Source organism: Scyliorhinus torazame, chromosome 13 (assembly GCF_047496885.1).
Source record: "Scyliorhinus torazame isolate Kashiwa2021f chromosome 13, sScyTor2.1, whole genome shotgun sequence".
NCBI lineage: Eukaryota > Metazoa > Chordata > Chondrichthyes > Carcharhiniformes > Scyliorhinidae > Scyliorhinus > Scyliorhinus torazame.
Genome location: NC_092719.1, coordinates 210,149,112 through 210,293,290, shown reverse-complemented (window position 1 = coordinate 210,293,290; position 144,179 = coordinate 210,149,112). Strand labels below are relative to the sequence as shown.

Sequence of the window (144,179 nt, the reverse complement as noted above, 5' to 3'; positions counted from 1 at the left end):
AAAGAGCACCCCACCCAAGCCCATGCCTCAACCCTATCCCTGTAACCCCACCAAACCTTTTTTGGACACTAAGGGCAATTTAGCATAGCCAATCCGCCTAACCTGCACATCTTTGGACTGTGGGAGGAAACCGGAGCACCCGGAGGAAACCCACGCACACACGGGGAGAAAGTGCAAACTCCACACAGACAGTGACCCAACGGGGAATCGAACCTGGGACCTCGGCGACGTGAGGCAGCAGTGCTAACCACTGCGCCGTGGCGTTCCTAACTTAATCATACATGAGATCCGAGGTCTTATTGAAAACCAATGAAAGAAATGTGGATGTGTTTCTCGTGAACTGTTTGATACTGCAGGATGTTATACAAAGGTACAATCTGCACAACTTCTGTTTATTACACTTCTCATGGAATGGAATGAATGTCTTTAATCTGTATCTATCTGTGATGCTGGCCTGTGAGTGACACTGTCATTATTCTTAAAAAGAAGTTGTCTGTTAAAGATTTTTCTCATCGGTAATCCATTCTCTATTATCCCAGGGCTAGTGATCTCTTCTAGCCCAAGTCTGCCATGAACATATTTTTCTTTTTTCTTTTCTTTTTGACATATTTCTCTTCTTTTGCTTTCCAGTGACTCACGTACACATGTGGATGTGAGTAAGCAGGTATTGAATTCCTCTGCCCTTGCCTCAATTAGACTAAACTAATCCTCTAAAAGCCATTGTCTGGCAACCCTGTTAAATGTATACCATAAAACGCGTTGCATGACTAACATCAACATAGAAGCTATGGCCCAAAAGGGTAATGAAGGAACATAAATTAGCCATGGTTCCTGCTCCTGAACATCGAGACATCGAGGAATGATTCCATCAGAGCTGTGACGCTCCCTGTGGTTCAGTATTCAGGTGGAAGGGCAGCACGGTGACAAAGTGGTTCGCATTGCTGCCTCACGGCGCCGAGATCCCAGGTTCGATCCCGGCTCTGGGTCACTGTCCGTGTGGAGTTTGCACATTCTCCCCGTGATTGCACGGGTTTTGCCCCCACAACCCAAAGATGTGCCGGGTAGGTGGATTGGCCACGCTAAATTGCCCCTTAATTGGAAAAATGAATTGGGTGCTCTAAAATTTTTTTTTTTTAAAGGTATTCAGGTGCCACCTTTTCACACATCAGGGACAGCCAGACAGGCACAAATAACACAGGTACAGGAATGGATCATCCAGCCCCTTGAGCATCATACAGGCAGCTTCATTTACCTGCCTTTGACCGTTTGATGCCCTTGCATAACAATTTTGTTTCAGCATGTGCAGTAATTACCAAGCCTGCAATAGCTTGTGGAGTGGCTAAATGGAACTCTGAGTCCTCCGCTGAATATTGTCAGGGGGCAGTCTTCAGTGATGTGAGTCATTGATTGGGGGGGGCGGGGGCACCAGAGCTGCAGTCCGGGATCCCTGTAAAGGCCCCACTTGTGCTGATTTGCTGCATAAAGGCCTCGGCCATTGTGGAAACGGTCGAGGAGTGCCCAGTGTTGGCGTGGCAGATTGAAACTGGTTGGGCGGGCTGTGGGATCTGTGTTGAGACATAACAAAATCTGTGGATCACAATCCCAAAAGCTCCTATTATCCCCCAGCAGCTACAGACGAATCCCTACAGTGCAGAAGGAGGCCATTTGGCCCATCAAGTGTGCACAGACCATCCGAAAGAGCACCCCACCAAGACCCACTCCCCCGCCCCTATTCCCTGTAACCCCACCTAATCTTTGGACAATTTAGCCTGGCCAAACCACCGAACCTGCACATCTTTGGATTGTGGAAGGAAACCGGAGCACCCGGAGGAAACCCACACAGGGGGGCACTTGTGGCATAGCAATAATGTCACTGGCCTACTAAACCAGATGTCCCAGGCTAGTTCACTGACAGCGCTGGTTCAAATCCCATAATGGCAGCTGGTAGAATTTAAATTCAGTGGGCAGCACGGTAGCATTGTGGATAGCACAATTGCTTCACAGCGCCAGGGTCCCAGGCTCGATTCCGGCTTGGGTCACTGTCTGTGCGGAGTCTGCACATCCTCCCCGTGTGTGCGTGGGTTTCCTCCAGGTGCTCCGGTTTCCTCCCACAGTCCAAAGATGTGCAGGTTAGGTGGATTGGCCATGAAAAATTGCCCTTAAGTGTCCAAAATTGCCCTTAGTGTTGGGTGGGGTTACTGGGTTATGGGGATAGGGTGGAGGTGTTGACCTTGGGTAGGGTGCTCTTTCCAAGAGCCGGTGCAGACTCGATGGGCCGAATGGCCTCCTTCTGCACTGTAAATTCTATGGATAATCTATGACACGGGGAGAATGTGCAAACTCCACACAGCTTCTGGGGGAAGGAGAATTCCAGAGTTTATGGAACTCTTATTGTGAAAACAAGTACTTTCTGATTTATAATTTCCTTTTTAATAATCTTTATTATTGTCACAAGTAGGCTTACACTGCAATGACGTTACTGTGAAAAGCCTCTAGTCGCCACATTCCGGCGCCTGTTCAGGTACACAGAGGAAGAAATCTGAATGCCCAATTCACCTAACAGCACGTCTTTCGGGAATTGTGGGAAGTAACTGGAGCGCCTGGAGTAAATCCATGCAGACACAGGGAGAATGTGCAGACTCCGCACAGACAGTGACCCAAGCCAGGAATTGAACCTGGGACGCTGGCGATGTGAAGCAATTGCGCTAACCACTGCTATTGTGGTCTCACTCCAATTTTAGAACAAATGCTGACTGGCAAGTAGAACCTGTTGAACCATGCATACCAGCAAGATTCTCCACCTTTGCAAGAACATTAGAGCAGAGAGACAGCATAGGGAAGATAATTCCTTTGCATGAGGGGGAGGGTTAGATGACTGTTCCTCTGATTCACTTCCAAACAATGCAAAGACCGGCAGCTGTCATGCAATGGTGACTTCAAAATGTCTGTGGTATGAGCCTGTGGCACATTCCTCGCGTGTTGATAGGTCAGGTTCATAATTAAACACAACTGATGCAAGATTAAAGAAGACGCAGAAGACCGAGAACTTGGCAAAGTACCAGACATTGGTTTTTGGCCTATTGGAGCAAGCAAGGAGTCAACACCTTGAAGAGAAAAAGGGAGCGAATTGGAGAAATAAACAGACATTACAAAATCAGTCACATAAATGATGCCAGATCTGACTCACTCCAACATTTCTGAATTCTTGGTCGTGCTCAGCTTTACGATCTCTCAAATCAGACGGTCATTGTGAGAACTAGTTACAGAGTAACCACACAGTCAATGAGACATGATGCTTAAATAGCACTTACTGTTGCATCATGAGGTCAATATTTATATTAACTCTTCAATATGGGATAAGATAGAATCCGTTGTGCATTGCTGAGCTGTAACAAATTGAAGGCAGTCCAGTTACACAAATTTCGTTTGGAGGTAGAGACTGATGTGTACAGCAGAGGTGACACTGTAAATACTTGGCTGATTGTTGGAGAAAGGACATACCATCTCACCATCGTTAAAGCTAAAAGCACAAGCAAGTTTATGATGAAAGATTAGCGAACACAGAATCAAGTTTCAACTTAATTTAATAATGCCGATAATTCTAACCATTTCTGATGATGAATTAACAAAGCACCATGACTGACTATTATGGCCCCTCAGGGGGCAGGGAGTGCTGGTAGGTGGGGTGGTTCTGTGGAGTTGGACTGCATACCATGGCTGTCGTCCTTGGACACTTAAGGTCCTTCTCCCACCACTGATGCAATTTTTCTCAGGGCGAGGAAGGCCTATATCAAGCGTGCAGCCTGGCACTTTTCATTGGTCAGGTGGTTGGCCAGACAAAGTGAGGGGGAGGGGGGAGTTTATCTCTTTTAAGAGCCCCCTGTGCCCATCAGAGGCACGAGATCCTCTGCAAGGTCTTCCCACCCCTGTGTTTCCCCTCCCCCTGCTTGCCTGGGTCTGCCAGCCTGGCCCCAGTGAAATCATAATAATAACAATAGGTTATTGTCACAAGTCGGCTTCAATGAAGTTACTGTGAAAAGCCCCTAGTCGCCACATTCCGGCACCTGTTCGGGGAGGCCGGTACAGGAATTGAACCCGTGCTGCTGGCCTTGTTCTGCATTACGAGTCAACTGTTTAGCCTGCTGTGCTAAACCCGCCCCTAAATAGCAGACTTACATAACTCACAGAGGCATGACTTCCTCCCTGATGGGAGCAGAAGGCACATGTCAAGCCAATTAACCTGTTAAATGGCCTTGGGGTGTGCCTGCTGATAGGAAGCAGGTTTGCCACTGACTTTTATGCTGGGTGACAAGGACCCCACTCCCCTGCTTATATTCTTCCTAGTCTTTATTCCAGAGACCTTTTATAAACCTTTCATGTAGGTGCATATATCTAAAAAGCGCCTTTCGCAATGTCAAACCATCCCAGAGACCTTTACTTCTTCATGAAGTGTTTCATGTGGGAAATGTGGCAGCCAGTTTGAATGCAGCAAAATCCCACAAGCAACATAGTGATGATGAGCAGAGAAGCTGCTTTGGTGATGTTAACTGACAGATAAATGTTGATCAGGGCACCAGGAATACCTCCTGTGCTGTTTTACAAAATAGTACCATTGGATATTTTATGCACCTGTTTAGCGTCTCACCCAAAAGTGCAGCACTTCATTCCCGCCGCTGTCAATGGGATTTCCCATTGAATCCATCCCCCGCCTCCGGGAAACCCATGGTGGGGAGCGCCATCGGGGGACCGGAAGATCCCCCCGGTGGGAACAGCCGCAAGATTTTTCCCTTTATATAAATGCAAGTTGTTGTTACATCAATGTTTTTAAGATAAATTTAGCAACATAATTGTTTGGCACCATGAGTGATCAAATTGTGATTCATTATAATTTCCAGGGAGTATTTGAACCTGTAGTACATCTGTCCTCTGTAAGCAGTTTGTTCAATTTACCAAGGGTAACTAGAAATGTGGGGCCCAATTTTCACACACGAACGTCCCAGCTACATGATAATGACCACTCTGTTGTACTGATGAACATTGACCAGAGAATGCAATTCACAAAGGGCCATGGTATCTTTTACATCCAACTGAGAGACCAGGCTGGGCATCGGTACATCTTGTTTGAAAGACAGAGCCTCTGTCAGTACAAAGCTGCACAAGGGTATCAGCCTCGATTGCATTTCAACTCCTCAGTTGGGCTTGAACCCACAATTTCTGACTCAGAGATAGGAGTGATCCACATCATAAGCCACATTAAAAAATGCATCATCTGGATGTGTTGGGATTGTGGATGTGGGACATGGAAGGATGATGTTGCAGATGCATGTCTGCACTCGTGCAGTAGAGTATTGGTGTAGATGGAGGAATCCAATATGTCTGACCAGATTTCCACTTGGAATATATTTCAGCACAGAAAATACATGAGCCTTTTCTGTACCCCGGCACTTGCACCAATATCATAAAACATAGAAAATACAGCACAGAACAGGCCCTTCGGCCCACGATGTTGTGCCGAACCTTTGTCCTAGATTAATCATAGATTATCATTGAATTTACAGTGCAGAAGGAGGCCATTTGGCCCTTTGAGTCTGCACCGGCTCTTGGAAAGAGCACCCTACCCAAACTCAACACCTTCACCCAACACCAAGGGCAATTTGGACATTAAGGGCAATTTATCATTGGCCAATTCATCTAACCCGCACATCTTTGGATTGTGGGAGGAAACCGGAGCACCCGGAGGAAACCCACGCAGACACGGGGAGGACGTGCAGACTCCGCACAGTCAGTGACCCAAGCCGGAATCGAACCTGGGACCCTGGAGCTGTGAAGCAATTGTGCTATCCACAATGCTACCGTGCTGCCCTTGAGAACAAATAAATCTACACTATATCATTTAACCGTAATCCATGTACCTATCCAATAGCTGCTTGAAGGTCCCTAATGTTTCCGACTCAACTACTTCCACAGGCAGTGCATTCCATGCCCCCACTACTCTCTGGGTAAAGAACCTACCTCTGATATCCCTCCTATATCTTCCACCTTTCACCTTAAATTTATGTCCCCTTGTAATGGTTTGTTCCACCCGGGGAAAAAGTCTCTGACTGTCTACTCTATCTATTCCCCTGATCATCTTATAAACCTCTATCAAGTCGCCCCTCATCCTTCTCCGTTCTAATGAGAAAAGGCCTAGCACCCTCAACCTTTCCTCGTAAGACCTACTCTCCATTCCAGGCAACATCCTGGTAAATCTTCTTTGCACCTTTTCCAAAGCTTCCACATCCTTCCTAAAATGAGGCGACCAGAACTGTACACAGTACTCCAAATGTGGCCTTACCAAAGTTTTGTACAGCTGCATCATCACCTCACGGCTCTTAAATTCAATCCCTCTGTTAATGAACGCGAGCACACCATAGGCCTTCTTCACAGCTCTATCCACTTGAGTGGCAACTTTCAAAGATGTATGAACATAGACCCCAAGATCTCTCTGCTCCTCCACATTGCCAAGAACTCTACCGTTAACCCTGTATTCCGCATTCATATTTGTCCTTCCAAAATGGACAACCTCACACTTTTCAGGGTTAAACTCCATCTGCCACTTCTCAGCCCAGCTCTGCATCCTATCTATGTCTCTTTGCAGCCGACAACAGCCCTCCTTACTACCCACAACTCCACCAATCTTCGTATCGTCTGCAAATTTACTGACCCACCCTTCAACTCCCTCATCCAAGTCATTAATGAAAATCACAAACAGCAGAGGACCCAGAACTGATCCCTGCGGTACGCCACTGGTAACTGGGATCCTGGCTGAATATTTGCCATCCACCACCACTCTCTAACTTCTATCGGTTAGCCAGTTTGTTATCCAACTGGCCAAATTTCCCACTATCCCATGCCTCCTTACTTTCTGCATAAGCCTACCATGGGGAACTTTATCAAATGCCTTACTAAAATCCATGTACACTACATCCACTGCTTTACCTTCATCCACATGCTTGGTCACCTCCTCAAAGAATTCAATAAGATTTGTAAGGCAAGACCTACCCCTCACAAATCCGTGCTGACTATCCCTAATCAAGCAGTGTTTTTCCAGATGCTCAGAAATCCTATCCTTCAGTACCCTTTCCATTACTTTGCCTACCACCGAAGTAAGACTAACTGGCCTGTAATTCCCAGGGTTATCCCTAGTCCCTTTTTGAACAGGGGCACGACATTCGCCACTCTCCAATCCCCTGGTACCACCCCTGTTGACAGTGAGGACGAAAAGATCATTGCCAACGGCTCTGCAATTTCATCTCTTGCTTCCCATAGAATCCTTGGATATATCCCGTCAGGCCCGGGGGACTTGTCTATCCTCAAGTTTTTCAAAATGCCCAACACATCTTCCTTCCTAACAAGTATTTCCTCGAGCTTACCAATCTGTTTCACACTGTCCTCTCCAACAATATCGCCCCTCTCATTTGTAAATACAGAAGAAAAGTACTCGTTCAAGACCTCTCCTATCTCTTCAGACTCAATACACAATCTCCCGCTACTGTCCTTGATCGGACCTACCCTCGCTCTAGTCATTCTCATATTTCTCACATATGTGTAAAAGGCCTTGGGGTTTTCCTTGATCCTACCCGCCAAAGATTGTTCATGCCCTCTCTTAGCTCTCCTAATCCCTTTCTTCAGTTCCCTCCTGGCTATCTTGTATCCCTCCAATGCCCTGTCTGAACCTTGTTTCCTCAGCCTTACATAAGTCACCTTTTTCCTCTTAACAAGACATTCAACCTCTCTTGTCAACCATGGTTCCCTCGCTCGACCATCTCTTCCCTGCCTGACAGGGACATACATATCAAGGACACGTAGCACCTGTTCCTTGAACAAGTTCCACATTTCACTTGTGTCCTTCCCTGCCAGCCTATGTTCCCAACTTATGCACTTCAATTCTTGTCTGGCGATCACTGGCGATCCTCCCACGCCTCGTGGTTTTGATAGAAATTCTATTGGGCCCAGTGCTCCTGCACCACAATGGAATGGTCGAGGTCCAGGACCAGGAGGAGGCCGGCAGCGGCCAGGGTGCTCAAGGACTTCATGGAGCAGATGGAAGGGGTAGACCCCTGGAGATTTAGTAGGCCTAGGAGTAAGGAGTTCTCATTTTTCTCCCATGTTCACAAAGTATACTCACGGATAGACTTTTTTGTCTTGGGAAGGGCACTGATTCCGAAGGTGACAGGGACGGAATATACGGCCATAGCTGTTTCGGACCACGCTCCACATTGGGTAGACCTGGAGGTAGGAGAGGAAAAAGAACAGCACCCACTCTGGAGAATGGATATGGGCTTATTGGCGGATGAAGGGGTATGTTTAAGGGTGAGGGGGTGCATCGAAAGGTACTTGGAGCTTAATGACAATGGAGAAGTTCAGGTGGGAGTGGTCTGGGAGGCGTTGAAGGCGGTGGTTAGAGGGGAACTGATATCCATAAGGGCACATAAAGGGAAGCAAGAGGGTAAAGAAAGGGAGCGATTGCTGAAAGAACTTTTGAGGGTGGACAGGCAATATGCGGAGGCACCGGAGGAGGGACTGTACAGGGAAAGACAAAGGCTACACGTGGAATTTGACCTGCTGACCACGGGTAAGGCAGAGGCACAGTGGAGGAGGGCACAGGGTGTACAGTATGAGTATGGAGAGAAGGCGAGTCGGCTACTGGCCCACCAATTGAGGAAGAGGGGAGCAGCGAGGGAGATAGGTGGGGTGAGAGAGGAGGAGGGAGAGATGGAACGGGGAGCGGAGAGAGTGAACGGGGTGTTCAAGGCATTTTATGAGAGGTTATATAAGGCTCAGCCCCCGGAAGGGAAGGAGGGAATGATGTGTTTCTTGGATCAGCTGGAATTCCCTAAGGTGGGGGAGCAGGAGAGGGCGGGACTGGGAGCACAGATTGAGATGGAGGAGGTGGTAAAAGGGATTGGGAGCATGCAGGCGGGGAAGGCCCCGGGACCAGACGGATTCCCGGTGGAATTTTATAGGAAGTATATGGACTTACTGGCCCCGCTTTTGACGAGAACCTTTAATGAGGCTAGGGAAAGGGGGCAGCTGCCCCCGACTATGTCGGAGGCAACGATATCGCTCCTTTTGACGAAGGAAAAAGACCCGCTGCAGTGTGGGTCCTACAGGCCCATTTCCCTTTTAAATGTAGATGCTAAGCTCCTGGCCAAGGTGATGGCGACGAGGATAGAGGACTGTGTCCCAGGGGTGGTCCACGAGGATCAAACTGGGTTAGTTAAGGGGAGACAGCTGAACACGAACATACGGAGGTTGCTAGGGGTAATGATGATGCCCCCACCAGAGGGGGAGGCGGCGATAGTGGTGGCAATGGACACCGAGAAAGCATTCGACAGAGTGGAGTGGGATTATCTGTGGGAGGTGCTGAGGAGATTTGGTTTTGGAGAAGGGTATATCGGATGGGTACAGCTGCTGTATAGGGCCCCGGTGGCGAGTGTGGTCACGAACAGACAGAGGTCTGATTACTTCCGTCTTCATAGAGGGACGAGGCACTGGTATCCCCTGTCTCCGTTACTGTTTGCATTGGCGATTGAGCCCCTGGCCATAGCACTGAGGGGCTCCAGGAAGTGGAGGGGAGTACTCAGGGGAGGAGAAGAACACCGGGTATCCTTGTATGCAGATGATTTATTGCTGTATGTTCCGGACCCAGTGGAGGGGATGCCTGAGATAATGCAGACACTCAGGGAGTTTGGGGAATTTTCAGGGTACAAATTGAATATGGGTAAGAGTGAGTTGTTTGTGGTGCATCCGGGGGAGCAGAGCAGGGGTATAGATGACTTACCGCTGAGGAAGGTAACAAGAGATTTCCGGTACTTAGGGATTCAGATAGCCAGGAGTTGGGGAACCTTACATAGGCTTAATTTAACAAGATTGGTGGAACAGATGGAGGAGGATTTTAAGAGATGCCCCTGTCACTGGTGGGTAAGGTGCAGGCGGTCAAAATGGTAGTCCTCCCGAGATTCCTCTTTGTGTTTCAGTGCCTTCCAGTGATGGTCACGAAGGCTTTTTTCAAGAGAATTGAGAAAAGTGTCATGAGTTTTGTGTGGGCCGGGAAGACCCCGAGAGTGAGGAGGGGGTTCTTGCAGTGTAGTAGGGATAGGTGGGTGCTGGCACTACCGAGCCTAAGTGAATACTACTGGGCCGCCAATATCTCAATGGTGTGTAAGTGGATGGGAGAAGGGGAGGGAGCGGCGTGGAAGAGATTGGAGATGGCGTCCTGCAAGGGAACCAGCCTACACGTAATGGTGACGGCGCCGTTGCCGTTTTCCCCGAAGAAATACACCACAAGTCCAGTGGTGGTGGCAACACTAAAAATTTGGGGGCAGTGGAGGCGACATAGGGGAAGGACGGGAGCCTCGGTGCGGTCCCCGATAAGAAATAACCATAGGTTTGTCCCGGGGAGAATGGATGGGGGATTTGGAGCATGGCAGAGAGCTGGGGTTGTGCAACTGAGAGATCTGTTCGTAGACGGGACGTTTGCGAGTCTGGGAGCGCTGACCGAAAAATATGGGTTGCCCCAAGGGAATAAATTTTGATACATGCAACTGAGGGCTTTTGCGAGGCAGCGGGTGAGGGAATTCCCGCAGCTCCCGATGCAGGAGATTCAAGATAGAGTGATCTCAGGGACATGGGTGGGGGATGGTAGGGTGTCGGATATATACAGGGAAATGAGGGACGAGGGGGAGATCATGGTAGATGAGCTGAAAGGGAAATGGGAAGAAGAGCTGGGGGAGGAGATTGAGGAGGGGCTGTGGGCTGATGCCCTACGTAGGGTAAACTCGTCGTCCTCGTGCGCCAGGCTAAGCCTGATACAATTCAAGGTTTTACACAGGGCGCATATGACCGGAGCAAGGCTCAGTAAATTTGTCGGGGTAGAGGATAGGAGTGGGAGATGCTCGAGAAGCCCAGCAAACCACACCCACATGTTTTGGTCATGTCCGGCACTGCAGGGGTTCTGGGTGGGGGTGGCAAAGGTGCTTCCGTAGGTGGTGGGGGTCCGGGTCGAGCCAGGCTGGGGGTTGGCTATATTTGGGGTTGCAGAAGAGCCGGGAGTGCAGGAGGCGAAAGAGGCTGATGTCTTGGCCTTTGCGTCCCTAGTAGCCCGGCGAAGGATATTACTTATGTGGAAGGAAGCCAAACCCCCGGGCATGGAGACCTGGATAAATGACATGGCAGGGTTTATAAAACTAGAACGGATAAAGTTCGCACTCAGGGGTTCGGCTCAAGGGTTCACCAGGCGGTGGCAACTGTTCATTGACTACCTCACAGAACGATAAAGGAAATGGGAAGGTAGCAGCAGCAACCCAGGGGGGAGGGGGGGTGGTGGGGCCCGGGCGGGTCCTCAGGGATGTTTGTGTATAGATATTTGTACCAGGTTATGTATATTGGATTGCTTGATTTTATTTTTGGAGAGTTATTATTTTTGATATGGCAGTTGCCATTTAGTTTATATATTATTTATTTATTTGTTAAAACGGCCACTGTTATTTATACTGTTTTATTGTTGTAAAAAGGAAAACCTTTGTATTGTTTTGTTTGGCCAAAAGATTTTGAATAAAATACATATATTTTTAAAAACTGTCTGTGTGGTGTTTGCACGTTCTTCCCGTGTCTGCGTGGGTTTCCTCTGGGTGCTCTGGTTTGCTCCCACAGCCCAAAGTTTTGCACGTTAGGTGGATTGGTCATGCTAAATTGTCCATAGTGGCCAAAAGGTTAGGTGGGGGTAAGGGATAAGGTGGGGGAGTGGGCCTTGGTAGGGTGCTCGTTCAGAGGGGCGGTATAGATTCGAATGGCCTCCCTCTACACTGTTGGGATTCTATGATTCTAGACTGTGTAGCGTTCAAAGAGGCAGATTTTAAAGAGAGTTTTAAAGGAGGAAAATGACTTTGAAAGGCGGAAAGGTTTCGGGAGGGAATATCTGAGCTTGGGGCCCAGGTAACTGAAAGCATGGTCGTCAATGCTGGAGAAATTACAATTGGGAATGCACAAGAGACCAGAATTAATAATAATCTTTATTAGTGTCACAAGGCTTGCATTAATACTGCAACAAAGTTACTGTGAAAAACCCCTAGTCGCCATATTTCGGCGTCTGTTAGGGTACACAGGGGGAGAATTCAGAATGTCCAGTTCACCTAACAAGGTGCAAAGGTAAATTAGCGCATATATCTTGGAGGGTTCTGGGGGAACCCCATCCCCTCAACCAGCACAAAAGGACAATGTACTCTTTTGATTATTCTTTTGTCTACTATGTACGTACAGTGTACGTTCTCTTGGCCGCAGAAAAATACTTTTCACTGAACTTCAGTACATGTGACAATAAATATCAATCAATCAAACTAATAAATGGATCATTAATTTCATTGCTGTTTGATAGGATCCTTCTGTGCACAGATTTGATGCCACACTTCCGATATTAGAAGAGTATTTCAAAAGTACTCCAGCGTATTTAAAGCAATTTAGGACCCCCTGAGATTGTGAAAACTGCTGTAAAAACGTCAGGCCTTTCTTGCAATACTGTATATGGGACTTTGTGTGAAAAATGGCCTCTTTTTCTAAGACTGTCACTGCATTTCAGTGGAAGTCATCGCTTTGAAGCACTTGTGAATCTGCCTGAAAAGTGTGACAAGGGGATGTGTCAACAGAAATGCAAAATCTTCCAACTTGGTTGGGCTGCCAGAAATCTTCAAAAGGAAAATTGCATCAAATCTACAAGGCATTGAAATTACACGTTATAGACACAAAAAAATCCACTCCTGGATTCCTTTTGGATTGTACATGGTGTTTACTGTCAAGCATATGTGAGGTTTCCTTGGTTACTTGAAGATGTCAGTCATCTGGTGGTGAATCAGTTGTTGACTCGCTAAATAAAACATTGTAACCCAACAGGGAGATTCAGCCTATAAGTCACAGCAAATCAACTCACTTAAACTGTTTATTGACAGTTCCAATCACATTCCTCGTTCAATTAGTCAACTCATTCACTGATCCTTTGATGCCAGAGCAAACCTGGCATGGACAATTTGAGATTTTAAAATGCCTGCAGAAACTCTATACAAATTTGTCAACAAAAAAAAAGCAAGTGTCTGAAATGATTTGTCAAAACAACTGCTTGATACGTGCAATTGAACCAGCCAAACGCCAATTCCGCTTTGATTTGTAGACCATTGACATGTGAGGCACGTAAAAGAGATACGTCTCATTCTCAACTGGTGATCTCCAAAAGCTCAAAGACTACAAAAGGAGCAGTATGTCATGTCACCATGGAATGTCAATGGAATATTTAACTGCAATGATTCCACTAATTAACACAGCCAACATTGTGGAAAGTACAGCTCTCTATTTAGCTTCCGTCCACATCCAAAATTGTTGCGAGTGATTCCCTGCTCCTCCAAAAGAATGTGCTGTCGGGGAAAACTAAACTGTTAGCAGATTCAATAAGGGTGGGGGATTAGGGATTAAGGGGGGCAGGGGGAGTTCGGTTAGTTTAGTTCAGTTTAGGTTGGAACAGTGAGAAGAGATGGGGTGGGGGGTGTTACGCACTGAATTATGTTTACATTTGTATTTGTATCTCTTGTTGTTATAAAACCATAAATGCCTTCATAAAATGTTTGTTAAATAAAAACAAAAGGATGTGCTGTTGAAGTCCCCGCAGATGACAATCTTTAGAAATTACTGGACTAACAAGAATTTCCCTTTTCATGCTGTAATATCACTGTTAAAACCATCCAAAAAGTATCTCTTGTTAATGAGACATAATTGGGTTTTTAATGGCATACTAAGTCTGATATTAAATACTCTTGAACAACCTCACTGGCCTGGCAAACTCATTTATATTTGTACATTCTCTGGGCGGGATTCTCCGATATCGGCGCGATGTCCGCCGACCGGCGCCAAAAACGGCGCGAATCAGTCCGGCATCGCGCTGCCCCAAAGGTGCGGAATTCTCTGCATCTTGAGCGGCCGAGCCCTCACCTTGAGGGGCTAGGCCCGCGCCGGACTGATTTCCGCCCCGCCAGCTGGCGGGAAAGGCCTTTGGTGCCCTGCCAGCTGGCGCAAAACTGACTTTGCCGGGTGGCGCATGCGCGGGAGCGTCAGCGGCCGCTCACAGCATCCCCGCGCATGCGCAGTGACCATGGCGAAGGCGGAAGGAAAAGAGTGCCCCCACGGCACAGGCCCGCCCGCCGATCGGTGGGCCCCGATCGCGGGCCAGGCCACCGTGGGAGCACCCCCCGGGGCCAGATCGCCCCGCGCGCCCCCCCCCCAGGACCCCGGGGCCCGCCCGTGCCGCCGTGTCCCGCCGTCCCAAAGGTGGTTCAATCCACGCCCGCTGGCGTGGGTTGACAGCGGCGGGACTTCAGCCCATCACGGGCCAGAGAATCGCCGGGGGGGGCCCGCCAACCGGCGCGGCGCGATTCCCGCCCCCGCCGAATATCCGGTGCCGGAGAATTCGGCAACCGCCGGGGGTGGGATTCACGCCAGCGCCCGGCGATTCTCCGACCCGGCGGGGGGTCGGAGAATCCCGCCCTCTATTTCTCCAATACAACAAAAATTCCATACGTTTTGTCAATAATGATAAAAAAAGTTTTAAGTTTGTTTATGATTTTTTAGCTTGTAACATGTATGTCCCAATCCTTATATTGTTCCCTGTAAAATTAATACAAAGTAAAGGATAATCAGTGCATTTTGCTTCCTGGTTTGCTGTCTGTGAGAATTCTTCACTGCGCTTTGTTGCTTACCCTGTTTGATGACATCTGGACACCTGGAGATTCCCCTGACTTAGTGCTAGATTCTAATCAACAACAGGTGAAATCCTTGCCACAGAGATCGCGAGATCATTGTGGGCAGTTTTCTTTGAATTCAATGGTGAGCTCCATCACTTCAGCACTAACTAGAAAATCAGAGCCAATGTGATGTTTTTGCCCAACAGAATACACAATGAGATCTCCTTCTGTGGGTATCCATAAGTATTGTACTCACATGATAGTACAGTATTGGTATTATTTATTGTCCAGAAACAGCCTTCATGCTTGTATTCCTGCTCCACACAAGCCTCCTCCCATTTTTCATCATCTAATCCCATCAACATATCCTCCTATTCCTTTTTCTCTTATGCTTTTACCTAGCTACCCCTGATGCATTAATGCTCATCACCTCAACTATTCCTTGTGGTAGCAAGTTCCACATTCTGATCAGTCTCTTGGTTAAGAGAATACCAAAGTGGATTTATTAGTAACCATTTTATATTTATGGTCTGTGGTCCTGACCACCCTGTTAAGTGGAAACATCTTCTCTACATCTACATCCGGCTATCAAACCCTTTCATTATCTTAAAGACCTCGATTTGGTTAGTTTTTAGCCTTCTCTTTTCAAGCCATATGGACCTCTGGGCTGACAATTCAGTGCCCAATACTGTGGGAGTCCTGCATTGTCGGAGATGCCATCATTTGGAAGAGGTGTTAAACTGAAGCCTTGTCGCTTTTCTCAGTTGGATATAAATCTTCCCAAGTCATTAATTTGAAGGAGAGCTCTCCTTCGGGAGAATATTGGTCCCGGCCAATATTTGTCCTTCAACCAACATTACTAGATAACAGATGATTTGGACATTATCACATTGTTATTAGTGGTGTCTTGCTGTGTCGCATATCCTGCAATACAACATGACTGCACCTCAATAAAAGTACTGCTGTAAAGGGCTGTGGAGGTGCTTTCGCCATGGATGGCTGACGTTGGAAAGGGTCCAGAGGAGTTTCACAAGAATGATCCCTGGAATGAAGAACTTGTCGTATGAGGAATGTTTGAGGACTCTGGGTCTGTACTTATTGGAGTTTAGAAGGATGAGAGGGGATCGTATTGAAACTTACAAGATACTGTGAGGCCTGGATAGAGTGGACGTGGAGAGGATGTTTCCACTTGTAGGAAAGACTAGAAGCAGAGGACACCATCTCAGACTAAAGGGACGATCCTTTAAAACAGAGATGAGGAGGAATTTCTTCAGCCAGAGGGTGGTGAATCTGTGGAACTCTTTGCCGCAGAAGGCTGTGGAGGCCAATTCACTGAGTGTCTTTAGGTTCATGATTAATAAGGGGATCAGGGGTTATGGGGAGAAGGCAGGAGAATGGGGATGAGAAAATATCAGCCATGATTGAATGGCGGAGCAGACTCGATGGGCCGAGTGGCCTAATTCTGCTCCTATGTCTCATGGTCTTATCCTGAGATTGTGAAAGGATAAGCAATGTCCATATCCTTGCAACGGATTTTAAAAAGCATATAAATACCTTTTTTCTTTTCCTTCATTTCTCCCTTAGGCAATCTCCGTCAAACAGCATTTTAAATATAAAATAAATGGAACGCATCCAAAAAAACGAACACAAATTCAAAGCGTCAGTAAGCAATAAGGACAAATCACTTTTGTAAATTTAACACCACGTTAAATAATTCACAAGTTTACTCACAAAAATAACTTGTGATTCTAAACATTCCTCCCATTTTTCATTCAGCACTTTTGGTTACTCATAACGGGCTGGAGGCAGGAGCTGCTGGACTGGCAACTGGCGAACTAGAGCTCATGGGGTGGATCCTTCAAGTTCACGGCCAACCAGAGTTGGGGAACCCTACTGCCGTTCTCCACCTTTTCCTATATGCAGACCACAACGTACACAAGCCATTTTAAACATTATTTTTTAGATAGCCTACGGCTGACGGGGGTGAAACTTCCATATCAATGGGTATTAAAAACGCAGCTAGTTTTAATAGTTTATGATGCACACTCACAAATAGGTTATATGACACAAGAATGTTTGTGAAGCAAATTAAATGGCAAATAATAATGTCGCATCGATTATGATACATAGGAGGTACACTTTATTGCATTATTTCTTCCACGGATCACCTGCAATAATCTCGTGGACCACCAGTGGTCCGCAAACCACATGTTGGGAACGACAGGCCTAGTGGATTGCTAGGCCGCTTCAGAGGGCATTTAATGGTCAATGGCGTAGTGCGAGACTGGAGTCGCAAATGGGCCAAATAAATTGAACAAGGTCAGTATATAGACGGCCAATAGTGAACTACGGGGATATCCATGCCAGTCCCAAAGGTTTGATAGTCTTATTTTTTCTGGAGCTGGCTCACAAATAATCAGTTGTATTGAATTCAATTTCAAACATGCCATGGAATCTGAAGTCACAATCTTTGAGTTTCCACCCGATACAATGATCTCCAACTTCTATTTGCTGTTCCTGACCAGCTTAGTGCACAGCATGGTCCCTACCTGGTTGATGTGTGCCTGTGCATGCCTACATCTTCAGCATTTTCTGGTGGGTGGCCCGTTTGTTCCCTGCGTAGCACATACCCGATTGCTGCTATCAGGAAAAGAGGTGGTAGAACGTGGGTATGGGAGCTGGAAGGACTCCTCGTCCCCTGGCCCACAAACAGTGCTGTACAGACACCTAACCTACTAGATTCAACTGAGCTCACCTCGCTCCAGTTGCTGGCTTTTCCCGAGTCCTGGGAAATGATTACATTTGAAATTTATGGCATGCACTCTCACTATAATAATGAAACTGAAGGCAGGTTTATTGCCCAACCTAATAGCAGTTTATTAGTGTGAATATAAGGGATGTTGAACCACAGACTCTGCACCACCCCCCCCCCCCCCTCCCCCCCCCCCCCCGCACCAATCCTCCATGGTAAAGTTTAGAAGTGGGCATTTTGGAGGAGACCTTTCAACTTTTGAAATGACTCTCAGGGTGGGGACTTTGAGGTGGAAATTAAAATTGCTCCTTTTGTGACCTTCACCCTATCTTCAGAACACTGTGACAAAAATAAGTATCACTTATTCACACACTGTGAGGTAGGAAACCATATTTTCCATAGCTCACAGATCAGCCATGATCTCACTGAACCTTGGAACAGGCTCAAGGGGCTAAATGGTGTCTATCCAACCATGAAGAACACCACACCACACTGCGAGGACAAGCAATTGAAGAGCTGGTGCAATGTTTCAGGGTACTAGTAAACGCTGCCTGTTACAGACATCCCTTCCACATCCACCTGGTGAAGTAACACTTCAGTCAGACTTGTTGATCATCCAATTGTTTACCTTCTTACTTTTCCTTTGTTCTTTTATGTAAACTGCAATAAGGTCTCTTATCTTACTGTTGAGAGGTCGTTCTCTGTATTGAGAGAGATTAGATTTATTACTGGAATGCCGGGTGTTGCACAAGGTAAGAACACGGGTCCTTTCAACCTCGGGGCCATAGTTTCTGTACATTTCTAACAACGGGGATGGGTCATGACTCAAAAGTTGAAACTGCACCTTTGCACCAATTCCTACTCAACTCATTCCATCGCAGCGCTACAAAGCTGTGGATTTAATCGCAGAGACATTCCCTGCTTTCTCCTCCAGCCTCAACATGCAGATCTTCCAACCGCAGATTACATACACTTCCTCATCCGTTTACCCAATCAAAGAGCCTGGGATTCAACATCCCTTATATACACACTAATAAACTGTAATTAGGCACTGACTAGGTATTCTAAACAATGTGACAAATGGGTCATATTACCTTGCTTGATAAATAATAATTAAAATTTGCTCTTATATAACAAAACATGATGTGGTGATGCCGGCGTTGGACTGGGGTGAGCACGGTAAGAAGTCTTACAACACCAGGTTAAAGTCCAACAGGTTTGTTTCAAATCACTAGCTTTCGGAGCACTGCTCCTTCCTCAGGTGAACAAAACATGACAGATTCTACATTGGTCCCCAATTCAACAATGTTTCGATTTTACCATTTACGGCCTTGTTTTCAAGCCCAGTCAAAGCCTTGCCCTCTCCATCTCTTTAACCTGATTACGCTCCTGTGATGCCTCTATGGGTGTTTTATGATGTTTTACTGGACGCTATATCAATGCAAGTTGTTACTGTTGATTCTCTTATCGATCAAGTTAGCCACAGGATCTCTGCTGTATTCCTGATTTTCATACTGGGTTAATGCAATGTTCTTATATATTATCTATCACAGATGGGCATTAAATATTGATCTTGCCAGCAATGCCTGCATCCTGTGAATAAATTAAATCAAGGAAAAATAGCTGCTATATTACAGGGGAATCAGCATTCAGAATTCAGCACTGTGTGTGCAAGCTGTTTAGTGGCATAGTAATTAGCACTGACTGGCACGGTGGCACAGTGGTTAGCACTGCTGCCTCACAGCGCCAGGGACACGGGTTTGATTCCCGCCTTTAGTGACTGTGTGGAGTTTGCACGTTCACCCCGTGTCTGCACGGATTTCCTCCGGGTGCTCAGATTTCCGTCCACAGTCCAAAGTTATGCAGGTCAGGCGGATTGGCCATGCTAATTTGGCCTTTAGTGTCCAAAAATGTGCAGGTTAGGTGAGGTTACGAGGTTATGGAGATAGGGCGGTGCAGTGGGCAGTATGGTGCTCTTTCAGAGGGTCATGCAGACTCGATGAGACGAATAGCCTCCTTCTGCACTGTAGGGATTCAACGGAATTCAGATGGAATTTGCAAATATAGAACTTTGACCTTGAACGAAACCAGGTGTAACATACACCAAAATTTGGTCAAACTGAGAACATTTCCAAACAAGGTTAGTGATTAATGGGTTGTCTCAGGACAATGGGAAAAGATGGACCATCAGAAAAACAGCTAAAAATCCCGCATCCCACATATAAAACCTAGAATTTGACTTATTCAATCAATGTAAATCAGCCAGCCTGTTTGTGAGGATTTCATGAATTTTAGGCAGCCAGATTGTGACCCAGATGCATTGCCCACAAAACAGCTTGCTCACCGAGTGCTGAATTCTGAATGCTGATCCTCTGTTCGACAGGTTTAAAATAGGTGGAAAATAATTGGGGGAAGGGAGACACTGAATTGTATTTTGTATTCTTCCCCTCCCTCGACGCTGCCTCTATCCCTCGCTCCCGAGATCAGCTGAGGCTAAACAAAATATTGTTTTCAACATTTGACTCAGACATGAGCTCCTGTTCACAAATCCGTGGCGTGGCTAACATTGCCTCATTTCCACCTCTGTAACATTCAAACCTCTGTAACATTGCCTCATTTCCACCTCTGTAACATTCAAACCTTTCTGTGGCCTCACCTCTCCATCCTTTACCAACCTCCTACAGCCCTCCAACCTTCCAAGATAACAGAGAAATGCTGAGTTATATATTTTGGTGGATAGAACGAGGAGGAGCAATATAAACGAAAGGGTGCAAGGGAGTACAGGAACAAAAAGACCTGGAGGTATACATGTGCACAAATCGTTGAAAGTGGCAGGTGGGGTTGGGAAAGTATTTTAGGAAAAGTTTATGAGATCCGTAGGTTTATTCCTGGAGTATATAGCATCCCGATGAGTATTCATAGAATATTGTTTGGGCCTCAACTGGAATATTGTGTCCAGCTCTGGACACTGCGCTTTAGGGATCATGCAGAGGCTTTAGACATAGCTTTAGGGAAAAAAATCCCGAGAATGGATCCAGGGACGAGGGACCCTAGCTACTCAGATAGATTGGAGGAGCTCAAATTCTACCCCTTAGGGAAGATTGCGAGGAGGTTTGGCAGAGATGTTCAAAATTTTATGGGGCCAAGACAGCAAGGGCCGGTGCAGACTTGATGGGCTGAATGGCCTCCTTCTGCACTGTAGGGATTGTATGAATATATGGAGAGGAACTGTTTGCATGGGGAGAGGGGGGAGGTGGTGGGGGTGAGGGGATTGAGAACCTGAGGACAGTATTATGGTGATTGGAAAGAGAGCCAAGTCCAACATGGGGGGAAACCACTTTACGCAGCAACTGTTTAGGATCTGGAATGCACCGTCTGAAGAGGTGAGGGAGGCAGATTCAACCATAGCTTTCAAAGGGGGATTGGACAAGCACCCAAAGGGGGAAAAAATAGCAGGGTCACATAAAAGAGCCAGATTTCAGGCAGCAGAGTGGCACAGTGGTTAGTATTGCTGCCTACGGCGCTGAGGGCCCGGGTTCGAATCCCGGACCTGGGTCACTGTCCATGTGGAGTTTGCACTTTCTCCCTGTGTCTGTGTGGGTTTCACCCCCATAACCCAAAGATGTGCAGGGTAGGTGGATTGACCATGCTAAATTGCCCCTTAATTAGAAAAAAAATAATTGAGTACCCTAAATTTATAAAAAACAGAGTCAGATTTCCTTCCCTAAAGAGCAGCAATGAACCAAATAGCATTTTACAATAATATTCCAGGTTTGCTAATTGAATTTAAATTTCACCAGCCACCGTGGGATTTGAGCCCATGTCTTGGTCATCTGTTTACTAGCCCAGAAGCATTACCACTACGCCACCACCTTCCTTCCGAAAGTTGCTAGAATGATGAGGTGATTCCTTGAGCCTGCGCTCGGCTCCTCTGGAACAGTACAGAAGACCGAGGACAGAGAGGATAGATTGGGAGTGGGAGGGTTTCAATCAGTGCAGTAATGTGCTTGACACCTCCATATGGGATTCACAAGCCAAGTAGCACAGTGTACTATTGCCTTGTGATGTACGCAGTGGCTTTTGTTTTGATGTAAACAAGCCTTGAATGATCACACAGAGTGTTCTCAAAACCTTTATTGTCAAACGAATGTATTTGTACCCACAGCTGTTTCAGATTTTCCAAAACGAACTTCAAAGTTTGATGAATATGCAAATCCTGATATTTTAACTAAAACAACAAAAGCTTTGTTGTCCCCCTTGTAAAGAATTGGGTCTACATTAATCATCAGTAGCGTAATGTACTTTGCTGTAGTTAATAAATATTAATTAATCGTGAACCCATATTCTCTTGACAATAAGCCCCACGAGACACTCTGAGGATGAGATCATACCAATCCTGTTGTGGTTCTTTGTCAAAGATGTTTTTTTTAGATTACATTTTATTTTTAAAAATTTGTATTGGTGCTTTTCAGTGCAATTTAAATGTGACGATTCACATCATGCTAAAAAAGATCATTTTGGTTAATGACAGTACATGGTACTCAATGACTCCCCACTCTACTTCCAGTGCAGGTTACACATTACACATTAAACATTTTCTGATACATAGAGCCCAGGGTGTTTCGTACTGGTTGCAGACCCTCAGTTTGCTATGGTGATTGAGTCCTAAATGGTGGCCTTTCTCCTTTGCAGTGGCTGTCCCAAGCTTCAGTCTGCCCATTAGCTCCGGCCTCCGCACTGCCGTCATCAGCCAGGAATTCAACAAGTACCCCTTATCCCCCAACCGCCATCCTGGGTTGGCCCTCGAAGATGCCGGAGATCTCTGAGTGTCCCAGGATGTAGCTGTCATGTATGGTCCCTGGGAATCGTGAACCCGCGTACATGATCCGGAGGTGGTGCTCGCACACAATTTCAACATTCAGGGAGTGGAACCCCTTCCTGTTAATAAAGGGCACTCCCTGATGCCCTGGTGAGCACAAGGTGACATGCATGCCATCAATTACCCCCTGGACCTGTGGCATCCCAGCAATGGCGGAGTATCCTGCAGCCCAGGCATCTTGGTGGGCATGGTCCTGCTCAAAGTTAGTAAAGTATGATGCCTGGCTACACAGGGCATCCGTGACCTCATGGCTGCTCTTGTAGGCTGTAGCTTGGGAAACGCTGCACAAATCCCAACTCGAACCCTGGAATGATCCGATTGCACAGTGGTTCAGGGCCGCCGTGATCTTCACGGCTACAGGGAGTGGGTGTTCTCCTGCACAAGATGCCAAATCCACAAGGACATGGCACAGGTGCCGCACTGTCTCTTTGTTGAGACCGGAGTCTCCTGCTGCACATGCTGTCTGTCGTCTCCTCGAAATACCAACAACACCTGTACACCTTGGGCCGTCGCTGGCGTCCCCTCTGGACTATTCCTCGGCCTTGATGAGTGGCCGGGTCTTCAGGGCTTGTGGCGGCCCCTTGAACATGGGGTTCCATCTTCAGCCTGCGTCGACGCTGTTGCATTTTCTGGTGTCTGGCTGCCTGGGCTGTCACCAGCACTGCGCGGGCAACCTCTGCGGGATCGACATAACCAGCCATATTGTTATTTCAGTTATTGGAGAAGGAGAGAGACCGACAATCAGTTCAGGCTTCCACCTCGGGACCCTCAAAGCCCCCAGGCTCCCCCACCCACCTTCTCTCAGACTGCCATCCACCGTGCCAATTGTGCTGGAGAACCCCGCTCTGCACACTGCCCCCCCCCCCCCCCCCCCGGCCACAGCAGGAGCCCCTAGACCCCAAACCTCGACCGGGAACATTAGGGAGACCATGCTCAGGTGCCCTCCCCTGATCCACACTTACCTTTGGGTCGCGAGGATATCGCCAGTGCTGAAGCACAGCTCTGGAGTGTTTGGTTGTTGGCTGCTGCGTCTGGTGCTGACGCTTCTAGAGTTCAGGCACTGTTCTCATTTCAAAGTTTGATTGAAATGCGATGTAATAATCATCATCTGAGATATGGCACATGTACCCAGAAGAAGCCATTTGATAATATTTTGTTGATTTAACAGTCAATAAACAAACTGTCAAACAAAGTCAACTTTGTAACATTCCACATGTCACACTAACCGTTAAACAACAAGGAAAGGTTACCGCTCCAGATTGGTACCAACACAACGCTAGATCAGTTCATTTTCACAAAAAAAGACAAACATATGGTGCTGGATTCTCCGCCCGCCGCGCCAAATTTCTGTCTACCCCGCCGGCGGGATGCTCCGTTACGCCAGCTGGTCAATGGGGTTTCCCATTGTGGAGCTGCCCCACGCCACTGGGAAACCCCCACTGCCAGCAAGACGGAGCATCCCGCTGGCGGAGAATCAGCCCATGGTATCACCCTTGGCAGGTTCCTCAATCAATTTTTTCAACAGTCCAGTTCTATTTCTAATAATTTAAAAGGCTAGATTTGCAATGCCCTGACAGCTTGACAATTCCCTTTGAGGTCCCTCAAAGTGTCAAAAATCAGAGGTAATTTTAAGTGATATATGTTTGTATTGTTGGATATTAGAAATAAAGTATAAATGAAGTGGCTTTAATTTAGTATTTTGTATTGGAAAGGGTCCAATTCTAGTTAGCTTCATGTTAAACAAAGACGTTTGCATGTTTCAGTTCAGTCTGTGTGTTTATTGGGCGGGGAGAGCATTTACAACGTGTAAAGTAAATAAGGGATCAGAGAAAGAATGAGCTGTTGTTTCAGAACGAGGGGTCACTTTTAGGGAAAATATATTTTTGAGTTAGCTTTTAACTGGAAGCCAGAGTAGAAGGAGCTTTCCAGGGAGAGACGGGCGATCTCTCACAGCTTTGCTAGAAGAAAAGCCATACAATGAAGTAAGGAGCAAGGAAGCAAGTTCCAGAAATCTAAAGGACAGTTGGTTAAGGAAACTAGAGAAATGAAGAAACATTCCCAGGGAATCCGAAGTTAAAGTAACTGAGGAAACTGGAACTGGAACAGGGTACTGTTCATTGATTAACAGAGAGAGCTGAGAAGGAGTTGGGTAATGAGAAGCCAGATATATCTAAAGTGACCCTAAGGTTTGTGATATCTTACTATATCCTTTGAAGTGGTAGTTGAAGCAATTGTGAAGCAATTTGAGGCTGGATCTCAGAGTTTGTACAAAAGCTTAAATACATTCAAGACAAAGGAATACTGAAGGAAGAGTTGTAAAACCTGGAAGCAGATCCTTGTGGGGAACAGCTGAGAGGAAGCCTTGATTGAAAGGATGGTTGGAAGCATGGAAACGGATCCTTGCTGAAACAGCTGAGAGGAAACCTTGTTTGAAAGAAGATTTTAAGGCACACCATTTTGAGAGTGGAGATTGGAAACACTTGTGTGACAATCACCTGAGGGAATTTGAGGAGACATCCACAGGAGATCAATTGAGTGGCATCTGCCACTGGGTTTCAGAATGGGTGTTGTCTGATCATACTTACCCAGTTGGACTACAGGGTCTGTGTATTTATTGAGAAAATTATAGTGCGATCTGTGTTTTCCTTGAAATCCATATACACTTGTGAAGATAACTGGAAGTGAAATAAATTTTCCATGTTTAATAAATGTTTTTACTTGTTGTTAAATGTTAATTGGCAGTCCTGCATCTCCGTTACTCCATATTTTCTTGAAAAAAGTAATCTTTTGAGCCAGGGTTCCATTCTGGGATCTTCCCGTCCAGTTATTACATAAACTGGGATCGTAACAACAGGTCCCTTTGACAAGTGCTTCTGACAGTTTTGACAGTTGTTTTTGACAGGTCTGCTGATAGTTCCAATGAGTTTGATAGCAATGGGTTTATGTACTTTTTACACACATTTATGTCTACTTTTAAAACTTCCAAAGGGCACCTGACCTACTCCAAAGGGCATCTGGTCTTCACTAAGAGTCACCTTAACTCCCCCAAAGGTCCCGATCCAGAAGGGTGCCTTACATCTCCAAAAGGGGTACCCCTGGCTAACCAAATGAATCCACAAAGCTTAGAGTAGTTCTTACCTGGTCTAATCTGCAATCCTCAGTGTTTCACACTCCTGGTCCACTGAAATCTCACTTCAGTGGAAGCAGAGTGATGATTTAAATGGCCACATGTACCATGCATGCATGAAACATGCTCTGCCTCCAGTATCTCCCCGACGGAAATAGGAAGTATTCTGAATTCTGATTCTCGGCTACTTCTGCTATTCCTGCCACCTGGGCAGAGTCTGGGCCGGGGGTTTTGTGTACATAGCTCTATGCATAGCGTGCTGCAGTTCCACAAAGGTGAGGGCAACAGTGAGTACCTTCTGCCCCCCCCCCCCTTCACCCAATTCGCCAGCTCCCCGCACCCTTTATCTGGAGAATTGTACATTATTAGTCTAGGGGTATTGCTAATGCCCTTCGTGATATTTAAAAGGTGCCTGTGTCACCTGGACCACAGGAGAGAAGTATCAGTACATCAATCACAGCCGGATCATCAAAGAAACCAGCTTTCATACCAAGGCAGCAAACATTATTGATCGACCAAATCTAGGTCAATGATCCCGGGATAAAAGAGATAGTTTGATCAATGTAAAGCTCAGATGATTCCTCTGCTGTGACCTGATTCGTAGAATTGGCAAGCATGAAAGTGCCTATAATTGTACCAAAAGCCGAGCACAGGAAGCCAGTTGCCATGGTGACAGGATGCACTTTCAAGTTAAATTTAGCTTTCGAGTGAAGTCAAATGGATGTTTCCATCCCTCCCTCCTCTCAGCCTTGGATTTTGTTCTTTCCGAGAGTGCGATTGAAGAAGTAGAAATCCAACACAGGCGCAGAAGTCGGTTCTCCAATTCTCAAGTCAGTCTCCTCCAACAGGCTGACAAGAGAGAAAAAAGAAGCCTAAGTCCCTTTGGGGGCCTCTGCGCTCCTCCAATTCTGGCCTCCCTCACATCTCTGACTTTCTTGTTCCACCAACAATGGCCTGCCATCAGCTGCCTGGGTTGTAAGGTCAGCAATTCTCTCCCTAAACCTTCCCCCCCCCCCCCCCCCCCCCCCCCTCCTCCCTCTCTCTCTCTCTCTCTCTCTCCCCCCGCCCTCCCCCCTCCCCCACCCGGCCCTTCTTTAAAAGTGTCGGCCTAGATTTTGGGCTCATCAAACCCAGAGCCTCCTTGCACAGAGACGAGAGTTTTATCCGCCGAGCCATAGCTGACACTGTAAATATGCAGCAGGAGAATATTGAGCGCATTAACGTACGAGGGGAGATAGCCAGCTGTAACATCACACCACATCTCACGGAACAGACACTATATTTATATCAGGAGGGGGAGGAGGTGGGAGTGGGCAATGGCAACATCCACTGTAAAATAAAGAATGGAGCACTGTCACTTTACACCAAAACAAAGAGATTTTATCCTGTCTGAGAGGGCCAGCAATGTGGTATTTGCACTGCCAGTCGCAAGAACATTCCCACAGTCACGAAGTGATGATCATACCCAGAAACCTCAAGTGTAATGGTGGCTGCTGAACAACTGCATGCTCACAATCAAGGTTTCGGGCGGTTGTTTCGCAACTTCAGCTCGGCAACGGAGACAAAGCGAATTCACAGCACCCAGTCCTGGGGGGGGGGGGGGGGGGGGGGGGGGGGGGGGGGTGTTGCCATAGAATCGATCCCCCTATAACTGAATCAAAACATCATTGAATCCTGAAAATTACAGTGCAAAAGATTGTTTCAGCCATTGCTCCTAGGCCTGTTTCTGCTCTACAGCTGGCACCGTCTATTCTGATCCCATTGCCTCGTGCTTGTATTCCCAAACTTGTTTAGCTACAAGCATTAGCCACTTAACCGAGCAGCTGACATGCCTTTCTATGAGTCACTAAAGACAGAGTGCCAGAGTGCCAAATGCCACGTCACTTGAGTTGAAGCAAGTGTTGACATTATGGAGGTGATGGGAAGTGAGTGCAGGGTACGAACCTAGATGTTCTGCACATGGCAAGTTCCTAACTACAGACAAGCCATTGAAGCTCGAAATGGAGAACCCTTTCTCCATGAGGAGGCAATAGTGGATGAAGAGGTTTCTGTCCCATTGGATTCTGCGCAGCAACTGGTCCAAAATCTCCTTTGTTGGATCTTGGCAGCGTCCTGTTCTGGCAGGTTGTTGAAGAAAGAGAACGGGTTTTGATGTAAAATGAGGGTATTCAGAGTGAGCTCTAACATTTCTAAATCTAGAGGTACACAAGATACTTGTTATGGAGCAAGTACGCATCCAGTGAAATACCAGACATAACATTGTCGCCCTTGGAATCAATGAGCGTTTCCATGTATCCCAGACCTGATCCAAAAGCTTTTAGCAATTTCCCAGTTGAGTTGGGCTAACATTTCAGCAGCTGTGTGAAGATATGTGATACCACTTAAGCGTCTTGGAGATACAATTACTCAATCTTGGACCTCGTTGGCCCTCTCACTCTTCCAACCTGCAGCCTTTTAAAAACCTTAGCAAGACATCAGCTAGCGACAAGCATTTGCATTGCCTGGCCTTCTCTTCTCCTGCAATAGAGGCCCCCATTCAATAAAAAGAAGTCATCTGCAATTCTGAATGAGGAGTTGAGCCAACACACATAGATTATCATAGAATTTACAGTGCAGAAGGAGGCCATTCGGCCCATCGAGTCTGCACCGGCTCTTGGAAAGAGCACCCTACCCAAGGTCAACACCTCCACCCTATCCCCATAACCCAGTAACCCCACCCAACACTAAGGGCAATTTCATTTTTCTTTTAACTGGGATGATTAGGTGAGACAGTCAGTTACTTTGGGAAGGCGTTAGTAACTCTGAAGCGTGGCGTTTGAGCCGTAGCTCAGTCGGTAGTATGTTCGTCTCTGATTCAGAAGGTTCTGTGTTCACGTTTCACACCAGAGACTTGAGTACAAAAATCTCGGTTGACATTCCATCGCTGTGCTACCTTTCAGGCGAGAAATGAAACTGAAGTCCTCCTGTTCTCTAAGGTGGATGCAAAACATTCCAAGACACGACTTTGAAAAAGAACAGGGGAGTTATCCCGGCTGGCCCGCCCGATATTCACCCCTCAGTCAATACATTACCTGGTCATTATCACATTGCTGTTTGTGGGAGCTTACTGTGCATTGATTGGCTACCTCGTTTACTACACCCTGAGGTTGAGAATATTGCCATACGCCGCTATAAGGGGATAACCCCAATAGCTGCCACAAGTGAAAACAATGTGATACTTCAGCAAAAATAGTTGCCAATACCCATAATCGTCAGGATCTGAAATGTTGGGACCAAGACCAAAAGCTTCATTGTTGGACCCAATTTGGATTTGATCTCCAGACTTGCCTTGTCAGTGGGGCTTTTTCCTTCCTGACTGAAATATGAAGTGGCTCATCCTGACTGTTGGTTTGATGACCAAATCAAAACCATTGTATTAACACTCCAAAGATATCTTCAGAATAATGAAGATGACTTTGCATCACCTAAATACAGAGAAGTGTGCCATGGTTTGGATCAGATTATTTGGTCTTGTTTGCCTTTTTCATTCTTTCATGGAATGTGGATTTAATTCGCAAGGCCAATTCCGAACCTTAGTTTCCCACGCCTAATTGCCCCTGAAGTGATCATTTCAGAGGATAGTTCAGAGTAGGTGTGGGTCTGGAGTCACGGGCGGGTTTCTCTAATTCCGCAGCAGAGTGTCCATGCCGTCGTAAACAGCGTCGCGTTTTCCGACAGCGTGAACGGGCCGACCGGACGACTAATTCTGGCCCCTACAGGAGGCCAGCACAGCACTGGAGCGGTTCACGCCACTCCAGCTGCTGACCTCGGCGTGAACTGGGCGGTGCGGGATCCGCGCATGTGCAGTGGCTTCCTTCAATGCCCCGGCCCCGATGCAACATAGCGCAGGACTACAGGGGACAGCGCGTAGGAAAGGAGGACCCCAGCCAGAGAGGCCGGCCCGCCGATCGGTGGGCCCCGATCTCGGGCCAGACCACATCGGAGCCCCCCCACCCGGTGTCGGAACCGCCCCCCCCTCCCCCCCACAGGCCGCCCCCCCCCCCCCTGACCCTTACACAGTGAGTTCCCGCTGGCTGAGAGCAGGTGCGGACGGCGCCAGTGGGACTCGGCGTTTTCATGGCGGCCGCTCGGCCCATCCCAGGCCGAGAATCGGCGGGCCAGCCACGTAGAGCAGCCCCCGACCGGCGGTGCGCCAACCACATCAGCGCCAATGGTGCTGATTCTCTGCTCTGTGGAGAATCGCGTGTCGGCGTTGGGGCAGCGTGGCGCGATTCACGCCGGTCACGGGGATTCTCCGGACCGGCCCCGGGCTGAGTGAATCCCGCTCTACATGTAGGCCAGATCAGGTAGGGACGGCAGATTTTCTTCTCTAAAGGGCATCAGGGAACCATAAGGGTTTATAATCAGTGATAATTGTCATGGTCATCATTACTGAAACTAGTCAGACAGGAGGGGGTCAATTCAAACTGTTTTCCTCTTACCACCTGTCTGTAAACAGAAGATGTTTTGAATTAGTTTGTCTTAAAGAATAAGCGGTGGCATATTGTTCCAGCCCTCGATTTTTGTGAATCAATGTTACTAATAATCCACAGAAAATTGGAGTTAGGGTAAACTCAACAGGTTAGTTTATTCGACGCGTTCAAAACCCACGGAATGGTGTTTTTAGTGAAATCCTGCACTGCAATCAGGGACAGGTAGTGAAATGGAGGTTTGCATTACAAGGACCACTGGAAAATAGAACATTGGTTCTCGTGAGTTCCAGGGTCCCAGAGTCAGTGTTCAGTGAGAAATTCTTCCACCTAAAAATTCAGCTGGCTGGAGACGTGCGCTGCAAGATTTGCTTTGCAGGTGGTGTTGATGCTGCAGATGAAGGAGGCGCACAGAGGTTAAGTCGGTTCTGCAGGTTTTTCCAGTGAATCAGGTTAAATGAGCTGGTTCTCCTGTCTGGACTGAGCCGACTTCTTTATGACTTATCAGTCCACTGTGATAAAACTGTGGTGTGCATCCCAGAAATGTAGCTTTCAACTGTCCCAAAGACCAGAGTCCACTTCAAAACAAATGATTATCCACTGAAATTGGCTTGGTTTTCAGCACTGATAATATCTCAGCCATTATGGATTGAGGGGCTGGCGTTTGGGAAGCCGTCACCGCCCCCGCCCCCCCGCCGCCCCGCCGCCCCTCCCGCCCTCCGGCCCCATAGACCCACTGACTCCACTAGCAAGGTTGCCTTATCAAATGCAAATGCCGTCCCCGTGGCTCCTTTTGCAATGGGTCCAAACAGTCTCGGGCTGTCTGTTAGTAGCTACCTCAATGCAGCAAGATGTGACATTCCAAGGCACTTAGAAGAGAATTATTTTGTTCTGGAGACAAAGTTCAGTTTAAAAAATGTAAAAAGCAGTAAGAATTACATTTTTAAATACACAAAGTGTTGAGTTTCTTTTTCATGTCGGAGGAACATTACACTGGCTTGACATTCCAGATTTATTAAATGAACTCTACCACCTGTCATGGTGAGATTTGAACCGATATCCCCAGAGAAGGCTGAGGGAGGACCTGATTGAGGTGTATAAGATTAAGAGGGATATGGACAGGGTGGACAAGAAGCAGCTGCTCCCCTTAGTTGAAGGGTCAATAATGAGGGGACATAATTTTGAGGTGAAAGGCAAGAGGTTTCGAGGGGATTTGAGGAAAAGAGTTTTCACCCAGAGGGGGGTGGGAGTCTGGAACTCGCTGCCTGGGAGGCCAGTAGAGGTGAGATACCTCACAAGCTTTAAAAGGTACATGGACAGGGCAGCACGGTGGCGCAGTGGGTTAGCCCTGCTGCCTCACGGCGCCGAGGTCCCAGGTTCGATTTTGGATCACTGTTTGTGTGGAGTTTGCACATTCACCCCGTGTTTGCGTGGGTTTCGCCCCCACAACCCAAAGATGGGCAGGGTAGGTGGATTGGTCCCGCTAAATTGCCCCTTAATTGGAAAAAAATGAATTGGGTACATAAAAATTTTTTTTTAAAGCACATGGACGAACACTTGGAATGTCATAGCATTCAAGGCTATGGGCCAAGTGGATTAGTGTATTTAGTGTATTTTTGCTGGTGCAGACTCAATGGGCAAAAGGGTCTCCTCTGTACAGCATGACTGCATGACGCTATATGTATGAATGTGGGCCTCTGGATTACTAGCACCGGACGGTACCTATATGTTGTCATCTCCTTTTGTGGGGATGCTTAGATTTTTTTTTCCCAAATGGAAACCGGGAATGCAAAGTCCAGGCCTTAAAATTCTGAAGGGTTGAAATCCTAGCATATGTCAGGCTGAGCCTGGTGCCAAGCTCAGTCACTGGCCCTGACAGATGTCTTGGGGTGTAGGGTTGGTATCTCCATTTCCATAACAAAACGAGTTATGGGGCCTCTCCTCTCCTCCAGACACACAGAGTCTGCAACCTTCGTCAAGATGTTAGGCCTCTCCTGACTGGTGGGCATCTTTATCCTTGCTGGCATATGCCGGTCAGGTATCTGCCAGTTAGGAGAGAGTAGGGATTGTAGTTACAATTGGCAGTTATGGGATGGGGTTAGTGGTGAGATGGAGTTGCCAGGACTATCTTGAAGCATCACGTTAAAGACTGCACCACTGCATTTGGCTTTTTGTCTATATTCACCCTCAAGACATGGGTGTTGCTGGCTGGGCTGACATTTATTGATAATCCCTAACAACTGAATGGCTTGGTTAGCCAGATAAGAACGCAGTTAGGAGCCAATCCTGTTGCTGTAGGACTGGAATCACATTTAGACCCAGTCTGCAGTGGGAGGTGGGCTTGTGATGGGGTTGCTGGGGAGTGAAGGGGTGCAGTGTGTGGAGGAACTGCAGGGGTTGGAGGAGGTGCAGGATGATGGGGGGTGCTGGAAGAGATGGAGGGAGTGGAGGAGATGTAGGGGCGGAGGAGGCACAGGGAGGTAGAGGGGGTGGAGAGTGTGGAGGTGGGTTGGAGGGGGTGCTGTAGGTTGAGGGGGTGAAGTGGTGGAGGGGTGATCTTGGTGGAGGGCGTGGAAGGGCAGTGGCGGAGTGGGAGGTGGTTGGAGAGTGTGGAGGTGGGTTGGAAGGGGTGCTGTAGGTTGAGGGGGTGAAGTGGTGGAGGGGCGATCTAGATGGAGAGGGTGGAAAGGCAGTGGAGGAGTGGGAGGTGGTTGGAGAATGTGGAGGTGGGTTGGAAGGGTGCTGTAGGTTGGGGGGGTGAAGTGGTGGAGGGGCGATCTAGGTGGAGGGGGTGGAACGGCAGTGGAGGAGTAGGACGTGGTTGGAGAATGTGGAGGTGGGTAAAGGGGATGTGGATTATTTTATCTAAAGCACGTAGGTGAGCCCGTAGTCCCTTTTACTGATACCAGCATTATATTGTCTTGAGGTGTACCCATGTTTGGCAAACCTCCAGACTAGGAATGAGAAAACAGCCAGGCTGGGAAACGGCACCTGAATGGTGACATCCCCTCTGAAGCGGCTAACCTAGTTTGAGACAATTTGAGGCTCGATCCTATACAAGGCCCAGAAAAGGTAGGAAATGTGGGGACAGAGCAACATTGAGAACACAAGCCAGCTTGACAACGTCTCATGCAGCATCCCATCACTAGAGGGCAGGAGAGAAGAAACGCTGGGTGCAAGGACAGCTCTGTTCACAAGGTTGTCACCCCAGGTTGGATGTCTTCCTCGACAGTTCCTCACCTGGCGAAATTCTCCGGTATCGACGCGATGTCCGCCGACCGGCACCCAAAATGGCGCAAATCAGTCGGGCATCGCGCCGCCCCAAAGGTGCGGAATCCTCCGCATCTTGGGGGGGCCGAGCCCCAACATTAAGGGGCTAGGCCCGCGCCGGACTGATTTCCACCCTGCCAGCTGGCGGAAGAGGCCTTTGGTGCCCCGCCAGCTGGCGCGGAAATGACATCTCCGGGCGGTGCTTGCGCGGGAGCGTTAGCGGCCGCTCACGGCATCCCCGCGCATGCGCTGTGGAGGGAGTCTCTTTTGCCTCCGCCATGGTGGAGACCATGGGGAAGGCGGAAGGAAAAGAGTGCCCCCACGGCACAGGCCAGCCCGCGGATCGGTGGGCCCCGATCGCGGGCCAGGCCACCCGTGGGGGCACCCCCCGGGGCCAGATCGCCCCGCGCCCCCCCAGGACCCCGGAGCCCGCCCGCGCCGCCTTGTCCCGCCGGTAAGGTAGGTGGTTTAATCTACGCCGGCGGGACAGGCATTGGGCCGGAGAACCGGCGCTGCGCGATTCCCGCCCCCGCCGAATATCCGGTGCCGGAGAATTCGGCAACCGGCGGGGGCGGGATTCACGCCAGCCCCCGGCGATTCTCCGACCCGGCGGGGGGGTCGGAGAATCTCGCCCCTGATGTCCAATCTCCACACGCCTGTCATTGGTCTGCCAGTAATCTAACATGAACCAGATTAGCATATTCAAAGCAGTTTTAAGCAGCATTACCATATTTAAAATCGGCTTTAAGCCAAATTCTCCGCAGGAATTACTATTGGTCTCCACCACCGGAGATCAGACGTGATGACTACGCCAGGGGACAAAGTGGCCGGGGACATGGCAGGGCAGTGCTCTTCAGGATTGTTAAAACGTGATGTAAACGTGCATAAAGAGTGCCCAAGTAAGGGCGGCATGTGGCGCAGTGGTTAGCACTGGGGCTGCGGCACTGAGGACCCGGGTTCGAATCCCAGCCCTGGGTCATTCTCCCCGTGTCTGCGTGGGCTTCACCCCCACAACCCAAAGATGTGCAGGGCAGGTGGATTGGCCACGCTAAATTCCCCCTTAATTGGAAAAAAATAATAATTGGGTACTCGAAAATTTTTTTTAAAGTGCTCAAACTCTTCGGAACTGTCCAGAAAGTTGTTATGGGAGGGGGTCATGTGACGTGAGCCTGGGAGCGGCTGCGTTTCCGCGAGCTCCAGCTCATCTTTCACCCTCTTTATAGGTCTGTTGGCACGTTTCTTTTATGTCTTTTCTTGGCATTCATAGTTTTTCCTATGTCCCGAGATTTTTGGGCAATATTTCAGCACTGCTGAGTCGAGAGAAAATGCTCAGATCCTTGTTGATTCAGACCACAGTCAGAGAAATCATAGCATCAATTTCAGGAACCAATTCGAACCTGTCCCTAAACCTTAGAGATTAGTAACCCAATTACCTCGACACCATCATCACTCCCACAAATCGCAACCCACTTGCCTTGGCTCCATAATGGGCGGCACGGTGGCACAGTGGTTAGCACTGCTGCCTCACAGTCAGGGACCCGGTTTAGATTCCGGCCTTGGGTGACTGTGTGGAGTCTGCACGTTCTCCCCGTGTGTGCGTGGGTTTCCTCCTGGTGCTCTGGTTTCCTCCCACAGTCCAAAGGTGTGAAGGTTAGGTGGATTGGCCGCGCTAAATTGCCCCTTAGTGTCCAAACATTAGTTGGTGTTGCGGGAATAGGGCGGGGGAGTGGCCCTAGGTCGGGTGTGGGTAGTGGGTGCCTGGAACTCACTACCAGAGGAGGTAGTGGAAGCAGGGACGATAGGGATATTTAAGGGGCATCTTGACAAATATATGAATAGGATGGGAATAGAAGGATACGGACCCAGGAAGTGTAGAAGATTGTAGTTTAGTCGGGCAGTATGGTCGGCACGGGCTTGGAGGGCCGAAGGGCCTGTTCCTGTGCTGTACATTTCTTTGTTCTTTGTTCTTTGGGTGCTCTTTCAGAGAGTCAGTGCAGACTCGATGGGCTGAATGGCCTCCTTTTGCAGTGTAAGGATTCTATGGTTATCAACAATTTGTCTATCAAAAATCTATCGATCTCAATCTTGCATTTTTCAGTTGACTCACCAGTTTTTTTGAGGGGAGGGTGTTCGATTTCAGTTCCCCATTGGGTGAAGAAATGCTTCCGAACATCACTCCTGAGCAACCTAGTTCTAATTTTAAGGGTATGCCCCCTTGTTCTGGACTCCCCACAAGAGGAAATAGTTTCTCTTCATCCTGTTAACTCCTTTATAGTTTTACGCACCTCAGTTGCATAACTCACTTAAATCCTCTGTAACGGGAACACAGGCCAAGTTTACGCAACCTCTCCTCACAATTTAATCCTTTAAATCCTGGTACTTTTCTGTGGACACTGCACTGCACACCCTTCATGGATAAGAACAAAGAACAATGCAGCACAGGGACTGGCCCTTCGGCCTTCAAGCCTGCGCCGACCATGGTACCTGCCTCAACTAAAACCGTATGCACTTACGGAGTCCGTATCCTTCCATTTCCACCCTATCCGTATATTTGTCTAGATGCCCCTTAAATGCCGCTATCGTACCTGCTCCCACCACCTCCCCAGGCAGCACGTTCCATATATTTACCATCCTCTGTGTAAAAAACTTGCCTCACACGTCTGTTCTAAACTTTTCCCCATGCACTTTAAACCTATGTCCCCTAGTACTGGACTCTCCTACCCTAGGAAAGAGCATCTGACTATCCAATAGTCTAACCTTCCTGAGATACAGAGCTGAACGCACAGCACAGTACTCTAAAATATATTCACTATATTCCAGTAAGTCACTGACACTACTGCATTCTGCTGCCTGACATTTGGTTAACAGAGCGATAAGTCTGCAATATTAAAATGTACTTCCTCTGATGCTCACAAGCTGAAATGACAAATTGGCAGCCACGTTAATCATCTTTCGCAATTCATGAACGGACTCTCTCTCCGTCGGGCCTCAGTATTAGGGCATGTTTGATCTCACGCTGATTTAAACAGTAGGAAACCTTTAAACATCTTTCAGAATTCTTTTCTTTGTCAGGATTTCAGAGCACAGGGTCATTTAACACCCCCGCTCTTCCTTTTGTCCATGTTTTTCTATTCCACATATCGCCAACCCGAAGATTGATCGGCGTGGAGGAGTGGTCCTCCAGGTGGGAAATTATTCATTCTTAGGATGTGGCAAGACCAACATTAATCGTCCAATCCAGTTATTTGCTCGGTCAATTCAGATGCCAGTTAAAAGGTCAATCACACTGGTGTGAGACTGGAATCACTTACAGACCTAGAGCTGCTGAGGAAGGCGAATTTCTTTCCCTTTAACTAACATCAGGGGCGGGATTCTCCGACCCCCCCCCCCCCCGCCGGGTCGGAGAATCGCCGGGGGCTGGCGTGAATCCCGCCCCCGCCGGTTGCCGAATTCTCCGGCACCGGATATTCAGCGGGGGCGGGAATCGTGCCGCGCCGGTTGGCGGGCCCCCCCCGGCGATTCTCCGGCCCGCAATGGGCCGAAGTCCCGCCGCTGTCAACACACGCCAGCCGGCGTGGATTGAAACACCTTTGGGACGGCGGGGCACGGCGGCGCGGGCGGGCTCCGGGGTCCTGGGGGGCGCGGGGCGATCTGGCCCCGGGGGATGCCCCCACGGTGGCCTTGCCCGCGATCGGGGCCCACCGATCCGCGGGCGGGCCTGTGCCGTGGGGGCACTCTTTTCCTTCCGCCTTCACCATGGTCTCCACTATGGTGGAGGCGGAAGAGACCCCCTCCACTGCGCATGCGCGGGGATGCCGTGAGCGGCCGCTGACGCTCCCGCGCATGCGCCGCCCGGCAAAGTCAGTTTTGCGCCAGCTGGCGGGGCACCAAAGGCCTTTCCTGCCAGCTGGCGGGGCGGTAATCAGTCCGGCACGGGCCTAGCCCCTCAAGGCTAGGGCTCGGCCCCATAAGATGCGGAGGATTCCGCACCTTTGGGGCGGCGTGATGCCGGACTGATTCACGCCGCTTTTGCCGCTGGTCGGCAGACATCGTGCCGATATCGGAGAGTCCCGCCCAGATTTCCATTTTCAGATTGAAGGAAAATGGAATTATAATTCTCAAACTGTTAATCCTGCTCTTGGCCATAATCTGATAGGCCCTGTGCGGGATTCTCTCGGCCCACGCCGGGCCGGAGAATCGCCGGGCCGGGCGCGAGCGCGCGATGCCGCCCCGACGCCGGTCTGCCGATTCTCCGGAGAGCGGAGAATCGGCGCCATTGGCACCGGCAGGGTCGGCGCGGCGACGATGGGGGCCGCTCTGCGCAGCCCCCCGCCGGTTCTCTGCCCGGGATAGGCCGAGTGGCCGCAAACAAAATCCGAGTCCCGTCGGTGCCGTCCACGTGTGGTCTTACCTGGCGGGACCTCGGCGTGCATCCTTCCGGGGGGCGGCCTGGTGTGGGGGGGGGGTGGGGGGGGGGGACCCTCTGCTGTGGCCTGGCCCGTGGTTGGGGCCTACCGATCGGCGGGCCAGCCTCTCGGGCTGCGGACCTCTTTTCCTCCCCGCCGGTCCTTGTAGCCGTACGACATGTTGCGTCGGGGCCGGCGCGGAGAAGGAAGCCCCCGTGCATGCGCGCAATCGCGCCAGTCACCATGCGCATGCACAGACCCGCGGCGCCCATTTGACACCGGTATCGGCAGCTGGAGCAGCGTGGGTCGTTCCAATGCCGTGCTGGCCTACTGAGGGGCTCGGAATCGCTGCTCCTGGGGGCCTGTTGACGCTGTCGTGAAACGCGACGGCGTTTACGACGGCGTCAACACTGAGCCTCAGGATCAGAGAATCCCGCCCCCTGTCAGACAATCTGTCACTATACTCTTTTAAAATGTTTCATGAGTTGTGCACAACTGTGGCTAGGCCAGCATCTGTTGCCCATCCCTAATTGTCCTCAAGAAGGTTGATATCTTGATATTGAGAGAGTAGAATCCTGCTCACCTATGAAGAAAAGAACTACTAGCATTTATATTGTACCATCTGTCCCAAAGTCATTGTTCTGATGTAGGAAACATGGCTGCCCATAAACCGCAATCTGATAATGTCGAGAATGTCAGCTTTTCAAATGATGCTGGGTGAGGGAGAAAGTTTGGACAGAACATGAGAGGAGCTACTCTGCTTTCCTTTGAAATAGTGGGGACCTTTTATACCCAGCTGCAGACAACACCTCACTTTAACATCCAAAAGCCAGCACCACTGGCAGTGTAGCATTCCTTCAGTACTACCTCGATGGGCAGCACGGTGGTGCAGTGGTTGGCACTGCTGTCTCACCGCGCCGAGGTCCCGGGTTCAATCCCTGCTCTGGGTCACTGTCCGTGTGGAGTTTGCACATTCTCCCCGTGTTTGCATGGGTTTTGCCCCCACAACCCAAAGATGTGCAGGCGAGGTGGATTGGCCACGCTAAATTGCCCCTTAATTAGAAAAAAAATTAATTGGGCACTCTAAATTTTTTTTTTTAAAGTACTACCTCGATTATTTGCTCAAATTTTTGAAATGGGTCTTGAATTCACAACTTACTGACCGAAGGGAGATATGCCTTCGCTGACACACGTGTGTCAGATTTATAGAATAATACACTCGCACCCCCTCCCCGCCCTGCACTCTCCCCACCACCAACCCCACCACCACCAGAACAACCAATGATTGGATTGGATTGGATTTGTTTATTGTCACGTGTACCGAGGTACAGTGTAGTATTTTTCTGCGAGCAGCTCAACAGATCATTAAGTACATGAGAAGAAAAGGGAATAAAAGAAAAATACATAATAGGGCAACACAACATATACAATGTAACTACATAAGCACTGGCATCGGATGAAGCATACAGGGTGTAGTGTTAATGAAATCAGTCCATAAGAGGGTCATTTAGGAGTCTGGTGACAGTGTGGAAGAAGCTGTTTTTGAGTCTGTTCGTGCATGTTTTCAGACTTCTGTATCTCCTGCCCGATGGAAGAAGTTGGAAGAGTGAGTAAGCCGGGTGGGAGGGATCTTTGATTATACAAGCCCGCTTTCCCCAGGCAGCGGGAGGTGTAGATGGAGTCAATGGATGGGAGGCAGGTTCGTGTGATGGACTGGGCGGTGTTCACGACTCTCTGAAGTTTCTTGCGGTCCTGGGCCGAGCAGTTGCCATACCAGGCTGTGATGCAGCCTGATAGGATGCTTTCTATGGTGCATCTGTAAAAGTTGGTAAGAGTCAATGTGGACATGCCGAATTTCCTTAGTTTCCTGAGGAAGTATAGGCGCTGTTGTGCTTTCTTGGTGGTAGCGTCGACGTGGGTGGACCAGGACAGATTTTTGGAGATGTGCCCCCCTAGGAATTTGAAACTGCTAACCATCTCCACCTCAGCCCCGTTGATGCTGACAGGGGTGTGTACAGTACTTTGCTTCCTGAAGTCAATTACCAGCTCTTTAGTTTTGCTGGCATTGAGGGAGAGATTGTTGTCGCTACACCACTCCACTAGGCTCTCTATCTCCCGCCTGTATTTGGACTCATCGTTATTCGAGATCTGGTCCACTATGGTTGTATCGTCAGCAAACTTGTAGGTGGAGTTGGAACCAAGTTTTGCCACGCAGTCGTGTGTGTACAGGGAGTAGAGTAGGGGACTAAGTACGCAGCCTTGCGGGGCGCCGGTGTTGAGGACTATTGTGGAGGAGGTGTTGTTGTTCATTCTTACTGATTGTGGTCTGTTGGTCAGGGTTGCTATCACCGGCAGAAATGGAACACAGAGTGTCATTCCCCACAGGAAGGTGGCAACTGAACAGTTTTTTTATTGATATAATAAGCGAAATACTGTGGATGCTGGAATCTGAAACCGGAACAGAGGATGTTGGAAAAGCTCAGCAGGCCTGGCAGCGTCTGTAAGTACAGAAACAGAGTTAACGTTTCAAGTCCTTTGACTCTTCGTCAGAACTAAAGAGATGGAGACCGTGTTGGATATTAAAGTATAGCTGGGAGCGATCGCAACAAAAAGGATGGACGTGCAGTCATGAGTATAAGGTGCTAAGTTAAAATGGCACGCAACAGGAAGATTGCGGTCAGCTTGCAGACTGAGCAAAGATGCTCCACATAGCGGTCACCCAGGCTGCGTTTACTCTCCCCAGTGTAGAGGAGACCGTTTCTTTATTGATGATTGCCTCTATTGAGGGGAGGACAGCAAAACCCAGAAGGCAAAATCTTTTCACGTGTCTGTGCAAAACGGCAATAGGTGTTGCAAAGGTGCAATGATGCAAACCGCTGCAATGTCGGTGTGGCTTTGCATTGACCTCTTCCTGACGAATCTCAGCCAATCGCGAAGCAACCGAGGTTGCAGCAACAGCTCCTGTGCCACCCACTGAACCCACTGCTGTGCAAAACATCTAGCCTCTTGCTGTTGTTCAGCTTCTGTGGATGCCTAAAATTTCCAAATTAAATGCAAATTAGAAACCGTAGCTAATTAGAAGGTTAGTTCAGCAAAAAAAGTTCAGTTTAAAAAAAAACAATTCGCATTGATAAGATAAGATAATAAAACATCCCAAGGCACCTCACAGAAGCATGTTAACCAAAATGTTGCACCAAATAACACAAGTAGATTTTAAGGAGCGTCTCAAAGGCGGGGAAAGAGGGAGAGAGTTCATAGAATTTACAGCGCAGAAGGAGGCCATTTGGCCCATCGAGTCTGCACCGGCTCTTGGAAAGAGCACCCAACCCAAGTCCACACCTCCACCCTATCCCCATAACCCAGTAAGCCCACCCAACACTAAGGGCAATTTTGGACACTAAGGGCAATTTATCATGGCCAATCCACCTAACCTGCACATCTTTGGGCTGTGGGAGGAAACCGGAGCGCCCGGAGGAAACCCACACGCGCACGGGGAGAACGTGCAGACGCCGCACAGACAGTGACCCAGCGAGGGATCGAACCTGAGACCCTGGAGCTGTGAAGCAATTGTGCTAACCACTATGCTACCGTACTGCCCACTTGGTGGTGGGGTTATTGAGGGAATTCCAGAACGTGGCGCGTTCAGCTGTCAAAGGTGGAGTGATGAAAATAAGCACGTTGCCGGCATTGGAGGAGCGTTTGGACCTCAGGCAGTTGTGTGGTTGGAGAAAGTTAGGGTGCAACAAAGATTGTGATATGAAAACAAGATAAGGGGCGGGATTCTCCCATAATTGGCGCGATCGCTGGAACCGGCGGCAAAAATGGCGCCGATCACTCCTGCGTCGGGCCCCACCAAACAGCGCAAAGTCACCGGCCCGGAATGGGCTAGTAGCAGCGTGACGCCATTCACGACGGCGTCAACCGCCGCGGACGGGCCACGTCATTGACGACGTGCAGCGTCACAGCACAAAAGACGCCGCCCGCGCCCCCCCCCCCCGGAGACCCGACAAGATGGTCTCGCCCACCACAAAGCTCCGAGGTGCGAGGAGCGCGACGTTGAGGCGCTCCTGGACGCAGTAGAGCAGAGGAGGGAGGCCCTGTACCCCGGACACGGCCGCAAGGTCGCCTCACGCCTCAGCCGGCGCCTGTGGAGGGAGGTGGCAGAGGCCCTCAGCGCCGTGGCTCCCAGTGCCACAAGAAGGTGAATGACCTTGTCAGGGCAGCCAGGGTGAGTAACCCCCCCCCCCCCCCCCCTGATGTGCGGCACCCCCCCAGGTGCAACTAACCCGAACCCTAACCTTAACCCTAATGTGCTGCGCACCTCTGCCAATATACGCATAACCACTGGCCTGCATTTATATCCCTGCCTAACACTGTTGCTCTTTATCCCTGCCACCCACCCGCCCCCCACAGGAGAAGCGCGCGCACAACAACAGGGAGCGTGAGAGAACCGGAGGGGGCCCAGCTGATGAGAGACCACTCACCGTTCATGAGGAGAGGGCCCTGGAACTGGCAGGCGGACCCGAGGACCGGGAGGTTGCCAATGCAGAGCTCGGGGTGCACCACCAAGTGAGATCCCCCACAGCTCGTCCCCCTTCCCCTAAATCCTCCCCCTCATATCCCACATATCCCCTTCCCCCATGTCCCCCCTCCCCCATATCCCCCCTCCCCATATCCTCCCTCCCTCATATCCCCCATATCCCCCTCCCCATATCCCCCTACCCCATATCCCCCCTCCCCCATATCCCTCATATCCCCTTCCCCCATATCCCCCCTCCCCCATATCCCCCCTCCCCATATCCTCCCTCCCTCATATCCCCCATATCCCCTTCCCCATATCCCCCCTACCCCATATCCCCCCTACCCCATATCCCCCCTCCCCATATCCCCCATATCCCCTTCCCCATATCCCCCCTCCCTCATATCCCCCCTCCCCATATCCTCCCTCCCTATATCCCCCATATCCCCCTCCCCATATCCCCCCTACCCCATATCCCCCCTCCCCCATATCCCACCTACCCCATATCCCCCCTCCCCCATATCCCCCCACCCCATATCCCCCATATCCTCCCTCCCATATCCCCTATATCCCCCGTCCCCGACACTCGCCCTCTCCCCCCTCCCCGGCACTCGCCCCCTCCCCGGCACTCGCCCTCTCCCCCCTCCCTGGCACTCGCCCTCTCCCCCTTCCCCGGCACTCACCCTCTCCCACCTCCCCGGCACTCGCCCCCTCCCCGGCACTCGCCCTCTCCCCCCTCCCCGGCACTCGCCCCCTACCCGGCATTCGCCCTCTCCCCCCTCCCCAGCACTCAGCCCCTCGCCCCTCCCCGACACTCGCCCCCTCCCCCCTCCCCGGCACTCGCCCTCTCCCCCCTCCCCGGCACTCGCCCTCTCCCACCTCCCTGACTCTCGGCCCCTCCTCCCTCCCCGGCACTCGAACCCTCCCCCTTCCCGGCACTTGCCCCCTCCCCGGTACTCGCCCCCTTACCCCGGCACTCGCCCTCTCCCCCCTCCCCGGCATCGCCCCCTTCCCGGCACCCACCCTCTCCCCCCTCCCCAACACTCGCCCTCTCCCCCCTCCCTGGCACTCGCCCTCTCCCCCCCTCCCCTGCACTCGCCCCCTCACCCCGGCACGCCCTCTCCCCCTTCCCCGGTACTCGCCCCCTCCCCCCCTCCCCTGCACTCGCCCCCTCACCCCGGCACGCCCTCTCCCCCCTCCCCAGCACTCGCCCCCTCCCCCGCACTCGCCCTCTCCCCCCCACCACCCCCCTCCACCCACGCACCCCCCCACACCCCCTGACATCTCCCCCCCCCTCCTCCCCCCCCCCCCCCCCCCCCCCCCCCACACACACAGACTGCGGCCACGCCGTCACATCTCCTGCGGCCACCCCACGCCGTGACCTACCTCCGTGCTGTCCGGCGTCAACCATCAGCACTGGCTGACGCCGTTGTATAGGTGGTTCAATTTACGCCGGCCCATTCGGCCGGGCGAATTCGCGCAGCCCCGGGGTCCATAGCGTCGCGTCGGTCCCCGCCATTCTCCGAGGCGGGTGGCGCGATTCACGTGGGGCCAAACTTTGGGGGTTCGGAGAATTCGGAGGACGGAGGGGACGGGATTCACGACGGCCCCCGGCGATTCTCCGACCCAGCGGGGGGTCGGAGAATCCCGCCCAAGAAGTTCGAAATTGGAAGCAATACCAGACTGAGGTCCAATGTAGGTAAGCAAGCACAGGGGTGAGGGGCAAGCTCGGGGCACGATGCAAGTTTGGTTACGGGCAACAGTGTTTTGAGTGTTCCCACGTGCTGTGTTAGTTGGATTTTTAAAAAAAAATTTTATTAAAGGTTTTCATAAAATATGAATAACAAAATGAGAAAGAAAAAAGAACCCGACAGGGTTAAGTACAAAACACAATCTAAAAAAGCAACCCCCCAAACCCCTCCCCCCCTGTACATAAATAATAAATTAACAATAACACCCCGACTTAACACCCCCTCAGACCCTCCAGTGTAAATAACATAAACAAAAATAAAGTAACCCCACCCCCACCCCTCGAGCTGCTGCTGCCATTGACCAATGTCTATCGTTCTGCCAGAAAGTCTAAGAACGGTTGCCACCGCCTAAAGCACCCTTGTACCGACCCTCTCAGGGCGAATTTCGCCCTCTCCAATTTAATGAACCCTGCCATATCGCTGATCCAGGATTCCACGCTTGGGGGCCTCGTATCTTTCCACTGAAGGAGAATCCTTCGCCGGGCTACCAGGGACGCAAAGGCCAGAATTCCGGCCTCTTTCGTCTCCTGCACTCCTGGCTCCTCTGCCACCCCACCGGTCTGACCCTGGATCTACCACCCTCGACACTGTCCTCGCTACGCCCTTCCAAAATTCCTCCAGCGCTGGGCATGTCCAGAACATATGGGTGTGATTTGCTGGGCTCCCTGAGCACCTAACACACCTGTCCTCACCCCCAAAGAACCGGCTCATCCTTGTCCCGGTCATGTGTGCCCTGTGCAGCACCTTAAACTGTATGAGGCTGAGCCTCGCGCACGAAGAGGAAGAATTCACCCTCCCTAGGGCATCTGCCCACATCCTCTCTTCGATCTCCTCTCCCAACTCCTCCTCCCACTTACCTTTCAACTCCACCACCGAGGCCTCCTCCTACTCCTGCATCAGCTGGTAAGTTTCCGAGATCTCCCCCTACCCCCCGAGAGCACCCTGTCCTGTACTGTGTGTGGCAGCAGCCGCGGGAATTCCACCACCTGCTGCCTGGCAAACACCCTTACCTGTAAGTACCTGAAGGTGTTCCCCGGGGGGGAACCCATACTTCTCCTCCAGCTCACCCAAGCTCGCGAACTTCCCGTCCACAAACAGATCCCCCAACATTCGTATCCTTGCCCTGTGCCACCCCGAAAACCCTCCACCTGTTCTTCCTGGGGCTAACCGGTGGTCCCCCGTAATGGGGTCCATGCCGAGGCCCCAACTTCCCCCCTATGCCGCCTCCACTGCCCCCAAATTTTGAGGGCCGCCACCACCACCGGGCTCGTGGTATACCTCCTTGGAGGGAGCGGCAGCGGCGCCATTGCCAACGCCCCCAGACTCGTACCCACACAGGACGCTGTCTCCAGCCTCTTCCATGCAGCCCCCTACCCCTCCATCACCCACTTGCGCACCGTCGTCGCATTGGCGGCCCAGTAGTACCCACAGAGGTTGGGCAGCGCCAGCACCCCCCTATCTCTACTCCGCTCCAGGAACACCCTTCTCACCCTCGGAGTCCCTCGCGCCCACTCAAACCCCATTATACTCCTGTTAACCCGCCTGAAAAAAGTCTTCGGGATAAACACGGGGAGGCACTGGAACAGGAACAAAAACCTTGGGAGCACCGTCATTTTGATTGACTGCACTCTACCCGCCAAGGACAGCGGCAACGCGTCCCACCTCTTGAACTCTTCCTCCATTTGCTCCACCAGCCTTGTAAAGTTAAGCCTATGCAGGGCCCCCCAGGTCCTGGCCACCTGGACCCCCAAATATCTGAAGCTCCTCTCCGTCCTTTTTAGTGGGAGCTTGCCAATCCCCCTCTCCTGGTCCCCTAGCTGAACTACGAACAGCTCGCTCTTCCCCATATTGAGCTTGTATCCCGAAAAGTCCCCGAATTCCCTAAGGATCCTCATTACCTCTGACATTCCTCCCACAGGGTCCGCCACATACAGCAGCAGGTCGTCCGCATAAAGCGACACCCTATGCTCCTCCCCACCCCGCACCAACCCCCTCCAGTTCCTCGACTCTCTCAGTGCCATAGCCAGGGGTTCAATCACCAGTGCGAAGAGCAGGGGGGACAGGGGACATCCCTGTCTCATCCCTCGGTGCAATCGAAAGTACTCGGACCTCCTCCTATTTGTGGCCACACTCGCCATCGGGACCTCATACAACAGCCTAACCCACCTGACAAACCCCTCCCCAAACCCGAACCTCTTCAGCACCTTGCACAGGTAGAGTGGGGGACTCTACCCTATCGAGGGCTTTCTCAGCGTCCATCGCCACCACTATCTCCGCCTCCCCCTCCCTCGCCGGCATCATGATAACGTTCAAAAGCCTCCGCACATTCGCGTTCAACTGTCTCCCCTTCACAAACCCCGTCTGGTCTTCATGGATGATCTGCGGCACACAATCCTCAATCCTCGTGGCTAAGACCTTCGCCAGCACCTTGGCATCTACATTTAGCAAGGAAATCGGTCTGTAAGACCCACATTGCAGGGGATCCTTGTCCCGCTTCAGGATCAAGGAGATCAGTGCCCGGGACATCGTCGGGGGTAAAGCCCCCCCCCCCCCTCCCTTGCCTCATTCAAGGTCCTAACTAACAGCGGGCCCAACAGGTCCATATATTTTTTATAGAACTCGACCGGGAAACCATCCGGCCCCGGTGCCTTCCCCGCCTGCATACTTCCTATCCCTTTGATCAGCTCCTCCAGCCCAATCGGGGCCCCCAATCCCGACACCAGTCCCTCTTCCACCTTTGGAAACCTCAATTGGTCCAGGAAACGGCCCAGCCCTCCCTCCTCCCGTGGGGGCTCGGATCGGTACAATTCCTCGTAGAAGTCCCTGAAGACCCCATTGATGCCTACCCCACTCCGCACCACGCTCCCTCCCCTGTCCTTAACTCCCCCGATCTCCCTAGCTGCGTCCCGCTTCCGAAGCTGATGCGCCAGCATCCGGCTTGCCTTTTCCCCATACTCGTAGACCGCCCCCTGGGCCTTCCTCCACTGCACACGTGCTGTGTTAGTTGACCTCGGCTGAGTGTGATATGTAGCATCAGCAACTCTGGGCTTGGGAGGGAAAAATGAAATCAGCAAACCTGTGACCATTGACGGCCACTGGAAGGTGTCTGCATCTGATTGTTGAGCTAGGACAGGGTCGCGCGTAACTTTTATAGCAACCCCATGATAAACTGGATTGCTGACATTCAGTCTCGCTAGTTGGCCCAAGTGCAGGAGTGCTCCCGGAGTCTGTGCAGGGCCAACTGTATCATTGAGAATTTTCTGGGGAGGGGATTGGAAACTGACGCAGAAAGGGCACTGCATGATTTAATTTGCAACGTCATTCACTTTTCACGAAGCATCATCAGAATCCCATTTGATGTAATATTAAAAAATCACCCCCTCCCCCCACCCCCCGCCCCAGCCAGCAGCATTGTCCCACCCACCCATGAGTTCAAGTTCCCGTCACATTTCTCGCATTAAATTGGCCCCGAACTTTCATTTTACTTCAGCAGTCTCCATAAGATATTTCAGCCGCCTCCCAGCTGTACGTACGATCCCGCTTTTGCAGCTGTACAGCTGTGTGTGTCTGGCAATGCACGATGAACCAATTTTCCGAGAACTGGCAGGTTAAATCTCTCAGGAGACATCGAGCAAGCTGAGGGGCTCTATTCTCCAGGAAAGGGAAAACTGAGGAGGAGGTGACATGACGGAGATTTTTAAAGTCATAAACAGATTTGACAGGGCAGACACAGAGAATGGGGGTGGGTGGGGGTCAAGACTATTCCATTAACTTGAGATAGTTATTGATCAACTCCGTAGTGAATTCAGGAGAAACCTTTTTTACCCAGATAAGGGTGAGAATGTGGAACTCACAAGGAATGGTTGGAAAAAATAAGATGGATACATTTAAGGTGGAGCTGGATCAACACACGAGGGAGAAACAAATAGGAGGATATGTTGATTGGCTGAAATCATAGAATCCCTTCCTTGCAGAAGGAGGCCATTCGCACCTTCGGTTCTGCACCAACCCTCTGAAAGAGCATTCCAACCAAGCCCACTCCCAGTAAACTATCCCAATAATCCCTTAACCTAACCTACACATCTTTGGAGACTAAGGGGCAATTCGGCATGGCCAATCCACCCAACCTGCACATCTTTGGGCTGTGGGAGGAAACCGGAGCACCAGGAGGTAACTCAAATGAAGTGGGCCAGCAGGAGAAGCATCACCACCAGCATTGCCCAATCGGGCTGAATGGCCAGTTTCTGTGCTGTACGTTGTGTGAAATTCTTGCTGGGATGATACATAAAAGTCAGCACAGTGGTTACCACAGTTGCTGCACAGCGCCAGGAGTCAACACGAATTCCCGGCTTGGGTGACTGTCTGTGCGGAGTCTGCACGTTCTCCCCGTGTCTGCGTGGGTTTCCTCCGGGTGCTCCGGTTTCCTCCCACAGTTCAAAGACGTGCGAGTTAGGTGGATTGGACATGCTAAATTGCCCTTAGGTTAGGTGGGGTTACTGGGTTACGGGATAGGATGGAGGTGTGGGATTAAGTAGGGTGCTCTTTCCAAGAGCCAGTGCAGACTCGATGGGCCGAATGGCCTCCTTCTGCACTGTAAATTCTATGATTCCATGATTCCATTGTATTCTAGAAAATTCCCACCTGTGCCGTTCCTCGACTAAGATTGCCTGATGGTAAACTGCTCCCTGGTATCTGTCACTGCCAGGCTAGGACTGGCCAATACGAATCGTGCAAGAGAGGTCAGGTGACCGTAGGTATCAGATTTCTTCAACTGCGTTGGGATCAAGGGATGATCAATGTGATTAAAATGGATTTCTTGGCTATTATCACATCGGTATTGATGGCATCCTGCTGTGCATTAGCAGCTGTGTGCGTGACATTACCAACAGTGCGTGCACTTCGAAAGTAACCCTTTGCACGGAATGCCCTCCAGCACTGTTTAGATCTAATGTCACGTTTCCAACCATTTGCAATAGTTTTCCTTTTCCCCTGTATATTCATTATTCCTCATTTTAAAAAATCTGCCCTTCAATTCAATTCAGAATTAAATTGCTGTGACTGTTCCCCAATATCCCACATTTCTTACAGAATTGTCTCAGGTTTTGACTTTAAAACTTGATCTTTCTTATGCGCCTACGTTCAATAATCTTTGAATATATTTGTCTGCGATGGCATTTAACATTCCAGTACAGCTATATCTGGAGGCATGAATTTGAAATAGGTCTTTTTCTTTCTGAGAATTCAAATATATTTTAATTTACGACATGACAATAACACACCCTTGGAAATTGAATTCAGCAAATTGCGGCTTTGTGTTATTTTCTTGGAAGGTTCTTATAGGGCTGCCCAACCCATCTACCTCGGCAATATTTCAGCTGCAAGGAGCTCATCATTCTCCGAGTTCCAAACAACCTCAGGCAGCTCGAGATTAATCGCTTTATGAGGGTGGATCCACTATGGGCTGAAAAGTAGGGTAAATAGAGTGAAACTTTCCCTCAGGCGAAGGAGTAATGTTATGGGCCAGGGTTTAGAGAACCCCAAAGTGTATCATGGAGTTCACCTGACCCACAACTTTTACTAGATTGTGGTTATGGGGAGCACACGGCCCACTCTACAGGTGTGGTACAGCAGAAATGGAAAAGTATTTTTTAAAGCAAAACAATGTTTATTCTATGAACCCAAGTTAACCTTTTTAAAACATACAGTAAACATCTTAGCAACCATTAATTCAAATACAGTCCCCAAAGAATACAACACTAAGTAATCCTTTAAGCTTTCCTTTTAACATCCATACGACTTAAATGAAAAAAAAAATGAAAATCACTTGTCACAAGTAGGCTTCAAATGAAGTTACTGTGAAACGCCCCGAGTCGCCAAATTCCGGCGCCTGTTCAGGGAGGCTGGTACGGGAATTGAACCGTGCTGCTGACTTGCCTTGGTCTGTTTAAAAGCCAGCGATTTAGCCCAGTGTGCTAAACCAGCCCCTAAAACACCTTTTACCAGAAGCACATCAGGTTAAAGTCACTACTGTTATTAGTTTTAAATCACCAGGATCGGTTTACAGTCTTTAGATTACAGAGAGAGACTCTAATACACCTTCTGGCTGTGACTGCAGCTATCCAGCTCTGAAAACGAAACTAAAACACACCCTGCAGCAAACAGCCTAAAACGAAAGTAAAACGCTGACAGACAGCCCAGCTCCATCCACTGTCTGACATCACTGCAGTAATAAACACCCATTTCTGAAAGGTATTCTCACTACAGATACTTATATATTGGGAGGATGTTCCACTCCCTAGTCACAAAAAAAAAATGTTGGAAAACCTCGGCAGGTCTGGCAGCATCCTAAGGGAGAGAAAATATCTAACATTTCGAGTCCAAAGCATTGACAAAGGGACTCGAAACGTTAGCTCTTTCCAATAAGCGATTTTCATTTCATTTCCTTACAGATGCTGCCAGGCCTAATGAGATTTTCCAGCATTTTCTTTTTGGTTTCAGATTCCAGCATCCGCTTTTATCCACTCCCTAGTCACCTGGGTAGTTCTGACTCTGAATTGCAGGAGGGGAATTGGATGCAATACAAGCTCTGACCCCGTGGGAGGTCGTAACACCCACCTTCACCCATATCCTTTGCTACATTTACCTGTAACCTTCTAAATTGCAGGGTGTCATGATATTCAGGTAAACATCATAGTACATACATAGTGATGGACAGATCAACGGACCAATCAACACACACACAACACCACAGCCAATCACAGGCAAGAGCCTACACAGCACAAAACAGGGAACACAACACTTCCTGAGCATTCCAGCAGGAGACAGCTCAGGGCACAGAGCTCACAGCAAGCCACTCAGACATCCACCATGTGCTGAGTGCCACTACAAGATAGTATTAGGAATAGGTCCACAGATTCTAGGGTTATGATCGAACCTCAGTAATCAGTTTACCACTGTAAATAAATGTTAGCAATAAAACTGAGTTGTACCATTCGCAACCGTGTTGGTTCGTCTGTGTAGCAGAGTACCCAACACATCACAGGGAATACAATCCTAGTTGGTGTAATCTCATTTTACAATTTAAACCTGAGAGCCCATTCCAGTAATTCTACACTGCACTACCTCCAATGCCAATATGTACTTTTGAAGTCGTAGTTCCCAGAACTGCTCACTGAACTCTGGTTGTGGTATACCCAGGCTTTTGTATAGCTTTAAAAAAAATAAATTTAGAGTACCCAATTCATTTTTTCTAATTAAGGGGCAATTAAGTGTGGACAATCCACCTAGCCTGCACATCTTTAGTATTCCATTGATCACAGGTCCAAAGTGGAGGAGCTCACAGGAATCCATCTGCTGTGGTATGGCCCATTAACCCAATCCATCAAATATCTTGTTGCAACGTTCAGTCCAAGACCATTGGGTGCAACCTCAAAATCAGATCCACACCATTCAAGAGAGAGGTCAGGGGGTTTCTAAAGTGACCTGCAGCCTATAACCAAGATCAGGGCTCTGTCCTGGCAGTGTTTTGTAGGACAGACAGGCAGCAGCTGTAGTTGCTCCTGTTATGGATATACATAATATAGGTAGGCTTGTAGGCCCTGCCGATGCTAAGCCCCCCACCCCCACCCTCCCCAGCACTGGAGCGGCCCCTGACCTATGACGCCCAGCCTCCAGATCAGGCACATCCCTCCCTGGGAGGTCCCACCCCCGCAACACTACCCCCCCCCCCCCCCCCACCCCCACCTAGCACTGGGACAGCAAACCCAGTGTCCGTGGGCTGCATGCCTGGTAATGGGAATTATTCAGCTCCTCATGGGCAGCACGGTAGCACTGTGGTTAACACAGTTGCATCACAGCTCCAGGGTCCCAGGTTCGATTCCCAGCTTGGGTCACTGGCTGTGTGGAGTCTGCACGTTCTCCCCGTGTCTGCGTGGGTTTCCTCCGGGTGCTCCGGTTTCCTCCCACAGACGGAAGATGTGCAGGTTAGGTGGACTGGCTGTGGTAAATTGCCTTTATTGTCCAAAAAAAGTTATGTGGGGTTGCTAGGTTACGGGGTTAGGTTGTATGTATGGGCTTAATTGGGGCGGCCTTTCCAAGGGCTGGTGCAGACTCGATGGGCCGAATGGCCTCCTTCTGCACTGTAAATTCTACGATTCTATGATCCACGGTCCCCCTCAGCAGCCATTGTGTCAGCTTCATGCTTCAAGGAGTGCTAAACGATGCCCACCTGATCTCTCGCTGGGGAGTCGGTTAGTTCCTGGGAAGCTGTTGGATTGGACTTACATCTCGCCAATGAGATGGAGATCAATCTTAATTGATGTCAATGATCTTCTCGTCATGTTTGGGCTGGTTCCGGAACCCGCCATCCCGAGCAGGCTGGTTCGCTGGCGAACCGATTCACGCCCAGCGCGGATCCCGATTTTGCCTCTCCCTCTTTAATCGGCACGCCCGGATCCGCGCTGGGCACAACGCGGTGGTTAAATTGCACCCTTCATCTCCATCTTAAATGAGTGATCACTTGCTTAAAAATACGGGGTCACTCATTTAACACAGAGACCCTGGGGGGCATTTTACTGTGTTAAATATGCTCAGAAAGTACAGGTTTCTGTTGTTGAGATGGATAGATTCTTGCTGGGCGAGGATGTAAAAGGATTTGGAGCCAGGCCATGTAGATGGATAAAGTGCAGATCAGTCTTGATCGCATTAAATGCCGGGACAGGTTCAAGGGGCTGAATGGCCTATTCTTGTCACTGCCACTTTGCACAGAACTGAAGCCTTGAATTGAATTTTCACTTTCCACCTCTATACAGGGTTGTACAGCACAGAGGGAGGACATTCAGTCCTTCATACCTGTGTTGGTTCTTTAAAAGCGCTGTATAATTAACCATACTCTGTCTATCTTTCCTCTTAACTTGCAAGGTTATCTTCAATTCTCTTTTGAAAGCTACCGCTGAATCTGCCTCTCGCACTCTTTCAGATAGTTTATTCCAGATCACAATAATGTGCTGCTTAAAACTCATTCTCCTCAATGTTTTGTTGTGAAATCCATTGGTCTGTGTGTCCCTGTGGAGTTTGTAAATATTTCAGGTGCAGCATGTTCCAACGCTGTTGTATTGGTTCCTCTCTATCTAGGGTGGGACCCTCTGGGAGTGTGTTGATAGGCCTCCCAGATCAGTTCAAGAGTCAGTCAATTTCAGTCCGTCACAGTTAGCCAGTAGCAGCCAGAATAAGAGGATGGCTAACTGCACACAGCCGTGGTGCTGTTGGTCACTCTGGGGAGCTGAGCTTTGGCAGTTTTCAGATACAGAGAGCTTGAGGGAAACCCCGGAGAGCTGAAATTACACCAGTAATAAAAGGCCCGAGTGGAATGCAGTCTCGAGGAACGAGATTGAAACCCTGGGAAGAGAGCAACAATTGAGGTAGTCCGCGTCAGAGTGACTATAGACGGCTCAGTGGGCTAGACAGCTGGTTTGTAATGCAGAACAAGGCCAGCAGCGTGGGTTCAATTCCCTTTTTTAAAATTTAGACCACCCAATTCATTTTTTCCAATTATGGGGCAATTTAGCGTAGCCAATCCACCGACCCTGCACATCTTTGGATTGTGGGGGCGAGACCTACGCAAACACGGGGAGAATGTGCAAACTCCACACGGACAGTGACCCAGCACCGGGATCGAACCTGGGACCTCGGCGCCGTGAGGCAGCAGTGCTAAGCACTGCACCACCGTGCTGCCCGGGTTCATTTGCTGTACCGGCTGGGAATTCTGAATTCTCTTTCTGTGTACCCGAACAGGCGCCAGGATTGTGGCGACTAGGGGCTTTTCACAGTAACTTAATTGCAGTGTTAATTTAAGTCTACTTGTGACAATAAAAAGATTATTATTATTAATACTTTGAGGGAGTTTTCATTTTATTCATTCAAGGGATGTGGACTTTGCTGGCTAGGCCAGTATTTATTGCCCATCCTAGTTCTGAGGCTAGATCTTTTTTAAAAAAATGTAGATTATCCAATTCATTTTTACCAATTAAGGGGCAATTTAGCATGGCTAATTAACCTATGCACATCTTTTGGTTTGTGGGGTCGAAACCCATGCAAACACGGGGAGAATGTGTAAACTCCACACGGATCTTTGAATTGGAATTCCTTGTCAGGAAGACAGAGTTTAAAGAGATTGCGTAACTCACAGTCAATACTCACGTCTCGGCGGGTTCTTGAGCAATGCATCGGTTGCATCAGCCAATCAGTCTGCAGTGAGGCAATTTGTCTAATAATTCACATGTACCTCATCCTGAACATAAGTGGAAGGGCAGCACAGTAGCACAGTGGTTAGCACAATTGCTTCACAGCTCCAGGGTCCCAGGTTCGATTCCGGCTTGGGTCACTGTCTGTGCGGAGTCTGCATATCCTCTGCGTGGGTTTCCTCCGGGTGCTCCGGTTTCCTCCCACAGTCCAAAAATGTGCAGGTTAGGTGGATTGGTCATGATAAATTGCCCTTAGAGTCCAAAATTGCCCTTAGTGTTGGGTGGGGTTACTGTGTTATGGGGATAGGGTTGAGGTGTTGACCTTGGGCAGGGGGCTCTTTCCAAGAGCCGGTGCAGACTCGATGGGCCGAATGGCCTCCTTCTGCACTGTAAATTCTATGATAATCTATGATAGATGGTGTAAATTGTTTTATCTTTCTGAACTTGTATAATAAATGTGGACTGAGTGGAGCGGAGAATCGGCGCCATTGGCGCTGGCATGGTTGGCGAGGCTCCGGTCATAGGCCACTGTACGCGTCCGGCCCGCTGATTCTCTGGCCCGAATGGGCCGAGCGGCCGTAAGAAAAGAGCCCAGTCCCGCCGGCGCCGTTCTAACCTGCTCTGGGCCGGCTGGATGTTGGCGTGTAAGGGTCAGATGGCGGCCTTTGGGGGGGAAGGGGGTGGGGTCCGACCTCGGGCAGGGCCTCCAATGTGGCCTGGCCCGCGATCGGGGCCGACCGATCGGCGGCCGGACTCTGGGGACCCCCTTTCCTACGCGCCGGCCCCTGTAGTCCTGCGCCATGTTGTGTCGGAGCGGGCGTGTTGAATGAGGCCACTGTGCATGCGCGCGTTGGCGCCGGTGCCACTGCGCATGTCCTCGTTGGCGGCGGCCCAACTGCGCATGCACGGATCCTGCGGCGCACAGTCCGCGCCGGGATCTGCAGCTGGAGCGGCGCAAACTGCTCCAGCGCGTGCTGGGCCCCCGTACGGGCCAGAATTAGTCGTGGTAGCGGCCCATTCACGCCATCGTAAAACGCGACGCCGTTTACGACGGCGTGGACACTCTGCTGCAGGATGGGAGAATCCCGCCCCCCATCCATGTGTTTGTCAAGATGCCTTGTGAATGCCGTTAATGTATCTGCTTCCACAGAAAGAAACGTAGGGCAACACGGTGGCGCAGCGGTTAGCACAGGGACTGCTGCCCTGAGGACCCGGGTTCGAATCCCGGCTCTGGGTCACTGTCCATGTGGAGTTTGCACATTCCACCCGTGTCTGCGTGGGTTTCACCCCCACACCCCAAAGATGTGCCGGTTAGGTGAATTGGCCACGCTAAATTGCCCCTTAATTGGAGAAAAAATAATTGGGTACTCTAAATTTATTAAAACAAGGAAAGAGACGTAATTTTCAAATGGTAATCGAATACATCTGCGCAAGGCAACGGGGAAAGAACAAAGGAGTGGGATTAATTGCTCAGCTCTTTCAAAGAGCTAGCACAGGCACAGGCTGGGCTGAACGGCCTTCTTCTCAGCTGTATCAGTCCAAATGTGGGTTAAAATTTTCTGCACCGTGCTCCATAGTATAAATCGAAGCTCAAAGACAATTGCTCTTGCCTCAGACTCTTAGCTTGCATCTGTGACGAAGAAGTCATGTTTACACTGAAGCTACTGCTTCCAGTAAAAGGCACAAGTGGGCGGGAACCAGAGCCCCTGGCACTTGTCTACACCAAGCCCGGAGTTCTTAATTGCTTTGTGAAATGGATTCAACTGCAGGCATTAAATGGGATTCTATCCAAGTTCTCTTATGCAACCAATGTTTTTTCAGGCACAGCCCAGAAACTATTTTGTTTCTGCTGAAGTCTGAAAAATTATGTGGGCCGGGAGGCTGGATGTTCGTTCTGCACAGTTTAAATATAATATCGGGGGGGGGGGGCAGGAAATATTTTCTCTGAAAGATTAATGGGGGGTTTTCTGAGCACAAACCCTCTGCTCTCCCTGCTGAGCCGTCCCTTCAATAACACAGATTTGCTCTTGGGTCAACACCGCGTTCCACAATCGCAGTGCCAGAAGCCTGGTAATGAATTGCTGTTAAAAGTTGAGCAACAACTCTTGAGTGAACTTCTCGCTTTGCTCGATGGATTCCCTTATCTCTCGGGCAATATATTAAAACGAGTTGCTTGCATTGCAAGGCAGCCTTCTCCCGCGGGGGCCTGGGAGATGGTACCATTTTTAAAAAAAAATCTTGTTATTCTCTGCTTTTTCAACATTTTATCAGTGAACAGCCAAAGGAAAAACAAACAAAAACAAATACGGTAACAATCCCCCCCACACAAACCGCACCTCCCCCCGCTCAATATCCAGATCAAAACAGCCACCCGTACATTCCAGGTTTAAACACCCCCCCCCCCCCCCCAAATTAACAATCCGTGAACCGTGTAACCAAAAACAACAATACCGCCAACCCCCTCCCTAATGTTCAATGGCAACCAATTCTCGGAAGTGCATCATGAACAGCCCCCATGAATTGTGGAACTCTTCCTGAACCCCCGACAGCTGAGACTCCACCTTCCCGAGAGTCAAAGAAATTCAAGTGCCCCCCCCCCCCCTCCGCCGTGTCACAGGATGGAGAAGCTGACCTCCACCCCAATAGGACCTGCCTCCAGGCAATCAGTGAGGCAGAGGCTAACATCTGCCCGAGCACCTGCCCGCCACCCGAAAAAGGCGTCAAATGGCCCTGGTTCCAGGTTCACGAGCACTACCCCCGAGATGACCCTGAAAAACCTCCCTCCAACAAACCCCTCATCCCACGTAACTCTCCGAACCAGGGGTCTATCCACCATCCTCATAACTCTAGGCCCTGCCCACTGGGCTTGGCCCGCCCCATTCCTTGTTCCAGGCCTATCCTGGCCCCCTCCCACAACTCCTTTACCGATATATTGATGACTATTTTGGTGCCGCGTCATGCTCTCGCCCGGACCCGGAAAAATTCGTCAACTTCGCTTCCAGTTTCCACCCCTCCATCACTTTCACCTGGTCCATCTGTAGGGAGAGACACTTCCCTTCCCTTCCTTGATCTTTCTGTCTCCATTTCCGGCAATAGACTCTGCACTAATATCCACTACAAGCCCCCTGACTCCCACAGCTACCTGGACTACAGCTCTTCGCATCCTACACCCTGGAAGGACTCCATCCCTTTCTCTCAACTCCTTCGCCTCCGTCCCATTTGTTCCGATGATGCCACTTTCCAAAATGGTGCATCAGAATTGTGTTCCTTCTTCCTCAACCGTGATTTCCCACCTACGGTTGTGGACAGGGCCCACAACAGTGTGCGGTCCATCCCCCGCGCCACTACCCTCGCCCCCTCCACTCCCTCCCAGAACAAGGATAGAGTCCCCTCATTCTCACATTTCATCCCACCAGCCTCCGTATGCAAAGCATAATCCTCCACCATTTTCTGCCACCACCAAACACATCTTCCCTTCACTCCCTCTGTCAGCATTCTGCAGAGACCGTTCCCTCCTTTGGTTGTCTGTGTAGAGGTATTACGGTACCTGGTAATGCTGGAACACCATTGGTAGATATTGTATGTTTCCTATTGGTCAAGCTGTATGGTGGCTCCGCCCTGCAAGGCGGGGTATAAGAGCCCGTGCCACCCCAGCAGCCTTCATTCTGTACCTGAGCTGCTGGGGGAAACATCTAGCTTATTAAAGCCTTCAGTTGGACTACAACCTCGCTTTAGTGGTCATTGATCGTGCATCAATTTAGTAAGCTAGATTTAAAAGGATGGAGCTCCGAATCAAGCCGGAGTGTCTGCAGCTCAGCCCCCACGCGGTGAACTCAGTGGCAATCTTCAAGCACTGGCTGGCGTGTTTTAAAGGATATCTCAGAACGGCCGAAAACACACCCACGGGAGAACAGAAAATGCAAGTCCTGCACTCGAGGGTGAGCCCAGATATTTACACCCTCATCGAGGACGCGGACGACTTCGAGGCAGCAATGGAGCTGCTAAAAGGACATTCTATTTGCTCGGTAAACCAGGTCTACGCCTGACATCTGCTAGCAACGAGGAGACAAATCGCTGGGGAATCGCTGGAAGAATTCTACCATGCGCTCCTCGTGTTGGGGAGAAACTGCAGCTGCCCGCAAGTTTCGGCGAGCGACCACACAGAACCCTTGATCCGGGACGCTTTCGTGGCAGGTATGCTGTCCTCCCAAATCCGCCAGCGATTGCTGGAAAAAGACACCCTAGGCCTCAAGGAGGCACGGGCCCTTGCAGGATCCCTGGATGTGGCCTCCAGAAACGCCCGCGCTTACGTTCCCGACCGCGCGGCAGCCCCCTGGGCAGCGTGGAACCCCTCTGCAGCCGGCCCCAAGACATCCCCCATCCCCCCACAAGCTCGTGCTTCAAGGCGGCCTGGCAACCCCGGGGGGCCCCGCTGCTACTTTTGCGGGCAGGCCAAGCACTCCCGCCAGCTCTGCCCGGCCCGCGCATCCACCTGCAAGGGATGCGGCAAAAAGGGCAACTTCGTGGTGGTATGCCAGGCCCGTGCGGTCGCCGCGGTCTCCGGCGGCGAATGCGGACCGCCACCACAAACCTCTCCACGGTCCCCGTGCGGCCAGCGGGCACCGCCATCTTCCTACTCCAGGGCCACGTGCGGCCCCCGGGCGCCGCCATCTTGTCACGCGGACGGCACTTTCGATGGATGGGCGCCTCCATTTTGTGCACCCCCAGCCATGTGCGACGAATGGGAGCCGCCATCTTGGATGGACTCCCAGGACCCCAGCTCGGCTGACCACACACCGCCCGAAGAGAACACTCAACTACTGAGATTAGCCTCGGTGACCCTGGATCAATCCCGGCCTTGAACACTCTCAACTGCTACAACAACAGTACTAATCAACGGGCACAAGACGTCCTGCTTAATCGACTCTGGGAGCACGAAGAGCTTCATACACCCCGACACGGTAAGGCGCTGTTCCCTCCTCGTCCACCCTGTCAATCAAAAAATCACCCAGGCCTCCGGTTCCAACTCAGGAGAGACAAAAGGGTTTTGTGTAGTAAACCTCACAGTCCAGGGAAGGGAGTTTACAAATTACCGGCTCTACTTCCTTCCCCACCTCTGCGCGGCCACACTCCTAGGTTTAGACTTCCAGTGTAATCTCCAAAGTCTAACTTTCAAATTCGGCGGCCCTATATCCCCTCTCACTGTCTGCGGCCTCGCGACCCTCAAGGTCGATCTGCCTTCCCTGTTTGCGAACCTCACCCCGGATTGCAAACCCGTCGCCACCAGGAACAGACGGTACAGTGTCCAGGACCGGGGGCGAGATTCTCCGACCCCCCCCCCCCGGATCGGAGAATCGCCGGCGGCTGGCGTGAATCCCGCCCCCGCCAGTTGCCGAATTCTCCGGCACCGGATATTCGGCGGGGGCGGGAATCGCGCCGTGCCGGTTGGCGGGCCCCCCCCCCCGCGATTCTCCGGCCGGATGGGCCGAAGTCCCGCCGCTAAAATGCCTGTCCCGCCGGCGTAGATTAAACCACCTACCTTACCGGCGGGACAAGGCGGCGCGGGCGGGCTATGGGGTCCTGGGGGGGGCGCGGGCGATCTGGCCCCGGCGGGTGCCCCCACGGTGGCCTGGCCCGCAATCGGGGCTCACCGATCCGCGGGCAGGCCTGTGCCGTGGGGGCACTCTTTCCCTTCCACCTTCGCCACGGTTTCCACCATGGCGGAGGCGGAAGAGACTCCCTCCACTGCGCATTCGTGGGAATGCCGTCAGCGGCCGCTAACGCTCCCGCGCATGCGCTGCCCAGAGATGTCATTTCCGCGCCAGCTGGCGGGGCACCAAAGGCCTTTTCCGCCAGCTGGCGGGGCGGAAATTCGACCGGCGCGTGCCTAGCCCCTTAAGGTTGGGGCTCAGCCCCCAAAGATGCGGAGCATTCCGCACCTTTGGGGAGGCGCAATGCCCGACTGATTTGCACCGTTTTGGGCGCCAGTCGGCGGACATCGCGCCGATACCGGAGAATTTCGCCCCGGATCTTTATTAGGTCAGAGGTCCAAAGGCTACTGAGGGAAGGAGTCATTGAAGCTAGCAACAGTCCCTGGAGAGCTCAAGTAGTGGTGGTAAAGACCGGGGAGAAGCATAGGATGGTCATCGACTACAGTCAGACCATCAACAGGTTTACGCAGCTGGACGCGTACCCTCTCCCCCGCATATCTGACCTGGTAAACAGGATCGCGCATTACAAGGTCTTCTCCATGGTGGATCTTAAGTCCGCCTACCACCAGCTCCCCATCCGCACTAGTGATCGCCTATACACTGCCTTCGAGGCAGATGGGCGGCTCTATCACTTCTTAAGAGTTCCCTTCGGTGTCATCAACAGGGTCTCGGTCTTCCAGCACGCGATGGACCGAATGGTTGACCGGTACGGTTTACGGGCAACATTCGGGTATCTCGATAATGTCACCATCTGCGGCCACGACTAGCAGGACCATGCCACCAACCTCCGAAAATTCCTCCAGACCGCAAAGATCCTTAACCTTACATATGACAAGGATAAATGCGTGTTTAGCACCAACTGCCCAGCCATCCTCTGCTACGTAATGCGAAATGGAGTTATAGGCACCTACCCTGAACGCATGCGCCTCCTTATGGAGTTCCCCCTCCCTCACTGCTCCAAGGCGCTGAAGCACTGCCTAGGGTTTTTCTCTTACTATGCCCAGTGCGTCCCCAACTATGCGGACAAGGCCCGTCCCCTGATCCAATCCACAGCTATTCCCCTGTCGATAGAGGCCCGCCAGGCCTTCAGCCGCATCAAAGCAGACATTGCAAAGGCCACGATGCACGCCATCGACGAGTCCCTCCCCTTCCAGGTCGAGAGCGACGCTTCTGACGTGGCTCTGGCGGCCACCCTCAACCAAGCGGGCAGACCCGTGGCCTTCTTCTCATGCTTCCGAAATCCGCCACCCCTGAGTCGAAAAGGAGGCCCAGGCCATAGTTGAAGCTGTGCGACATTGGAGGCATTACCTGGCCGGCAGGATATTCACTCTCCTCACTGACTAACGGTCGGTTGCTTTCATGTTCGATAATGCACAGCGGGGCAAGATAAAAAATGATAAGATCTTGCGGTGGAGGATCGAACTCTCCACCTACAACTACGAGATCTTGTACCGTCCCGGGAAGCTAAACGAGCCTCCTGATACCCTGTCCCGCGGCACATGTGCCAACGCACAAGTGGACCGTCTCCAAGCCCTCCACGAGGGCCTCTGCCACACGGGGGTCACTCGCTTCTTCCACTTTATCAAGACCCCCAACCTGCCCTACTCCATCGAGGAGGTCAAGACAGCCACCAGGGACTGCCAAATCTGCGCAGAGTGCAAACCGCACTTCTACAGGCCAGAGAAAGCGCACCTGATAAAGGCTTCCCGTCCCTTTGAACGCCTCAGTATGGACTTCAAAGGCCTCCTCCCCTCCACCGACCGCAACACGTATTTCCTGAACATGATTGACGAGTACTCCCGGTTCCCATTCGCCATCCCCTGCCCCAACATGACCGCAACCACCGTCATCAAGGCCCTCCATAGCATCTTTGCACTGTTCGGGTTCCCCGCTTACATACACAGTGATAGGGGGTCCTCCTTTATGAGCGACAAACTGCATCAATTCCTGCTCAGCAAGGGCATCGCCTCGAGCAGGACGACCAGTTACAACCCCCGGGGTAACGGACAGGTAGAGAGGGAGAACGGAACGGTCTGGAAGACCGTCCTACTGGCCCTACGGTCCAGGAATCTCCCAGTCTCCCGCTGGCAGGAAGTCCTCCCGGATGCCCTCCACTCCATCCGGTCACTGCTTTGTACCACAACTAACCAAACATCTCACGAACGTCTCCTTGTCTTCCCAGGAGGTCCTCCTCTGGGACCTCGCTCCCGACCTGGCTGGCAGCTCCCGGACCCATCCTGCTCCGAAAACACGTGCGCTCGCGCAAGTCAGACCCGTTGGTTGAGAGGATCCATCTTCTCCACGCTAACCCCCAGTATGCCTATGTGGTCCCGCCGGAGCCCCACGCACACCCCAGCCACCAGTCCCACCCTACCTCCCACCGGTGCACCTTACAGGAGGATCGGTCCTTCGGCCGGCCCCCCGCCCACCGACGCACCCCACAGACGCTCCCTTCCCAGGTCAACCGTTTTCCCCACCAGCGCCGTCTAGGGGTGTCGAAGCTGCCACAGAGATCGAGGCCACGCCCCCCGGAGTCACAGATGCTTAAGCCTCCACCGGAGTCACCACCGAAGCTTCGATGATCACAGAAGAAGACCAGGGCCCCCGATCGACTGATTGCTTCATTTTAAAGTGTATAGTTAATTATGAATCATAAATTGTAAATAGTAAATAGAATTGTAAATAGTTACAAAACGCTGTACAGAGGTATTACGGTACCTCCATAACGATAATTTCTACCATGTTACCATGTTGTAATATCAGGCCACTACACCCGCCGGACTCTTTTTTAATAGGGGGTGAATGTGGTAGTCTGTGTAGAGGTATTACGGTACCTGGTAATGCTGGAACACCATTGGTAGATATTGTTTCCTATTGGTCAAGCTGTATGGTAGCCCCGCCCTGCAAGGCAGGGTACAAGAGCCCGTGCCGCCCCAGCAGCCTTCATTCTGTACCTGAGCTGCTGGGGGAAACATCTGGCTTATTAAAGCCTTCAGGTGGACTACAACCTCGCTTTAGTGGTCATTGATCGTGCATTGCCTCCGAGATAATCTAGTCCACTCCTCCACCATATCCAGTACCTCTCCCATCACCCATGGCACCTTCCCATGCAATCGCAGAAGGTGTAACACCTGCCCCTTTACCTCTTCCATGCTTATCATCCCAGGCCCAAAACACTCATTCCAGGTTAAGCAGCGTTTCACTTGCACATCTTCCAATTTGATCTACTGCATTTGCTGCTCCCAATGTGGTCTCCTCTATATCGGAGAGACCAAACGCAGACTGGGTGATCGCTTTGCTGAGCATCTTCGGTCTGTGCACATTCAGGACCCTGACCTTCCTGTTGCTTGCCATTTTAACAAAAGACCCTGCTCCCATGCCCACATGTCTGTTCTTGGCCTGCTGCAATGTTCCAGTGAAGCGCAACGCAAACTGGAGGAACAACATCTCATCTTCCGGTTAGACACGCTACAGCCTTCCGGCCTGAACATCGAATTCAACAACTTCAGATGATCAGCTCTACCCCACCTCAACCCATTTGTTTTCATTTCATTTTAACTCCCTTTTACCATTTCTTTCTTTCTTAATATATAATTAACCCCCCCACCCTCCCCCCAAAACCCAATCTTATCCACCTTTCCTTAACCTTTCTCCTCTTTGCTTCCCCTTCCCCTCCCCCCACATCTACAGTTCATCCTCTGATGTTAGTTTCTCTGCTGTTTGACCTTTCACATCTTTTGTCCTCTCTGGGGACTGCCATTTGCACTCTTTCCCCTGGGTTTCTGTGGCCATTAGCACCCGGTTTCCCTGGGTTTCTGTGGCTATGACTCTTCTTTCATTCTCACTCCACAGTATAAATATTTCCCACTTTCTCTGTTAGCTTTGACAAAGAGTCATCGGACTCGAAACGTTAGCTCTTTTCTCTCCCTACTGATGCTGCCAGACCTGCTGAGATTTTCCAGCATTTTCTCTTTTGTGCCGAACCGCATCTTGCTGTTGTACAGTGCCGTCTTCACTCGGCCAAAGGCTGCCCACCTTCTCGCCAACACCACAGTAAAGTCCTGGTATATACATATACCAGCTCCAGCCCACTGCACCTCCCACTTCTGCTTTGCCCAACTCAGGACCTTCTCCTTCATGCTGTACTTATAGAAACAAATAATCACTGCTCTTGGCGGCTCATTCGCCTTTGGTTTAGGCCTCCACGCCCTACGAGCCCGATCCAGTTCGTACCAAGAGGGGTCTTCCCTCCTCCCCCAACAGCGCCGCCAACATCTTGGCAAAATACTCCGCCCGGCCTCGGGCCCTCCACCCCTTCGGGCAGGCCCACGATCCTCTGATTTTGCCGCCTAGATCTGTTTTCCAGGTGCTCGACTTTGGCTCGCAGACTCTTGTTGACCTCCACCACCCTTTGCAGCGCCTTACCCATCAAGGTGAGTTACGACAAGGCCTCTTCCACTCCCTTCAGTTTCTCACCCTGCTCCCGAACTTTGGCCGGTACCCTCGACAGCGCCGCCTTCACCGGGGCAATCGCCTCCTCCACCAGCACCTTCAATGCCGCCATTGTCATGACATGCACATAATGAGATACAGACAGGCAGTGACAGACACCCAGTACAGCCTATCAACACACAGGACAGAACACAACCAATCACCAGGCAGAACACTGAACCAGGCCAGGTGTTAGATTTGGAGGTAGGTGAGCACTTTGGGGACAGTGACCACAATTCGGTGACGTTTACGTTAGTGATGGAAAGGGATAAGTATACACCGCAGGGCAAGAGTTATAACTGGGGGAAGGGCAATTATGATGCCATTAGACATGACTTGGGGGGGATAGGTTGGAGAAGTAGGCTGCAAGTGTTGGGCACACTGGATATGTGGAGCTTGTTTAAGGATCAGCTACTGCGTGTTCTTGATAAGTACGTACCGGTCAGGCAGGGAGGAAGGCGTCGAGCGAGGGAACCGTGGTTTACCAAAGAAGTGGAATCTCTTGTTAAAGGAAGAAGGAGGCCTATGTGAAGATGAGGAGTGAAGTTTCAGATGGGGCGCTTGATAGTTACAAGGTAGCGAGGAAGGATCTAAATAGAGAGCTAAGACGAGCAAGGAGGGGACAAGAGACGTATTTGGCAGGTAGGATCAAGGAAAACCCAAAAGCTTTCTCTAGGTATGTCAGGAATAAAAGAATGACTAGGGTAAGAGTAGGGCCAGTCAAGGACAGGGATGGGAAGTTGTGTGTGGAGTCTGAAGAGATAGGCGAGATACTAAATGAATATTTTTCGTCAGTATTCACTCAGGAAAAAGATAATATTGTGGAGGAGAATGCTGAGACCCAGGCTATTAGAATAGATGGCATTGAGGTACGTAGGGAAGAGGTGTTGGCAATTCTGGACAGGCTGAAAATAGATAAGTCCCCGGGGCCTGATGGGATTTATCCTAGGATTCTCTGGGAAGCCAGGGAAGAGATTGCTGGGCCTTTGGCTTTGATTTTTATGTCATCATTGGCTACAGGAATAGTGCCAGAGGACTGGAGGATAGCAAATGTGGTCCCTTTGTTCAAGAAGGGGAGTAGAGACAACCCCGGCAACTATAGACCGGTGAGCCTCACGTCTGTTGTGGGTAAAGTCTTGGAGGGGATTATAAGAGACAAGATTTATAATCATCTAGATAGGAATAATATGATTAGGGATAGTCAGCATGGCTTTGTGAAGGGTAGGTCATGCCTCACAAACCTTATCGAGTTCTTTGAGAAGGTGACTGAACAGGTAGACGAGGGTAGAGCAGTTGATGTGGTGTATATGGATTTCAGTAAAGCGTTTGATAAGGTTCCCCACGGTAGGCTATTGCAGAAAATACGGAGGCTGGGGATTGAGGGTGATTTAGAGATGTGGATCAGAAATTGGCTAGCTGAAAGAAGACAGAGGGTGGTGGTTGATGGGAAATGTTCAGAATGGAGTTCAGTTACAAGTGGCGTACCACAAGGATCTGTTCTGGGGCCGTTGCTGTTTGTCATTTTTATCAATGACCTAGAGGAGGGCGCAGAAGGGTGGGTGAGTAAATTTGCAGACGACACTAAAGTCGGTGGTGTTGTTGACAGTGCGGAAGGATGTAGCAGGTTACAGAGGGACATAGATAAGCTGCAGAGCTGGGCTGAGAGGTGGCAAATGGAGTTTAATGTAGAGAAGTGTGAGGTGATTCACTTTGGAAGGAATAACAGGAATGCGGAATATTTGGCTAATGGTAAAGTTCTTGGAAGTGTGGATGAGCAGAGGGATCTAGGTGTCCATGTACATAGATCCCTGAAAGTTGCCACCCAGGTTGATAGGGTTGTGAAGAAGGCCTATGGAGTGTTGGCCTTTATTGGTAGAGGGATTGAGTTCCGGAGTCATGAGGTCATGTTGCAGCTGTACAAAACTCTGGTACGGCCGCATTTGGAGTATTGCGTACAGTTCTGGTCACCGCATTATAGGAAGGATGTGGAAGCTTTGGAGCGGGCGCAGAGGAGATTTACCAGGATGTTGCCTGGTATGGGGGGAAAATCTTATGAGGAAAGGCTGATGGACTTGAGGTTGTTTTCGTTAGAGAGAAGAAGGTTAAGAGGAGACTTAATAGAGGCATACAAAATGATCAGGGGGTTAGATAGGGTGGACAGTGAGAGCCTTCTCCCGCGGATGGAAATGGCTAGCATGAGGGGACATAGCCTTAAACTGAGGGGTAATAGATATAGGACAGAGGTCAGAGGTAGGTTCTTTACGCAAAGAGTGGTGAGGCCGTGGAATGCCCTACCTGCAACAGTAGTGAACTCGCCAACATTGAGGGTATTTAAAAGTTTATTGGATAAGCATATGGATGATAATGGCATAGTGTAGGTTAGATGGCTTTTGTTTTTTGACTTCCCATGTAAGTGCAACACCGTGGGCCGAAGGGCCTGTACTGCGCTGTATCGTTCTATGTTCTATGTTCTATGGTACAATCCCGAGGGAGGAAGGGGTTTGCCTCCTAACGTGTTTGGGGCAAGGATTCTCCAGCTCCCCGACTGCCCCTTGCCGCCCCCAGCCACTATACCACCCAGAGTAAAAGCTGGCTGGCTGTTCACTTGGATGTCCTCCCCAACTCTTGCAGAATTGCCAAGACTGGTTGTGTTTCACAACAGCGTCTCAGCAACGCAAGTTTGAAAAGCAATAGCTGGGGCAAACATCCAACGTCAGGGGCCAGCCCAGGTTCCTTCTGACTGGAATAAATCTAGTGGATCAATTGGGGAATGTTGAGTTTCTTTATTTGCTTTGCTCGTGCTGAGCCAGGAAAGAGACTAATCCTGGAATTTTCCCATACCTCTGGTGTTTGTGTCAAATCAGACAGCCACAGGACTTGTCTGCCGCATAAAGATTGGCCGCTACGGTTTGTTGATTTCATGTGACGACAAGACAGGGGAATTCCAACATGTGGGCGGGTGTCTCACACATTCCCCCCCACCCCCATCCCCCAAACTCTGTAAATGCTGTAGTATAGCAAATGTAGAACATCTATGAGACAAGTCTTTGAATACATCAGTTCTAAGTCCCTCTCTGTTCTGGCAGGGATGCCTTTCATTTTTAAAAAATTTTAGAGTACCCAATCGTTTTCTTTCCCCAATTAAGGGCCAATTTAGCATGGCCAATCCACCTAACCTACACATCTTTGCGTTTCATAGAATGTACCATAGAATTTACAGTGCAGAAGGAGGCCATTCGGCCCATCGAGTCTGCACCGGCTCTTGGAAAGAGCACCCTACCCAAGGTCAACACCTCCACCCTATCCCCATAACCCATAACCCAGTAACCTCACCCAACACTAAGGGCAATTTTGGACACTAAGGGCAATTTATCATGGCCAGTCCACCTAACCGGCACATCTTTGGACTGTGGGAGGAAACGGGAGCACCCGGAGGAAACCCACACACACACGCGGGGAGGATGTGCAGACTCCGCACAGACAGTGACCCAATCCGGAATCGAACCTGCGACCCTGGAACTGTGAAGCAAATGTGCTATCTGTGGGGGCACAGTTGTGGGGGCGAAACCCACACAGACATGGGGAGAATGTGCAAACTCCACATGGGCCGTGACCCAGGGCCGGGATCCGAACCCGGGGTCCTCAGCGCCGCAGTCCCAGTCCTAACCACTGCGCCACGTGCCGCACTCCCCCCCAGTGATGCCTTTCATGGCCAAGCAGCTCGCTGGCCAGCGGCACACATGAACCTTGCTGTGGTAATCCAGGTGTTGACATCCTCCAAACTGGGTGTCCTTAACCTTAACGCCCTGCCAATGACACCACCTCCATTTTGAAATGGAGGTGTCCAACGAGCTGGCCTGTTCAGGTGGGGTGGCTTTCCCAGTATGGCAGGTGAGACCCTATTGCTGTTATAGGACCCCGTCGCCATTTTAGATCAGATCAAGTTGGAGTCTGCTCACTCCAACCAGCTTAACTGCAAATGAAATCAAGATGGCGCACACAAGGCAAAGAATGCCGTTATTTTTGTGGGTTCTAGAGGAGCAGGAGTTACCGACAAAAATAACCTGGGTGACTGTCACCCTGGGACCAGCCCCTGCACCATCTATGATGCAGCTCAGAGTAGATTCGCCATGATTACCCAGGGGAAGGGACTGGTTTATGAGAACAGGTTGAGCAGTTTGAAAGGGTGAAAGATGATCTGACCGAAACATATAAAATCCTGGGAGGTCTTAGCAGGGTAGATGCTGAGAGGATGTTTCCCCTCATGGGGGAGTCTGGATCTAGGGGGCACAGTCTCCAATTAAGGGGTCTCCCGTACAAGATGGAGATGAGGAGGAATTGATTCTCTGTTAGCGCTCGGAATCCTCTTCACCAGCGAGCAGTGGACGCTGGGTCATTGAAGGTATTTAAGACTGAGTTGGGTTTCTTACCTATGAGAGTCAAGGGTTATGGGGCTCAGGCAAGAAAGTGGAGTTAAGGCCACACAGGGGCTGTTTCGCACAGGGCTAAATCGCTGGCTTTGAATGCAGGCCAGCAGCATGGTTCAATGCCCCGAACAGGTGCTGGAATGTGGCGACTTGGGGCTTTTCACAGTAACTTCATTTTAAGTCTACTTGTGACAATAAGCGATTTTCGTTTCATCAAAAGAGCCCTCATTTTATTGACTGGCAGAGCGGGCTCTAGGGGCCAAATGACCTATTCTTTCTCGTACTCTTGATCACAGAAAATCCACAATGCAGAAGGAGGCCATTCGGCCAGTCGGGTCTGCATCGACCCTCCGATAAGATAACTCAATCCAGGCCCTATCCCCGTAATCCAACCTGCATATCCCTGGACACTAAGGGGCAATTTGTCAGGGTCAGTCCACCTACCCACACAGATACAGGGAGAACATGCAAACTCCACACAGACAGTCTCCTAAGGCCGGATTCGAACCGGGTCCCTGGCGCTGTGAGATAGTAGTGCTAACCACTGTGCCACAGCGTGTTTTTATGATCATGATCCTCACTCCCTGTGAATTAATGGAGCCTTTCCCTCGGTCTGATGGTAGCACAGTAGTTAGCACTGTCGCTTCACAGCTTCAAGGTCTCAGGTTCAATTCCCGGCTTGGGTCACTGTCTGTGCGGAGTCTGCATGTTGTCCCCGTGTCTGCGTGGGTTTCCTCCGGATGCTCTGGTTCCCTCCCGAAAGATGTGCTTGTAAGGTGAATTGGACATTCTGAATTCTCTCTCAGTGTACCCGAACAGGCGCCGGAATGTGGTGACTAGCTTGCTTGCAGCAAGCGTCTTTATGGAAACAGAGAAACAAATACTCAGCTCTCCTGTGCTCTCCTGCCTTGCTTCCAGCTGTTGTACTGGTGACAGTCAGAAGAGCAGGGTTTGGGCACGCAGACAATATCCATCAGCACCATTAAAAAATGGGACACACCCTAAATCCAAAATAAGGAGCACTGTCCAGGTATTTGTGTTTACATTCAGTAATGAAAGACACCAAACATTCAAATGGTCATTGGATAGACATATGGACGATAAGGGAATCGTGTAGATGGGCTTTAGAGTGGTTTCACAGGTCGGCACAACATTGAGGGCCTGTACTGCGCTGTTATGTTCTATATTCTAAACCCTTTACAACTTACAAAACCACTTTTTGAAGTGTACTTGCTGTTGGAAAGTGGCAGTCAATTTGTGCATAGGAGGATCCTGTAAACATCAGTGTGATAATAACCAAATTCTCTTTAAGTGTGATGCTGTTTGAGGGACGAATGTTGGCCGAGACAGCGGGGAGAGCTAGCCCTGCTCGACTTTAACGAAGTTCCGTCGGACCCATCACCTTGGCTGAACGTTCTGCCTGAAGGCGGCCCCATCGGCAGTGCAGCACTCTGGCTAAAACCATCCGCCCTGGTTTGGCGCTGGGATTCTCCAGTGCCGCTGACAGTAAATGGAGCTTTGGCTGGAGCACCAAATTTTCCATTCTTGCTGGCAACGCGTCTCGCCATGGACGTGATCGGAGAATACCGCCCTCTGTCTGCACAGCACGAGAGTATCAACAGAGGTTTTATGGTCAAGACTCTGGATTGGGATTTGGACACCCAATCTCCTGATTCAGAGGCAAGAATGCGGCTCACTGATGAGGTTGTGAACCTGTCATAGAAATGAGTTGCTTTAGCCGTCCAATGTTGTGGAAAGAGAATTGGATATATTGGTGTTAAATTTGAGGGCTATGGGACAAGAGCAAGGAAAGTGGGATTAATTGGACAGCTCTTCCAAATTACCAGCACAAATGCAATGGGCCGAGCGGTCTCCTAATGTGATGTGCAATTCTTATGATGGCAAGTCAACAAAAAGGACCATTAGGCGTATAGGTCAGACTGACCCTCAACGCCAGTTTTCCATTCCACGTGTGAAAGCTACTCCCTCACCCTCCCCAATCCTTGTTTTCCAAAGCTAATAACTGGTGGACCTCAACAACACAGTGGCACAGTGGTTAGCACTGCTGCCTCACAGCACCAGGGACCCAGGTTGCATTCTGATCTTGGGTGACTGTGTGGAGTTTGCACGTCCTCCCCGTGTGTGCGTGGGTTTCCTGCGGGCGCTCCGGTTTCCTCCCACAGGCTAAAGGTATGCAGGTTAGGTGGATTGACCGTGCTAAATTGCCCCTTAGTGTCCAAAGGTTAGCTGGGAGTACGGGGTTACAGAGGATTGAGCCCAGGTAGGGTCCTCTTTCAGACGGTTGATCCAAATGGCCTCCCTCTGCACTGTAGGGACTCTATTCTATGAGTTCAACCAAAGAAGCTTACACCTTTGTTCATTGTTCGCTCTGAGAGAACGTTGCTGAGCTAACATTTACAGCGTACTGCAGAGGTCCCTGGAGTCCCTGTGCTCCCGACTGCACCGTGGCCCAGATTTCCATTCACGAGGCATGTGTGACTCCTAAGCTGGAATTTGAACCGCTTCAACTGTGAGGGGTTATTTTTACACTTCTCTGTCCCACTCTCGTACTCCGCCGAGAGGGAGCATTCAGGAGAATGCGACTGAAAGGGGACTGAGCACGTGCCGTTAATTACTTGGCACACTTTCCCCAGCAATTTTTCTGATAACAGCCTGATGTTAATAAGTGTTTTTGTTAGGTCGGCGACGACAGATTTTAGTCACTCAAAGTCATGGTATTTTTCCAAATCTCCTCCAAGTCCTGACTGCCAATTAAGGTTGGGGGTGGGCGGGGGCGGGGGAGTGGGGGGGGGGGTTGTTGGACATGAGGTTGCACAGTTATTAGCAACACTTCCAGTACCCCACCGAAACACTATCCTCCCTGCAACAAGTAAGTTTCTAAGTTATCATGTTTCAAGAAAGAAGGGCTGAATGTAGTTTAATACACCAGCTATTTGACCAGGGAGGCATCACAGGTGAGACTAATCACCCACACCTAGCAGCAGTCACTGGTCTGGTCTAAATTTAAAAAAAAAATCTCTGAGTTTGTTCACTCTTCTACAACTATAACGGCTGATAAAGTAAATCAGAAGAGGTACAAATAATGTTTTAAAAAATAAATTTAGAGTACCCCATTCATTTTTTCCAATTAAGGGGCAATTTAGCGTGGCCAATCCACCTAGCCTGCACATCTTTGGGTTGTGGGGGCGAAACCCACGTAAACACGGGGAGAATGTGCAAACTCCACACGGACAGTGACCCAGAGCCGGGATCGAACCTGGGACCTCGGTGCCGTGAGACAGCAGTGCTAACCACTGCGCCTCCGTGCTGCCCAAGTATAAGTGATGTTTATCTACACGTGCCAACGAAGCTATACCTCTCTAACACTCTGTTCTCTAGTCACTCCTGATACAAAGAGACGGGAAGATCCTCTGAGTTCAGTTGATGTACATGGATCTGGTGCTGCCATCTAGTGGTTGTCGAACACTATGATACAGTTGTTAACCCTTTACATACCAGCAGATATGCAGATCAGTACACCGCCCAATGTCTGTCTTTTACTGAATGATTTTTGGATAATATTGGGTACTATAGGGGAAGGAAATTAGGCGGTAAATTGGGGGCTTGCCACACACTCCCTGTGACTTCTAGAACCCTCAGCACTGCTGGGAGGTTGGAGCAGGAAGGGGAGTGGTGAGATTCTTTCCACATTTGGGCGAACGTCTTTAAACCTCATGTAGTGAAGGATATCGTCATCCAACACGTTTCCCTTTATTAATTCGAGTGTTCTTGCGAAGGGGGAGGGGCTTCAATTCTGAATTGCCCACAAACTATATTAAATGAGTGTGGCAAGTGAGCTGACCGACAGCGCCATCGAAAAGTAACGGCCTAGAAATGTGACCACATATCAGGCATTGTTCAGATCTAAAATGCCTTTTGCATATGTGGAACAGGGGTTCATTAGGAGCCTGAAGTGCATTGTCCAACATATTGAACGACCGCAAAATAAAGCTGAAACAGATGTTAGGACCTTTTTTTGTGAAGTGCGATGAAGGACCTCACACCTGTTTGTAGGTTGGTTTGTTCTGAGGCAGACGACAGTAGCCGCATTCAAGGAAGCCAGGCCCACAGGAGGCTTAGAAGGTGTTCCTTACATGGACCGCAGCAGGTGCAAGACCATCGTGGTAGGTTTAGCATGGGGCTAAATGGCTGGCTTTGAAAGCAGACCATGGATAGCCAGCAGCGCAGGTTCAATTCCCGTACCAGCCTCCCCGAACAGGCGCCGGAATGTGGCGACTAGGAGCTTTTCACAGTAACTTTATTGGAAGCCTACTTGTGACAATAAGCGATTTTCATTTCATTTCATTTTTCAATATCTCTGTGTCACTTACCAACACAAGATGGCCACGCAAGATGGCCGCCAATACCCAGCTGCACATGTACATTTGTCCACACTTGAGCAAAATGACGTTATCCGCTGCGCACAGCCTGCCTGTACCCTCTGCACGTGCGTCAATGACGTCACCATGCATATACATCAGGGGCGAAATTCTCCCCCAACGGCGCGATGTCCGCCGACTGGCGCCAATCAGACGGGCATCGCGCTGGCCCAAAGGTGCGGAATGCTCTGCATCTTTGGTGGCCTAGCCCCAACATTGAGGGGCTAGGCCGACGCCGGAGGGATTTCCGCCCCGCCAGCTGGCGGAAATGGCGTTTGTTGCCCCGCCAGCTGGCGCGGAAATGCGGCGCATGCGCGGGAGCGTCAGCGGCCGCTGTTTCCCGCGCATGCGCAGTGGGGAGAGTCTCTTCCGCCTCCGCCATGGTGGAGGCGGAAGAGAAAGAGTGCCCCCACGGCACAGGCCCGCCCGCGGATCGGTGGGCCCCGATCGCGGGCCAGGCCACCGTGGGGGCACCCCCCGGGGTCAGATCGCCCCGCGCCCCCCCCCAGGACCCCGGAGCCCGCCCACGCCGCCTGGTCCCACCGGTAAATACCAGGTTTGATTTACGCCGGCGGGACAGGCAATTTCTGGGCGGGACTTCGGCCCATCCGGGTCGGAGAATCCAGCGGGGGGTCCCGCCAACCGGCGCGGCCCGATTCCCGCCCCTGCCCAATCTCCGGTACCGGAGACTTCGGCGGGGGCATGGGCAGGATTCACGGCGGCCTACGGCCATTCTCCGACCCGGCAGGGGGTCGGAGAATGACGCCCCAGATGCCTGTTTCTGTGCTGCCCATTGGAAACAAGCTCAACTAAAACATTGACCTGGATCAGAATTCATCATTGACTGTGATGAAAGGTGACCAGATACTGAAATATCTGAATGTTTATTTATGTCCATCATTTTATGTCTGCATGGCCCAATGTTTTAATTTAGGAAGATTTGGGTCTGCCCCAAAGAAATATCTGCACCAGTTCACACAGCTTTTATAATGGTGCTAATTCTAATATCTGAATCAGTATATTACTGTTACATTTGTGCAGAAGTCTAATTGGACAAGTCAGTGCTGCTCCTAACCCCACGTTATCAGAACTTGAAATTGTGTTGACATCAGTTATTGACCAGAATAATGGGAAGAGAAGCTACAGCAGACATGTTGACATGTTGGCTACATCCCATGTCAGGTGTGACTATTGGGTATTGGCCAGAATAGAAATCCCCCAAGCAGTATCACAGACGTAGCTATTTAAGTGTCTCTACGTCACCATGTTCCTTTTGTTATCTATTTTTTTTAAATAAAATTTTTCAAATTAAGGGGCAATTTAATGTGGCCATTCCACTTGGCCTGCACATCTTTGGGTTGTGGGGGTGAGACCCATGCTTCGTTTTGTGATATTAACTGATTAAGAGTTAAACCATCAAGGCAGCCATTATGTCAAGTGTAGAGATTGGACGAGGAGGAAATCGCCTCAATGTACATTCTGGGTATCATGCGACATAACTCAGAAAAAGATGCACAGATAATCTGGGAACAACCCCATTAAGCTTAGAACTCACAGGACAGCTGGAAGTCCAACATCTATAAAGGCTTTAAATTTGATCACCTTGAGCCCTCAAGAAACCAGGGTGCATGAATCAATTCTATAATTTTCAAACAATGCTTGGCAGTTAACTGTCAGTCACCATTAACTAGTGCATTCTTCATGGTAACATCTCTACCACTTTCCAACCAATCAGCACTCTCTTCTCATAAAGTCTATGGCTTTTGTTTCCCCTGACATTATTATTCTTTCGAATTGTTTTGATGAGTGCAGGATGAAAAGCTTCAACAAAATTCCTTTTTCCAGCAATACTCTTTCTGTACTACCAAACAACTCTTTGTGTTCTTTAACCGTAAACATTCTTATTGCTCTCGATATCATAGAATTTACAGAGCAGAAGGAGACCAGTGAGTCTGCAACGGCTCTTGGAAAGAGCACCCTACCCAAGGTCAACACCGCCACCCTATCCCCATCACCCAGTAACCCCACCCAACACTAAGGGCAATTTTGGACACTAAGGACAATTTAACATGGCCAATCCACCTAACCTGCACATCTTTGGACTGTGGGAGGAAACTGGAGCACCCGGAGGAAACCCACGCACACACGGGGAGGATGTGCAGACTCCGCACAGACAGTGACCAAAGCCGGGAATCGAACCTGGGAACCTGGAGCTGTGAAGCAATTGTGCTAACCACGGTGCTACCGTGCTGCCCAGTTAAGCATAGAAGTCACAGGACAGCTGGAAGTCCAACGTCTATAGAGGCTTTAAATTTGATCACCTTGGGCCCGCAAGAAACCCGGGTGCATGAATCAATTCTACAATTTTCAAACAATGGTTGGCAGTTAACCGTCAGTCATCATTAACTAGTGCATTCTTCATGATATCTGAGCAATAAGCTTGCATTTGGAGAACGCAAGCCGTGATTCCAGCTGAATCATGAGGAATGATTTAACTGCATTGAAAACATTTCCTAACACTGCTACCCCATCCCCCATTTCACTCAGCCGGTCGCTGGCAGCCCTCATCCCGCCAACCCGCATCCCCTCCCCGTGCTCCCACAACATGCCAGCCCCCCCCCCCCCCCCCCCCCCCAGTCCCCACGGCCACCGCTGTTTTCCCTAACCTCTCCACTCCACCCTACCCAGCCACCGCTCCCCTAGGGTTGCCAATTCTGACGTGATTTCTGGCGGTCTGATCACATGACCTCCCGCCTCCAGCCGCCCCACCTCCCCCCCCCTATTAAAGGTACGCTTCCATCACCTCCAATCATTTTTAACAAATAAACAAAATTATTCAAAGGAGCTGAGACAAACTCTCTTTTTCAATGCTCCGATGATTTTTCTCTCGGGTCCTGCTTGCAAGCAGTGCCTGGGAGATGAATGTTTAATTCTTGAAGACTCCAGGACAATCCTGGAGGGGTTGGTAACCGCCCTTCAAGAGGAAGAAGATGGATGACCCAGATAATAACTTCAGTTATTGGACCAGCTGAAACTGGGTGAAAGTTCACTGTTAAGGGCCAGTTAGTCACATCTACAGCTTTCTAAGAAAGAAACACAGCTTATGCAAAGCCGACCCATGGAGGCTTTTCAAACCCCTTAACTAAGAAGATTTCTTTTTTAAATCAACAACAAAGAAAATACCAATTCACCCATCCAACCCAGTGCCCTAAGTATTATAAAATTACTTGCTTTTTGTGAGTAATAGCAAAGTTCACGGGATTAATTCCCAGATTGTGAGGACAATGAAGTTGGGCAGAATGAATCGATGTTTTCTGGAATTTAAAAGAGTGACAGGTGATTGAATGGAAATGTGTTGAAAATTCTTAATGCGTTTGGCCATGTGGGTCCTGAGCAGTGACTTATTAGAGGTTTTTAAAATGATGAAAGGCTTTGCTCGAGAGAGTGTTTCCTTCTCTGGAGTAGGGTATAACTAGACATCATCGGTGTAAAATAGCATTGTAGCTCCTGCCCCTGGCATGAAAAGACGTGCTGTTAGGTGAATTGGACATTCTGAATTCTCCCTCTGTGGATCCGAACAGGCGCCGGAATGTGGCGACTCGGGGCTTTTCACAGTAGCTTCATTGCAGTGTTAATGTAAGCCTACTTGTGACAATAATAAAGATTATTTTAAAAATATATATATTTTATTAAAGTTTTCAAACACTGCTGCTGCTGGCTATCTATTTTCCCCCTAACGTTCCGCTAGATAGTTGAGGAACGGTTGCCTCCGATGGAGAACCCCTGAGCCGATTCTCTCAGCGCAAACTTCATCCGCTCCAGTTTTATGAACCCTGCCATGTCGTTTGTCCAGGCCGCCACGCCGGGGGGGGGGGGTTTCGCTTCCTTCCACATGAGTAAAATCCTTCGCCGGGCTACTAGGGACGCAAAGGCCACAATATCGGCCTCTTTCGCCTCCTGCACTCCCGGCTCATCCGCTACCCCAAATATAACTAACCCCCAGCTTGGCTTGACCCGGACCTTCACTACCTTCGAGATCACTCCCGCCACTCCCCTCCAATACCCCTCCAGTGCCGGACACGACCAAGACATATGTGTGTGGTTCGCCGGGCTTCCCCCGCACCTCCCGCACTTGTCCTCCACTCCGAAGAACCTGCTAATAATAAAGATTATTAAAGGCACCAGAAGCAGTTGCGCACGCATGTTTGACCCACACTGTGACCACAGGCACATCATAGAATCATAGAATCCCTTCAGTGCAGAAGGAGGCCATTCAGTCCACTGAGTCTGCACAGATCCAGTGAAAGTGCACTCCACTCAGGTCCACTCCCACGCCCACCCCATCCTACCCCCATAACCCCGTAACCTAACCTGCACATCCCTGGACAATTTAGCACGACAAATCCTCCTGACCCGCACATCTTTGGATTACGGGAGGAAACCGGAGCACCTGGAGGAAACCCACGCAGACATGGGGAGAAAGCGCAAACTCCGCACTTATGGCTGTGTTTATTTGCACCAGAGTCACTTCCTGCACAAGTGCAGTCACAGTGTCAACTTCTGGCATTAAAATGAAAAAGTTGGCTTGACAGAGACTAAGAATAAAGTTTCAAATTGTCCAAGGCCGGAATCAAACTCGGGTCCCTGGCGCTGTAAGGCAGCAGTGCTCACCACCGTGCCACTGTGCATGTGTAACCGTTTCTGACTCCTTTATGGTGGGTGGCAGGAGTTTAGAATATGTGCGATCAGTATCACTGCGACAAACATCGCAGGGGAAAGAAAAATAAAATTTGCCAGTAGTAATTCTTCCCGTGAGATTTCATGTGAGTGCTCTCTCTTTAGTGTTAGGGCTATGTGCTGGGAACCCCTACAGAGCCCAGGGTAGATAATAAGCCCCTCACTCCCAGGGCTGTTTTGATTCCCAAATTGGGTGATGAACATGTCTTAAACTATTCATTAAAATAATTTTTTATTGCTCGTTTTTAAGAATTTCAATTAAATATCGCAATCAATTCTCCACCTTGGAATTAAGGATCTCATTTACTGGAAAAAGCTAACTATATATCTTCATCATTTACTGAATCGTCAGAAGCATGTTTTACAGAGGAAATTGTTGAAAAGTCACATGTAGAGTGGATACAAGAACATGTAATTTGTTAAAGACTATGCACACTGAAAAGTGGACAATTTGAAACTTTATTCTTAGTCTCTGTCAAGCCAACTTTTTCATTGTAATGCCAGAATCTGACACTGTGACTGCACTTGTGCAGGAAGTGATTCCCTTGGTGTTCTGGTGCAAATAAACACAGCCATAAGATCTCCTTGTTCAGTTCTCCGCCCTAATCCGGGTCTGACCGTCAATGCCACAACTTCCACCACAGGGAGGGCAAAGAGGTAGGTCCCAAATCCACCCCAACTGGAACAAGGATTGAATCCCCATGCTGTTGACACTAATTTGATCCACACCAGCAGTCCAGGCCACTGAGCCAATCAGCATCCCCTCCCCCCCATTTCGCCCCCGGAAAGGAGCCCAAGTTGTTGCACAGGATAAAGGTGGATATGCATTTTGCAGTCCAGCCCTGTGGAGAAGTGAGGGTTGAGGCTCCAATTTACTTTCCAACACATAGCTGGCCAGGAGTCTCCCCCACTGTTACCACCTGCCATTGGTCTGTGTTGGGCGGATTTGCAGGTTGATACTCAATATGTTTGGCTTTGTTACGAAGGCACCTTCCTGGGCCACCAGGTCCCCGAGTGTGGCTTGAACCAGGAGCTTGTGACTCAGAGGCAGGGACACTGCCCTCTACATCATGAGGCCACCTACAAACCATAAAATAGTCACCAGGATATCCAATAGGGAATTCAGAAGAAACCTCTTTACCCAGAGGGTGGTGAGAATGCGGGACAAGGAGGGGTTGAAGTGAATAGTATAGTTTCATTTAACGGAAAGCATGGGCGCGATTCTCCGCTCCCGCAACTAAGTGCCCACGCCGTCGTGAACGCTGTCGAGGTTCACGACGGCGCGAAACGGCCCCGATCTCGACCGATTCAGGGCCCGACAATGGGCTAGGATCGGGGCCGCGAGAAACTCGGGGGGGGGGGCGTGTCGCGAAAGCAGTGTCGTCAGCGCGCGCCGGGCATTTGCGCCACGTAAAAGTGGCGCCGCGTAAATGACGCGGCCAGCACCACGTAACTGGCGTCACCCGCGCATGCGTGGTTGCCGTCCTCCCCGAGGCCTCCCCGCAAGAAGAAGACTCGATGGGCCGAATGGCCTCCTTCTGCACTGTAAATTTTATGATAATCTATGATGTCGGATGGATCTTGCGTGGCGCGGAGGAAAGGAGGTCCTCCTTCAGAGAGGTTGGCCCGCCGATCGGTGGGCACCGATTGCGGGCCAGACCCCATTTGAGGCATCCCCGGTGCAGGAATCCCCCCCCCCCTCCCACAGGCCGTCCCCCCAGCGTTCCCGCGCTGTTCCCGCAGGCAGCGGCCAGGTGTGGATGGCGCCGGTGGGAACCCGTCACATTGGGCAGGCCGCTCGGCCCGTCCGGGCCGGAGAATAGCGGGGATAGCGGAGAATCGCCATTTTGGGTGTCCTCGGGCGATTCTCCGGCCTGCGTGCACCAGGCGATTCTCCCAACCGGCGTGGGAGCGGGGAAGCGCGCCCCATATGACGGAGAAGGGAATAGAGGGGACCGGTGATGGGTTTAGATGAGGGAAGCTGAAATAGCTCAGTTGGGAGAGCGTTAGACTGAAGATCTAAAGGTCCCTGGTTCAATTCTGGGTTTCGGCATTGCGCAGGGTGCTACATTTTTTAGCTGGGGGCTGTTTAGCACAGGGCTAAATTGCTGGCTTTGAAAGCAGACCAAGGCAGGCCAGCAGCACGGTTCAATTCCCGTAACAGCCTCCCCGAACAGGCGCCGGAATGTGGCGACTAGGGGCTTTTCACAGTAACTTCATTGAAGCCTCCTTGTGGCAATGAGCGATTTTCATTTCAAAGGTAGGAGGAGGTTCAAGTGGAACATAAACACCAAAACGGACTGGTTGGGAATGGCCTGTTTCTGTGCCATATATCTGTGTAATTATATATAGGGGGCGATTCTCCGAGCCCTGTGCTAGGCCGGAGAATTGCCGCAACCGCGCCCCGACTCCGGCGCGCGATTCTCCGAGGTGCGGAGAATCAGCGCCATTTGCGCCGGCGATTCTCCGGCCTGGATGGGCCGAGCGGCCGGGCCGATACGACAGCGTCCCACCGGCACCGTTCACTCCTGGTCACTGCCGGCGGGAACTCTGCGCGAACTGTCGGCGGGCGGCCTGTGGGGGGGGGGGGGGAGGGGGGCTCCGATGGGGTCTGGCCCACGATCAGGGCCGGCCTCTCCCGCCCCCGGGCCTACTTTCCGGCTCGGCCGGCCCCTGAACACCGACTCCATGTTGAGTCGGGGGCAACGGGCTAAAGAAGTCCCCGGCGCAGGCGCGGGTTGGCGCGGCGTCCATTTGATGCTGCGAAAGGAGGCTGGAGCAGCGCGAACCACTCCAGTGCCGTGCTGGTCCCCTGTGGGGGCCAGAATCGGTTATACCAGGGCCCGGTTCGCGCCGTCGTGAAACGCGACGGCGTTCACGACGGCGCGAACACTTGGGCTCCATATTGGAGAATCACCCCCATAAACTGATCCAACGTCCCCAATGGTGTTTCTGGCCATTCTATTTTCTGACCTCACCCAATATTATGAATGGTGTCTCAGTGGGATAGAACTATAGTCTTTCAGTCCAAATTTGATTTAAGGCGCATTCCAAAGACATGGGGCGAAATTCTCCGGAAACGGCGCGATGTCCGCCGACTGGCGCCCAAAACGGCGCAAATCAGATGGCATCGCGCCGCCCCAAATGTGCGGAATGCTCCGCATCTTTGGGGGGGCGAGCCCCAACATTGAGGGGCTAGGTCGGCGCCGGACGAATTTCCGCCCCGCCAGCTGGCGCGGAAATGACATCTCCGGGCGGCGCATGCGCGGGAGCCTCAGCGGTCACTGACGGCATTCCCGCGCATGCGCAGTGGAGGGAGTCTCTTCCGCCTCTGCCATGATGGAGACCGTGGCGGAGGCAGAAGGGAAAGAGTGCCCCCCACGGCACAGGCCCGCCCGCGGATCGGTGGGCCCCGGTCGCGGGCCAGGCCACCGTGGGGGCACCCCCCCGGGGCCAGATCGCCCCGCGACCCCCCCAGGACCCCCGGAGCCCGCCCGTGCCGCCTTGTCCCGTCGGTAAGGTAGGTGGTTTAATTTACGCCGGCGGGAGAGGCATTTTAGCGGTGGGGCTTCAGCCCATCCGGGCGGGAGAATCGAGCGGGGGGGCCCGCCAACCGGCGCGGCGCGATTCCCCGCCCCCGCCGAATATCCGGTGCCGGAGACTTCGGCAACCGGCGGGGGTGGGATTCACGCCAGCCCCCGGCGATTCTCCGACCCGGCGGGGGGTCGGAGAATCTCGCCCATGAACACCAAAATCTAGGCTGTGCCATTACAGATAGCCTGCAGTCTCTTAGAAGGACTTCACTGCAGGAGTTCCTCAGGGTAGTGTCCTTAGGCCCAACCATCTTCAGCTGCTTCATCAATGACCATCATAAGGTACGAAATGGGCATGTTTGCAGATGACTGTACAAGGTTCAGCACCATTCGTGACTCCTCAGATAATGAAGCAGTCCGTGTCCAAATGCAGCAAGTTCTAGACAATATAAGGCTTGGGCTGACAAGTGGCAAATTACATTCGTGCCACACAAGTGCCAGGCAATGACCATCTCTACAAGAGAGAATCTAACCACTGCCCCTTGACATTCAATGGCATTACCATCGCTGAATCCCCCACAATCAACATCCTGGGTGTTACCATTGATCGGAAACTGAATTGGACTAGCCATATTAATACTGTGGCTACCAGGGTAGGTCAAAGGCTAGGAATCCTACGGCAAGAAACTCACGTCCTGACCCCCCCAAAGCCTGTCCACCATCGACAAGGCACAAGTCAGGAGTGTTATGGAATACTACCCACTCACCTGGATGAGTTCAACACTCCAGAAGCCCAACACCATGCGAGCAGCCCACTTGATTGCTCCCCCTTCCACAAACATTCAAACCCTCCTCCACCGTCGAACAGTGGCAGCCGTGTGTACCATCTACAAGATGCACTGCAGTAACTGACCAAGGTTCCTTAGACAACACCTTCCAAACCTATGACCACTACCATCTAGAAGGGCAAGAGCAGCAGATACCTGGGAACCCCACCACCTGCAGGTTCCCCTCCAAGTCACTCACCATCCTGACTTGGAAAATACATCGCCGTTCCTTCACTTTCACTGGGTCAAAATCCTGGAACTCCCTCCCTAACAGCACAGTGGGTGTGCCTGCACCACATGGACTGCAGTGGTTTAAGAAGGCAGCTCACCACCACCTTCTGAAGGGTAACTAGGGATGGGCAATAAATGCTGGTCTAACAGCGACGCCCATATCCCGCAAATGGATTTTTAAAAAGCTAAACCGAGGCCCTGGTTAGTGCTGGGATCCTTCAGTAAAAAACAGATGATCTGGTCCTTACCAATACACTCAGCAAGGCCCTGAAAACAACAAGATAAATGCCCAGGAAATTATTAGTGCTGTCGATTGAGGAATAAATATTGAAAGGATAACAGAGAGAAATTCTCTGCTCTTCTTCTAAGAAATAGGACGGGATTCTGCGGGTATCGACGGGGCAGGCAACTCCGGCGGGAAGGAGTGGCGTGAACCACTCCGGCATCGGGCCGCTCCGAAGGTGTGGAATCCTCCGCACCTACAGTGGCTAGGCCGGCGGCGGAGTGGCTTGCGCCGCCCCGGCTGGCGTGGAAGGGGCTTGGCACCATGCCAACCGGCGCTGAAGGGCCTTCGCCGGCCGCGGCGATGTTGGCGCATGCGCGGGAGCGCCAACCGTGTGTTGGCGTTCATCCCAGCGCATGCCCAGGGGGGGTTCATCTCCGCGTCGGCCATCGCGAGGGATCGCAGCAGCGGAATAGAGTGCCCCCACGGCACAAGCCCGCCGCGGATCGGTGGGCCCCAATCGCGGGCCAGGCCATCGTGCGGGGCACCTCCCCGGGGGCCAGATCCCCCCCCGCGCCCCCCCCGAGGGGCTCTGGAGGCCGCCCGCGCAGCCAGGTCCCGCCGGGTAATTAACGCCCGGGCAGGACCGGCCTAAAAACAGGCGGCCACTCGGTCCATTGCGGGCCGGAGAAATCGGCGGGGGGGGGGGGGGGGGTGGGGGGGGGGGGGAAGGGGCACTGCCAGCGGCCGCCGACCGGCGCGCTGCGGTTCCCACCCCCCGGCGACGGAGGAATTCGGTCGGAGAAATCCCGCCTACAGTGTCATGGAATTTTTAAAGTCCATTTCAGGGGGAAGACAAGTTTCACAACTTATCCAAAATTGAGAAAGATGAGTAAACCATTTGGATCTGCAATTGATCTCGACCCGCTGGGGCCAAGGGAAATAATTTGTAAAGGTCAGAACACCTCACTACACTAATAACCTGATTAATTTTCCTAAACGGGTCGCCACTGGCAGTCATCCAAAAGGACTTCAACTGGCGAACATGAGAGGTTTGTAACCCGCCCCGTGGCCTTGTGTCACACCACAGTGCCCCCCCCCCCCCCCCCCCCCCCCCCCCCCGGTGGCCTTGTGTCACACCACAGTGCTGAGTAATTAGAGCTCAAAACATCCCAAATTCAGTGGCCACCCTGGTGGGTAAACTGCTCTCAGCCCTGGCGAGTGGAATTGGCTGTCACCTGGCAGTCATCTCAACTACAGCTGTTTATGTGAGGTAGTGAAGGGCTGGGGGTGCCTTTGTAAGTGTCACCTTTAGAGAGGTGTCGGAGAGAGGTGGGGGATGGGTGGGTGTCGGAGAAGCTCCACTGGGACAGAGATTGAAACCTCGCTAAACGTCGGGTTATTAAGAACGGGTAAAGATTACAGTTCCAAATCTCCCTGTAAGTCAACCCGCAGATCAACTGCACAGATCAACTGCATGCTGTTTGTTTAGTCTAAGTTCTCGTCTCACGCTAGGAAAGCCCAGTGGGGCTAATAAGCTCACAGCTGAGAACACAGATTCCTCCATGCCCTCTGACCTCTTGCTTGCTTGACATCTGCTGCATAAGCGTCATAGTGATATAATAATCCCCTGTTGTCGGGATATGCCTGCCTCCTGAATTTACACATGCTCCTTAACACAACTTGAACATTGTTGACACCAGCTGTGGTACAGTTCATTTTGTACTGGGGCTGATTAGTTGAGGATCAAGTGACTCTTCACTGCAAACTCCTTAATTGATATGCCCCTTTGCTCTTCTTTACCCACACTCCCTCTTAGCGAGTCCCTCGAGGATGTTTCACTTCCACTCCTATTCAATGAGTTAGAAGATGCCTGATAGGTAAATCCTAATGTGCAGATCTACCCACCACTTGGATATTCAGGGAGTGCAGCACATACTGAGAGTACAGGCCTGTTTCTGATGTCTATGTGCTCCAGTGAAGACAAACAGCACTGTTAAATGATCTAGATCCATAATCTGTTTTAATCAGTTCGATCAAGAGATTAGCATCGGCCTGGGCCAGAGAGATCTATTCATGGAATCTTTTACACCACCTGAGAGAGTAGGCAGGGCCTTAACTTTTCATCTAACAGACAGACAGTCCTACTGACGACACTCCCTTAGTAAAATCACTGGGAGTGACGGCCTCGAATTTAGGATCAAATCCCTGGAGTGAGACTTTGACCTTCTGACTCACGGCGTTAGCCAACTGAGCCGCAGCTCCTTTCAATTCTTTAATGGACTGGGCCGGCACGTGGCGCAGTGGTTAGCACTGCGACTGCGGCGCTGAGGACTTGGGTTCGAATCCCTGCCCTGGGTCACTGACCTTGTGGAGTTTGCACATTCTCCCTGTGTCTGCGTGGGTTTCACCCCCACAACCCAAAGATGTGCAGGTTAGGTGGATTGGCCACGCCAAATTGCCCCTTTATTGGAAAAAAATAATAATTGGGTACTCTAAATTTATATAAAAGAAATATAAATTCTTTAATCGACTGGATTACAGGGTTGGAAGTAATGTGTATCGCTCAATAACCTGTCAAATATTCCTTGATTCATAGCTACCAGGGACTAAATCTTAGCCATCAGAGAGAAAAAAAGTAACATTTCTGCTTTTGTGGAGGATTGGTGATTAAGCTTTCTGGAAATGAAAACTGTTCTGAAAAGCATGGAAAATATTTTGTACAAAGATGGTATCGGACCAAAAACCCAAGAACATTTAGAATACTGTGAGCAATTTTGGGCCCCATACCTCAGGAAGGACATACTGGCACTGGAGCGGGTCCAGCGGAGATTCACACGGATGATCCCAGGAATGGTAGGCCTAACATAGAACATAGAACAATACAGCGTAGTACAGGCCCTTCGGCCCATGATGTTGCACCGAAACAAAAGCCATCTAACCTACACTATGCCATTATCATCCATATGTTTATCCAATAAACGTTTAAATGCCCTCAATGTTGGCGAGTTCACTACTGTAGCAGGTAGGGCATTCCACGGCCTCACTACTCTTTGCGTAAAGAACCTACCTCTGACCTCTGTCCTATATCTATTACCCCTCAGTTTAAAGCTATGTCCCCTCGTGCCAGCCATTTCCATCCGCGGGAGAAGGCTCTCACTGTCCCCCCTATCCAACCCCCTGATCATTTTGTATGCCTCTATTAAGTCTCCTCTTAACCTTCTTCTCTCCAACGAAAACAACCTCAAGTCCATCAGCCTTTCCTCATAAGATTTTCCCTCCATACCAGGCAACATCCTGGTAAATCTCCTCTGCACCCGCTCCAAAGCCTCCACGTCCTTCCTATAATGCGGTGACCAGAACAGTACGCAATACTCCAAATGCGGGCCGTACCAGAGTTCTGTACAGCTGTAACATGACCTCCTGACTCCGGAACTCAATCCCTCTACCAATAAAGGCCAACACTCCATAGGCCTTCTTCACAACCCTATCAACCTGGGTGGCAACTTTCAGGGATCTATGTACATGGACACCTAGATCCCTCTGCTCATCCACACTTTCAAGAACTTTACCATTAGCCAAATATTCCGCATTCCTGTTATTCCTTCCAAAGTGAATCACCTCACACTTCTCTACATTAAACTCCATTTGCCACCTCTCATCCCAGCTCTGCAGCTTATCTATATCCCTCTGTAACCTGCTACATCCTTCCACACTATCGACAACACCACCGACTTTAGTATCGCCTGCAAATCTACTCACCCACCCATCTGCCCCTTCCTCTAGGTCATTGATAAAAATGACAAACAGCAACGGCCCCAGAACAGATCCTTGTGGTACTCCACTTGTGACTGAACTCCATTCTGAACATTTCCCATCAACCACCACCCTCTGTCTTCTTTCAGCTAGCCAATTTCTGATCCACATCTCTAAATCACCCTCAATCCCCAGCCTCCGTATTTTCTGCAATAGCCTACCGTGGGGAACCTTATCAAACGCTTTGCTGAAATCCATATACACCACATCAACTGCTCTACCCTCATCTACCTGTTCAGTCACCTTCTCAAAGAACTCGATAAGGTTTGTGAGGCATGACCTACCCTTCACAAAGCCATGCTGACTATCCCTGATCATATTATTCCTATCTAGATGATTATAAATCTTGTCTCTTATAATCCCCTCCAAGACTTTACCCACTACAGACGTGAGGCTCACCGGTCTATAGTTGCCGGGGTTGTCTCTGCTCCCCTTTTTGAACAAAGGGACCACATTTGCTATCCTCCAGTCCTCTGGCACTATTCCTGTAGCCAATGATGACATAGAAATCAAAGCCAAAGGTCCAGCAATCTCTTCCCTGGCCTCCCAGAGAATCCTAGGATAAATCCCATCAGGTCCCGGGGACTTATCTATTTTCAGCCTGTCCAGAATTGCCAACACCTCTTCCCTACGTACCTCAATGCCATCTAATCTATTAGCCTGGGGCTCAGCATTCTCCTCCACAACATTATCTTTTCCCTGAGTGAATACTGACGAAAAATATTCATTTAGTATCTCGCCTATCTCTCCAGACTCCACACACAACTTCCCATCCCTGTCCTTGACTGGTCCTACTCTTTCCCTAGTCATTCGCTTATTCTTGACATACCTATAGAAAGCTTTTGGGTTTTCCTTGATCCTTCCTGCCAAATAATTCTCATGTCACCTCCTTGCTCGTCCTAGCTCTCTCTTTAGATCCTTCCTCGCTACCTTGTAACTATCCATCGCCCCAACTGAAACTTCACACCTCATCTTCACATAGGCCTCCTTCTTCCTCTTAACAAGAGATTCCACTTCTTTGGTAAACCACGGTTCCCTCACTCGGCGCCTTCCTCCCTGCCTGACCGGTACATACTTATCAAGAACACGCAGTAGCTGATCCTTGAACAAGATCCACTTATCCAGTGTGCCCAACACTTGCAGCCTACTTCTCCACCTTATCCCCCCCAAGTCACGTCTAATGGCATCATAATTGCCCTCCCCCCAGCTATAACTCTTGCCCTGCAGTGTATACTTATCCCTTTCCATCATTAACGTAAACGTCACCGAATTGTGGTCACTGTCCCCAAAGTGCTCTCCTACCTCCAAATCCAACACCTGGCCTGGTTCATTACCCAAAACCAAATCCAACGTGGCCTCGCCTCTTGTTGGCCTGTCAACAAACTGTGTCAGGAAACCCTCCTGCACACACTGTACAAAAAACGACCCATCTAATGTACTCGAACTATATCTTTTCCAGTCAATATTTGGAAAGTTAAAGTCTCCCATAATAACTACCCTGTTACTTTCGCTCTTATCCAGGATCATCCTCGCCATCCTGAGTATCCTGGGATTATATTCATTGGAGTTTAGGAGATTGAGGGGAGATCTAATAGAAACTTACAAGATAATGAATGGCTTAGATAGGGTGGACGTAGGGAAGTTGTTTCCATTAGCAGGGGAGACTAGGACCCGGGGGCACAGCTTTAGAATAAAAGGGAGTCACTTTAGAACAGAGATGAAGAGAAATTTCTTCAGCTAGAGAGTGGTGGGTCTGTGGAATTCATTGCCACAGAGGGCGGTGGAGGCCGGGACGTTGAGTGTCTTTAAGACAGAAGTTGATAAATTCTTGATTTCTCGAGGAATTAAGGGCTATGGAGAGAGAGCGGGTAAATGGAGTTGAAATCAGCCATGATTGAATGGTGGAGTGGACTTGATGGGCCGAATGGCCTTACTCCCGCTCCTATGTCTTATGGCCTAACAGCCCGGGATTTGGAGGGGGGAGGGGGTGGGGGGGGGGGGGGGGGGGCGGGGTCAGGCAGGAATATGGGTCTGAGGTTATGATCAGATCAGCCATGATCTCATTGAATAGTGGAGCAGGCCCGAGGGGCCGAGTGGCCCACTTGCTACTCCTAATTCATACGCTCGTTCATGTGTTCGGCTGATCCTGTATTTGCGTTTTCATTTTCTGATCCATCGTCAGAGGAGCAGATGGCCAGATGCCATATTTAGCAACATCAGCAGCACAAAGGCTTCTTTATAGTTTGCTGTGCAATATGTTTACTGACTTGGATTATTATCCTGAAAATCAATCATGACTGGCTCTGGATAATATTAATCCATCGGTCCGCACCTTGCTTAATGCTTCTGGTACTTGCTTTATTAAAGGATAGTTTTATCTGATAAGGTCTGCTCTCTTTTTGCGTGGATTTCTACTCATGTAGCAGAGCATTGTCTGGGTAGTGCACTTTTCCCTAATGCAGGCATCCAATACACAAAGAGTTCTCCGATCAGATATAACAAGGTCACCCTCAGAGTAAATCTCCCTCCCTTCCATGCTAACGTACCTCAGCCCAATTTCTAGAGTGCCCCCGTGGGTGTTTGATGCGGGAATGTTTCCCCCCAGGCTGGGGGTCCTAGAACTAGGGGGGTCATAGCCTCAGAATAAGGGCTTGACCATTTAGGTTGGAGATGAGGAGAAATTTCTTCACTCAAAGGGTTGCGAATCTTTGGAATTCTCTCCCCCAAAGGGTGGAGTCATTGAACATATTCAAGACGGAGATCGATCGGATTTTGGATAAGAAGGAATTTACGGGACACGAGGGATAGTTGGAATGAAGTGGAGCTGAACTTGAAGTTGCGCTGTGATGGTACTGGCTTGATGGGACGAATAGCCCACTTCAGGTCCTATTTCTGACGTTCTTATTGATAACAACTGCCATTTTTCCTCGTTCCCCCATTCCATGAACTGCTGCAATTGGATTGCCAGTTTCAGTACCAGTTGAAGCCATACTTAGAACAGTGCTGGAGATCCATGCCCACTGAGAACTGGGCTGACATTGTGCAACCTCACTTTGTGTCGGGCGAGGTAGCATGAAGCGGAGAGGAAACTGTCACACGCCTGTCCGAGATGGATTTGAACTTAAATTCCAGGGTCGTTAGTGGCTACTTCAAAAAGATACTTTAAAAGGCTCAAGATGGTAGGATGTCACATCAATGATTCCCTCTGTGGTACTAACCTGCACATCTTTGGACTGTCGGAGGAAACCCACGCAGACACGGGGAGAAAGTGCAAACTCCACACAGACTGTCATCCAAGGCCGGAATTGAATGCGGGGGGGGGGGGTCAGTCAGCCCATCAAAACTGTGCTGGTTCCCTGCATGAGCAATCCAGCTGGTCCCACTCTCCTACCCTTAAGCACACAATCTATGCTGGCACTTCAGTGCCATACTGAGGGAGTGCTGCACTGTCGGAGGAACCATCTCTCATGGACCTCACAAAAGCTCCAATGAAGTTTCTTTGAAGAAGTGATGTGGAGATGCCGGCGTTGGACTGGGGTGAGCACAGCACGAAGTCTTACAACACCAGGTTAAAGTCCAACAGGTTTGTTTCGATGTCACTAGCTTTCGGAACGCTGCTCCTTCCTCAGGTGAGTCTTTGAAGAAGAGCAGGAGAGTTCACCCCTGTGTCTTGGGCAAGTATTTATCATAGAATTATCATAGAATTTACAGTGCAGAAGGAGGCCATTCAGCCCATCAAGTCTGCACCGGCTCTTGGAAAGAGCACCCTACCCAAGGTCAACACCTCCACCCTATCCCCATAACCCAGTAACCCCACCCAACACTAAGGGCAATTTTGGACACTAAGGGCAACCTGCACATCTTTGGACTGTGGGAGGAAACCGGAGCACCCGGAGGAAACCCACGCAGACACGGGGAGAACGTGCAGACTCCGCAGACAGTGACCCAAGCCGGAATCGAACCTGGAACCCTGGAGCTGTGAAGCAATTGTGCTATCCACAATGCTACCGTGCTGCCCCAAACAACATCATTAGACCAGATTATTTAGTCATTTTCATATTCCTGTTTGTGGGAGCATGCTGTGCTCAAAGTAGCTGCCTTGGTGACTACACTTCCAAAACCTGGTTGGCTACAAAGGGAATTGATATACACTTAGGAGCTCTGTATAAAATACGTTTCATTTTATTCTCTTGTGAAAGGGATAATTTATGCTCGGTCCAGTTTGGTACATCCACATGTCAGCAGGCTAGTTATGACAACATCGAAATACAAACATCACAACACTGGCTAAACTTCAAAAGTATTTAATTGGCTGGAAGGTACAGTTGTGAATGGTGCTATATAAATGCAAGTCTTCCCTTGCGTGTGGAGTGTCCTTATTTTTTAAAATAAATTTAGAGTACCCAATTTTTTTTTCCCCAATTAAGGGGCAATTTAGCGTGGCCAATCCACCTGACCTGCACATCTTTGGGTTGTGGGGGCGAAACCCACGCAAACACGGGGAGAATGTGCAAACGCCACACGGACAGTGACCCGGAGTCGGGATCAAGCCCGGGCCCTGGGTGCCGTGAGGCAGCAGTGCTAACCACCGTGCCGCCCAATGAGTATCCTTTCTACAGGACACTAGCTTGCGCTGGTATGGATTGCATACCAACCGGTCGAGGAGGGAAGGGGATCAATTTCAAGAAGACTTTGAAAAGAAACACTTCGTTGAATTTCCCTTATGGAGGGTGAATTGAATTTGAAATGGTGGAAGCGCTTCGCTACGATTGACTGAACATCGCCTGCTCAGGCCTGACTGAGCAGAATCAGGCATCATTGACAGGGCGCTCAGGAGGTTTGTGCACATCTGCCAGGAACATGAGCATTTCACAACCCCCCCTTGGGTGTCCACATCCCTGGAGGCTCTTCCGCTATTCGTTGTCATCAACGCACTGAAGTGGATGTCAGCTAAACACACGAGAGAGAAAGGAATAGAAGGTTCCGTTGATAGGGTGAGTTAGAGCAGGCTGGGAGTGGGCTCACGGACCAGTCAGTCCGTATCCCTGCTGTAAAATTCAATATTAAAACATTTTTTTAATAAACCAGCTGGCACTTTCAAACTGGGCCAACATCAGACAATGGCAGGAAATCAGGAGCACACACACCCAACACACGCCTGATGGGCTGAATGGCCATAGTCACTCTATGACTTTTCTCTATTCTTTCATGGAAAGTGGGTGTTGCTGACAAGGTCCAGCATTTGTTTCTCAACCCTAATTGCCTACAGACTGGGTGGCTTGCTGGGCCATTGCAGATCAACCAGTCCGGAATCACAAGTAGGCAGCACGGTAGCACAGTGGTTGGCATAGTTGCTTCACAGCTCCAGGGTCCCAGGTTCGATTCCGGCTTGGGTCACTGTCTGTGCGGAGTCTGCACATCCTCCCCGTGTGTGCGTGGGTTTCCTCCGGGTGCTCCGGTTCAGTCCAAAGATGTGCAGGTTAGGTAGATTGGCCATGATAAATTGCCCTTAGTGTCCAAAAAGGTTCAGTGGGGTTACGGGGATAGGGTGGAGGCGTGGGCTTAAGTAGGGTGCCGTTTCCAAGGGCCGGTGCAGACTCGATGGGCCGAATGGCCTCCTCCTGCACTGTAAATTCTACGATTCTAAGTAAGTCAGAGACGGCAGATTTCCTACCCTAAAGGGACATCAGTGAACCAGATGGGTTTTAAACAACAATCGATGATGGTTGTCATGGTCACGGTTACTGAGACGTGCTTCATATTCTAGTTTTATCCGTTGAATTCAAATTCCACCTGCTGGGCTGGGGGAGGGGCAGGGAGGGGTGGTTTTGAACCCTTGTCTCCAGGACATTAGACTTGGCCTCTGGATTATTAGTCCGGACGTCACCAAGAGGCCTCCAGCTCCCCCTCCCATGAGTAGCCAGCTGCTGCTTTAAACAGAGCGTTGTTCTGGATGTATTAGGTAGGATCAGGTGCCTGTACTAGTGACGCTGGCCTGAAACCTTGTTTGCAATTCGATCGTGCTGCAGATTTAGGCTTTTACAGGATTTTCTACTCGCTCAAAGCTTTTCCCATGGTTCCCAGAGGCCAGCTTAATCCTCCAAGATCCGGAAGCTGTAATCCGCCCTTACAGCATTTCGTGGCCTGAGGATTAACAATTACCCTGACTGCAATAAGCAGTTCACTGGATTGAACTTCCCACGCACTATTTAAACTAGCGGATAGGAAATTCCTAATTCAGTGACAGGCCGCCCTCAGTAAAGCTGCCTAGGATTCCCATGAAACGCCTAAATGGAGCTCACACTAACCCCACCTGTGCATCCTGAGGTAAGCTCATTTCAACACTGCTGGACAAGTGACCCTGCCGGCAACTGTCTACTTCCTCTGGGAAGCCCAGGACGTCAGGCCAGGGATGGCTGAGCAAGTTGGAAAAGGTGCGGCGGGAAGAATTTAAGGCTGAGCGTCTCGAGGACGAACCCAGCTGCAGTAATTTTGAAACCGTGGATGGAAAAAGAACCATGAAAATAAAGCTGGAAACCTCTGGGAGGGAATATTGTTCCAAGTGAAATTAGACATAATGTGGTGGGATTTGGGAGATGAGGAAATAGAAGAAAGGGAATGAGCCGGGCATCTACCATTACTGCGGTTTATGTTTAAGATATGTCACAAATATTCATGGGTCACTCCCTAATTCCTCCTGAAACTCTTCCCAATGCAATATTTAGATTTGGAAACCTCACTGCAACAACTTATTCGTATAGAGCGTCAATTCGTATAGAACATACAGTGCAGAAGGAGGCCATTCGGCCCATCGAGTCTGCACCGACCCACTTAAGCCCTCACCTCCACCCTATCCCCGTAACCCAAGAACCCCTCCTAACCTTTTTGATCACTAAGGGCAATTTAGCACGGCCAATCCACCTAACCTCCTCGTCTTTGGACTGTGGGAGGAAACCGGAGCACCCGGAGGCAACCCACGCAGACACGGGGAGAACGTGCAGACTCCGCACAGATAGTGACCCAAGCCGGGAATCGAACCTGGGACCCTGGCGCTGCAAAGCCACAGTGCTAGCCACTTGTGCTATCGTGCTGCCCATTATCTCGATATTCGATGTGATTAAACATTCTTAAGGCAATTTACAGGAGAATTATAAAACAAAGTGTGACACCAATGCCACATAAGGAGATGTTGAGCGTGATCTAATGGAAAAGTTCTAAGTATGGTAGCAAGCGGAAATTGCCAGGTGTTTCCCAATGGCCAACCCAGCGAGACCACATGTCCCAATCTCAGGTGGGCATTGCTGAGGTGCTCCAGAGCATGTCCCAGTCACTGAGGACCATGGTCCAGGCGCAGGTGGGCATTACTGAGGTGCTCCAGAGCATGTCCCAGTCACTGAGGACCATGGTCCAGGCGTAGGTGGGCATTACTGAGGTGCTCCAGAGCATGTCCCAGTCTCAGGTGGGCATTACTGAGGTGCTCCAGAGCATGTCCCAGTCTCAGATGGGCATTGCTGAGGTGCTCAAGAGCATGTCCCAGTCACTGAGGACCATGGTCCAGGCGCAGGTGGACATTGACGAGGAACTGTAGAACGTGGCCCAGTCACAGAGGGGCATCGCTGAGGGGATCTCCGACTGACCCAGGATGTAACTGTCGTGCACACTCCCATGGTGCAGACAATGAGGAGCCACCAGGGCCGACAGAGCCAGATGACGCAGGGGCCTCTGGAGCTCAATCCAGTTGTCCTTCTGTCGCAAGGTGACCCCCAGATGGCAGCACGGTGGCACAGTAGTAGCACTGCAGTCTCACAGCGCTGAGGTCCCAGGTTCGATCCTGGCTCTGGGTCACTGTCGTGTGGAGTTCGCACATTCTCCCCGTGTTTGCGTGGGTTTCGCCCCCCACAACCCAAAGATGTGCAAGGTAGGTGGATTGAACATGCTAAAATTGCCCCTTAATTGGAAAAAATGAATTGGGTACTCTAAATTTAAAAACGAAAAGGTGACCCCCAGGGTCCTACGGGCACAGACCAGGAGGAGGGAGCGCCAGAGGCCAACCTGCTCTCCGGTGCTCCCGTGGGTCCTGCCAAGGCTCGTCTTCCAGCCCCTCCTGGTCCAGCTCCCTATCGTCCTCCTCCTCTGACCAGGCTGCTCGTTCCTCCTCCTCCACGTCTAGCAGGCCACCCCGTTTTTGTGTCAAGTTGTGTAGGGCACAGCAGACCACCACAAAGTGGGCGGCCCTCCGGGGGGCGTACTGCCGTGCACCACCCGAGTAGCAAAGGCATCGGAGCTGCATTTTAAGCTGCCCGGGTGGCCACGTGGGCCTTGTTAAATCGGGTCTACGCATCGGTCACTGGCCTCTGCACTGGAGTCATCAACCAGGACCTAGGCGTGTACCCCTTATATCCCAAGAACCAGCTGGTCATCCTGGGGTGTCCTTTGAGGATGCCGGGGATCTCCGACTGACCCAGGATGTAACTGTCGTGCACACTCCCAGGGAAGCTTGCACACCCGTGCATGATCTTGAGGTGGTGGTCGCTCACAAGTTGAACGTTCAGGGAGTGGAACCCCTTCCTGTTAATGAAGGGCACTCCTGGACCGCACAGTGCGCGTGAGGCGACTTGTGTGCGATCTATTACCCCTGTACCTGGGCATCCCGGTGATGGCGGAGAATCCTGCTGCCCGGGCATCTTTATGGGTTTGATACAGTTCAAAGTGTATATAGTCAGCTGCCCAGGCAAACAGGTCAGCCGTAACTTCACTGTAAGGCTGTAGGTTTGGATATGCCGCACAAGTCCCCACTCGAGCCCTGGAATGATTTTGAGGTAAAAGCTAAGGGCTGCGGTGACCTTGACAGTCACCGGGAGCGGGTATCCTCCTCCTCCACACAGTGCCAAGTCCACCAGGACATGGCACAGGTGTCGCACCATCTCCTTGTTGAGACGGAGCCTCTTGCAGCACAGGCTGTCTGACATCTCTTCAAGTGACCCACGACACCTGTACACCTTGGGCCGTCACCGGCCTCCCCCTCTGGGTCTCTCCTAGGCCTGATGGGCGGCCGGGTCCTCAGGGCGTGGGGTGACGCCCTGCACATGGGCTGCTGCCTCAAACCTCTGCTGCCGCCGCCTGATGCGCAATCAATTACTCTCGAGACGAAGTGATTCATAACTGAAGGCTTTAATCGGCTAGAACTCTTCCCCAGCAGCTTCGATACAGAAAGTGAAGGCTGCTGGGACGGCACCGGTTCTTATACTCCGCCTCTCAGGGCGGAGCTACGTACATCAGCCAATGGTAGACTCCTGGGTCCAACCAATGGTCATCCACCTCTCAGGTACCGCAATACCTGGTACTACCACACCGCCTTCATCAGCGAATGGCCGCCTGAATGGCCACCGCCACTGAAGGGGAGGGGGGGGGGTCCAGCGATGAGTCCTCTTAAAACTGAATAGCTAGGATGTCACTAGAGTAGGTTTACATAAGTTAGTTTATAAAGGATTGAGATTAATTACAGAAAGTGTACTGGGTAATCATTATGAACCATTAAACTTGTATTTTGGGACATAACAGTGATAATCATGTAAACCCCGGCTACAAGCAATGCATGATGGGATTTAGGCTAGCTAACTTGCCCATGTTTTTGAGACAAGGGGCGGGATTCTCCGCAATCGGCGCGATGTCCGCCGACCGGTGTCAAAAACGGCACGAATCAGTCCGGCATCGCGCCGCCCCAAAGGTGCAGAATTCTCCGCATCTTGAGGGCCGAGTCCTCACCTTGAGGGGCTAGGCCCGCGCCGGACCGATTTCCGCCCCGCCAGCTGGCGGGAAAGACCTTTGGTGCCCCGCCATCTGGCGCAGAAATGACTTCGCCGGGCGGCGCATGCGCGGGAGCATCAGCGGCCGCTCACGGCATCCCCACGCAGTGGAGGGGGTCTCTTCCACCTCCGCCATGGTGGAGGCCGTGGCGGAGGCGGAAGGGAAAGAGTGCCCCCATGGCACAGGCCCGCCCGCGGATCGGTGGGCCCCGATCGCGGGCCAGGCCACCGTGGGGGCACCCCCCGGGGCCAGATCGCCCCGCGCCCCCCCCCCCCCCCCCCAGGACCCCGGAGCCCGCCCACGCCGCCTTGTCCCGCCGGTAAGAGAGGTGGTTTGATTCTCGCCGGCGGGACAGGCATTCCAGCAGCGGGACTTCGGCCCATCGCGGGCCGGAGAATCGCCGGGGTGGGGGGACCGCCAACCGGCGCGGCGCGATTCCCACCCACGCCGAATATCCGGTGCCGGAGAATTCGGCAACCGGCAGGGGCGGGATTCATGCCAACCCCCGGTGATTCTCCGACCCGGCCGGGGGGGGGGGGCGGAGAATGCCACCCAGGATGTGTGATCAGCAGATTACATAATGGAGATAAACACATTTTATCAGTGGCCTCCAATATCCTCTGGAACAATCTATGAAGTGAAAAGGAAGCCACTTCTGATATCCTGTCCCTCTGAAACAATGCATGGAATAAGGAGGAAGCCAGTTCTGCCATCCTGTTTGTAACTGAATAAAGGGTGCTAGGATGGGGAAAACAACTTAAGGTTAACATAAAGCTTTTGGTAAACAACAGGTGACAAGGTGAGGCTCAATCATGGGTTGATCGCAATTTTATTGGGTAGGTTTGGACATGACAGCTTCAGGGATTGTGTCGGGCCCAACTGGGGTGGGCTATTGATTTTTGGAAATTGTATAATTGAAGTGTTTTTATCAGTGTTTAGTAGATAGATTTTGGCATTATCCAGGTCCATCTCCGTGTACACGAAACCAAGCTTGAGATAATAAATAGCCATCTTATCCAAGATTGTTGTGTGTCTGCTCTGTTTATAAGCTAAGGCCTAACAATAAGGGACAAACCCCACGTTAAGGCTGGCTCAATACTCAGGCCTTGAAAAGGCTCCTACAGCCGCCACGAGGACAGCTGGGGTCGACAATATCATCCATAATGTGATATCTGTAAGGAATTGGAAAGGGTTACAGACCCACAACCAGTTATGGTTTCCACCCCATTACCCCCAAATCCCCCAAGCCTTCGCCTCCCTTACATTCCCAGCCATCTCACAGGGTGCCATCCAACAAGCCAGTAATGCTGGGGGGCCTTGCCCTGCCGCCAATGTCAGTGGGGGTTAAAGTGGCCTTCACCATATTATCGCAGACGGGGGTCTGTCCTGGAGGTGTTCTGTGAGACAAACTGGCAGGAACTGAAGTTGCCCCTAGTACGGGTATATACCAGAGGGTGGTGGCAGGTCATACCAATGGGTGGTAAGCCCCTCAAACCCCCATCCCAGGGGCAGCCCCACCGATGGCGGCTGAAACCAACCGCCCACCAGGGCTTCATGCAGTATCAATCACCAGGGTCTGGGATACGGAGCTGTGCACAGTATTAATCACCAGGGTCTGGGATAGGGGACTGGACACAGTATCAATCACCAGGGTCTGGATAGGGGGGTGGACACAGTATTAATCACCAGGGTCTGGGATAGGGGGGTGCACACAGTATTAATCACCAGGGTCTGGGATAGGGGACTGGACACAGTATTAATCATCAGGGACTGGGATAGGGGGTTGCACACAGTATCAATCACCAGGGTCTGGGATAGGGGGGTGCGCACAGTATCAATCACCAGGGTCTGGGATAGGAGGTGCACACAGTATTAATCACCAGGGTCTGGGATCGGAGGGTTGGCACAGTATTAATCACCAGGGTCGGGGATACGGAGTTGCGCACAGTATCAATCACCAGGGTCTGGATAGGGGGGTGGACACAGTATTAATCATCAGGGACTGGGATAGGGGGGTGCACACAGTGTTAATCACCAGGGTCTGGGATACGGAGCTGTGCACAGTATCAATCACCAGGGTCTGGGATAGGGGACTGGACACAGTATTAATCATCAGGGACTGGGATAGGGGGTTGCACACAGTATTAATCACCAGGGTCTGGGATAGGGGGTTGCACACAGTATTAATCACCAGGGTCTGGGATAGGGGGTTGCACACAGTATTAATCACCAGGGTCTGGGATAGGGGGTTGCACACAGTATTAATCACCAGGGTCTGGGATAGGGGGGTGCACACAGTATTAATCACCAGAGTCTGGGATAGGGGGGTGCACACAGTATTAATCACCAGGGTCTGGGATACGGGAGTGCGGACAGCATTAATCACCAGGGTCTGGGAGAGGGGGTTGCACACAGTATTAATCACCAGGGTCTGGGATAGGGGGGTGGACACAGTATTAATCATCAGGGACTAGGATAGGGGGTTGTACACAGTATTAATCACCAGGGTCTGGGATACGGGGGTGCGGACAGTATTAATCACCAGGGTCTGGGATAGGGGGGTGCACACAGTATTAATCACCAGGGTCTGGGAGAGGGGGTTGTACACAGTATTAATCACCAGAGTCTGGGATAGGGGGTTGCACACAGTATTAATCATCAGGGACTGGGATAGGGGGTTGCACACAGTATTAATCACCAGGGTCTGGGATAGGGGGTTGCACACAGTATTAATCACCAGGGTCTGGGAGAGGGGGTTGCACACAGTATTAATCACCAGAGTCAGGGATAGGGGGGACCACAGTATTAATCATCAGGGTCTGGGAGAGGGGGATGCACACAGTATTAATCACCAGGATCTGGGATAGGGGGGACCACACAGTATTAATCACCAGCATCTGGGATGGGGGGTGCACACAGTATTAATCACAAGGGTCTGGGATGGGGGGTGCGCACAGTATTAATCACCAGAGTCTGGGATAGGGGGGTGCACACAGTATTAATCACCAGGGTCTCGGATACGGGGGTGCGCACAGTATTAATCACCAGAGTCTGGGATAGGGGGTTGGACACAGTATTAATCACCAGAGTCTGGGATAGGGGGGACCACACAGTATTAATCACCAGAGTCTGGGATAGGGGGGACCACACAGTATTAATCACCAGAGTCTGGGATAGGGGGGTGCACACAGTATTAATCACCAGGGTCTGGGATACGGGGGTGCGGACAGTATTAATCACCAGGGTCGGGGAGAGGGGGTGCACAGAGTATTAATCACCAGGGTCGGGGAGAGGGGGTGCACACAGTATTAATCACCAGGGTCTGGGAGAGGGGGGTGCACACAGTATTAATCACCAGGATCTGGGATAGGGGGGTGGACACAGTATTAATCACCAGAGTCTGGAATAGGGGGGTGGACACAGTATTAAACACCAGCATCTGGGATGGGGGGGTGGACACAGTATGAATCACCAGGATCTGGGTTGGGGGGGGGTGCACATATTATTAATCACCAGGGTCTAGGATGGGGGGTGCACACAGTATTAATCACAAGGGTCTGGGATAGGGGCGTGCAAACAGTATTAATCACCAGGGTCTGGGATACGGGGGTGCGCACAGTATTAATCACCAGAGTCTGGGATAGGGGGGTGGACACAGTATTAATCACCAGAGTATGGGAAAGGGGGGTGGACACAGTATTAATCACCAGGGTCTGGGATAGGGGGGTGCACACAGTATTAATCACCAGGGTCTGGGATAGGGGGGTGGACACAGTATTAATCACCAGAGTATGGGATAGGGGGGTGCACACAATATTAATCACCAGGGTCTGGGATAGGGGGGTGCACACAGTATTAATCACCAGCATCTTGAATGGGGGGGTGCCCACAGTATTAACCACCAGGATCTGGTTTGGTGGGGTGCACACAGTATTAATCACCAGCGTCTGGGATAGGGGGGTGCACACAGTATTAATCACCAGCATCTGGGAAAGGGGGGTGCACACAGTATTAATCATCAGAGTCTGGGATGAGGGGGTTGCACACAGTATTAATCACCAGAGTCTGGGATAGGGGGGTGCACACAGTATTAATCACCAGCGTCTGGGATAGGGGGGTGCACACAGTATTAATCACCAGCATCTGGGAAAGGGGGGTGCACACAGTATTAATCACCAGAATCTGGGATGAGGGGGTTGCGCACAGTATTAATCACCAGAGTCTGGGAAAGGGGGGTGCACACAGTATTAATCACCAGAGTCTGGGATGAGGGGGTTGCGCACAGTATTAATCACCAGCATCTGGGAAAGGGGGGTGCACACAGTATTAATCACCAGAGTCTGGGATGAGGGGGTTGCACACAGTATTAATCACCAGAGTCTGGGATAGGGGGGTGCACACAGTATTAATCACCAGAGTCTGGGATGAGGGGGGTGCACACAGTATTAATCACCAGCGTCTTGGATAGGGGGGTGCACACAGTATTAATCACCAGCATCTGGGAAAGGGGGGTGCACACAGTATTAATCACCAGAATCTGGGATGAGGGGGTTGCGCACAGTATTAATCACCAGAGTCTGGGATAGGGGGGTGCACACAGTATTAATCACCAGAGTCTGGGAAAGGGGGGTGCACACAGTATTAACCACCAGAGTCTGGGATGAGGGGGTTGCGCACAGTATTAATCACCAGAGTCTGGGAAAGGGGGGTGCACACAGTATTAATCACCAGAGTCTGGGATGAGGGGGTTGCGCACAGTATTAATCACCAGCGTCTGGGATAGGGGGGTGCACACAGTATTAATCACCAGCATCTGGGAAAGGGGGTTGCGCACAGTATTAATCACCATAGTCTGGGAAAGGGGGTTGCACACAGTATTAATCACCAGAGTCTGGGAAAGGGGGATGCACACAGTATTAATCACCAGAATCTGGGATGAGGGGGTTGCGCACAGTATTAATCACCAGAGTCTGGGAAAGGGGGGTGCACACAGTATTAATCACCAGAGTCTGGGATGAGGGGGTTGCACACAGTAATAATCACCAGAGTCTGGGATGAGGGGGTTGCGCACAGTATTAATCACCAGAGTCTGGGAAAGGGGGTTGCACACAGTATTAATGACCAAACTCTGGGATAGGGGGTGCACACAGTATTAATCACCAGTGTCTGGGATAGGGGGTTGCACACAGTATTAATCACCAGAGTCTGGGATAGGGGGGTGCACACAGTATTAATCACCAGGGTCTGGGATAGGGGGGTGCACACAGTATTAATCATCAGGGTCTGGGAAAGGGGGGTGCACACAGTATTAATCACCAGAATCTGGGATGAGGGGGTTGCACACAGTATTAATCACCAGAGTCTGGGAAAGGGGGGCGCACACAGTATTAATCACCAGAGTCTGGGAAAGGGGGTTGCACACAGTATTAATCACCAGAGTCTGGGATGGGGGGGGTGCACACAGTATTAATCACCAGGGTCTGGGATACGGGGGTGCACACAGTATTAATCACCAGAGTCTGGGATAGGGGGGTGCACACAGTATTAATCACCAGGGTCTGGGATAGGGGGGTGCACACAGTATTAATCACCAGAGTCTGGGAAAGGGGGTGCACACAGTATTAATCACCAGAGTCTGGGATAGGGAGGTGCACACAGTATTGATCACCAGAGTCTTGGATAGGGTGTTGCACACAGTATTAATCACCAGGGTCTGGGATAGGGGGGTGCACACAGTATTAATCACCAGAGTCTGGGATAGGGGGGTGCACACAGTATTAATCACCAGGGTCTTGGATAGGGGGGTGCACACAGTATTAATCACCAGAGTCTGGGAGAGGGGGGTGCACACAGTATTAATCACCAAGATCTGGGATAAGGCAGTGCACACAGTATTAATCACCAGAGTCTGGGATAGGGGGGTGCACACAGTGTTAATCACCAGAGTCTTGGATAGGGGGTGCACACAGTATTAATCACCAGTGTCTGGGATAGGGGGTGCACACAGTATTAATCACCAGGGTCTGGGATAGGGGGGTGCACACAGTATTAATCACCAGAGTCTGGGAGAGGGGGTGCTCACAGTATTAATCACCAGAGTCTGGGAAAGGGGGTGCACACAGTATTAATCACCAGAGTCTGGGATAGGGAGGTGCACACAGTATTGATCACCAGAGTCTTGGATAGGGTGTTGCACACAGTATTAATCACCAGGGTCTGGGATAGGGGGGTGCACACAGTATTAATCACCAGAGTCTGGGATAGGGGGGTGCACACAGTATTAATCACCAGGGTCTTGGATAGGGGGGTGCACACAGTATTAATCACCAGAGTCTGGGAGAGGGGGGTGCACACAGTATTAATCACCAAGATCTGGGATAAGGCAGTGCACACAGTATTAATCACCAGAGTCTGGGATAGGGGGGTGCACACAGTGTTAATCACCAGAGTCTTGGATAGGGGGTGCACACAGTATTAATCACCAGTGTCTGGGATAGGGGGTGCACACAGTATTAATCACCAGGGTCTGGGATAGGGGGGTGCACACAATATTAATCACCAGAGTCTGGGAGAGGGGGTGCTCACAGTATTAATCACCAAGATCTGTGATAAGGCAGTGCACACAGTATTAATCACCAGAGTCTGGGATAGGGGGGTGCACACAGTATTAATCACCAGAGTCTTGGATAGGGGTGCACACAGTATTAATCACCAGGGTCTGGGAGAGGGGGGTGCACACAGTATTAATCACCAGGATCTGGGATAGGGGGGACCACGCAGTATTAATCACCAGCATCTGGGATGGGGGGTGCACACAGTATTAATCACCAGGGTCTGGGATACGGGGGTGCGCACAGTATTAATCACCAGAGTCTGGGATAGGGGGTTGGACACAGTATTAATCACCAGAGTCTGGGATAGGGGGGACCACACAGTATTAATCACCAGAGTCTGGGATAGAGGGGTGCACACAGTATTAATCACCGGAGTATGGGATAGGGGGGTGGACACAGTATTAATCACCAGCGTCTGGGATAGGGGGGTGCACACAGTATTAATCACCAGAGTCTGGGATAGGGGGGTGCACACAGTATTAATCACCAGCATCTGGGAAAGGGGGGGTGCCCACAGTATTAATCACCAGAGTCTGGGATGAGGGGCTTGCACACAGTATTAATCACCAGAGTCTGGGATAGGGGGGACCACACAGTATTAATCACCAGAGTCTGGGATAGGGGGTGCACACAGTATTAATCACCAGCATCTGGGAAAGGGGGTGCACACAGTATTAATCACCAGAATCTGGGATAGGGGGGACCACACAGTATTAATCACCAGAGTCTGGGATAGGGGATGCCCACAGTATTAATCACCAGAGTCTGGGATAGGGGGGACCACACAGTATTAATCACCAGAGTCTGGGATAGGGGGGTGCCCACAGTATTAATCACCAGAGTCTGGGATAGGGGGGTGCACACAGTATTAATCACCAGCGTCTGGGATAGGGGGGTGCACACAGTATTAATCACCAGCATCTGGGAAAGGGGGGCGCACACAGTATTAATCACCAGAGTCTGGGAAAGGGGGGTGCACACAGTATTAATGACCAGCATCTGGGAAAGGGGGGTGGACACAGTATTAATCACCAGCATCTGGGAAAGGGGGGTGCACACAGTATTAATCACAAGGGTTTGGGATAGGAGGGTGCACACAGTATTAATCACCAGAGTCTGGGATAGGGGGGTGCACACAGTATTAATCACAAGGGTCTGGGATAGGGGGGTGCACACAGCACTAACAGTCTGCACTGAAACGGGGAGGTGCGAGGAGCTTCAGGATTTCCCCTCAGACCCAATCAAAATGTAGATGGTTCCACTGTTGGAGGCCCAGCGGGCAACTGCTCCAATTTTCAGCTCAGTAATCAGATTGGATCATGGGCCTGGGCCCAAATGAGGAAGGGGTGGTCCTCGGATCCTGTGGTCGAGTTTCAATAGGAATTTGTGTGTTGAGGTCATGAGTGTTTTGGGAGGGTCGGTTAGGGAGATTACAGGCCTCAGGAGGTCTGCAGGGGCTCTGAAGTGAGGTGGGAGGCAAAGTTGGGAGCCGAGTGGGGAGATGATTGGAGGGGTGCTAGAGGTCAGGGTCATGTGAGTGGGGTGAGAGACATTGCGACCAGGAATGACAGTGATCATGGTGAGTTCAATGCTTGCTTATGTGGTGCATACAATTGGTTTTCCTGACAGTAACCAGCATTTGTGCTGGCTATCTCAGAGTCAAGTCAAAGGGCGCAATTTTCCGGCCACTACGCTCGAAGGGCAGTGCAGCTCAGCGGTAGATGCCGGGATGTCCCTCTTCTGGGATTTATCCGGCTCACCACACCTCCTGTAAGCTCGTGAGACGTCACAATGTGAGTCCTGCCCATTGTGGGAGGTTCACGTTTTAGAAAATTTGCATATTAGAGTGAGGCAGCTAGTCTCACCTGACATGATCGGCCACTATCTACTCAAAGTGTTGCGATCTAGCCCTATCACCCTGGAGATCTTGGACGAGCGCCATTCAGTGCTGGTCTCCACAAACAGGGGCCAGGAAGAACGGCACTCAGGGGGGTCTCCCAGGGGATTGAAGGCCCCCAGGTGCTTGCCTCTGGGCTGGGTAGCAGCTTGGCATTGCTGGTGTCACCTGGGCACTGCCACCTTGATGCCAGGTGGCAGGGACACTGGCACACGGGCAGTGCCAAGGTGCCAAGCTGGCATTTTCACCGCAACGGGGATCAGGCCCGGGGGCGGTCCTGTGTGGGTGTGAGGAGGTCCATGGAGCCCCTTATGGGTGAGTTGGGACGTTGGGGGGGCGGGGGGGGGGGGAGGGGTTCAAGGGTCGCCTCGAGGTGTCGAGAGATCGGGATGGCGTTTAAAAAATCTCCCCTGGCGAGCGGAGCCCCTCCGGGCAGGGAATGGGTCTCAGTGCGGCCTCACCTGGGAGTTGCCTGGTGAGGCCCCAAATCTATCCGAATGGACCAGAGTCCTGTTCGATAACGTGGGGTTTCCCGGCGCTCCGCGGGCTGGGAAGCACCCAGCTAAACGCATTCGTTACGGGTTTCTGTTCCCATTCGGGTCGATCACGGCCAATAATCTCAGCGATGGCAAGAAACAGATGTTTTGTTATTTGCAAACTCAAATTGTCTGCCTCAGACCCGAAGGAACCTTTGCTTGAAGACCCGCCAGTTGGCACCGAGATTGCCGGAGATCCGTAGCTGTGGAGGAGCCTGGATCGTCTCCATGCCGCTGGAAGGCACTCGCTGGTCGTCACGGAATCACTCGAGGTAAACCACTTAGAGATAGTAGACTACTGGTACCATGTCATGTTATTCACCCTGGGGTAACACGGACTGCAACTGGATGAAGTTGTACTTGAAAGTAGACACCAAACTTTGATGTTAGATCAATACACTTTATTGAACTTGTTAAGCAGTGCACACAGTTCGCTGTGGGTTTGACACTCTACTAATCTAAGCGTGCTTGCTATAACTAACTAGACCAGACTAGCTCTGAGCCACGTGTAGAAGGTGCTAACTGATATATACACCCTGACTGTCACTACAGTTGTCGCCAGTGGAAAGAGGCAGAGTTCTGATGCCTCGTGTGTTTTATAGTGGGAGACCACCTTCTAGTGTTCTGCCTGGTGATTGGTTGTGTTCTGTCCTGTGTGTTGATTGGCTGTACTGGGTGTCTGTCACTGCCTGTCTGTATCTCATTATGTGCATGAGTTCATATCATGACAGGATGCTTTTTGTTTGTCTGTTCCCAATGTAGCAGGTCGTGCACCTCTAACCGTTGATATGCTTCCTGTCCATCATTTTCACCCTAAGAGGCCCCTTTGTCCTTAAAATTGCCCAAAACGATGTTTCCCCCTTCAGATTTTGAAGATCAGATAGAAGCCATTTTTCGCAAGCTTATTTTATTTTTAAATTCACCATCCATATGAGCTGACTGAATATTGAATTTCTCTGGCAGACTAATTGCGCACATACTTAAGAATGATCTGCCTTTCTGGCAAAATGAGAAAGGTCATTTTCTCTGTGCTGTCAGATCATGCCATCAAGTACAAAACTGAGCCCATTTATTTGGTTGTTGCATCACCCACACAATGTTTAAATAGATTCCGTAGAATTCTCGCAGTGCATGAGGAGGCCATTGTACATTATAAATGGAATATGAGCAAAATACAGAAGCTATATGCTGCAAAGCCAGAAGGACTGATTGTGGTTTGGCTTGCTGGATTGAAATGTGAACGCGATAGAGGCAGCCGGCGGCCAAATCCACAGAGCGCATTGAACCCCACTGATCCGAAACCCGTCCTCTGTCCCAGATTTGACAGGACTCCTTGACGCAGCATCCTGATTGGCTGCCTCCCGGGGGGGGGGCGGTGTCTAGCTGACGGACGCACCAGGGGCATTGCATTTTTACAACCATCGGAATCAGTTCCCTGGGAGCTGCGTTTTAAAATCAAGCCTTTTCATTTCTGTAAATAATCTTTCGCTATCGGCCCGGGAAATAAATAGTTCAAACCACGGCGCCTCCTGAGAATTGTGATGCTTCCACCTGAAGCTGAACTGCAGGATATTGCTGGGAACACATGCCTGAAGGTCAGCCGCAGATTGTTGAATGGGAGCTCACTGGTCATGGCGTTACATACGACTGTTGAACACCCGGGGCTGGGTCTCACCCCCACAACCCAAAGATGTGCAGGGTAGGTGGATTGGCCACGCTAATTTGCCCCTTAGTTGGAAAGAAATAATTGGGTACTCTAAATTTTTTAAAAAATAGCCGCTGTCCCAGCTGTGGTCAGCTTTGCCGTACATTTTTTTAAATTCATTCAAGCGATGTAGGCATCGCTGGCTAGGCCAGCATTCATTGCTCCTAATTGCCCTTCTGAGGTACCCTCAATAATGAGGCTTAGAGATTAAACTGTAAAGAAGGCTTTATTAGACTAATAACTATGCTAGAGCTAGAGACGAGAGCTGACTGCTGCACAGACCATGAGGCTGCCCTTTATGTATGGCTCCCAGATGGGCGGAGCCAGGGGCGGAGTCCCCAGTGTTCCAAGCCCGGTCTTAAAGGGGACATCACCTTACATGATGATAAGGCAGTAACCGTTCATCACACCTTCAGAAGATGGTGGTGAGTTGTCTTGTTGAATCACTGTAGTCTCTGAGGTGTAGGTACACCCACAGTGCTAGTAGGGAGGGAGTTCCAGGATGTTGACCCAGCGACAGTGAAGGAACGACAATATATTTCCAACTCATGATTGTGAGTGACATGGAGGGGACCCTCCAGGTGGTGGTGTTCCCAGGTATCTGCTGCTCTTGTCCTTCTAGACGATAGTGGTCGTGGGTTCGGAAGGTGCTGTCTAAGGAGCCTTGGTGTGTTACTGCAGTGAATCTTGTAGATGGTACACACGGCTGCCACTGTATGTCAGTGGTGATGGGAATGAATGTTTGTGGAAAGAGTGCCAGTCAAGCAGGCTGCTTTGTCCTGGATGGCAAGTTTCTTAAGTGTTATTGGAATTGCATTCATCCAGGCAACGGGTCTTACACCCCTGACTTGTGCCTTATGGATGGTGGGCAGGCTTTGCGGCGGGTCAAGAAGTGAGTTATTCACTGCAGGATTCCTAACTTCTGACCTGCTCTTGTGGTTGCAGTATGTTTATGGCTAGTCCAGTTGAGATCCTGGTCAATGGCAACAGCCAGGACATTGATTGGGTGTGTGTGTGTGGGGGGGAGGGGGGGGGGGGGTGGGTGGGGGCTTCAGCGATGCTAATACCATTGTATGCCAAAGGCCAAAGGTGATGGTAAGATCCTCTCTTGTAGGACATGGTCACTGCCTGACAGTTGTGAGGTACAAACGTTACTTGTCACTTGTCAGCCCAAGCCTGGTTATTGGCCAGACCTTGCTATAGTTGGACATGGACTGCTTCATTATCTGAGGAGTTACAAATGGTGCTGAACATTGTTCAATCATCAGCGAACATCCCCGTTTCTGATTTTATGATGGAAGGCGGGTCATTGATGAAGCAGCTGAAGATGATTGAGCCTCGGGCACTAACCTGAGGGACTTATGCAGTGATGTCCTGGAGCTGAGATGATTGACCTCCAACTACCACAACCATCATCCTTTGTGCTAGGTGTGACTCCAGCCAGCGAAGGGGTTCCCTTTGATTCCCATTGACTACAGTTTTCCCAGGGCTCCTTGATGCCCTACCCGGTCAAATGCTGCCTTTATATCAAGGGCAGTCACTCTCACCTCACTTTGTCCATTTTTGAACCAAGGCTGTAATGAGGTCAGGAGCTGAGTGACCCTGGCAGATCCCCAACTCAGCGTCCGTGAGCAGGTTATTTGCTGAGTAAGTGCCGCTTGATAACATTGTCGATGACCCTTTCCATCACTTTCCTGATGTTCAAGAGTAGACTGATGGGATGATAATTGGCCGGGTTGGAGTTGTCCTGATTGTTGTGTACAGGACACGCCTGGGCAATTTTCCACATTGCCGGGTAGATGCCAGTGTTGTAGCTGTCCTGGAACAGCTTGGCTAGGGGTGCGGCAAGTTCTGGAGCACAACTCTTCAGTATTATTGCTGAGATATTGTCAGGGCCCCATAGCCTCTGCAGTATCCAGTGCCTTCAGCCGTTTCTTGATATCACATGGTGTGAATCGAATTGGCTGAAGACTGTGATGCTGGGGACCTCTGGACGAGACCGAGATGGATCATCCACTCGGGGCTTCTGGCTGAAGATTGTTGCAAATGCCCTACCTTTTGCACTGATGTGCTGGGCTTCCACACCGTTGAGGATGGGGATATGCGTGGAGCCTCCTCCTCCAGTCAGTTGTTTAATTGTCCATCACCATTCACGGCTGGATGTGACAGCTCTGCAGAGCTTAGATCTGATCTGCTGGCTGTGGGATCACTTCGCTCTGTCTATCATTTACTGCCATTTGTCATGCAATTAGTCTTGTGTTGGAGCTTCATTTTTAGGTATTTCTTTTAAAAAAAATATGTTTATTCAGAATTTTTCAACAAAAATTTTCAACCATTCAAATCCCTCCCCGTGTTTTTCCTTTTTCAAGTGCCCTGAGGAAAACCCCCTTCCCCGCCCACCCATATACCCCCCACCCGAAAGAGACCCCCCCCCTCCCCTCCTGCCCCCCCTCCCCTCCTGCCCCCCCCCCCCCTCCCTGGGTTGCTGCTGCTGCTGACCGACCTCCATCTAACGCTCCGCGAGATAGTCTAGGAACGGTTGCCACCGCCTGAAGAACCCCTGCGCAGACCCTCTCAAGGCAAACTTTATCCTCTCCAGCTTGATGAACCCTGCCATGTCATTTATCCAGGATTCCACACTGGGGGGCTTCGCGTCTTTCCACAATAGCAAGATCCTCCGCCGGGCTACCAGGGACGCAAAGGCCAGAATGCCGGCCTCTTTCGCCTCCTGCACTCCCGGCTCGTCCGTCACTCCAAATAGTGCCAGCCCCCAACTTGGCTTGACCTGGACTTTCACCACCTTAGATATAGTCCTCGCAACACCCCTCCAGAACCCATCCAGTGCCGGGCACGACCAGAACATATGGGCGTGATTCGCTGGGCTTCCTGAGCACCTCCCACATCTGTTCTCCACCCCAAAGAACCTACTCAGCCTCGCCCCTGTCATATGCGCTCTGTGAAGAACCTTAAATTGTATCAGGCTTAGCCTGGTGCAAGAGGAAGAGGAATTAACCCTACTTAGGGCATCAGCCCACAGCCCCTCTTCAATCTCCTCCCCCAACTCATCCTCCCATTTGCCCTTCAGCTCCTCTACCAAAGCCTCCTCCTCTTCTTTCATCTCCTGATATATTGCCGACACCTTGCCTTCTCCGACCCATACTCCCGAAATCACTCTGTCCTGAATCCTCTGTGCCGGGAGCAACGGGAATTTCCTCACCTGTCGCCTCACAAACGCCCTCACTTGCATGTACCTGAAAGCGTTTCCCGGGGGTAGCCCAAACTTCTCCTCCAGCGCCCCTAGGCTCGCAAACGTCCCGTCGATGAACAGGTCCCCCATTCTTCTAATCCCTGCCCGATACCAGCTCTGAAACCCCTCGTCCATCCTTCCTGGGAGAAACCGATGGTTACCTCTGATCGGGGACCACACCGAGGCTCCCATCGCACCCCTGTGTCGTCTCCACTGCCCCCATAGCTGCCACTATCTCCGCCTCACCCTCCACCGATGGCATCATAATCACGTTTAGGAGCCTCCGCACATTGGTGTTTAGCTGTCTGCCCTTTACAAATCCCATCTGGTCCTCGTGAATCACCCCCAGGACACAGTCCTCAATCCTCGTAGCCAGCACTTTTGCCAGCAACTTAGCATCCACATTAAGGAGCGAAACCGGCCTATACGACCCACATTGCAGTGGGTCGTTATCCTGCTTCAGAATCAAAGAGATCATCGCCCCGGACATTGTCGGGGGCAGGGTCCCTCCCCCTCCCTTGCCTCATTGAAAGTCCTCACCAGCAACGGGGCTAACAGGTCCACGTACGTCCTGTAAAACCCAACCGGGAACCCATCTGGTCCCGGGGCCTTCCCCGCCTGCATGCTCCCCAGTCCTTTAACCAGTTCCTCCAACCCAAATGGTGCCCCCAAACCAGCCACCTCCTGCTCCTCCACCCTCGGGAACCTCAGTTGGTCCAGAAATCGTCGCATCCCCTCTTCCCCCGCTGGGGGCTGAGACCTGTACAGCTCCTCATAGAAGGCCTTAAAAGCCTCATTTACTTTCACCGCACTCCGCACCATAGTTCCCCTGCTATCCTTGATTCCACCTATCTCCCGCGATGCCATCCTCTTACGGAGCTGATGTGCCAGTATCCGGCTCGCCTTCTCCCCATACTCATACGTCGCCCCCTGTGCTTTCCTCCACTGTGCCTCTGCCTTCCCTGTGGTCAACAGGTCGAATCCCGTCTGGAGACTTCGCCTCTCCCTGAGTAGTCCCTCTTCAGGGGCCTCTGCATATCTCCTGTCCACCCGTAAAATCTCCCCCACTAACCTCTCCCGTTCCCTGCCCTCTCTCTTCTCCCTGTGAGCCCTGATGGAGATTAACTCTCCCCTGATTTTTAGGTATTTCTGTTGCTGCCCCTGGTTTGCACTCTTCATGTCAAATCGTTAAGTTGTGGTGGTACACTAATCCACTAAAATCACTTAATGCTGTTACTGTATTGGTTTTAACTTGATTAAAGCTCAGAGAGCGTGCAACCTTGCAGAAGCAGTTTGCAGCAAGACATGTTTGCACAGGCCCTGTTCTTCTGTGTAATTCAAGGAATAAGTGCTGGCACAAAGCCTGGAAGTTATTCCAAGAATTGGGCTGCTGGATTCTGTTCCCAATGGCTTGGCTCCAACGCCTTTAGAAATGACGGTGACTTCATTTGTCAAATTTGTGCGAATCTTCTGTTGAATGCTGGGATATAGAAAGTCTCCATTGCAAGTCCCCAGTGTCAGCACCCAGCACTCCCACACCAGGCATGGAGAGACTGAGTTTCAAGCAATTTTCAAATGATGCTGGGTGATACCAGCTACCAATGCTACTATTTTATTAAACCAGGTTAAAGTCCAACAGGTTTGTTTCGATGTCACTCACCTGGTGTTGTAAAACGTCTTACTGTGCTCACCCCAGTCCAACGCCGGCATCTCCACATCATATTTTATTAAAGGTTTATTCTGAGTAACATGCCTTCTAACTTACACAAACAACATGTCTCAGCCGAAAACAAACACCTGAAAACATTCTCTCTTCCCTGGTCTGGTCGTGCAGCGGTTTATTACTGGACTGGTCACCTTAGAAGCCCAACCTAACAACCTGATGGAACACAGAGTCCTAGAGCCATCAGAGAAGGCCATTCTGCCCATTGAATCCATGCCAGTTCTCTGTAGAGTAATCCAGCCAGCCCCAGGGCCCTGCTCTATCTCTGTATACCCTACAGGTCAATTTCCCTCAAGTGCCCATCCGATTTCTTTTTGAAATGATTGATTATCTCTGCTTCCACCGCCCTTGTAGAGAGTGAGTTCCAGGTCATTATCACTTACCTTGTCAGAAAGTTCTTCCCCCCTCTCCCCCCCCCCCCCCCCACCCCCCCACCCCACCCCCCTCTCCCTTCTGCCCCAAAATTTAAATCTGTGGTCCCCATTCTTTGTACCGTCAGCTAAAGGGAGCGGCTTTTCACAGAATCCCTACAGTGTTGGGGGATGCCATTCGGCCCATCGGGTTTGCACCCACCCTCTGAAAGAGCACCCAACCTAGGCCCACTCTCCCGCCCTATCCCCGTCATCCCATCACCCAACCTAATCTTGGAACACGGGCAATTTAGCACAGACAATCCACCTAACTCACACGCGTGGGAGGAAAGGGGGGCACCCGGAGGAAACCCACGCAGACACGGGGAGAAAAATAGGGGCTGGTTTAGCACAGTGGGCTAAATAGCTGGCTTGCAATGCAGAATAAGACCAGCAGCGCGGGTTCAATTCCCCTACCGGCCTACTGGCCTCCCCGAACAGGCGCTGGAATGTGGCGACTAGGGACTTTTCACAGTAACTTCATTTGAAGCCTACTTGTGACAATAAGCGATTATTATCAAGTGCAAACTCCACAGAGGCAGTCACCCAAAGCCTGAATTGAACCCGGGTCGTTGGCGCTGTGAGGCAGCAGCGCTCGCCACCGTGTCACCTGGTGTTTTCTTCATCTGTCTGATCCAAGCAAGTCATAACCTCACACACCTCGCTCAAATCTCCTTTGCTCCGAGGAGAATAACCCAGATTTTGCAACCTAACCTTGTCACTATATTTTCTCAGCTCAGAGAGGCAGCACAGGGCTGAATGGCCTCATTCATTGCTGCAGGATTCCGTGAATTCCTTTTCGAACCATGAATCTGCAGCAGAAATGTGGCTTTTGTGAATAAAGTGGGTGAAATTTCATGCCTTGAGTTTGGTTTCTTTGCCTGAAAATGTTGTCATTTAAAACGATTCACAGACTGTCCCGTTTCCTCTTGTACATTCAGCGAAGGACAATTACTTGAAAATATTATATAACCTGTCCTTTTATTAATGCATTGAAAGGTGTGGGACTGAGCTCGCAAACCATAGGGTTGTTCGTTAAAAAGAACGACAGGCTGGATTTCCCCCAGGAGCGATGTCCATCATCGGTTGGCACTCTGCTCCTCTTTATTTACCTTAGTCAGGAGCTGTACCTTTCCCGCCCGGACCTCTGGCCCATGCAGCACAGCAGCCTCTGGAGTCTTTCTGCGCGGTGTAGAATATTACAACCCCGGACCAGACCTCAATATTGATACCGGACAGAAACCCCAATATTTAGTTTTGTAAGACTGTGAGAAAATGATACCTCACTCCAGGAGCGATCTCACAAAGAAATACGGACAATCGTTATGACTAACACAGTATTAAAATATCTTTGAAATCACACAAGAAAAATAGTTTACAATTATCCCTTGAACAATTCTAATCAACGCAGTGACACAATAACCCTTAACTGCTATCTTTACTCCCACTCAAACAACAAAACCATCTCAGATCTCAATCCACTTTCAAATACAATTAGAATTCAGGAATACCCTCTGTACAGCGATGTCTGGATACTTTACTTTGTGAACGAGAGCTCTTTTGACACTGCGGTAAAGAAAAGACCTGACTCCTGTCAGAACAAAGCAGGAACTCTGGCTGCATTTCTTCAGAAGCTGCTTCTCAGCTTGTTCCAGCCCACCTCCCAGCCACACAATCCTGAACTGCTTGGAAAGAAACTGCTAATCCGTCTACAGACATATCTTTAACTGAGTGCAGCAGATGCTTGACTTCTGCTCACATCTCAATCTAACATCCAACTAAACTGCCTGGTACCTTAGCTTCGCCCTTTAACTACATCATCTTTCCAAGTTGAAACAAAATGGACGGGATTCTCCATCGGCTGACGCTGAAATCGGGAAACGCGATTGGGCAGAGAATCGGTTCCAACGCCGAAATCGCTGCGGGCGCTAATTTGACGCCAAATCACAATTCTCCGTCGCCTCGAAAGTGGCGTCAATGCATTCCGGAATGCACGTACAGTAAACACCGTTTGCAAATCATTAGCGGGCCCGATCCGGTATTCTCCGCGGCCTCCGCGATTCCCCACCTTCGATGGGTCGAATTCCTGAAGGCGATGTGCACTCGTGCTTTAAAAAATTGTGAAACCGGCATCGTGGCTGATCAGGGAGAGAGAGGAGGTAGGACACAGAGAGGCGCGACTGTGGCCACCAGGTCGGACACTCTGGCTCGACCTGGGTCTATATGCTCGTGGCCATGGAGCACAGGGAGTGGACCATCTCCGCCTGGGACTGCGCCACGTCACGCCGCGACTGTGCCACCACCTTCTGGGTCTGTGTCACATCAGTCAGTGACTGCGCCATCTCCCTCTGGGACTGGGCCACCTCCCTCTGTGTCTGCTCCACGTCGGCCAACGCCTGGGCAATGCGCCAACGTTCTCAACCATGGCCTGTTGTGGCTGGCTCAGAAAATCCGCTCTGTCCCTGGCTCTGTGACTGCATCTCCACGATCAATAGGACCATCCATTCCTGAAGCCCGAAACCCGTCTGGGCGGCAGCTAATACCTGGGGTCGGCCGCCCTCCGAACCTTCGCCCCCTCGGGTGTTCCTACCACCGCCTGCTGCACCGGATCAGCTGTGTGGTGCGCACAAGAGAGTGTCCCAGGAGTCTCCTCTCTAAAGTGCCCAACCGGGGTGAGTGTCTCTGATACAATGGAGTGTGTTGGAGACAGCTGTGATGGGAAATCAATGTCATCATCGGACTGTCTTTAAAAAATACCGCTTTCTCCAAATGTATGGTCATCTGTTACAGATTCTGAGCACTAAGGAGTGAGTGATACAGAAGAGACCTAAATGAATGAAAATTCAGGCGGAATTTTGAGCCCGCATTAGTCGTCAGCGAAAATGGCGTTGCAGATGCAAGATCCCGCAAGAACTGGGAAACGCTACTCTCGCAGGCGAGATCGCATTTCCAGACTTTCCACACACCTCACCAATGATGTAACGCACCCAGGAAGCTCGGGACCACATTTAAACAAATTATTATATCATTCGTGGCCCTCCCGCTGGGACTTACCTGGCACTAAATAGTCATCATTTATGGGAGGGGGTGGGGGGGTGGGGTAGTGTCTGAGCATTTCCGGGTGGTAGGGGTTCACTGCTTTGGTCCTCCAGGTCTCAAGGGGTCGGGCGGTTGGCGTGCATGGCAACGCTTCTCAGGTCCCCCTCACTTGGCTTGTGGCTATTCCACCGCTAAGGGATTGTCCTACTCGAATGGCAGCTAGAGGTGGGTAGGAACGGGGTGAAATCATATTCAGCACGGGGGGGGGGGACAACTATAAGGTCCCTGGGTGGGGTCCCATGAAATGTAAGGCTGCAGGAGCAGACTGGGGGACTCTGACAGAGGATGCTGAGCAGCTACACGAGGGCAGAAGACCCTCACACAGGGGGGTGGATGAGTGCAGTGAGAATGAACCCCAACCCTCAGGCAGCAAAGTGCCTCTGGCCATGAGCTGTCCGGAAGGGACAAGATACTGGTTGTAGGGGCCAGTCAATCAGCGAGTAAAGTGTGGTTGACCGGCTGTTCAAGATGGGAAGCTCGTTTAATCCACAGCCCAGGAGAGCTGGGGGAATGGGGGAGCCTCTCAGGGTGGAGGTGACTGCAAATTGCCGTCTCAACCTGAATCAGGTGGGCCCCGCCTGCCACAGGGGGAAGCTGATCAGTGTCTGACCATTCCTTGATGAGTCTATTATGCCAATCTAGTCAGTTCTGCAATGTTTGAGTGTGCCACTGATTGGCACCCAATAGTTAACCCTTTATTTGCAGATGCTGCCCGTCTTTTACCTGAACCTGCTCAAAGTCTGGAACATGGTCACCTCGCGCCACAGTCTCCTCTGTCTGGAGTAGCAGCTGTCGTCAGGGAGTCATTGCTCAGGAATCCGCCCCTCCACCAATACCACTTCCGGTGGCTGGCGGAGGGATGGACTGTGGCTCCTGTCGTCACCAGCATCGGGGACCCTCTGGGTGGCGGAGGGTTGGGCTGGTTGACATCCCACGAATTGGCACAAGGTGCGGAGGTGAGTGTCCAGCACGTGACCAAGGCATCCATGACCCCGAAACAGTCGTGCTCAGACCCACCGACGCACGTGGTCTTGAAGCAGCACAGGTGTGTGGTGGACTCCAGCCCACGCTTACCCCTGCTCAGATGGAATTTCATATTGGCCTCAAATCACGATCCCCGCCCATCGGGATCTGGAGCCCCACAGCCTGAGCCTCTCGCGGAAACACCTCACGTGCCCTTTCGCACGGCGCAGAAGGGTTTCCTATACGGGCTGCTGCTGAACACCCTTCACTTTCTCGCCTGTCACCTGGACACCCCTTGACAAAAGGACACATGGCCCTCTCAGGCTTGACGGAGGTTGTTACCTTGTGGTGTCCGTGGACCAAGTCTATACCGGTTGCTGTGGGCAGCACCCACTTGTCAGTTATTTTAAAAAAAACCTTTGTCGCAGTTTTGTTTGCTAGTCAGCCCCATGCTCCTGATCAACAGGCACCTGGTGCAGAGAGTGGCGGGGAAGGAGGAGGGTTTCCACATAGGCCTGCCCCAGGCCTGGCCAAACTTCCCTTCAACAGGTCCAGGCAGCAGGCGATCGCGGGGGTTCAGCTACATTCGTGGCCGGGTGTCCCTGGAGAGAGACCATGCAGCCTTGAGGTCTTCGTTGTCCATTTGGGCACCGCAGGGGCTGGAGTGCCTTCCTGACCCCATTAATCACATTTTGGTTTGATGTTTTAAGTCTCATTTGTGATTCGCTTTCCATTTAATAGTTTCCCTTTAAGGGACTGTCCCTTTAATTTTCCCTCGGTTTATTTGATATAGTTTACTTGGTCATTTATATTGATCAAAATAGTTGGGAGCTGAGCCCCTGAACATTGAACTCCAAGGCTCACATTCACCTCTCCATGACAGAGAGGTGTCACAAATGTTGCCTCTAATGCAAGGCGGAGAGTAGCAGTGTTCAGGACATGACAATTTTTGGTTCCTCCATGAGGTCGGATTGCAGACCGGTTGAAAACAGTCAACTGCCCTCAGCCCTCACCCTTGAAGGAGGCATGTGGTCCATTGAGGCTCTCAAGGGCCGAGACGCTTCTGTCAGGCGGAATTGAGAGGGGCAGCTGTGGGCGATTTGCCACTGTGTCGGGGGGGGGGGGGGTGAGGCCCGTTGGAAAGTCACTCATTTTGGGTGGATGGGTGGATGTCACAGAGCCTGAGAGGGCCGTGTGTCAGGGTGTCAGAGCTCCTCACCGCTCATTTTCAGTTTTTCTTTCAGCTTTTTGATTCGAGAGAATCAGGGAGCCTGTGGAGCTGCCAGTTCTTTTGATAGTTATCGAGCAGCAGCGGCGACATCGACATGCGGCTGAACGAGCCCAGGCCCAACAACGCCCTGCAGGAGCAGCGCGGCAATACTGCATCGTCAGTGTGGGAGGCGGGAGAGACAGAGTACTGCCATTCTCACACTGCACAGGGAGGAAGCACTAAGTTAGCACGGGGGGGAGGGGCGTTTGCAGAGCATGGCATCATGACGTGACATTGTGGAGGATCTGTATGGGTGAACAAATTGATTTTAATACAAGTTAGCTGTTACAATGGTGACTTTTCTCTACTGGTGCCCATGTTCACACAAGCCCACGAGGCGCCTGCCTTTTCTTAGTCTTCCTCACCCTCCTGCTATGTCTAGGTGAGTTCACAGGATCCACAGATGAGGTTGAGGCAGCCTGCTGACTCCCATGCCCTGTTGCCTGAGGTGATCTCGGCAGCCATCCCCTGAGGGGCCTGGGACTTGAGGTTCCGGGCCTACATTCAGGCTGCACGAGAGTTGTAGTGCTGCCCTTCCTCGGTGTGCGGGGCTGGAGGTGCGTTGGTCACAGGGAAGGGGGTGTCAGGTGGGCTGGACATCCCAGGGCCTCCTGGGTGGAAGGCCCCAGGCTGCGGTCCGGCAATCCTCTCTTCCCTTCGTGAGCCCGGGGGCCCCTGGGGGCAGCTGGATGGAGATCCAGAGGCCCCACAATCCTCTGCCGCTAACACTCGTGAATTCACACTCGTGCCTTCCCCCCATGCGGTTGGAGCCCTGCATCATGAAGCTCATGCCCTCAGCCATGGAGTGCACGTCCTGCGCCAAGGTCGCTGCAGCAGATGCCACCCTCACAATGCTTGCTTTGTTGTGTCGGAAAGACGGTATCGTCTCCTCAGACAGAAGGCGCTGGGACTCCTCCAGTCAGCCTTGCAACGCCTGGAGAGGTGCTGTCATCCCTTGCTGAAGCTCATGACTCTGCCTTTGTAACTCCAGCAGCTATGGGACAACCGGACCCAGGGGCATGTCATCGGCCTGGGCTCTGGCATCCCTCCAAGCACCCTACCTAGTCCCGTAACCCCGTAACCCCACGCATTGATCCTGGCCAATCCACCTAACCTGCACATCTCTGGAGGAAACCGGAGCACCCGGAAGAAACACGAGGAGAACGTGTAACCTCCACACTGACAGTCACCACGGCTGGAATCGAACCCGGGTCCCTGACGCTGTGAGGCAGCAGTGCTACCCAATGTGCCCCCGTGTCAGGTCAGATGGTAGTGTTGTGTAGCATGCATGGCGGGGGGGGGGGGGGGGGGGGGGGGGGCGGGTGAGAGGTAGCGAAGATGTGAGGAGCAGAGGAGATACTGGGGGGGGGGAAAGTGGGGCGGGGGCTTGGGATGGCAGGTCTTGGGGTCCTGCGAGGTGGGTGGGCACGAGATCACCGCGGAGGTGTGACGGGTGTGCTGGGGGAAGCCGTGGGACACGAGAGGAGGTGGCCATACCCTGGCTGCACGAAGATCATTCATCTTCTGTCCTCTTCTGGAGTGAGCTGGCACTCACAGCAGCGGCCACAGCCACCCGTGTGGGGTTGGTGACTTTGCTGGCCGGATGCCTGCCCGATCGAGGGTAGGTGGTCTCATGTAGCTGCTGGACCCCAACCCGAAACTTGCTGAGGGCTCTCTCGGTGAAGCGTGGTGCGGCCGTTCTGGCAGCCATTGCACCCCCCTCCTATTGGGATTGGAACAAGTGCTGGGCAGGCGTTTAAATGCCACGGATTGCTGTGTGTAAGTGACGGCGGGGTGAGTAAATCGAAGGCGTGTCATGACAGGCGCGGTGTGAAACCCATGAAAACCAAAATTCTTAAAGAGGCTGAATGTACGGCAATGTTTCCTGCTGACGGTATCACCGGGATTCTATCAAGTGTGATGAAGTAACCAGCCCCATGCAGCCAACTCCCATCTGGACTTAGATCATAGAAACATAGAAAATAGGAGCAGGAATAGGCCATTCGACCCTTTAAACCCGTTCCGCAATTCAATGGCTGATCCTCTATCTCGAGGCCATACTCCCTCGCTCTCCCCGTACCCCTTGACACATTTAGAGTCCAGAAATCTACCTATTTTCTTCTTAAATACACTCAGTGACTGGCCTCCAGAACCGTCAGTGGTAGAAAATTCCACACGTTCACTACCCTCTGAGTGAAGAGGTTTCTCCTCACCTCGGTCCTAAATGGCCTACCCTGTATCCTGAGAACCCCCCCACACCCCCTAGTCAGAAGAACCAACATCCCGGCGTCCAGTCTATCCAGCCCTATCAGAATGTTATACGTTTCAATTAGATCCCCTCTCACTCTTTTAAACTCCAGTGCATACAGGCCCAGTCAACTCAATCCCTCCCCATAAGAGAATACTGCCATCCCAGGAATCAGTCAGGTGAGCCTTCGCTTGTTTGGACAACCTGGGCTAGAGCACGGTTAATTTCAGCCCCCCCCCCCAACCATGTCCAAAACTGAGGGGGTTTTGGCAGGAGTTTGCCGACGCCACTTCCATGGTATTAAATACGAGGGTGCCAATGAGTCTAGAGGTGGCGATTTTTGGGGTATCGCAGGATCCGGGAATCCAGGAGGAGAAAGAGGCGGACGTTCTGGCCTTTGCTTCCCTGGTAGCCCGGAGGCGCATATTACTAGCATGGAGGGACTCAAAGCCCCCGAAATCGGAGACCTGGCTTTCGGACATGGCTGGCTTCCTCTGCCTGGAGAAAATTAAGTTCGCCATGGGAGGGTCTCTGTTAGGGAGGTGGCAACCATTCGTCGACTTCCTCGCAGAGAATTACTCGTCAGCAGAAGGGGGGGGGTTTAGGTTAATGTAGATTAGGGGGGTAAGCAATGGTAGGACCTGTGGGAGAGGGAGGCGGTATTCGCACTATGTTTATATTCTCCTTGTTATGTACATTGTTGATTCTGTTGCTGTTACAATGCCAAAGAAATACCTCAATAAAATGTTTATTTAAAAAAAAGAATTTCAGCCCCACCCCCACTTGACCCAGAAAATCGCAACGCAATTGAATTAACCAATAAGTCTGAGAAAAATACTCGGAGTCTCTGACCCTTAGCTACCCAATAATACAGTCACCAGGTTTGTAAATTTAAGCACAATTAAGTTTATTAATAATAACAATAATTAAATATGTAGCATATACGGCTGATTAACTAAATAAGAAAGAACAAAGAAAAGTACAGTGCAGGCCCTTCGGCCCTCCAACCCCGTGCCGATCCTGGTGCCCTAACTAAAAACAAAACCTCTGCCCTTACTCGCCCCATGTCCCTCTATTTCCTCCCTATTCATGGACCCATCCAGATGCCTCTTAAATGTTGCTAATGTGCCTGCTTCCACCACATCCTCAGGCAGTTCGTTCCAGGCACCCACCACTCTCTGTGTGAAAAGCGTACCCTGCACATCTCCCTTAAACTGTCCCCCTCTTTACCTGGAACCTGTGCCCCCTTGTAATTGCCACTTCCACCCTTGGAAAACGCCTCTGACTATCCACCCTGTCTATGCCTCTCATAATTTTGTAGACGTCTATCAGGACTCCCCTCAGCCTCCGTCTTTCCAGTGAAAACAATCCTAGTTTATTCAATCTCTTCTCATAGCCAACACCCTCGAGACCAGGCAACATCCTGGTGAATCTTCTTTGCACTCTCTCCAAAGCTTCCACGTCCTTCTGGTAGTGTGGTGACCACAACTGCATGCAATACTCCAAATGCGGCCTAACCAAGGTTTTACATAGCTGCAACATGATTTCCCAACTCCTGTACTCAATGCCCCGGCTGATGAAGGCAAGCATGCCATATGCCTTCTTAATCACCTTGGTCACCTATTATCTAATTCAGAATCCCACACTTTAACTTTCCCTACCCTCTCTACACACACAGACAAGACAAAAAAATGCAGAGGGGAAGAGAGGGGTAAAATAATAAGTAATAGTAAAAGATAAAAGTCTTTGTTTCCGATGGTTGTTTCTAGCCTTCAAACTCGGCTTTCAGGTCGAGATTTCTGTTTCCAGTCTGTCACGGTTGACAGTGTAGATTCATTCGAGTCTCTGCAGTTTTAGAAATACTGCAGCTATTCTGGAGAAAGCACGAGAGACAGAGAGAGAGAGACAGAGAGAGAGAGAGAGAGCAGGTCCTTTCCCCTGAGTGTCCAGCGACCGGACTCACTTTCCTTTGGTCTCTGGAAATCTTCCCACTCAGGCAGAATCCAATCACCACTTGTTACTCGGCAAAATAAAGCCTTTAGGCCCATCCATTGGCCACCAGCCAACCAATCGAACTGAGTCCACCCCATCTCTCAGGTGCCACAGAGTCTGAGTTCTGTTGTCGGGAACTAGCACAGTGTACTCTGTTTTAACTTTCAAGTTCCTCATTTCCCTAGCGCGAATTAAAGACACATGTCCATTAAGCACCCATGGATCAAAATGATAACAACAAAAATAAGGAAAGGGGAGATAAGGGAATCATCAGAAGCACCCTTATAAACTGCACTCCCGCTATGACAAGTATATCCTTTCTTAGATAAGGAACCAAAGATTCACACAAAACTCCAGGTGTGGTCTCACAAAGGTCCTGTACAGCTGTAGTAAGACATCCTTGCTCCTGTACTCAAGTCCTCTTGCAATGAAGGTCAACATACGATTTGCTTTCTGCACCTGCATGCTTGCTTTAAGTCACTGGTGTACGAGGACACTCAGGTCCCCTTTGTATGTCAACATTTACCAATCGATCACTATTTAAATAAAGGTGAGTCTGCACCAATCCCAGGTGACCATAGGCTGCTTTCCCCTTTGAGGGGGAGAGCGCTGAGTGGTGGCGATTTAACCTGAGGATCGCCACACCTCAGGCGAGGGGCAATGTTGATAAGGTGGGGCCTTCCTGAATAACTTCAGCCACACTGCTGGCCTCGCTCTGCATCACAAACCAGCTGTCCAGCCAAGTGAGCGAAACTAAACCGGACCCTTAAATAATGCTCTGCCATTCTACCATTTCTTACCAGAGTGGGTCAACAAGCAAAAAGCCTGTGGACAGAGTACCATTCGTAGGTTAACCCAAAGGCTTTCAAAATTTGACCATTATCCTCCATCTTGTTCCTCATCACTGTTAACAACCACAACTTTCATTCATATAGTACCGCAGTAAAGGGCATAATTCTCCGCAATCGGCGTGATGTCCGCCGACCGGCGACAAAAACGGCGCAAATCAGACCGGCATCGCACCGCCCCAAAGGTGCGGAATCCTCCGCATCTTGAGCGGCCGAGCCCTAACCTTGAGAGGCTAGGCCCGCGTCGGACTGATTTCCGCCCCGCCAGCTGGCAGGAAAGGCCTTTGGTGCCCCGCCAGCTGGCGCGAAACTGACTTTGCCGGGCGGCGCATGCGCGGGAGCGTCAGCGGCCGCTCACGGCATCCCCACGCATGCGCACTGGAGGGGGTCTCTTCCGCCTCCGTCATAGTGGAGACCATGGTGAAGACGGAAGGAAAAGAGTGCCCCCACGGTACAGGCCCGCCCGCGGATTGGTGGGCCCCGATCGCGGGCCAGGCCACCGTGGGGGCAACCCCCGGGGCCAGATCACCCCGTGCTCCCCCCAGGACCCTGGAGCCGCCTGCGCCGCCTTGTCCCGCCAGTAAGAAAGGTGGTTTAATCCACGCCTGCAGGACAGGCATTCCAGCAGCGGGACTTCGGCCCATTCGGGCCGGAGAACCGCCGGGGGGGGGGGGGGGGGGGGGGGGGCGCCAACTGGCACGGCGCGATTCCCACCCCTGCCGAATATCCGGTGCCGGAGAATTCGGCAACCGGCGGGGGCGGGATTCACGCCAGCCCCCGGCGATTCTCCGACCCGGCGGGGGGTCGGAGAATCCCGCCCCCAATGTCCACCGGTGCTTTACAGGAGCGTTCTGGAGAAAACGTAACGAGTTACGTAAGACAATCGGAGCGGTGACTAAAATCCTGGTCAGAGAGGAGCGTACTAAACTTGAGTGATGTAGTGATAGGTATATCTGCTGGTATGTAAAGGGTTAACAACTGTATCATAGTGTTAGACATCCACTAGATGGCAGCGCCAGATCCATGTATATAAACTGAACTCAGCGGAGTTTCCCGCCTCTTTGTAACAGGAGTGAGTAGAGAAGAGTGTTAGAAAGATACAGCTTAGTTGGCACGTATAGTTAAACATTATTTAAGCTCAACAACGATTTGTGTTTCTGTGGCACCTTTGAAGTAAAGAAATGCCTTCACTGAGGCACAATGGAAAAAAGCAAAGGGGGAGATATTAGGATTGAGAGGCCAAAACTTGGTTCGAAGAGTCAGGTTTCAAAAAGGGTCTTTTTGGAGGAGAAGTTCAGGGCGAGGTTCAGGGAGGGAGTTCTGGTGTGAGGGGTGAGGGACTCCGCGGCTGAAGGAACAGCCAGCAACTATCCAGGGGAAAGGAGAAAATGACAAACCTCCATTTTAATCACGTTGACTAGCTGGCGTGAATCAATTTGAACCAAGAGTTGTACATGATGAATCAGGGAAATTAGTGATTTTAATGAGGAATTAAATCAGATTGTGTGGTGGTGATTTTACTGTCTTCATTCTAAAGCTACAGGGAGGGGACATTTAGAAGGTAAAACTAATTGCAAGCTACAGCGAGGGATTGTTTATTAATTTACCGATATGCTCCGAAAAGAATGTTCTTTATGTCAACTCTTGGGTGTGGATGTGAATTAGAGGGAGAACGGAATGTGCTTCAGAACATTGAGCGTGGGGGGGGGGGGGAGAGCGGAGACATTCTTCATTGACTCTGTTGATGTGCTTCTTAATGATCAGTCACACAGGGAAGAATGGAGTTGCACAAAGAGGTCAGAATCAGAATGAGTACTGGCACATTGGGAGCAAGTTGAACTTTAGGTGGCAATGCAAAATGGCCAACATTAAACTCCCCACAGTGCAGAAGGAGGCCATTCGGCCCTTCAAGTCTGCATCGACCCTCTGAAAGAGCACCCTACCTAGGCCCACGCCCCAGCTCTATCCCCATAGCCCCGCCTAACCTTTGGACACACTAAGCGGCAATTGATCATGGCCAATCCACCGAACCTGCTCATCTTTGGACGGCGGGAGGAAACAGGAGGACCCGGAGGAAACCCACGCACACACAGGAAGAACGTGCAAACTCCACAGTCATCCAAGGCCGGAATCGAACCCGGGTCCCAAGTGCTGTGAGGCAGCAGTGCTAACCACTGTGCCACCGTGCCACCCCAAATCAACAGAAAGGGAAATCAAGAGTAATGTTTAATTTGATATTGCCCATTTTACATTAGTGCCCCAGATTAAAATCCCCCCCTCCCCCCCGCCCCATCTGTTGCTTCAATCATCAAGAACAATCGATCATGCACAGTTTGAACTATAATAGGCTCCCCACCATGCGTAACATCCTCTTAATGCTCGAGGACTAACCAAACACAATTCTCGAAAATTGGCCGATGGCATTCCGCAGATAACATCCCATGGAATCAGACCTTGTTCCCATATTCGGAGAGGTTTTCAGGGCACTCCTTGATAGAACATGTGAACAAGCTTCTCCATTGATAGGCAAGTCTACCCGCTTCGACTTCTAACCTGTTCCAAACACTTGCCCGAGAATTGATTCATAGATTCATAGAATGGTACAGCACAGAACGGGGCCATTCAGACTCTGTGTCAGGTCTTTGAAAGAGCTTTGCACTAGGCTCTCAGACAGCCTTCTCTTTTCCATAACCGTACAGTATCCAATTTCCATTTGAAACTTCCTATTGAATTGAGGTGCTAATCTGAATTGCAGTGAATGCAATACATCCCTTGTGTTATTTTGCTGAAGAACAAGGGAGTTTTCACCTGTGCCCTGGCAAACCCCCCCACCCCCCCCGGATTTTCAGGTTAGTATCCCATTGCTGTTTGTGGGAGCTTGCTGTGCTCAAATTGGCTGACACATTTCCTACATTATAGCGGCGACTACCCCTCAAAAAAGTACTTCACTGGCACTTCGGTCATGAAAAGTGCTAGGTAAATGCACGTCCTTTGTTTCTTTTTCCTGGATATTCCATGTCATCCCTGGGGGTTTAGCAGACGTCGGGGGCATCTTGGGGGAGCTTAATGCTTGTTGCCTTCACAACAATAGTCGCTACATTTTCGAAAGCACTTTGCGGCCACATTTCAACGCAATCGGCGCGATAGAAATGCAAGTGACATTAATATGAGAACAATTAAATGTTTACGGCATTACTAGACTTCAGGGCTCAGTCAACTCAGTGTGGTGATCGCATAGCAGGTTTTTAATTGTGGCCCCCGCTGGCTGCCGAATTCTCCGGCGCGGAGATTTGGCGGGGGCGGGAATCGCTGCGCCGGTCGGTGGCAGCGCCCCCAACCCGACGATTCTCCAGCCCGCGATGGGCCGAGTGGCCGCCCATTATGTTATTTGCCGGCGAGAGCTGGCTGCGCGGGCGGCCTCCAGGGGACGCGGGGGGATCTGGCCCCGGGAGGTGCACCCACGGTGGCCTGGCCCGTGATCGGGGCCCACCGGTCCGCGGGCGGGCCTGTGCCGTGGGGGCACTCTATTCTTCCGCAACGGCGGCTGTACCGGTCCGCCATTGCCGGTGCGGAGACGAACCCCTCTGTGCATGCGCTGGGATGATGCCAGCACACGCTGGCGCTCCCGCGCATGCGCCAACTCGCACCGGCCGGCGGAGGCCCTTCGGCGCCGGTTGGCGTGGCGCCAAGCCCCTTCCCCGCCGGCTGGCGGGGCGCAAACCACTCCGTGGCCAGCCTAGCCCCTGAAGGTGCGGAGGATTCCGCACCTTTGGGGCGGCCCGACGCCGGAGTGGTTCACGCCACTCCTCGGCGCCAGAACATCCCGCCCCACCGGGTAGGGGAGAATCCCGCCCCAGATCCAGAGTCAGTATGTATGGAACCAATTATTCTTGGTGTTTTTCTGTGAATCAGGAGCAGTTGAATTCTGGATCATAGCACGTCCCATTCTGCTGTCCAAGCCTATCTCAGGGAAAAACCTGGGCCTGGCTGTCGACGTCCCTTCTAAGAGCACATCTATTTATCAGATAGCGTATTGTGACAGTACTTGGGTTCACTTGGAGTGTAAACCAATGGGGGAAATTGTACTCGTGATTACGCAAGAAAGTGAAATGGGTTCGACCATCTCAACCCAATATCTCGAACAGGAAGATAATGGCTTGGTAAATATTTGTCCGTCACAAAACATTACTTGAAAGAAACGTTCTCTGCCCCTTACTGTTTGTGGGAGTTTGCTGTGTACAATTTGGCAAATGCGTTTCGAACATTGTGACAGTGACTGCACTTCAAAAGTATCTCACTGGCTGGAAAGCACTCTGCTGTAGTGTTACCTGCGTGATCGATAACACGTGTTACTCAATCCTTGGCTGATGGTGAGGTCCTCTGAATCTTGTTGAAGAAGACTCGAACTCGTCCAGTAACAACAAATGTTAATTGAGTAACTATAACTATTAATGCGTGAGTTCTTTACCTTAACATGGGAACTAAGAATTGGAGAACAAGATTTAACAATTGTAACTAAATGTAACTCCACTAACTATCTGTGTGATTCTGATGTTTCCCTGTTCACAGCACACCCGAGAGAGAGAGACAGAGACCCCGTGTGGCTGCCCTATATACCCCTGTAGGTCCAGCCCTCTGGTGATCATGTGGTGCTGCTACCTACCCATTAACCCCTTGTGTGCATGCACCTACAGAGATCACCACATCTCCCTCTTTTTAATGTGCTACAGGTTTTCTGTATGGTGTAACAAAAACTAAACAAACATAATGAATTAAGTCAACTGGGAACAGATAAAACAAGTAACGCTGTGTACAGAATGGGATGGTATTAATGACTGTACAAAGTCAATCAACGTTTAAAGAGTCCAATTCTAGCGAAAAACTTTGTGAGTCCAGACTGTGTGCGTTTGATCAGGTGGGTTGATCCGTTCGCCTGCCGTTGAGGTGGCAGTGTTTCTGTCGCCATGTCGTTGTGACCGTCAGTGTTTGTGTGTGGCCGCGAGGACATCATGAGATATCGGAATGGTCGAAGTAAGTTGACGTTAGTAGCGGACTTCCTTTTGTGCTTGCAGTGTTTACCCCGTATGGCATCTTTTTTGCAAGCTGGGCTGGGTGATTGCTGCGGCGCAGACACAAAATCACGAGATCTGTTGTTGTTGTTGTGGTTTTATTCACTGCTTTGATCAACAGTGGGTAGACATTTAATGTCTGCTGCTGGCTGCTCATACAAGGCAGATAGACCGCCATAGCCTTCCTCGTTCACGGCTGTCGCTCCGGAGTCGTCGTTTGTGGCCATTCTGGAGCCTGTCAATGACCCTTTGTGTGCTATGGAGGCCGGTATCAAATCCTGACCTGTAGCCAACTTCATGTTGCAAAAGTACAAGCGTTGATGTTGTGCTCAACTCTTGCATTTGGGTAGCTAAGGCATTAATTATTAAAAAAACATTAATCTGCCCCTTGTTTATGTGAAAGTGGGTGAGACTGCTGACAGGCCGGTACTGCAGGTGGGCAGTCTGATAAAGTTGGCCTATCATGGGAAATTTGAGGGCAAGGACAGAAGCAATGAATCATGAGCAGTCAAATCATTCTACTCCTTGCTGAAAATTAATCAGTTGTTTGTTTGTTCCTGATGTTAAGTTATACAGTAGCCGTAAATCCTTTATCAGCACATTTAACTGTGGCTGCAGGGAAACTGCACGGGCCATTAAACTCAGTAATGTTTAATGATCGCTTAACTGTGACGCTTTAATGTGTAAGCTCTCTCATGATTGTTTATCAGCTCATTTGGCTTCAAATGGAGGTTGCCTAATTTTAATTACTGTTAAAACCTGGTTCCTTGTGGGGAATAAACTGCAGGTACATTAAAATGCGATTCTCCCTCGTCCATAGAATCCACAGAACACCGACAGTGCAGAAGGAGGCCGTTCGGCCCATCAGGTTTGTGCTAACCACCCACCCAATGTCATGAATAAAAATGGAAAATGCTGGAAAACCTCAACAGGTCTGGCCACATCTGTGGAGAGAGAAAAACAGAGTCCAATATGACTCTTCGTCAGAACTGATATCCTAATAATAATCTTTTATTGTCACAGGCAGGCTTACATTAACACTGCAAAGAAGTTACCGTGAAAAGCCCCTCGTCGCCACATTCCAGCGCCTGTTCGGGTAATGAGCCGTGTACGGGAATTGAACCCGCGCCGCTGGCCTTGTTCTGCATTACAAACCAGCTGTCTAGCCCACTGAGCTAAACCAGCTCATGGCATGTTGGCGAAACCATGTTTCATATAAATCACTGACTTTTGAATTTGCTGGCTTTTTAAAAAATAAACTAAAGTTACATTCAAGTGACTTGGGATTGCAGTCAAAGATGGCTGCACATTTGCCTCACTGTATCTTCTACATTCTCAAGCCATTGAAATGGAGATAGCCTGACTGCAAAAGGGAACCAGGAATAATTGCCTTGGAACAGATGAATGAGGACCATCTCCGATCAAATTAGCAAAGCGTCCTGACAATCGCATGGGTGGAAACGAACCATTAGATATAATCACTTGGTCAATGGGACCTGGCTGAGGGATGAATTCCCAGCCGTGACCTAATCAAGGTAACTGAAATACACTTGCCGTGACCATATTTGGGTCCCTGGGCAGTTGGAGAGAGGAGGCCCTGTGACATGCCAACCCTTTGTCTGTTTAAGAGCCCTCAATCTCTGCAGAGCAGAATGAGAAATTGAGATGCTGAAAGAACAGGATCGCAAGTGAGTTCCTTGCCTTGCAGCTGATTTTGACTATCCAGGTGCTGCAGACAGAAATTGAAGTCCCAGGTTCGATTCCCAGCTGGGTCACTGTCTGTGCAGAGTCTGCACGTTCTCCCCGTGTCTGGGTGGGTTTCCTCCGGGTGCTCCGGTTTCCTCCCACAGTCCAAAGATGTGTGGGTTAGGTGGATTGGCCATATTAAATTGCCCTTCGTGTCCCCAAAAAAAGGTTAAGTGGGGGTTACTGGGTTAAGGGGATAGGGTAGATAGGCGAGCTTGAGTAGGGTGCTCTTTGTAAGGGCTGGTGCAGACTCGATGGGCTGAATGGCCTACTTCTGCACTGTAAATTCTATGATTTGCAAATGTATCATTTTAAATAAAAATCTGCCCCAGCCAGAACAGGAATTGAACCCTGTGCTGTTGACACCGATCTGATGCAGACTGGGCTATCTGTGTTGCAGTCTGGAGCTATGGACAGTGATGGTAAGGCTCTAATTTCTTTCCATCACGTGACCCACCTGGAATCTCTTACCACCTGCCATTGGAATGTGTCGGAATCCATTTGTATGTTTTGGAAGGATTTACACGTCAATACTTCACCTGTTTAGTTGCATAATGAACTCATTTTTCCTTGGGTATCGAGTCCTGGAGTGGGACTTGAACCAAGAGCTTCTGGACACGAGGCGGGGACACCACCCACTGCATTGCATGACCTCCCACATCTGATATTATCCAATGTCAAACTGTAAAGTGCTAATGGCAATAGGATTGCAGGCAATGTGCATTTTCTAAGCTATTAGAACCCTCTTTATGTCTGATATCTGAGGATTCCACTACCCCTCCCCTAGCTGCAAGAACGATGACCAACCAGCCAACTAACCAATTGCACGGGTTTGATAAGGCCTATTACCCGTATCCTGGGTCTTTGACCCGAGGCCCCTGCATCAGTGCCAGATTGTCTACATTGCTGGATGCTTCCAAAGGGAATGCCGATGTGGATATGATGATAGCAGCACACGAGAGCCAATCGACAATGCTTATGGGTCTCCACTCACACTGCTGCGGGATCGCAGGCCCTCCCAATCTCCCTGGTTAATCAGGAGAATGGGTTTCACAGATGCTGCAGAGATTCATAACGGTTAATGTCATCTTGAAATGTTGTACTTAAATGTTAAATGCTTAATTAGATTGGGTGTTAGTTTGAGTGCATTTTATATCCTAATAGGATTGCATGTGTACGGCAGTGAGGTGACTCTGTATGTTGGCTCAGGCACACACTGGAGGCATCCAGTCGTTAACAAAGGGGTGTATTGATGAAAGGCAAAGTCAGTTAAGTAACAGCCATGGAACACGATACAACAGGGGCGGGATTTAACTAAATGGGAACAAAGTCCAATAGTGAGCAGCGTCGAGAAACACAAAACTATAAAATGTGACTCGCATTTGATCAGTGGCATCAATGGGGGACGCGTTTTGTACACCGAGGAACTCCGCTCGCCTGAACTCCCCAGTGTAGCAAGAGATCGGGATGCCATTTTTAAATGCTGTCCCGGTCTCCGAGGCCCCCAAAGCGACCCCCAACCTCCCCCCAAGCCCCAACGCACTATGGGATGGTCACCAGTACCCTCCGCACCTCCCAACACCCATGCAGGGCACCCCCGATCCAATCACACCTGCGCAGAAAATACCAGCTTGCTTTCCTGACAATGCCCCTGCTAGCAGGCACCCAGGTGGCACTGCTAGGTTACCAGGCTGGCCAGCAGTGCCAGGGTGACACCAACAGTGCCAGGGTGCCAGTGTCAGGGTGCCCAGGTGATACCAGCAGTGCCAGAGTACCACCCTGTCAAAAGGGCATGCACCTGGGGGCTTCTGATCCCCTGGGAGACCCCCACGAATGCTATTCCGCCTGGTTCCCGTTTGTGGACACCTGTACTGAATGGTGCTCTGCCGAGATCTCCGAGGGAAGGGAGATTGATCCCACACCTCGGGTAACTCAGGAATCTGCACATTAAAGTACGACTAACTCTCGCTCCAATGTGCAGATTTGCTAAAAAGTAATCCCGCCTACAATGGGTGGCTTTCACATTGCAACATCTCGTGAGATCCAGCGCTGCGAGCCGGGTAGATCCCGGGAGCGAGGGCTCCTGGCTTCGATCAGCCATGCTGCGCTGCAGCCAGCTGCTTTTTGGATGCAGCTGTGCGGTTTGATCGCGCCCCAGGTCTTTACACTTCAACTCCCTGGTCCACTCTGCCCAGGGTTCTGCTCCCAGAGCCCCACGCAAACTCCCTATTGGCCAGGGTCGCATGCTCCCGTGCGATTGGCCCCGAGGCAGTCACATGGTCCGTGGAGCCCACCCCCTTAAAGGGGCCGCGCTATCACAGTTTGTGATTCACGTGCTCAGCTGTACTCAGATGCAAACTTAATTGATCTCACTTTGAGCTTCCTGAGTCCCGATGACATTATCGCTGAGTTCAGGAGATGTAGTTTGCAACCTTCGCAAGGGATGCATTGGCAGGATAACTGAGCATTGGGTTAAACCTTTGCCGTGAACACATTAAGGCAATAAACACGATCATTTGGCACCTCTTAAGAAAACAGTTCATTTTCCTAGCTTCTTAATCCCTAGGTCTGTCAATTTGCGCCAAAATAGATATGAGGGATGTAGTGATCTGTACATCTGTACATACATCTGCACATACACCAGGGACAGCAGACAGATGTAACAGCCACATCATCACTAGAGGGTATCAGAGACGGGTATAAAGGGTCCAGCCCAAGGTAGGATCCACCTCTTTCAGAAGCACAGGGCTAGTGAGCAGCAGCAGACAGAGACAGCTCAGCATAGGCAGCTTACCTTAGCTTCACTGGTCATATCTCTTGACTGTATTATGTCTAGTTATGCTCTGGAAACAGAATGAACCCATTGAATAAAGTATTTGTGTTAACTGGAAGTCTACAATCTTTATTCAGACTTAGAGAATAACACATGATACCAGGTGTGATTTCAGAAAGCTAGCTAGACACCAGCGAGAGAAGAAAAACTTAAACCGGATATTCACCTGTGGAAGACTTCACAGCAAATGGATCCTCGATGACTAACTGATTCGATGGAACTTGTTGGAACTCCATGGCAGCCGGAAACAACCGGTAATTTAAGTTATAACTGGAAAATGTTTGAACAGCTGTTCTAAATATTTATTACAGCTAATGATTTAAGCACTGCCTCTGGCGCAACAAAAATAGCCCTACTACTCTCAACAGGAGGGCATGAAGCTAGAGAAATCTATAATTGCTTTAATTACTTAGAATGTGAGGACAACACCAAATTAGAAGTTATACTCAAAAAATTTGATGAACACTGTAAGAGTCACTCTGGTGAGATGCTGGAAAGATTTAACTCCTGTCAGAGAAATGGAGGGCCCATCTCTGATTTTATTACAAAAATCTAATTCCACAAGGCTGTGGTTATGCTGGTTTCAGAGACACTGTGATAATGCATCATTAATTTCTGCACTATCTGCTAAAAATTTGAGGGAAGAACTTTCACAAAATATGTATCTAACTCTAGAAATCGCTATACAAAAATGCCTTGCTTATGAACAAAAACAAAATCAATACTTTGAGTCTCTACCAACACAGAATCATCATTTAGAAAACAAAATCGGTAAAAATAGCGCAAACACTCACCACGAGGCGGCGGCAGGATTGAATCGGAGGAAGACAAAGGTTCTGAGCGGCAGCCATTTTAAGAAAGGAGCCGCACATGTGCAATTGCGAAAAGAGCGCACAGTACAGGAAACTCGGAGTGCGCATGGGCAATCGAGTCTTACGCATGACGTCACGAGCGTCATGACGTCAGAGGACCAGCACCACACCCACTTAAAAGGGAAATGCCCGAGAATGAACAAAAATAAATTTAAAGCTGCAAAACCCAATGTTCTTGCCTCAAAAGACAGAACAATGCCCGAACTTATATCAGCAGTTGAAAATAACTTTCACAACACCCTGGAACAAGCAGTTAGCACCGCCCTAGAAGATGATATGGTCCTTGTAGACTACAACTCAGATGAAGATTTCATCTTGGGAGATGGCTACCCCAGTACCAAATCCGAACCCCAACTAGAGGTGTTGTACCGTGAAGACCCCAACGGTGAGTTCTTCGGATTGGGGAATCTTCAGCCCAGCATATATGACATCCCGACTCGTGAGTGCAGGATTATGCTGAGGCCTGACGCCAAGAAACAGAGAGTGGTCCACTCACCACGAAGGGCCCCAGCCTCCACACAAGAAGATGATTTGTTCATTGAACATGTAGAGAACGATCACAACTCCGAAACAAAAAGCGATGATTTGTCTATTGAACAATACACACAATACTGCTCAGACATGGCTGAGTTATTTGGAAATCCTGATCACAGCATCAGCAACACGGTTGAAAAGCTCAGTACGACTCTTCTCATGGTAGATGAATCCAATACCATGGTGCCATGGCAGATCGTCGAAACATGGGATAACAGCAAGACCCAAGATGAAGACGATGCCACACAGAGAGCACAGAACGACTCTGTTGAGAGAGCACAGATTGACTCAACAGTGAGAACACTGCACGACTCCACAAAGAGAGCGATGACAGACTCCACAGAGAGAGAGATGGCAATCTCCACAGAGAGAGCGATGAAGGACTCCACAGAGAGAGCGATGAAGGACTCCACAGAGAGAGTGATGAAGGACTCCACAAAGAGAGTGACGCAAGCCTCCACAAAGAGAACAACGCAAGTCTCCACAGACAGCTCGGTGACAGACTAAAAAATGGAAGCAAGCAAATACTCCATAGCGAACGCCATGCATGTACAAGACCATGAAGATCTATCAAGCTTATTTGAGGCACCGGAAGAAGACACTGAATGTCTACCCACTGTATGTGAGACAAGTGACGAAGAAATCACAATTCCCATACAGGATGTGCAGGATCACAGTGAGACTGACATATCTCAGCTCGTCTGCACAGAAGCACTCAATAATCAGAGGACGGCCACCCAAGAGTCCAGAGAGACAACATCAATAGAAATCCTGAAGATTTTGACTCCAGAAGAGGAGCACCAAGAGTCTAGAGAGACCACGTCAATAGAAATCTTGAAGATTTTGACTCCAGCAAAGGAGCACAAAGAGATCACAGATGATTCAAGTGAACCTGAAATGACTCTAGACGAGGATTACCAAGTAAGCAAAGAAGAGGAATCAAATCCACCACACTGACTGATGTCACCAACATCAATGCAACATCAGATCATTCTCACAATTCTCAAGACGATACGCTCAATGTAGCAGATACCACAAAGGACACTGACACCAATAACTGTGACAATGACTCAAATCATCCACATGGCACACTCATTGAGCGCAACAAGAACAACAAAAACCGCAAGATGCACAGCAGAAACAAGAACAACAACAACAACAAAAACACCATGCAGCGCAACAAGAACGACAAAACACCAAGAAGCATCCCAGAAACAACAAGCACGACAAGAAAAAGAACAAAAATAAAAGCGAAAACAACGAAAACAGAATCAACAAGTGCGACAAAAAGAACAACAAGAAAGACAACAACAAGAACGCCAACGAAAACAACAAAGACAGAAACGACAGAAACAACAACAATGAAGCAACAACCTGTACAACATGGTACAACTCTGCACGTGAAGGACAATGCCACAGCACACTGCGAAATAATGACAAGGCTACAAACATGCCATGGCATGACAAAGAATCTCACAAATTCACATCTGCTCCAGAACAAACAAGCAAAACAGTTTTCACGAACGATGACATACAGGATCAATACCACAAACACAGGAAAAAGTCGAGGGCAGACAATGGTGTGACACAAAATCGCTACCCGCAATCAAATGGAACAGGGGAAAAATGTGTCCACATCATTAAATGACTCATCAGCAAAGCAGCCGAGTCACGTTCCGACATCAACCTCGCTCTGTTTTAAAAAATATATATTTTATTCAAGATTTTTTGGCCAAACATAACAGTACATAGTTTTTCTTTTAAACAACAATAAAGCAATATAAATAACAGCGGCCAGTTTTAAACAAATAAATAAATAATATATAAACAGAAACAAAAACAAAACTAAATGGCAACTGCCTTGTCAAAAATAAATACTCTCCAAAGATACAATCCAACAGTCCAATATACATTACCTATAACAAATGTCTATACATATACAATGACATCACTAAGAGCCTGCCCGGATCCTCCCCCCGCCCCCCCCCCCCCTCCCCTGTGTTGCTGCTGTTGTCTTTCTTTCTTTTTCATTCCCTCTATCATTCTGTGAGGTAGTTGACGAACGGTTGCCACCGCCTGGTGAACCCCTGAGACGAACCCCTTAATACGAACTTAATCCACTCTAACTTTATAAACCCTGCTATGTCGTTTATCCAGGTCTCCACGCCCGGGGGTTTGGCTTCCTTCCACATCAACAGTATCCTGCGCCGGGCTACTAGGGACGCAAAGGCCAAAACATCAGCCTCTCTCGCCTCCTGCACTCCCGGCTCTTCTGCAACGCCGAATATAGCCAACCCCCAGCTTGGCACGACCCGGACCCCCACCACCTGCGAAAGCACCTTCGCCACCCCCACCCAGAACCCCTGTAATGCCGGACATGACCAGAACATGTGGGTGTGATTGGCTGGGCTTCTCGAGCATCTCCCACACCTATCCTCTACCCCGAAAAATTTACTGAGCCGTGCTCCAGTCATATGCGCCCTGTGTAGAACCTTGAATTGTATCAGGCTTAGCCTGGCACACGAGGACGACGGGTTTACCCTACGTAGGGCATCAGCCCACAGCCCCTCCTCAATCTCCTCCCCCAGCTCTTCTTCCCATTTCCCTTTCAGCTCATCTACCATGATCTCCCCCTCGTCCCTCATTTCCCTGTATATGTCCGACACCCTACCATCCCCCACCCATGTCTCTGAGATCACTCTGTCCTGCACCTCCTGCGTCGGGAGCTGCGGGAATTCCCTCACCTGTTGCCTTGCAAAAGCCCTCAGTTGCATATACCGAAATGCATTCCCTTGGGGCAACCCATATTTTTCCGTCAGCGCTCCCAGACTCGCAAATGTCCCATCTACGAACAGATCTCTCAATTGTACTACCCAACCTCTTTGCCATGCTCCAAATCCCCCATCCATTCTCCCCGGAACAAACCTATGGTTATTTCTTATCGGGGACTGCACTGAGGCTCCCGTCCTTCCCCTATGCCGTCTCTACTGCCCCCAAATTTTTAATGTTGCCACCACCACCGGGCTTGTAGTGTATTTCTTCGGTGAGAACGGCAACGGTGCCGTCACCATTGCTTGTAAGCTGGTCCCCTTGCAGGACGCCCTCTCCAATCTCTTCCACTCCGCTCCCTCCCCTTCTCCCATCCACTTACACACCATTGAAATATTGGCGGCCCAGTAATAATCATTTAGGCTCGGTAGTGCCAGCCCCCCCCCTATCCCTACTACGCTGCAAGAACCCCCTCCTCACTCTCAGGGTCTTCCCGGTCCACACAAAACTCATAATGCTTTTCTCGATTCTCTTAAAAAAAGCCTTCGTGACCATCACCGGGAGGCACTGAAACACAAAGAGGAATCTCGGGAGAACCACCATTTTAACCGCCTGCACCCTACCTGCCAATGACATGGACACCATGTCCCATCTCTTGAAGTCCTCCTCTATCTGTTCCACCAATCGTGTTAAATTAAGCCGGTGTAAGGTTCCCCAATTCTTGGCTATCTGAATCCCCAAGTACCGGAAGTCTCTTGGTACCTACCTCATCGGTAAATCCTCTATTTCCCTGCTCTGCTCCCCCGGATGCACCACAAACAACTCACTTTTCCCCATGTTCAATTTATACCCCGAAAAATCCCCAAACTCCCCAATTATCCGCATTATCTCTGGCATCCCCTCCACCGGGTCCGCCACATACAACAACAAATCATCCGCATACAAAGATACCCGGTGTTCTTCTCCTCCCCTAAACACTCCCCTCCACTTCCTGGAACCCCTCAGTGCTATGGCCAGGGGCTCAATCGCCAGTGCAAACAATAACGGAAACAGGGGACACCCCTGCCTCGTCCCTCTGTAAAGCCGGAAATAATCAGGCCCCCGTCCATTCGTAACCACACTCGCCATCGGTGCCCTATACAGCAACTGTACCCATCCGATATACCCATCTCCAAAGCCAAATCTCCTCAGCACCTCCCACAGATAATCCCACTCCACTCTATCAAATGCTTTCTCGGCATCCATCGCCACCACTATCTCCGCTTCCCCCTCTGGCGGGGCAATCATCATTACCCCTAGCAACCTCCGTATGTTCGTGTTCAGCTGTCTCCCCTTCACAAACCCAGTTTGGTCCTCATGAACCACCCCCGGGACACAGTCCTCTATCCTTGTCGCCATTACCTTGGCCAGAATCTTAGCATCCACATTTAAAAGAGAAATGGGCCTATAGGACCCGCATTGCAGCGGGTCTTTTTCCTTCTTTAGGAGGAGCGATATCGTTGCCTCTGACATAGTCGGGGGCAACTGCCCCCTTTCCCTAGCCTCATTAAAGGTTCTCGTCAGAAGCGGGGCCAACAAGTCCATATGCTTCCTATAAAATTCCACCGGGAATCCATCTGGTCCCGGGCCTTCCCCGCCTGCATGCTCCCAATCCCTTTCACTACCTCCTCCATCTCAATCTGTGCTCCCAGTCCCGCCCTCTCCTGCTCCTCCACCTTAGGGAATTCCAGCTGATCCAGAAAGCACATCATTCTCTCCTTCCCTTCTGGGGGCTGAGCTTTATATAATCTTTCGTAGAATGCCTTGAACACCCCATTCACTCTCTCCGCTCCCCGCTCCATCTCTCCCTCCTCATCTCTCACCCCCCCTATCTCCCTCGCTGCTCCCCTCTTCCTCAGTTGGTGGGCCAGCAACCAGCTCGCCTTCTCCCCATATTCGTACTGTACACCCTGTGCCTTCCTCCATTGTGCCTCTGCATTACCCTTAGTCAACAAGTCAAATTCTACATGTAGCCTTTGCTTTTCCCTGTACAGTCCCTCCTCCGGTGCCTCCGCATATTGTCTGTCCACCCTCAAAAGTTCTTTCAGCAACCGCTCCCTCTCCCTACCCTTCTGCTTTCCTTTATGTGCCCTGATAGATATCAGCTCCCCTCTAACCACTGCCTTCAACGCCTCCCATACCACTCCCACCTGAACCTCCCCATTGTCATTAAGCTCCAAGTACCTTTCAATACACCCCCTCACCCTTAAACATACCCCCTCATCTGCCAATAATCCCATGTCCATCCTCCAGGGCGGGTGCTGTTCTTTTTCCTCCCCTATCTCCAGGTCCACCCAATGTGGAGCGTGGTCCGAGATAGCTATAGCCGTGTACTCCGTCCCTGTCACCTTCGGGATCAGCGCCCTTCCCAAAACAAAAAAGTCTATCCGTGAATATACTTTATGGACATAGGAGAAAAACGAGAACTCCTTACTCCTAGGCCTGCTAAATCTCCAGGGGTCTACTCCTCCCATCTGCTCCATAAAGTCCTTGAGCACCCTAGCTGCAGCCGGCCTCCTCCCGGTCCTGGACCTCGATCTGTCCAGCCCTGGGTCCAGCACCGTATTGAAGTCTCCCCCATTACCAACTTTCCCGCCTCTAGGTCCGGGATACGTCCCAACATACGCCTCATAAAATTGGCATCATCCCAGTTCGGGGCATATACGTTCACTAGAACCACCGCCTCCCCTTGCAATCTGCCACTCACCATCACGTATCTACCCCCACTATCCGCCACTATGGTCTTTGCCTCAAACAGTACCCGTTTCCCCACTAATATAGCCACCCCCCTGTTCTTTGCGTCTAACCCCGAATGAAACACCTGCCCCACCCATCCTTTGCGTAGTCTGACCTGGTCTATCAGTTTCAAATGCGTCTCCTGCAACATAACCACATCTGCCTTTAATTTCTTTAGGTGTGCGAGTACCCGTGCCCTTTTAATCGGCCCGTTCAGCCCGCTCACATTCCACGTGATCAGCCGGGTTGGGGGGCTCTTTACCCCCTCCTTGTTGATTAGCCATCCCCTTTTTTAATCCAGCTCCTCACCCGGTTCCCACGTAGCCGTATCTCCCCCCGACGGCGCCCTCCCGCCTCGACCACCCCACCCCTACCAGCTCCCCCTTCTCCCCAGCAGCAGCAACCCAGTTACCCCCCCCCCCCCCCCCCCCCGCTAGATCCTTTTCAAGTGTAATTGCACCCCCCATGTTGCTCCCAGAAGTCAGCAAACTCTGGCTGACCTCGGCTTCCCCCCGTGACATCGGCCCCCACTGTGCGAGGCCCCCTCCTTCCTGCTTCCCTGTTCCCACCATGATTACCATAGCGCGGGAACAAAGCCCGCGTTTCCCACTTGGCCCACCCCTAATGGCCGGCGCCCACAATTCCTCATCCTCCCCCCCCCTCCCCCACGACATGGGGAAGTGAGAAAAGTTACAGGGTCGCAAGATTAACAACTTGAGAGATCATCCCTTCACCCTTTTTCCCCCCCTTCACCCCACGTAATCACCCCACCACTTTGTCCCAAACGTTCTTTTTCTGGCCTCCACAATAAATGTCCACGCCTCTTCTGCCGTCTCAAAGTAGTGGTGCTTCCCTTGGTGTGTGACCCACAGTCTTGCCGGTTGCAACATTCCAAATTTGACCTTCCTTTTGTGAAGCACCGCCTTGGCCCGATTAAAACTTGCCCTCCTTCTCGCCACCTCCGCACTCCAATCTTGATATACGCGGATCACCGCGTTCTCCCACCTACTGCTCCGAGTTTTCTTCGCCCATCTGAGGACCATCTCTCTGTCATTATAATCGGAGAAATTTCACCACTATGGCTCGAGGTATTTCTCCAGCCCTCGGTCTTCGCGTCATAACTCGATAAGCTCCCTCCACCTCCAACGGGCCCGTCGGGGCCTCTGATCCCATTAACGAATGAAGCATCGTGCTCACATATGCCCCGACGTCCGCCCCTTCTGCACCTTCGGGAAGACCAAGAATCCTTAAATTCTTCCTCCTCGCATTATTCTCCAGCACCTCCAGCCTTTCCACACACCTTTTGTGTTGTGCCTCGTGCATCTCTTTCTTCACCACCAGGCCCTGTATTTCGTCTTCATTTTCAGCGGCCTTTGCCTTCACGACCCGAAGCTCCTGCTCCTGGGTCTTTTGCTCATCCTTTAGCCCTTCAATCGCCTGTAATATCGGGGCCGGCAGCTCCTTCTTCATCTCCTTTTTAAGTTCTTCCACACAGCGCCGCAGGAACTCTTGTTGGTCAGGGCCCCATACTAGACGGCCACCTTCCGACGCCATCTTGCTTTGTGCTTGCCTTCCTTGCCGCTGCTCTAGAGGATCCTCCGCAATCCGGCCACTTTCCTCTCTTTTTTCCATCCGTGTCCAGGGGGAATTCCCTTCTGGTTTACCGCAGTGTTTTTAGCCGTTAAAATTGCCGTTGGGGCTCCTATTAAGAGCCCAAAAGTCCGTTCCACCGGGAGCTGCCGAAACGTGCGACTTAGCTGGTCATCGCCGCACCCAGAAGTCCAACCTCGCTCTGTTATCGTACCGAGCAACCCCATTGAGCTCAGGACTGTCGCCAGCGCAAATACTCTTCGGCAGAGACATCCGGACAACCCTACCGGCAAAGCAATTCCGAGACCCCGGCAACGCACCGGTTCTCGACGACATGCGGGCACTATGCTCCAAACAAAAACTATACTACGATCACCATGCGATCCCACTCAAACCACTGACAATAGGTGACACCATCAGAATCAGGGACCCAGAAGGCGGATGGTCTGAGTCAGCCACAGTGATCAGGCAGGAGGCACCGCGGTCCTACATTGTCAAATCGTCTGTGGGAGTACTTTTTCGCCGGAACCGCCGGGATCTATTAGAGATTCGACCTACAACGCCAATATTTCCCACACTGGACTTGACCGAGTCCATTTGTCCACAGGACGTTCCTCGCCACACAACGCCAGACAGTACTCTTGATGACATCAAACCATCGTCCCGACTACCACAGTTAAGATGCTCCAGCAGAAGCCGTAAGGCACCCGACCGGCTAGATTTGTGACGACACTTCAACACACGCACAAGACGGATGTGGACATTTCTCACGATGGACTCACAACACAGTTAATTGTTTCTGTATTACTTTTATCATTTTCACAGTGTGCAGATTTGCATATTCTCACCACTTGTTATGTAGTTTTCTTGAGGCCAGTCTTGAAAACATGTCCAATAAAAGGGGGGGATGTAGTGATCTGTACATCTGTACATACATCTGCACATACACCAGGGACTGCAGACAGATGTAACAGCCACAGCATCATTAGAGGGCATCAGACATGGGTATAAAGGGTCCAGCCCAAGGTAGGATTCGCCTCTTTCAGAAGCACAGGGCTAGTGAGCAGCAGCAGACAGAGACAGCTCAGCATAGGCAGCTTACCAAAGCTTCACTGGTCATATCTCTTGACTGTATTATATCTAGTTAAGCTCTGGAAACAGAATGAACCCATTGAATAAAATATTTGTGTTAACTGGAAGTCTACAATCTTTATTCAGACTTGGAGAATAACATAGGGGATATTAGCAAGTTCACTTGTGACAATAATATAGATTATTATTATTAGGTGGAAGCTGTTCATTGACTTCTTTAAGGGTATTGAGTCGTCAGCGGGGGTGGGGGGGGCTTTTTTTAATGTTTTCGTTGGGGTAAAAGTTTTTTTCTTTTAAAAAAAATTTAGAATACCTAATTCATTTTTTCCAATTAAGGGGCAATTCAGCGTGGCCAATCTACCTGGCTTCACATTTTTGGGTTGTGGGGGCAAAACCCACACAAACACGGGGAGAATGTGCAAACTCCACACAGACAGTGACCCAGAGCCGGGATTCGAACCTGGGACCTCAGCGCCATGAGGCCACAGTGCTAACCCACTGCACCGCCGTGCTGCCCGGGTTAGAAGTTAGAAGTGGCAGGGGGGAGATAGTTGTGCGGGTGGGGTGTAAGGATATTTTGGCTGTTTGCTGTTGGTTTTTGTATTTTTCTTCTTTGTTGTGTAATTACTTGAAAATGCCTCCAATAAAATGTTTCCCCCCCCCAAAAAAATGATTGCAACATTTAATGAGTTCTCTTCGCCCTTGAAGGAACCGGCCCTTCAAGTGAGCTTGTTAGAACACAGCACAGAAAGACATGAAAAACATTTCGTCACAAAGAGCAGTCAATCAGGCAGCCACGACCTGCCCATCCCCAGTGACAAACTATTGACTCTGTCAGCTTTGTTGACATCAGATTTGGATGACTGCCGACACGAACATTTCAGCAAAACATACTGACGGTGAAAATACAAAAAAGTTGGAGGTGAAATTGAAAAATGCTTCGACGTCCATCCCAAATGTTTTGCCCACTATTTTCGCCGCGATATTAAGAATGAAAGACTAGTATTCACATGATGCCTTCCACATCCCATTGCACTTTTCGAATACAAGAATAGAGGAAACAGACCATTCAGCCCTTCGAGCCTGTTCCACCATTCAATAAGATCACGGCCGACCATCTATCTCAATTCCACCGTAACCACAGATTCCTCAATTCCCTTAGCGTCTAAAATGTTATTGCCATCTGCCTTGAATTAACTCAAAAACAGAGCATCCAGATAGAGAATCCTAAAGATTCACAACCCTCTGAGTCCAGAAATTGCTCCTCATCTCAGTACTAAATAACACTATCAATCCTTTAAGCGCCTTAGGAAGTTTATATATTTAAACGAGACTACCTCTCATTCTTGTAAATTCTTGGGACTAGGGGCTCGGTTTACTCAATCTCTCATCATAGGTTAATTTCCACATCCTAAGAGTCAATCTAGTGAACAATCTGTTGCAAACATATCCTTCCATGAGCAAAAACCAAGAATATATACAGCACAAGGCTCCAGGTATAGTGTTACCAAGGCCCTTTCGTAGGGCTACACCAATCTCTTTGTTTACAGTTAATGAGATACTTTTGAAGTACATTAACAGGCACAATGTAGAAATGGGGGTCAGCAGGAATGTGGGGTTGAGGTCTGAAACAGGTAAGCAATGACTAGGCTTGAGGGGCCGATTAGCCCACTCCTGCTCCCAATTGTTGCTTCACAGCGCCAGGGTCTCAGGTTCGATTCCCAGTCAGGTCACTGTGCGGGGTCTGCACGTTGTCTGTGTGGGTTTCCTCCGGGTGCTCTGGTTTCCTCCCACAAGTCCCGAAAGAGGTGCTTGTTAGGTAATTTGGACATTCTGAATTCTCCCTCAGTGTACCTGAACAGGTGCCGGAGTGTGGCGACTAGGGGCTTTTCACAGCAACTTCATTGCAGTGTTAATGTAAGCCTACTT

At 50.6% G+C, this 144,179-nt stretch overlaps 1 long non-coding RNA gene and 1 other non-coding gene across 2 annotated transcripts; one reads left to right on the top strand and one right to left on the bottom strand.

The window, feature by feature from the left end:
- Positions 1-38,950: 38,950 nt before the first annotated feature.
- Positions 38,951-127,542, bottom strand: LOC140388583 (uncharacterized). Its single transcript, XR_011934225.1, has 2 exons — positions 127,299-127,542; positions 38,951-40,163 (listed from the first exon to the last, which is right to left on the bottom strand). It is a non-coding gene; the product is annotated as an uncharacterized lncRNA (long non-coding RNA).
- trnaf-gaa (transfer RNA phenylalanine (anticodon GAA)) lies at positions 79,962-80,034 on the top strand. The gene has a single exon. It is a non-coding gene; the product is annotated as a tRNA-Phe (tRNA).
- Positions 127,543-144,179: the final 16,637 nt, after the last annotated feature.